Genomic DNA, 122,463 nt, shown 5'->3' with positions numbered 1-122,463 from the left:
CATAAATAACTACTCATTATTTGTGGCTCAGTCAGTCAATTTACCCATGATACATTACGGTTTTGATCCTCTCGAACACTGCCATTCTCTTCGCATTTGTTTTATTTGCTTTGGCTTTGTGGGACGCCTAGAACTTGGCTGGTTTTGCTATGAAGTCAGACTGACAGTAGGTAGGCCTACCTACCGCAAAGCGACCTCCGCAGAGTACCCAGTCTCGCTCGGATGCTGAGCACCACGTTATCCGCGCTTACATTTCATTTCTGGGCAGAGGGGTTGAAAGGCGCGTCTACTAAAAAGTTTGATGCTGTTTGTTCTGTTCTTCCCTTCTATTTGATATTCTTAATCGTGTTTTTATTAAAACATTTAGCAGCTATAGACCTATCTATTTGCAATAATATTGGGCTTTTTAGAGAAAGCTTTCTTAGTCTAACCCCACAAATGTAGCCGCATGGAAAATAAAACGCCCGAAATAACTGTCCAATATAGCCTATCCAATAAAATATACTGAAAAAATAAATAAACGCAACATGTAACCATTTCAGATTTTATTGTATTACAGTTCATATAAGGAAATCAGTCAATTTAAATAAATTCATTAGGCCCTAATCTACAGATTTCACATTACTAGGAATACAGATATGCAAGTAGGGGCGTAGATCAAAACTAGTCAGTATCTGGTGTGACCACCATTTGCTTCATGCTGCAGGACATCTCCTTCACATGGTTGATCAGGCTTTTGATTGTGGCCTGTGGAATGTTGTCCCACTCCTCTTCAATGGTTGCACGAAGTTGCTGGATATTGGTGGGAACTGGAACACGCTGTGGTACACGTCGATCCAGAGCATCCCAAACATGCTCAATGGGTGACGTCTGGTGAGTATGCAGGCCATGGAAAAACGGGGACATTTTCAGCTTCCAGGAATAGTGTACAGATCCTTGCAACATGGGGCCATGGATTATCAGAAATTAACATTAGGTGATGATGGCGGATGAATGGCAAGACAATGGGCCTCAGGATCTTGTCACAGTATCTCTGTGCATTCAAATTGCCATAGATAAAATGCAATTGTGTTCATTGTCCGTAACTTACTTATGCCTGCCCATATCATAACCCCACCTCCACCATGGGGCACTGTTCACAACGTTGACATCAGCAAACTGCTTGCCCACACGACGCCATGCATGTACGTGGTCTGCGGATGTGAGGCCGGTTGGACGTAATGCCAAATTCTGTAAAACAACTTTGGAGGTGGCTTATTGTAGAGAAAGTAACATTCAATTCTCTGGCAACAGCTCTAGTGGACATTCCTGCAGTCAGCATGCCAATTGCACACTCCCTCAACTTGAGACATCTGTGACATTGTTTTGTGTGACAACTGCACATTTTAGAGTGGCATTTTATTATACCCAGCACAAGGTGCACCTGTGTAATGATCATTCTGTTTAATCAGCTTCTTGATATATCACACCTGTCAAGTGGATGGAATATCTTGGCAAAGGAGAAATACTAACAGATGTAAACAAATTTGTGCACAACATTTTAGAGAAATAAGCTTTTTGTGCATATGGAACATTTCTTGGATATTTTATTTCAGCTCATGAAACCAACACTTTACATGTTGCGTTTATATTTTTGTTCAGTATAGTTATTTAATGGCAACGTTTAAAGCTTTTGAATGCAATTGAATAATTAATTTTGACTTCATGCATTTGATTAGGCTAGTTTGTCCTTCCATCAATGATGTAATGATTTCCATCCAGTACGCCCTGAACTGGAGCGCATCATTTTCTCTCCGTCCTTCAACAGTTATCCAAGGATACCCAGTTACGATCACCGTTCCCTTCAAAATAGCCCACTTAATAGTAGCCTATTGTCTCATTCAGTAACCGCATTCATCCGAATACCCTTCTGCTCTCCTGACCGCCTGTGCACCGTTAGCATTCCGGGGGAGCATACATATTGATTGCTGAGGCAGTGGAAAACGGATAGGCTTACATCCCCTGATAGCGTAGCCTATGTTATCCTCCTGCGCCTGAAGGTAGAAGCTGGCGATGCTGTTTCCCTCGACTTGATTTGAAGCCTTTCGCAGTGGGGTGTTTGCGACATTGCATACATACGTTTGGGGGCATCCGCCGGTGACTACGAAGATGGCAGAGAAGGCAGTCAATGCAGCGTCCAGTGGTGCCTTGACAGGTAAGCAGGGTAAAAAACTAACGGTCTATTGTTTATAATATCCAATGTTTCTCTACTGTATTTTTTTGCTACGACAATCCTGCATCGTCAAATTGTGCATTTCACTTCATCATCTAGCATACGCTATAGCCAAGCCTAGCAGAGGCAATTTTTATCATTGGCTTTTATGGCCAGTTGTCTAAATAAAAAGATGAATAGCGTAGTTGTTAAATCATCAAGATGCAGAAGGACAACACGCACCTTTGTTAATTGCTAAATTGATTGGCTCAGGCACAGGCTACATTACGCGTATTTATATGGTTTGGTCTGTCTTAACCCGCATAGCCTAGATTTGGGTGTCCAAGGCTTGTTTTCTGTCGCTGGTACCAAAGTTATTATAGTAAACTAAAATGGAAACTAAAACGAAAACCAATCATGAAAACTATTTACTAAACTGAAATAAAATAATTAATAAACCCGTTAGAAAAACAAACTATACTGAAACTATTATCTTTAACTCCAAAACTAACAAAAATAAAAACCATCATGAAAATGTTTTGGTTTTATTTTTATTTAATTTTTTATTTTGGGGGAGGGGGGTTCAAGCTACTGAATCTGGCGGGTAAATGCAGCCAGGAGATGGCGATGTTTCAAAAAGGATTGGCTTGTGCGTCACTATCACTACTCTGTAACTGAACTGTAATTCATACTGTAATTTGGGGTATTATCAACAGTAAAATACTGTTAAACGTTTTACTGCAGCATACTGTAAATTATGGTTCATTTTGGGAAGTAATGGTGGACAGGGAAGTAATTGCTGTATTTCGAATGGTGCCGTTATTCCATCCCATTGAATACAGTAGAATACCTTATTCTTGGAGTGCCGAAAACCTTTACATTTTTAAACCATACCAATTTAACTGGTATGTGGTAGTGGTGCCCCAACCATTTAAAATGTATAGGGGACAGATTGGAGTGGTACCAAGTCTTAAACCTTTAATGGTTGAGCATTTTGCCATTCCGGTGCTGCCAGTTTGGAAGCCTTTGTTAAGACCTCTAGAAGTGTACGTGATATAAAACACAAAATATTCATTGATATGTTGTAATGTGTAAACACATTACCTATAGCAGCCAACCTGCCTGCACCAATCCCATGTAATACAGTAAAATACTGTGAAATACAAACCCCATCTCCCCTCAATGAATGTTATTAATTCATCCATTCATTTATGCATTCATTATGATTACAGTAACATTTACTTTTTTTACAGTAAATTGTCTAGGTAGCTAATTTGATTCTTCTTACATGTACTACTAAAGTTAAAAAGCAATGGATTTGTGTTAACATGGATGAGAGTTTCCCCCATATTTGTTGCACCTGTCTCTACGCTATTCCTTTTAAATCCAAGTCACATTGAGAATAACTTTATAGTTTAAACCTAACCTATGACCTGACCCATCACCTTATTTATTGCTGAAGTATTACTGCCCCACAGTTGCAAGAAGTGACATCCCAAAAAACTATACAACACAAATGCTTTCTGTCTCTAGCACTAAAACTGAAGCTAAATCATATAAAACGAAATATAAATATTTGGATCAAACTAAAACAAAATAAAAACGAGCAAATCAGGTCTGAAACTAAACTGAAAAACTAAACTAAACTAAAATTGAAAAACTAATAGAAATAAAAACGAATATAAAAACACAAAACTATAATAACCTTGGTTGGTACAGGTGTGATCAGAAAGGTGTAATTTGTACTCAAAAATCCTTGAATTTAGGGGTGATCAAAGGCAAATAGCTGCATCTGGGTTTTGAGGCCTTATCGTTATGGAGTGGACACATATTTAAAGAATGACATTAAACATGGATTCTCACCAGCACACAAGGTCACCGACCTTTCATCAATGGTTAAAGACATGTGACATGGCCATTGAAAAGGTGTTAGTAACCTACCTATACGCCCGGTCCTGGCAGACCCAGATTAAGTCCATAGCCTACTCTAAAAGCAGGATATGGAGAGTCCCAATCAAAAGTGCTTTTTAATGAATAGGCTTACTCTGGGTCTGGGAAAGGACCACTCACTTCCTAGGCTAGTTCCTAGTTTCCCAAGAATAAGTTATATTAACATATGCAGTGTATAACCCAATGTTGTGATATGATGGGTCTCTCTTTGACTGGGAGCTGTATTAGATTTTGGTGAGTGATGCAGAATTAACAGGGCCAGATTATGGCTGCTGTTTTAAATCTAGTCCAGAATAAGTCAATGGCCTGGCTTCCATCTATCCTGGACTTATTTACCTTTCTTCTATTTATTTTCTTCTTCATGTGTTTGCTTCTTTCTCCCGCCTAAGGATTGACTCAGCCATCAATTGCAGAGAAGAGATCCCAAAGCAACGGCCATGGCTCCCCAGCCCGTGTGGTACTTTATCCAGGGAGCCCAGCTGCGAAACACAGTAAGATGCTCCAACTGATGGCTCACCCACACTCTTAACGTTTTAACAGGATTTTATTGGGCGCTTATCTGAATTGGAAAGGTACTTCACATAATTACTTTCCATAATTACAACAATCACAATCTACCATGGCGGAATTGGGTTGAGTTGAATGATTTGATACTTATATGTCAAGGGGAGTCATTATTGAGTCATTTTTATGATTTGAAGGATTACTATAAGACACTATTTTCCAAGAAGATGGGTTTCAAGATTCACACAGGGACCACAACGAAAGCACAATTAGATGTTTTTTAAAAGAAACTGGCCTAAAATAATATTTTAGAGAGCCATTTCTGGCAAAGGCAAGATCTTTTTGCTTTAGTAATTATCATACTAAGAACAACTGATTCAATTTTAAATAGATATTTAGCCTTGACACCTTAAAACATATCATATCCGCATACACTGCTGCAGTCCGTCCTTGGATTGCTTGCCAACTTGGCAGCAGTGCATACAACCTTTTACATTATCTACTGCCCTGGCTGCGACCATTTTACCCTCTAAATATTACTCTCACTGAACAAAGAGCATGGCACTGTCTCCCTCTTCAGTCTCAAAGTACTACTGCAGTTCAGTGCTATGTACAGCACTGCCTTCCTCTGCTGACAAACTGTGGGGACTGTTGTCTCTCCTATATCAGATGAGGTGCTGAGCCCACCCTCGGTCACAGAGAAGAGGCCCCAGCTCAATGGGCTCCCCTCCCCTTTACTTCTGCCAGGCAACAACACTAACAATCATGCAGGTAAACAGTGTAAGTTCCACCCCCACTGTGGTTGTTAGCTCCCCTATACATCCCTCCCTCACTGGGTCCTCTCTATAAACACATCCCTCCCTCACTGGGTCCTCTCTATAAACACATCCCTCCCTCACTGGGTCCTCTCTATAAACACATCCCTCCCTCACTGGGTCCTCTCTATAAACACATCCCTCCCTCACTGGGTCCTCTCTATAAACACATCCCTCCCTCACTGGGTCCTCTCTATAAATACATCCCTCCCTCACTGGGTCCTCTCTATAAACACATCCCTCCCTCACTGGGTCCTCTCTATAAACACATCCCTCCCTCACTGGGTCCTCTCTATAAACACATCTCTCCCTCACTGGGTCCTCTCTATAAACACATCCCTCCCTCACTGGGTCCTCTCTATAAACACATCTCTCCCTCACTGGGTCCTCTCTATAAACACATCCCTCCCTCACTGGGTCCTCTCTATAAACACATCCCTCCCTCACTGGGTCCTCTCTATAAACACATCCCTCCCTCACTGGGTCCTCTCTATAAACACATCCCTCCCTCACTGGGTCCTCTCTATAAACACATCTCTCCCTCACTGGGTCCTCTCTATAAACACATCCCTCCCTCACTGGGTCCTCTCTATAAACACATCCCTCCCTCACTGGGTCCTCTCTATAAACACATCTCTCCCTCACTGGGTCCTCTCTATAAACACATCCCTCCCTCACTGGGTCCTCTCTATAAACACATCCCTCCCTCACTGGGTCCTCTCTATAAACACATCTCTCCCTCACTATCTCTTTTGAATGTCTCTCCTTGCTCTGTTTCTGTCTAGCTTGTCTGTTTCTGTGTTGATCCCTTTTTCTTCATATCCCTCAGATGTGGAAGGGTATCTGAGGACAGACGACAGGATGCGTTTAGCCAAAGAGAGACGTGAGGAGAGAGATAAAGGTCTAGGTAAGTGATGTTCCTGACATTTGCTTTCAAGTATTGAGACTGATGGAAATCATTTCTTATTGAAGCCACTATTTGTATTGTAGCAGGTTAGCAAAATTGCTCTATACTTTTGCCATATAGAACCGGCAGCCAGTAAATGTGCAGTTCAAGGAAGCAAAGCTCTGGAATTGTTGTGGGTTGTTATAATGGTGTTGAAGAGGGTAGTAAGCTGAGTGTGTTGGTTGGTGTTTCCAGCGGTGCGAGAGCAGGCGATCAGGGAGAAGGAGCGGCGGGCTCTGCTGCAGTATGAGCGTACGGTGGAGGAGCGCTGGAGGAAGCTGGAGGAGCAGAGACAGAAAGAGGAGCTCCGCAGAGCTGCTGTGGAGGAAAAGAGGAGGCAGAGGCTGGAGGAGGAGAAGGTCAGACTTACCACTAAGCCACTACATCAGGGATCATCATTTGCAGAGTTGCAAAGAAAAAGCTATATCTCCGACTGCCCATCTTAATCTTTTCTTTTTATTAGCCAGTCTGAGATATGGCTTTTTCTTTGCAACTCTGCCTAGAAGGTCAGCATCCCGAAGTCGCCTCTTCACTGTTGACGTTGAGACTGGTGTTTTTTTGCGGGTACTATTTAATGAAGCTGCCAGTTGAGGACCTGTGAGGCGTCTGTTTCTCAAACTAGACACTCTAATGTATTTGTCCTCTTGCTCAGTTGTGCACCGGTGCCTCCCACCCCTCTTTCTATTCTGGTTAGAGCCAGTTTGCGCTGTTCTGTGAAGGGAGTAGTACACAGCGTTGTACGAGATCTTCAGTTTCTTGGCAATTTCTCGCATGGAATAGCCTTAATTTCTCAGAACAAGAATAGACTGATTTCAGAAGAAAGTTATTTGTTTCTGGCCATTTTGAGCCTGTAATCGAACCCACAATTGCTGATGCTCCAGATACTCAACTAGTCTCAAGAAGGCCAGTTTTATTGCTTCTTTAATCAGCAAAACAGTTTTCAGCTGTGCTAACATAATTGCAAAAAGGTTTTCTAATGATCAATTAGCCTTTTAAAATGATAAACTTGGATTAGCAAACACAACTTGCCATTGGAACACAGGACTGATGGTTGCTGATAATGGGCCTCTGTATGCCTATGTAGATATTCCATTAAAAATCAGCCGTTTCCAGCTACAATAGCCATTTATAACATTAACAATGTCTACACTGTATTTCTGATCAATTTGATGTTATTTTAATGGACAAAACAATTGCTTTTCTTTCAAAAAAATGGAAATTTCTAAGTGACCCCAAACTTTTGAACGTTAGTGTGTATGTATATATATATATATATATATATATATATATATATATATATATATATATATATATATATATATTTTATTTCCTCCGAAAACTTGGGGGGCCAAATAAGACCACCCGTGGGCCAAATCCGGCCCACGGGCCGCCAGTTGGGGAACCCTGCACTACATCTTCCAGTGCATGATGTAGTCACCCTCCGTCCTCACACTCAGACAGCTCTTTCACCTCCAGTTCAGTTTCAGTAAAAAGTTTGTATGTTTATTGTATCGTTTGGATGCACCGTTTTTGATTGTATGTGAATGTATGTGTGGGAAAGTACAGCAACAGTCACAACAGCCCCTTCTAAAAGATAAGCAGGGACATATGCTCTTTAATTTACTCAAATCCTGTGGTTAATTAATTACAGTATGCCCCATACTTAACGTTGTCTCCCAATCAGATATTATATAGGATTTTCACCCCCACCCTCCCCTTCTAGAGAAGTCCTTCCCACCCTGCACACCAGTCAACACTGGCTTCTGGGAATGCTGGTGTCATTGGTGTTGATCTATGTGTAAATCTCAGGGACCTCAGACTAATCAATGAATATCTCTGCCATTCCATTTGTTTAATCTGATCCTTATCCTGCTTTGTCATTGCCCTCCATTTCTCGATGGGTCCCAAAATATCTGCTCAGCACAAAGTTATCCACAGATCTGTCTTTTTAAACCATGTCACACACTGCCACTTTCTAAGGCCATTTATTGTCATAGAGGGGTAGCTAACATTGATCTCACAGTTTAATCTTTAAAGAGAGACTTAAGTTGGTCTAAAAAGGTGACGTGAAATAACATGATTTATAATTTTTTGTGTGCTCTCATAAGATTATGCATAATGAGAATTTTTGGGACATGTTTTGGATGACACAGCATTTGCCTTGGCCATCAATCTCAACCAGATTGATTATCTATGCGCGTGTGTGTTCCCATTAGATGGATTATATCCTCTGGATGATGTCATTTTAGATCAGTAGAAATGCAGGAGGAGCCTATGGCATGTGGCTAATGTCATATTAGCTTTTCTGTGGTACTCATTTAAGATTTGTTTTCACTTCTTCACCCGTTCTTGGTTCTGTGCAGTGTCATTCTGATTAATACATTTGTTACTGTGCTGGCTTCATCTGTGTGTGTAGTTCCATTTGCCGATACATGTCCATGTCTGTGTTTGATAGGAAGAAATGAACATGGAAAAAAAGGAAAGGGGGATACCTAGTCAGTTGTACAACTGAATGCATTCAACCAAAATCTGTCTTCCGCATTTAACCCAACCCCTCTGAATCAGAGAGGTGCCGGGGGGCTGCCCTAATCGACATCCACGTCATCGGCGGGTTAACTGCCTTGCTCAGGGGCAGAACAACAGATTTTTACCTTGTTAGCTCGGTAGAGCAGGGATATAGATGGGAGGAAAAGATGGAGCACATTTAAATGGAGAGATGTTGGCAATGGTTGATCACCCACCAGATGGCTTTGTCTCCTGCTCTGTTGGGCTGTGAACCATGGCAACACTGTGGGTGGGGAAGGGTTAACTAGCTTGGAGGAAATATTATTTACTGGGGGAAGTCTGAGTAGAACAGGCAGCCAGAAAAAGAAAAGGGGGAGGGGGAAAATCAGATAAAGAAAGGGGGAGCTGTTCTCCAACCTGTGTCAATACTGTTGCTTGCTACGAGAATGAATGTGTGAGAGTGTCTCTTTGTCTGCATGTGTGTGTGATTGGAGGGGTGGAGTCCCAAGCAGCTGTGGTCTTTATCAGCCTGCTCTGGTAAGACTGTGCTGTGTTAGAGTAGAGGTTGTGGTTATGGAGCGACTAGCCTGGTCCTTGTGGGGCCAGGGGAGCAGCTCCGTGACAGAGTCCCTTGTCTTCCCGGTCCTGGAACGGCACAACCAGGAGCGGCTGGAGGCTCTGATGAAACGCTCCCTGGAACGCAGCCTGCAGCTGGAGCAGAGGCCCAAACGCTGGACATGGGGCGGACCTGGAGGAGCACAGGGTGAGTCCACAACGGGGAGCTGGAGATGAGGGTGCAATGAGGTGTGAATGATGGAGTGACTGGAAGGAGGAATGGTGAGAGGCATGAATGGCGAGAGGGACAGCAATGCATGTTCTAGGCTAATTCAATTTGGCATGTCCCTTCTGGCTTCTAAAGTGATACAAATTTGGTGTTGCTCTCTGTCAGTTATACAATCACACAAGCGGTCCATCAGATATACTAACACATGATAGGTCTTTTTTTGGAAGCTGCTGCTAGCTGATTACTCCTCTACCCTTCTAATCTAGACTCAAGGTCAGACAGCAATGTCTCTGTGTCAGCCTATCCCAGACCTGTCGTGAACCATGGAAATAGTCATCAGTCCAGTCAACCCTGAGGGGAGCAAACCAGACAGTTTTAAAATTGACAACATACTGGTTGCTGCTTCAGGGCATTATTGATGGCTCCTATCCTGGGGCACTGGCAGTTTGGTGCGTTTGAAGGATTATGATGGAGGTGGGGGATGGAGGACTGAGATACAGAAACATGTTCAAAACCTAGATGCTGATTTTTATACAGTTTTCTGACTATGTTTATGGCTTATGTACTGTATGTGTGATTTGGATTGGGGCATAGAGGGATATATGGAAGACAAAGGTGCGTATGTGAGAGAGCCTTTCTCCCTGGCCTGCTCATTGCCTCCAGCCTTGCTGCATGGGTTTACCTCCCCAGTTGTCGTCAGGAGCGCCCTGCTGGCTGCAGAGGTGTATCAGGGGGTCATCAGGTAAAGCCATGAGTGGCAGCTCTGGTCATAACGCTATGCTCTCTCTGCTCTGCTCTGCTCCGCCTGCTACCTATAGGTGACAGTGAGAATGCCCCTCTCCTTGCCTCCGCCTTTCCCCATGAACTCGCCGCCCCCCTTCCTGCTGCCAGCGAATCCGGTAATGTTATGAACCCCTCCCGTTCGGTCCACCAATCCCCTTCCCCCTCCTCCTTCTCTCCACCCCACAGTGACCACTGCTCTCATGGCAGTTTGGCTTGAGGGGAAATGTCATGCCAACTCAAAAAGTTGTATGTATATTTCCCAGAATGCATGTGCAACAGCTGAATCAGAAAAAAGTGTGCGAAAGCATGAGGATGTGTGTGAAAAGTCAATGTGTACCTCGTACAAGTACTACTGTACAAAGTGCACATTGATGTTGTATAATTGCTGCTTTTTATACATTTTTTTTTTTACATCTGTATGTGTACTGTATGTGTGAGGGTATGTGTGTGTGCTCAGCTTGGGTATTGTGATGTCTTTTTTGGTACTGGCAAGTCGATCCAGGTTCAAGCAAAAGAGCGAGCATTAGGATGACAATAGAGATGATTTTGGGATACAGAGTGAAGAAGATATCCATTAGGAAATGACAGGCACTAGGGAATTGACAGTACACAAAGAACCAAGTAACAGGGGACATGTACACCACTTCACCTTTTCATTGTTTGAAACCTCCTCTCCCTCCTTGTTGAAGGCATATTTCACTCAGTCACAACACACTGGTTAAGGTTTGACATTCTCAGTGCTTTTATGCATCTTACCGATCTCTATATCACCCATCCAAATACTCAGTGTTATTTTTTATTTCAGAGAGCCCGTCCCATCCCAATGAGTATATGGAAAACATAACCCAATAATAATGAAGTGATGAGCAGTATTTGCCATTCAACATGCACAGGAACAGGTAGTCCTCCAATTTGATAAAGTACTACTACTCCTTCTACTAGTATCACCACTAGTACTAATACTCCTTCTACTATCACCACTAGTACTACTACTCCTTCTACTAGTATCACCACTAGTAATAATACTCCTTCTACTAGTATCACCACTAGTACTACTACTCCTTCTACTAGTATCACCACTAGTACTAATACTCCTTCTACTAGTATCACCACTAGTACTACTACTCCTTCTACTAGTATCACCACTAGTACTACTACTCCTTCTACTAGTATCACCACTAGTACTACTACTCCTTCTACTAGTATCACCACTAGTACTACTACTCCTTCTACTAGTATCACCACTAGTACTACTACTACTCCTATCACTGTTACTACTTCTACCCTAAACACTACGACTTCTTCATCTGCTGCTCACCACCACCACTGCTAATAGCTACCCTTGTCAGTGTCAAAATTGTCATTGTCATCACAAATGACAATCAGGCATTTTTGGCAGACCCATCCTACATCCTTTCCATTCTCCGGTTGTACTCACTAGTCTAGAACTAGCATTCTTAGCCCGCTCCTCCTCCCCTCCTTGTGATTCTTGCACCTTCATTTCTCCGTCTCATGTCCCTCATGGTCATACGTTGTGTTTCGTTTGTCATCCTCATCTCCCTCCCAACACCTCCATTGACCCCTGACCCCTCCATCAGCCCAGCGCTGTCACCTGAACTCTGTGGAGAACCTGATAGCCCACCGCCTCCTTACCCACACTCACTCCTCTATGGCCAGGTGCCACAGTGCAGCAGACCTCCATCTACCCTGCCACCGATACACAGGTAACACCTAGACAATACATCTGGACTGACAATTTTTTTGCACATAGGCAGTAAATATTTACAGACTGGTAATACCCCATATAAATTGTGCACATTGGTGATGCAGAGACTAGGGAATGTATGACAGCGTTTGCAGTTCTGCAGATAGACACTTGTTTATCCACTTTATTTATGTCTAGGTCTGGCTTTTCTGAACGTGTGTGTCTGAGGGTGTAGATGTGTTCAAATGTGTGTGACTCCTGGTGGGACTGCTGTCTACAAGGTTTGTGTGTGTATGTTTTGGTGTGACAAGGAGAAGAAATACCTACATGCTAAGATACTTGCAAAAGTGTTGCTTAGTTGGGCATGCCTTATATAATATGCAGTGATGTAATGGTAAAGAAATAGGCGGATAAACGCAGATCGCCGTCCGCAAGGAGTAAAGTAACGCTCCCTATACTTTCAATGCATTTATCCGGTGGGTAAATGCTTGAGTAAAATAAAAAAGGTAAATAAACGGCCTTTACGTGCGAGTACACGCCACTACACCACTGATAATATGGCAGAAGAAATGTTGCTTCAGCATAAACTTTTTGGCCATCCAAAGCGTGTGTGGATGTTTTTCTTTTCCACATGCTATTTTATTTAGTATTTACTTTGGGTAATTGTGCGCATGCCACACATCACTCTAACTTGCCACAGATAACCATGTGAAAAGACAAAATAGTTTGTATGATTGATTTAAACAATTGATAGCATTGTTAACGTCTTCCATAATATACTGTGGGTATTGATCTAAAAAGACGGAATTACCCCTTTGTATCTCCTTTGACTACAATACATCTTCACTTGATTATTATTTTGACCTCTGACCTCTGATGTATTTCGTTGTGCAGCTCCCTGCAGCCCCCACAGGGCACCCTATCGGGGCTCGCCAAGCCGGGCTGATCGACGGAGGCTCCAGGGCTCTGCAGAGGAGTCAGCAGGAGGGTCTCGCTCCACCCCTCAAACCCCCAAGGTCAGACTTGTCTTACCTACCCACTTGGTTATTGAATAGAGAGAAACCATTACAGAACCCTGCTAGCAGTTGGTAGAGACATGTTGGCATGATAACATACGGAAACACACACACATTATCTTGTGTGTGCTTTCAGAAAGAAAGGTTACGCAGAGAGAGGAGGACTGGCTCCCCAGCGACAGGCTCCCCTGTGAGAAGAGGAGAATCCCCAGCCATGTTCACCAGACGCTCAGCCTCCCCCGCCACCCCCAAGTAATACTCACTGTCCTGCTGCTGTATCCGTATGGTATGTCCTAGTTACTGTGACAGAGAATAATAATGTCCTCCTGGTTGTAGGTTGCTGCCTAAGAGCCGTACGCAGTCTCCCTGCACTGTGCGCCAGTACCACTCCTCTCCCATCAGGCACAGACCCACCACCCCGGTTACCGACGGCAACAAGAAGGAGGACGGACAAGTTGAAGAAGCCAAAGGTCACAACAACATCAATGACAGAAATGTATCCAAGCCAGAAACCCCTGTGAAAAGGATGTCTGATATCCAGAGCCCTGAGAAGTACTCTCAAGCAGACACCCCTGAAAAAAAACAGGCCAACCCTGAGACCCCAGAAAAAAGATTCCCCAAAACTGAGACCCCCGGTAAGAACTTAAAAGGTGAGATTTCTGAAAGAAAGGACTCTATGACTGACACTTCTGATAAGAAAGCCTCCAAAATAGACACCCCAGACAAGAAGATGCCAAAGTCCACCAGCAGTGACCTGAATGCAGATAAGAGCACAGGTGAAACTCTTTACCAATCTCTTTGTGTATGTCAATATTTAAGTACATCTATCAGTGCATTGTCAAAAGGGCACCAGTTTCAATGCACACTGATGTCTGCCTTTATCTTTGTGACAGAGCCATCGCCAGTGACACCAACAGGGAAAGGAGTTGTCGGGACGACAAATGCAGAGGAAGCATCCAGACTGCTAGCGGAGCGTAGGCGCCTGGCCAGGGTGCAGAAGGAGTTGGAGGAGAAACAACGTTGTGAGCAGGAGGAGGAGGAATGGTAAGGAGACTGTGTGTGCCAGCGTAAATGTCACCATGTGTCTCTGTGCCTGTACATGATGCATAGATGGTGTGTCTGCGTGACTGTGACTGATAGCGTATACTGTAAGTCATCATGTTTGTCTGTGTCACTCAGTCTGAAGGTGGAGCAGCTGAGGAGGAGACAGGCAGAGGTGCGGGCACGGCAGGAGGAGGAGGCTCGGCGGGCTGAGGAGGAGAAGAGCAGACAGGAGGACCTTCGCAGGAGGAGAGAGGAAGTGGAGAAACAGCAGAGGGAGGTCCGGGAGAAGGGGCTACAGGTCCAGATGGACAGAGAGGTCAGGGGTCACAGTAGGGGGGGTCACTTTATGTATGGTGATGTATGTTTCTCCAGTGTACAGTGGCTTGCGAAAGTATTCACCCCCCTTGGCATTTTTCCTATTTTGTTGCCTTACAACCTGGAATTAAAATTCATTTTTGGGGGGTTGTATCATTTGACTTACACAACATGCCTACCACTTTGAAAATGCAAAATATGTTTTATTGTGAAACAAACAAGAAATAAGACAAAAAAACAGAACTTGAGCGTGCATAACTATTCACCCTCCCAGAGTCAATACTTTGTAGAGCCACCTTTTGCAGCAATTACAGCTGCAAGTCTGTTTGGGTATGTCTCTATAAGCTTGGCACATCTAGCCACTGGGATTTTTGCCCATTCTTCAAGGCAAAACTGCTCCAGCTCCTTCAAGTCATACCACAGATTCTCAATTGGATTTAGGTCTGGGCTTTGACTAGGCCATTCCAAGACATTTAAATGTTTCCCCTTAAACCACTCGAGTGTTGCTTTAGCAGTATGCTTAGGGTCATTGTCCTGCTGGAAGGTGAACCTCCGTCCCAGTCTCAAATCTCTGGAAGACTGAAACAGGTTTCCCTCAAGAATTTCCCTGTATTTAGCGCCATCCATCATTCCTTCAATTCTGACCAGTTTCCCAGTCCCTGCTGATGAAAAACATCCCCACAGCATGATGCTGCCACCACCATGCTTCACTGTGGGGATGGTGTTCTCGGGGTGATGAGAGGTGTTGGGTTTGCGCCAGACATAGCGTTTTCCTTGATGGACAAAAAGCTCAATTTTTGTCTCATCTGACCAGAGTACCTTCTTCCATATGTTTGGGGAGTCTCCTCCATGCCTTTTGTCGAACACCAAACGTGTTTGCTTATTTTTTTCTTTAAGCAATGGCTTTTTTCTGGCCACTCTTCTGTAAAGCCCAGCTCTGTGGAGTGTACAGCTTAAAGTGGTCTTATAGACAGATACTCCAATCTCCGCTGTGGAGCTTTGCAGCTCCTTCAGGGTTATCTTTGGTCTCTTTGTTGCCTCTCTGATTAATGCCCTCCTTGCCTGGTCCGTGAGTTTTGGTGGGCGGCCCTCTCTTGGCAGGTTTGTTGTGGTGCCATATCTTTTCAATCTTTTTTTAAATCATGGATTTAATGGTGCTCCGTGGGATTTTCAAAGTTTCAGATATTTTTTTATAACCCAACCCTGATCTGTACTTCTCCACAACTTTGTCCCTGACCTGTTTGGAGAGCTCCTTGGTCTTCATGGTGCCGCTTGCTTGGTGGTGCCCCTTGCTTAGTGGTGTTGCAGACTCTGGGGCCTTTCAGAACAGGTATATATATATATATGAGATCATGTGACACTTAGATTGCACACAGGTGGACTTTATTTAACTAATTATGTGACTTCTGAAGGTAATTGGTTGCACCAGATCTTATTTAGGGGCTTCATAGCAAAGGGGGTGAATAGATATGCACGCACCACTTTTCCGTTATTAATTTTTTTGAATTTTTTGAAACAAGTTATTTTTTTTATTTCACTTCACCAATTTGGACTATTTTGTGTATGTCCATTACATGAAATCCAAATAAAAATCCATTTAAATTACAGGTTGTAATGCTACAAAATAGGAAAAACGCCAAGGGGGATGAATACTTTTGCTAGGCACTGTATGTGCATGTTTGTGTGTAACATTGTGTATATGCACAGTACATGTCTTACATTATTCCAAGCATCAATCCTGTATCTTTATCAATAAAGAAGGAGGAGGCCGAGTTTCAGGCTCAGAAGGATGCAGAGCGTCAGCGTCAGGAGCGAGAGATCCTGAAGCTGCAAGAGGAGGAAGAAAGACAGCTGAGAAAGAAGGTTTTTATGACTCAGAATTCAATTATTATTATTGAATGAATCAGTATATCTGATACCCAGTCTGCAGCACTCAGTACATGTCAAAATCTGTATGTTGATGCATCTCCACAGAGAATTGAGGAGATAATGAAGAGAACCAGGAAGAGTGATGAGAACCAGGAAGAGATGAAGGTACTGTAGAGATGCCTGCCGTTCTCATAGCTCTGCACGGCTTCAAGCAAAGAGACCTGCTGACTCCTATATTACCCAAGTGATTTTGTGTGATCTTGTCAGGTATTGCATACCAATACAGGATGCGCTTTGAGGCTTGTATTTCTTTCCCCAAGAGCTTTTGTTTTTATATCTATGTTGTGATCATTATCATGATTAAATTGTATCATTGTTGATACATTGGTTTATGTGTCCTGATTACCACAGGTCTTAATCACACAATATTATATATAATTGTCCTCTAATTTGCTGTGGAATAATAAATGTTGCCTCCATCTGTGTTCCATATTGAAGCAGAAGGAGGAGGGGCAGGTGGAGACTCAACCTGTCTCACCACCAGGTAGGTGACCCATTCCATTCACCCACTGATACTCTGCCTGCCTTATCAACCCAGCAGGAAAGACACAATGAGTCGTGGTCAAACGTTTTGAGAATGACAAGTATTGGTCTTCACAAAGTTTGCTGCTTCAGTGTTTTTAGATATTTTTGTCAGATGTTACTATGGTATACTGAATTATAATTACAAGCATTCCATAAGTGTCAAAGGCTTTTATTGACAATTACATTAAGTTTATGCAAAGAGTCAATATTTGCAGTGTTGACCCTTCTTTTTCAAGACCTCTGCAATCTGCCCCGGCATGCTGTCTATTAACTTCTGGGCCACATCCTGACTGATGGCAGCCCATTCTTGCATAATCAATGCTTGGAGTTTGTCAGAATTTGTGTGTTTTTGTTTGTCCACCCGCCTCTTGAGGATTGACCACAAGTTCTCAATGGGATTAAGGTCTGGGGAGTTTCCTGGCCATGGACCCAAAATGTTTTGTTCCCAGAGCCACTTAGTTATCACTTTTGCCTTATGGCAAGGTGCTCCATCATGCTGGAAAAGGCATTGTTTGTCACCAAACTGTTCTTGAATGGTTGGGAGAAGTTGCTCTCGGAGGATGTTGGTACCATTCTTTATTCATGGCTGTGTTCTTAGGCAAAATTGTGAGGGAGCCCACTTCCTTGGCTGAGAAGCAACTCCACACATGAATGGTCTCAGGATGCTTTACTGCATGACACAGGACTGATGGTAGCGCTCACCTTATCTTCTCCGGACAAGCTTTTTTCCGGATGCCCCAAACAATCGGAAAGGGGATTCATCAGAGAAAATGACTTTACCCCAGTCCTCAGCAGTCCAATCCCTGTATCTTTTGCAGAATATCAGACTGTCCCTGATGTTTTTCTTGGAGAGAAGTGGCTTCTTGCTGCCCTTCTTGACACCAGGCCATCCTCCAAAAGTATTCGCCTCACTGTGCGTGCAGATGCACGCACACCTGCCTGCTGCCATTCCTGAGCAAGCTCTGCACTGGTGGTGCCCCGATCCCGCAGCTGAATCAACTTTAGGAGACGGTCCTGGCGCTTGCTGGACATTCTTGGGTGCCCTGACGCCTTCTTCACAACAATTGAACCTCTCTCCTTGAAGTTCTTGATGATCCGATAAATGGTTGATTTAGGTGCAATCTTACTAGCAGCAATATCCTTGCCTGTGAAGCCCTTTTTGTGCAAAGCAATGATGACAGCAAGTGTTTCCTTGCAGGTAACCATGGTTAACAGAGGAAGAACAATGATTTCAAGCACCACCTTCCTTTTAAAGCTTCCAGTCTGTTATTCTAACTCAATCAGCATGACAGAGTGATCTCCAGCCTTGTCCTCGTCAACACTCTCACCTGTGTTAACGAGAGAATCACTGACATGATGGTAGCTGGTCCTTTTGTGGCAGGGCTGAAATGCAGTGGAAATGTTTTGGGGGGATTAAGTTCATTTTCATTGCAAATAGGGACTTTGCAATTAATTGCAATTCATCTGATCACTCTTCTTAAGTGAGTATATGCAAATTGCCATCATAAAAACTGAGGCAGAAGACTTTGTGAAAATTACTATTTGTGTCATTCTCAACTTTTGACCACGACTGAATAAATGCTTACTAAAGCATGTTGCGTAAGAGTCCCACCCAGTGGCAGCAGTGGGTAGTCTGGTGGGTGAGAGACCCCAGTACTTTTCCATCAATATAGGAGACTCCTGCATGGCTGTGATGTAGCAGTGTTTTTCCAATACCTGTCCTCAGGAGACGATCAGATTCACTCTGCATCCTAGATTGTGTTAAAGGCCATCCATTCAAGGTCTTTGGCTATTTATAACTAATCTGCCCCGCCACAATGCAGCCCTCAGCATGTAACTTAATCCTTATTATTTTTCACTAGAAAGGTTGAAAATATTTAGACAATTTAATGCAATTAAAGAGAAGGACCTCTTTCTTTATTTTGTTAGCTGATGTAGAACAGAGGACATTAGCAAATCTGCCTGTCTACTTGATATTGGAAACACCTCTGGCTCACAAAGGTAGCTCATGAAATGTTGCCAAAGTGGTGCATGTAGGTTAGAGAACAGGGCCATGGACTTAACTAATGTGACATATAGGTTAGAGAACAGGGCCATGGACTTAACTAATGTGACATATAGGTTAGAGAACAGGGCCATGGACTTAACTAATGTGACATATAGGTTAGAGAACAGGGCCATGGACTTAACTAATGTGACATATAGGTTAGAGAACAGGGCCATGGACTTAACTAATGTGACATATAGGATAGAGAACAGGGCCATGGACTTAACTAATGTGACATATAGGTTAGAGAACAGGGCCATGGACTTAACTAATGTGACATATAGGTTAGAGAACAGGGCCATGGACTTAACTAATGTGACATATAGGTTAGAGAACAGGGCCATGGACTTAACTAATGTGACATATAGGTTAGAGAACAGGGCCATGGACTTAACTAATGTGACAATGCTTTTGTCGCAGTAAGATGGGTCGCTTAAATATTCTGACATGATTTTAAAGGAGGCATGGGATTTGTGTATAATTAGCATCTCTTTAAGCCGTCCTTGGCCAGGTCATGTGGTGCTCTTTCTCAGGGAATAGTCCTGTGCAATGTGATATTTTTGTTCTCTACAGGGGAAATGCAGATGAACTCAAAGATGAACATTGAAACTAATGCTCAGGTGAATGTGCATGAAAACCCAAAGGTTAAGTCTCAGGTTAATGGGCAGGTCGCTGCCTGTGTCAACAAGCAGGACAGTGCCCTGCTGAAGGGACAAGCCACTGATCAGGTGACCCCACTGAAGAATGTTCTGGAAAAGGGACAGGACGCTAAACAAGTAAATGGACAGGGTGCAGCCCAGGCGCTCAACCAAGAGAGTGTCTTTGTGAAGGGAAAGGTCACTTCCCACGTGACCAAGCAGGAGAGTGCACAAGTGAATGCAAAGACCACTGACCAAATTAATCAGCTGAAGAACACAAAGAGACCGGATGTTCCCCAAGTGAATGTACAGGTGAAGAAACAGGAAGGTACCCAGGTGAGCAGCCAAGCCACTACTCAGCTCAAAACCCAGGAGAGTACTCAAGTAAACGTGAAGTTGATCAGACAAGGGGTGCAGCCCAACAATCTGTCCCTGGCACCCCTACCAGTGGGCCACCTCCCACCTCCACTCATCAACCTGGAGCTTCTGGATGTGAAGAGCAACGGGGCGTGTGATGAGGTGCAGTCCATGGAGGTCAGGTAAGCCATCAGAGCAAGGCCATGTCTATCTACAGGAACGCATGATGTGTAATGGATCGAACCAATAAATGCAAGAGATACTGGTTAATATGAACATTTGCATACACATTGCCCACCATGCCAGCAGCCTAGCAATAGATGCGATGAAGAGGTCAATGGAAAGCAGACCGTGGGTGATAGGACACCGGATTGACACACATTCAACAAAACTGATCTAACAAAGTGGATATTCGTAAAATCTGTCATGATTGATGTATTGTAACAGGCCCACAATGTGGTTACTAAAGTCAAATTTGGATATACTTTTGTTTTTGCTGCATAACATTTATAAGTTGTCCCTTTTCAGGTTTAGAAGAAGTGACTGCTAATTGAAAACTCCTGTTTGAATAAGCTGGTAGCATAGCTAGCATACAGAAATCAATGGTGGTAGTCTGTCGTTTTTAACTGTAATGCAGTTTATTGGTGACGATGACATGAACATGTATTGGGGTTGACATCCGTACAAGTATTATGCTCCAATTTTTACCTCAACATATTGTGAAATACACATATAAATAATAGCTGGGGGGCAATGAGGAGGTTTGGGATCTTTCCCCCACGGCATCTTTCCCCCATCTTTTCCTTGGCATTTCCATTGTTTTGGTCTCGTTCCATTGACCTGTTTACCGCACCTATGTTTTTTACTCGTAGAGTATTAAGGATATTGTATAATCAGAATTCCTATTTGGACTCTTAGCTTTACCACAGCCTTTTCTCATTCCCTGAGGAATATTGATAATGAAAATGGCTTCGCATTTAACAATTTGCATAATATATTATTCACCTAATCCGCCCTTGATTACCCAAGGATAGCATGCCCCATAGATGTACAGACATGGTCATAGTAGTATTTGATCGATGGAATAACCATTATGATTTTCACAGATGTTGCTCCCTCTCTCTTCCCCTCTCAGCCCAGTTTCCAAGGAGGAACTTATCTCCATCCCAGAGTTCTCCCCAGTCAATGAGGTCCAGCACAACGGCATGAGTAATGCCCGAGCCCTGGAGGATCTGCTGGACCTGACGGGCCATGTGGCCTACCCCAAACTCTCCCCCATGGGCAGCCTAGGAGACTGCAACAAGAACCTGATTGAGGGGCTCTGCAGTCCTGGCGCCGATTCCAAGCTCATCCTCCACCCTCAAACAAGCTCAACATCCAGTAGTCAGGTACATAAAAATGCATCTGAGAATGAGAATAATATCTTACACTCACATGCAAAAACGATGAGCCTGTTCACACATGCATGCTTACACATGTTAAAATACACACACGTTCAAGTTGCCACAATACCTCTCTCACCCTATCATCTCAAACACTCACACTACCCACTGGGCACACCACATCATTTCAACGTGGATAGTTGGTCATATTTGGTTGAGACGTTGATCAATGAGATTACAACCTATATTCACCCACTCAAAAAGACAGCCAAAAGTTAGTTGAATTTCCAATGTGTTATCACTATGCTTTCAACCATCTAAAAGCACAGGAAAGTACAAATGGGAATACAATGTCAGATATTTTGTTTATTTATGCAACAGATTAATGTGTTATCACTGTGCTTCATCTAATAGCAGAACCAAATGACCTGGATTGCAGTTGAGATTACTTTAAAAGTACATGGTACAAGTGATCAATGCCATTTGAGATTCTGCGCAGATTGTTATAGCAGTTATGAAGATCTCTACGGACCTGTGATGACCTATGCATGCTATATTGAACATGCACGCTTTATATGATTACATAAGAATACATGTATAGTTACAGTAAACTCAATGTGGCCATGGATGTGTTACTCATTTAAAGGTTGAATTTTACATTAGTTTGTGAGAGAGCCTTAACTCTAGGCTATTTACTGTATTATAAAAGTAATAGTGAATTGTGTTTGCTTGACAATGCAACCAAATATCAACATTCAAAGGAGATGTATCTATGGATAGTTCTGAGCCACTGGCTTAATCCCATTCTTTTTATTTTTGGTTGAGTTAGAGACGTGAATCCAACATAGCATTTTTTTACTTGTAGACAAGTTAATAGGCTATTTATTGTATTTCAAAAGTGATATTGAATTGTTTGGTTGTCAATGCAACCAAATATCAACATTTGAAGAAGATGTACAGTGGTGGAAAAAAGTATTTAGTCAGCCACCAATTGTGCAAGTTCTCCCACTTAAAAAGATGAGAGGCCTGTAATTTTCATCATAGGTACACGTCAACTATGACAGACAAATTGAGAAAAAATAATCCAGAAAATCACATTGTAGGATTTTTTATGAATTTATTTGCAAATTATGGTGGAAAATAAGTATTTGGTCACCTACAAACAAGCAAGATTTCTGGCTCTCACAGACCTGTAACTTCTTCTTTAAGAGGCTCCTCTGTCCTCCACTCGTTACCTGTATTAATGGCATCTGTTTGAACTTGTTATCAGTATAAAAGACACCTGTCCACAACCTCAAACAGTCACACTCCAAACTCCACTATGGCCAAGACCAAAGAGCTGTCAAAGGACACCAGAAACAAAATTGTAGACCTGCACCAGGCTGGGAAGACTGAATCTGCAATAGGTAAGCAGCTTGGTTTGAAGAAATCAACTGTGGGAGCAATTATTAGGAAATGGAAGACATACAAGACCACTGATAATCTCCCTCGATCTGGGGCTCCACGCAAGATCTCACCCCGTGGGGTCAAAATGATCACAAGAACGGTGAGCAAAAATCCCAGAACCACACGGGGGGACCTAGTGAATGACCTGCAGAGAGCTGGGACCAAAGTAACAAAGCCTACCATCAGTAACACACTACGCCGCCAGGGACTCAAATCCTGCAGTGCCAGACGTGTCCCCCTGCTTAAGCCAGTACATGTCCAGGCCCGTCTGAAGTTTGCTAGAGTGCATTTAGATGATCCAGAAGAGGATTGGGAGAATGTCATATGGTCAGATGAAACCAAAATATAACTTTTTGGTAAAAACTCAACTCGTCGTGTTTGGAGGACAAAGAATGCTGAGTTGCATCCAAAGAACACCATACCTACTGTGAAGCATGGGGGTGGAAACATCATGCTTTGGGGCTGTTTTTCTGCAAAGGGACCAGGACGACTGATCCGTGTAAAGGAAAGAATGAATGGGGCCATGTATCGTGAGATTTTGAGTGAATTCCTCCTTCCATCAGCAAGGGCATTGAAGATGAAACGTGGCTGGGTCTTTCAGCATGACAATGATCCCAAACACACCGCCCGGGCAACGAAGGAGTGGCTTCGTAAGAAGCATTTCAAGGTCCTGGAGTGGCCTAGCCAGTCTCCAGATCTCAACCCCATAGAAAATCTTTGGAGGGAGTTGAAAGTCTGTGTTGCCCAGCGACAGCCCCAAAACATCACTGCTCTAGAGGAGATCTGCATGGAGGAATGGGCCAAAATACCAGCAACAGTGTGTGAAAACCTTGTGAAGACTTACAGAAAATGTTTGACCTGTGTCATTGCCAACAAAGGGTATATAACAAAGTATTGAGAAACTTTTGTTATTGACCAAATACTTATTTTCCACCATAATTTGCAAATAAATTCATTAAAAATCCTACAATGTGATTTTCTGGATTTTTTTTTTCTCATTTTATCTGTCATAGTTGACGTGTACCTATGATGAAAATTACAGGCCTCTCTCATCTTTTTAAGTGGGAGAACTTGCACAATTGGTGGCTGACTAAATACTTTTTTCCCCCACTGTATCTTCTGCTTGGATACTTCCATCTGTGCTACTGACTTAGTCTTGCTTTAATTCCAATTTGTCTACAAATTATAGAAAAAAAACATTATTTAACTTTGATTTTTGGTTGTGATGGAGACAAAATTGAAATGAAGCCAGACTAAGTCAGTGGCTGATGGAACTGTCCAAGCAGAAGATAGATCTCCTTAAAAGTTTATATTTGGTTGTGTTGTCAACCAAACACAATTCAATATCACTAAATTTCATTACATTTTAAATCAACTAGAGCTTGAAACCCTAGGCCTATTGTATTGTCTATTTTTAGTTGAATTCTGGGTTGAATTGAAACAATAGCTTTTGATGACTTTGCAAATGCTATATAGGCCCTGGATGGGAGACCAAAGGGTTGCTGTAGATGGATCAATTCTCCAGTAGGAGGTGCTGCCCAGCCTATAGTTTATTTTCTGATAGTGGCTATAACGTTGAAGATCTGACATTGTTTTTAAGGTACAAATTCAACATTTTATACATGGTTTGTCTACATTGAAATTTGGTTACCATGATGACGTAATCCTGCGGTTGACATTTCACCCTCAAAACAACAGTTGAGGACTTTTTTCAAATCCAATGTATTTTCCACATAGAGTCCGAGTCACAATACGTTGACAAATTACGTTGAAACAACGTTTATTCAACCAGTTTGTGCACAGTGGGTAGCTTCTCTCAAACACACAGAATCTTATGATTACTTTTTTATTTTCAGAACCCTGGAATGGCAAGCCATGATGGAAGGAGCAGAGGGAAATCATCTGCGTTGTCTGATGTTATTGAGGATGGAAGTCTCTGCACCTCTTGAGATGAGAGAGAAATCACTCTGAATGTAGTTTTGATCCTCCTTGTTGGTCTCCAACCTTGAATGTCCATTAACCTTCAACCTCCTCCTACAATACATCTGGCCACATAGCCTTGGACAATGGAACTTAAGTGACAATAACATTAATAGAATTACTATACTTGTCAAATAATACCATGACGATAGTCATATATATCGGTGTCATGCCATGTATTGCATATAGCAGTTGTTAGTGTGGTGTCTGAAACGTGGGTGGATGTGTGTATGTCTCAATGAAAGAAAGTGCCCATGAAGCAATTTACTCTTGACTACCTGTTATGATCTAAAGCAGTTAGCTAAGCTAGTTAAATCTCATTTGAAAACAAAAGCATTTATTCTGTAGTTGGGTAGAAGCACAGACTGGTGATAACCTCTCCTCTCCTTAAATATTTATTTTATCGTGAAAGACCCGGCATATACAGATGTAGAATATCATTTCAGTAAGTTGCCTTTGCTATTGCAGTGTTGTTCCTCTAATGATTGAAAGTTTCATATTGCTCTGAATCCACCTAATGTAGTTTAGTATGCACTGATCATTCAATTAGATTGTTCCACTGAAAAGTCTACAGTTTTCAATTCTGGCTGTGGATGCCTTAGGCTAGCTCGTATCTCCCTGGACATGATTAACTCCCAAGAGACTCAAGCTTGTCACAATGTATGTATCCAACCTGCTGTGTGATTGGGATTGTAGCATGTGTGCCATAATACTTCAACCCAGCTCAAATAGTACTGCAACTCAAAAGTCAACATAAAGAATCTGTACAATAACATTCCTCATTATAATCCAGATTGCCACCAACCCATGCATTGCAGGTTTTGTGGTATCTTTTCTTCCTTGATCTACAAAGTACTGAGCTGTGCCTGAGCACTCAAAAGTCTGAACCATCTGAGCTGGTATAATTTGTATGTTAGATTGGTGACATAGGACAAAACCTATGATGTGTTGTCCAAATTAAGTTATTACGGTGTGTATATGCACAGATGTGAGTGGTCAGTCACTGGATCCACTTGGACTGTATTGTATTTTGATAAATAATGCACCAAAAGGAGGCAAGATTTTTACCTGAAGACTAAGCAACCAGGGATTTAGAAAATCAGGTTTATAGAGAACACATTTTAACAGTTCAAACCTACTGTGGAGTTTCTGTTGTATTTCTAACTAAAGCAGCATTGCAGTTAATTAAAAAATGTAACTATTGTAGACATTATGCATGGGTCATTAGCATGAGCATAAGATGATAAATACCAGTACTATTAATAAACCTTCAAACAATAATGTATGGTGTTTTGTATATTGTTGTATCTGAAGGCCCCAATGACACTTAATTATTTAGTGTCTAAGACTGGGGGGAGGGGGTTATTTAGCTATTTGATTTAGAATTTAGGTATCAAAAACATATAACAATGATTTGATAAAATATTGATTTTGGCCTTTACTACTTAAGCCCATAGAAACGCATTGAATAACACATTCATAAATGGCAAAAAGGGCAGTCAAAAAATAAATCATAAACATGGTTTTGAAGTGTCTGTCCTCAATCTAGGAGAAAAAATTTTTAAACTGGAAATATATATTTATTTTTTGACACACATTTAACCCCTTTTTCTGGGTAGGCACAAAACTACCCTCATACTGCCATTCGTTGGTTACCTTCAGACGGGTCCCGTGAACGAAATGGAGAAGACCATCACGTTCGTGAGAACTCCCTGTTCCCATTAGTTTGTAGCCAAAACGGTTCGGATGCTACCAAACAGAAGTTGGCACATCGACGGTTCTGAGTTCAGACGAGTCTCCTGACACTTGTTGGGGTCGTAGAGAGTGAGTCTACCCTTTCCATGGAGTGGTAATAGTTTCTAGTTCAAACCGTTCGGACGCTACAGACGTTTTCGTGGGAGGACCAATTTTTATTTGTTTGAATGTTACCACACACCAGCATGGAATTGTTTATTAGTCAGAAATAGCTGAAAAGTTATTCCTCTTCATGATGACGAGCCAAACAGCCTTGTGTCCACTTGGCCGCCTGAGCCATTGAGCAAATTAAAAATAGGGGGTGCACATCCACGTTTTTTTAAAACCAGAAATGTATCATAATCTATTGGGGAAATGATCAATTTTTACCTATGTTTTCAGCTAGTCTAAAAAATAAAATAAAAACAGTAAAAAAATTAAAAACAGTAAAAAAATATATATAATTTATGTAATCCATTTTAGTAACCTAACAAAATGTGGAAAAAGTAGAGGGGTCTGAATACTTTCCGAATGCACTGTATATTGGGTCCTTGGACCATAATGAGTATTGGTAGGCTCCTTAAGAGTAAATATCGGGCTACAGGCGAGGCATTGAAAGAAATCATGTCAAAGGATGTTCTGCCCTCACAGGCCCCTGAGCCTGTGTAGGGATGTGACTTGAATTGGAATGTGACTGAAGGAGTGGGATGTTATTTTTGTGTGTGTGCGTTTATTTTTGTATTTTGTATGATGTCGGTTTTTCCCCGTTTCCTACAATGGATATTTTCTTTATAGTTTACCACCCGTATAGTTGGTGGCGGCATGGGGCGAAGGCCTCAGTGGGGAAGACGTTGGAAAAGGAAATAAGGAAGAAAGTGGAGCATATTATGAATAAACATGTGGGAGATTGCACAGGCCTTCTGAAAGATCTGGTGAAGGAGAAGATTATGGACAAGAAAAAAAGGAGAGACATGGAATATTTTTTGAGTGAAAATGGAATGGAGGATCGCACAGAACTTTTGGAAGAGCTTGAGGAGGAAATGGGACAGGACGAGAGTGAAGGTGAATTAAATGTGGTGGCAGGTGCAGTGATGACTGCTGAGAAGAAGATGAGTGTAGAGTGAAGTAGTGAGAGTTTATGTTCTGAAAATATTACGGTGTTTTAGGTGTCAAGGTTATGGGCATATTGCAGTAGTGTGTAGGAGGGAGATGCCTAGATGTGAGACGTGCAGGAGGGCATTAGACGAAGGAATGTGTGGTATCGTGGAGAAAGTTGTGTGTGTTAGTTGTGGAAGTGATCATGGGGCTGGAGATCGGAGTTGTCCGGTGAGAGAAAGACAAATTGAGGTTGCCAGGGTTAGAGTAGTACAGAAAGTGTCGTATGCCGAAGCAGTGAAGAGAGTGGTAGAGAAAGATGGGTACAGGGTGAGGGATCCTGAGAGGATTCCTGTGAGTAGGCAGAGATCAAGCGAGAGTGATGGGAAGAATATGTGCTTCAGTAAGGTGGGCTTTTTAGCTTTTATAGCCATGGTTGTTAATTGTACTGCATAAATTAATCTAAAGTCACAGAAAATAGAGGTTGTAGTGGCAACAGCAGATAAGTATTTGGGGTTGCGAGGATTTACTGCAGAACAGCTGCAGGGAGTGTTGAGTGGTAGTGATATGTCCTCTCAGACCGTTGGTCTGGAGTAGGACTAGGTAGGGTTAAATAGTGGAATGGGTGGTGTTTTTTTTTTTTATAGAGGGTTAATAGGTGGTAGGGTCATTTTTCATTTTCCCCAGTTTTGTTTTATTGCATCTAAGAATATAATGTAGGTAGGCTCTGGCTGTAAGGTGAATGCACCAATTTGTAAGTCGCTCTGGATAAGAGCGTCTGCTAAATGACGGAAATGAAATGTAAATGTGAATGGCCTCACACACCAGTACAGTAGGTGGCAGTGTATGCACTTAAAAGTTGGATGTGATCCGCCAACTAAATCCCAAAGAAGAAGAAGGCGGCGGCATGCACTTCTAACGCTTGTTTGGGGACCACCATAATACCATAGAAGAAGACGGTTTCTGAGCGACAGCCTTAAGTGTTTGCAGCGGCACACCCTCGCCACAGATAGAATAATGAGACAGATATTTCACTGAATGTTTAAATGTGAAAGGCCGCTGCGAGAAGATGGAACGCAATTCTGCACATTTTCTCATCGCTGAATCATTTGATCTCAATACAGTTTTATGTTCCCAAAACTAGAATATATTATGAACAGAGCGGACTAAGGTTTGTAGACTTCACCCTTTGCAAAAGTTTTTAGAAGGAGTGCAAAGGCGAATTTAGTTATTGCACACGCACACTATGCCGATGATGCTAGAACACGCCAATAGGATCTCGCTAGCTCGTGCTTGGCTCTGCCCCCCTCTTTGCTTGTTCTGCCCACTATGGCTCAGTTGTTCCTATTGGAAATGACAGGCTGTGGTATATCTTTGGTTTAGTTATAAAAAAATCTTTGCCCTCCCTGCCACCACACACCTTTTATGTAGATTACAACGTCATCACTTGACTTCAGCAGCACAGATTCGACGGACCAGACTGCAGTGCAGAGCGAAGGCGATTCAAAAGGAAGGAACGTTAGTTGAACACAAACTGAAAGTTAAGTTATTGCTATTATTAATTTGTTTTTTTTATGGAAATGTCCCATTACAAACAACTCGTCGTATGTGGATGTATGCAAGACCAAGTTAACTTTCTAGACGGCATAGCTAGCTAACAGCAACACAGAATTTGGGAGCTTAACGCGTTAGCTAGCCAACAGTACCTACATTACGTTAGACTAGCCAGTGTAGTGTACAAATAACCTCTTAATTTCAACTACACCGTTTTGTTTATTTAGCTAGATGTTAACTAACAAGCTAGGTGGACTTGTGTTTGGGGAGACTTGTCTAGCTATATCGTTCAAAGATGGCTAGCTAACGTTTGTGATATATCTGGCCAATGTTAACTAGCTAACGTGAACAACTTTAGCTAGCTAGTCGATGTTGTTTGGCACATTGCGTTTTGTCATAACGTTATCCCACATTTCCCCCACTTGTTAGACTCCACTGCTAGCTACTTTTTATAGCCACTGTTACAACTAAGTTACAGTCACATTGTTCTGAAAAACCCATATAGCTAGCAAGCAACTACTTCCTAACATGTTGTGCCTATTTAAAATGGCCGCATAGGTCAATTTCTTTGAGGGTATAGTTCGTAGCAAAGACAGTAGAGTATGAACATAGGCAGAAACTGCTTCTCCAGTAAAAATTCCCGATCACGCTTGTAGGGGTCATGGCGACGTTGGCTGGCTAAGCGCATGCGCAAAATGCGTAATTGTTCTAACGGCCGTCAAAATCAAAAGCTTTACAACTAGAAAATTATTAACTAAGGAAGAATTTTTAACTTCTCTCATTGACTTTTCAAACCCTGGTCTGCTTCGCGAGCGTTCCTGGAAGTCTTGCGATGTTGCGTCTCTGGGTTCAAAAACTTTGTTGGTACTAACTAAATCTGAGTGTAAATTGGTTAACGTTAGCTACCTGTAGTTTCGCCAAGTCCGCTAGCTAGCTAGGCATTATTGTTTGCAACTCACTATCACTTCTGTCAATGCAAGTACGTTTCTTTTCTACAGATTATTCAGTGTATGCCAAAGATGGTCAGACCTCACTCCGGACCTCCTCGGTTCAAGCCCAGGTATTTGCAGAATTTGAGTTAAATTGCAACAAACAAGGCAGTTTAGACTAATAGTAAACTAACTGGCATTGTCAATTATTTGGTTTTAAGTAAATCTATTTTAAGTGTAGACATGGCTAATGATAAAATAACATTAATTGTGTGGATGGATTCTAAAATACTGTTTTGTTATTCAACAGGCCCTACTCGGATGGCTACAACAACATGCCACATGAAGAGCATTACAGCCCCCACCCCAGGAGTCAGAGAGGATTCCGGGGCCACCCAGGAAAAGCCCCTCCAAGCTGGAGAGATTCCAGAGGCAGAGGACGCGCTCACTTTGCCAAAAGGCCCACACTGGTGGGAGAACGGCGGGAGCAACAATTCACTCAGTGGAGGTCCCAAAACCAGGATTCCTTCAACACATACCCCTCTCAATCGGAGCCCCATCATGGCCACAGGAGGCCATCCCCATCCAGGCCAAACCGCCCCCCCCAAGCCAAGCATAGGTCCTCCCCACACAGTCCTGCACAGGGGCAACAGGGCCAGAGGGGAGCACCTATCCATGGACAACACCCAGGTCACAGATCACCGTCACCACACCATTACCATAGCCAACCCCCTGACAGGAGGCTGCCACCCTCACCATCCCCCCACAGTTCCTTCAGGGGCCCCCACAAGCGCCCAGATCCTTCCCACGAAGAGGACAGGAGCTGGGGTGCCCGGCCGCATCATAGCCCCAGGGAGAGGCTGTTTGAGCGCCCAGGTCGTGGGGGGAAGCGCTGGAATGGGCCAGGGTCCTTTCCCCACCAACACAATAGTGAACGTGGGCCTTCTGGCACCACGCAGAGAAAGCCACGGGAGTTTCATGGCAGACGTCCATATCCAGAGAGGTACAGGAGTGAAGATGCAGTATGGGCTGGGTAAAATAAATGGAGAGAGTGTAAACTCACGTAGTCCTCTGCACCACAGAGGTCAAAATTATCGTTCAGTGTTACAATGCTGATAAACTGTAAAATGCAGGGATCTGATGTTAATGCACTGGTCACCTGCCACTGGAAAGAGTGTATATGCTCACTGAAGGTTTTACTCTCCTACCTGTATCATGGCATTATAGTGAAGGGGCAGCATAAAGAAACGCTAAACCTCCGTTTCCTGCTTCACACGATAATGGATCTTCCAATGTAATCATTTGTTGTATTGTTTGTGATGGATGTGCAGGTGGTCTGCTGAGCGAGATCCCAGGCAGCAGCATGGAGTGGTGGGAAGGGAGAGGGAGGGCAGCGGACGCCACAGCGTTGAGTGGGCACAGGAAGGCAGCCCTCACTACCCTCCCCACAGATCCCCTGCATGGAAAGGAGGTCCGTCGTCTTCCTCTTTCTACCAGAACAGCCCGCAGGAAAGGCCAAGTGGACCACCACACAAGCGGAATTTCCAGGAGCGCAGGATGCCTCCTACAGGCCCTGGTCTGGAGCATGGTCATCCAAAGTTCCCTCGGAGAGAGATCCCACAATACTTCTCTAGGGCATTTGGCGGCCGTCCCTTGTCTCTCAGGGACAAGAGTCGCTTGCTGAAGGGGCGTAAAATTAGAGCAGAGTCGGTGATGAGGCTCAAAGCACCTCCACCTCGACCCAGAGGAGCAGATATCAAGAACCAGGAAGAGGAAGGTCCGCATACGTCCAGAGGAAATGCACGATCCAAGTTTGCTCTTCGGAAGGAGCGTTTCCAAGCAAAGGCTGGCCCATTGAGGAAGAGGCCTATACCTCATCAGTCACCAGCCAATTCAACCAAGTCTTCCAGGGACTCTGAGTCACACAAGGAACATTTGGACTCTCACCGCGCCTTGAGCACACACAGGTACAGTATCTTCCTTCTCACTCTGGGAGCTGGGGCGTGATGGTGTTTAGAAGATATCTGAATATGAAGGGAATGCCAACTTACAGCCATTTTCCCGTGATGGAGATGTCCTGAATCCGTAAAGTTTTGAAATCAAATATCCAAAGTCCTCTGGGGTTGCACTTTCAAGTGTGCTTGCAGTGAACAGAATAATTCACAAGTGTATTTTTTCTGGGTGCCAGTCATTTGAAGTTGAATTAATATCAGCCTCTTCAATAATGTCAGATGTGATTGAAAGATACTAGAAAAGCCATATCCATATGTGTGATGGGAGGCCTGTTCCTCTGATGCTATTGGGGTCTGAAGCTAGAGTGGTGCTCTCCGTCTCTGACCAAGTGGAAAAGATGAAGAGACATGCTCACGCAACAAACCCCCCTGACAGAACAGGAGTTCATCCATGAAGAGGATCGAAGAGGACCGCGGACAAGACACTTAAATCAGCTGAAATGCCACAGTCGTTGCACACCAACATCCATGACTCGTAGGAAAGGAGGAGCTTTTCTTATCCTGGATGAGCAGTGACCTATATAGGAGACGGCTCTGAAATGGACAGCTGTCATACTGATTCAGGTAACACGATCTGCCAGTTGACAAAGGGATATTTGGCCTTCCTGAGGATGAAGTCAGTGAGCAATAACATTCAAATGGCATTGGAATATGCAGCAGCTTCCATGAAGATGACGTCCAGAGGACTTTTGAAGATAGTACACTACCACTGACAACAGGAGGCAGAAGCTCCGAGGCTATACAGCATCAAGAGGAGAGGACACTGCCACTGAAGAATCTCCATATCAATATTTACTCGATAGTCCCAAGATGAACCCAGCCAGGTTATTGTGTGCTGCTGTTCCTGAACTGTTGGCCCCTTTTTATGCTCTGGTAATACATAGATGCATACAATACTACTTGTATTTCTTAGACACAGAATGCAGCTGACTCAATATTTAAAAAGTGATTTACAATCATTACTCATTAAATGTACAATAGACCTACAAGAAACAAAGAAATGAAGCGATAAAGGACCACACCTATGTACATTAACATCACAATTAACCTTATCTGGCTAAGCCAGTGAACAGTGGACTTTTTCTGCATGTAAGAATACATAACATCTGCATCTATGCAGAACATATGCAGTGAAAAACAGTTTTGTACACAACAGTGGATCTCATCTCTATACAGCAATTTTTGCAGAGGATGGTGGCCTTACAACTACAACAATTGGATGTCGACACGTAAACAATGGAATCCATTCCTACAAAGTGCAAGATTCTTCACAACGTGCTCTGTAGATTGCTTGTTTATTCAAGTGTACTGCTGAGTTTTGACTGAAGATCTACAAGTTGAAGACGGACGAGCTCGTGTTGAATTCATCACACTACTTGTACCATATAGGAGAGCAAGATCACAATAACATACCCTTTGAAATTGAATGTCCAATGATTGCAGAGGAGTTGCGATTTGGAAAGAGACTGAACTTAACGAAGAGCAGTAAGGATGAACTGATGATCACCAATCTTAAATGGATGGCCCATTTCACTGAACAAATTAGATACTTTAATCTCCCTTCCTCATAATTATTTAAATAGTAATGAACTGGAGAGGATTGACAGCCTTCGAGTCTTAACTTCAAGTAAAAATGTGGACCGCAAGAGACTAGTTCATCAAAGCTATCAGCATCACTTGTCCATTTCATACATGTCCGTTTTCACACAGTGAAGGGTTCAGTGAAAAACAGCGTTAAGAAACCATGGACATTACATGCTCTTTGTAAGTACCTGAGTGATGATCAGCTTTTATTATGACCTTTATTCCACATTCCACTTTCATGAGTGATTTATATATGAATCTGTAGCCGCCTGCTTTTTATAACTCCCTTCATCCGCCATGTAACTTTGTCATTCCATGTCCCCCAACATCTGTTCTACAGAATGACACCATTTCAACTTTTCAGGGCATTATTTAGACGGATGGAATTTTCCCTTACAGGGCAACATCTAACGATGATGCTGCCAGTAGTAATGTTCTGCTTGACTGCCTACCAAACCTCCCGAGTGGCGCAGCGGTCTAAGACACTTTATCTCAGTGCTTGAGGCGTCACTACAGACCCCATGGTTCGATTCCAGGCTGTATCACAACCGGCCGTGATTGGGAGTCCCATAGGGCGGCGCACAATTGGCCCAGCGTCGTCCGGGTTTGGCCGGTGTAGGCCGTCATTGTAAATAAGAATTTGTTCTTAACTGACTTGCCTAGTTAAATAAAGATAAAATAAATAAATAAAAACCTGGCCTCACAGGCTTTACTGAATAGGATGCTAATCTCTTGTCATCCTCTACGTCGGCTGGTCTCTCTCCAGCTCTTCCTCTATAGACCGACGGTTGGCTCGTGACCTAGTCGTTGTGTCCCAGTGGCAAGCGCCTGGGATAAACTCCAGCTCAAGGGACAGTCCCCCAAGGGATAGAAGTAGAACACCAAATAACAAAACAGGTAAGTGAACTGTGACATTTTTGTTTAGTCTCATTTTGTCTGTTGGCTAACAGTTTGTTTGATACCCCTCTACAGGAATGTGACGTCTCTTGGCGAATTAAGATAATTCATTAATCAATGTGAGAATGAGACTTCTCTTACTCACTCTCACCTCACTTTTCAGAGCCCTATTACAATTCAGATGAACAACTTACGCTGAATGAACGCTTCTCTAAAATTCATGACTCCAGTCCCTCCCCTTCTCCAAGAGACTGGAGATATGCAGAAAGGTAATCCGCCAATTTAAATATAAGAAACTGGTTGAGGATTACTGTAAAAGAGTTGATGTAAAGTTAATATATTGTTATGAATGTATTACATGGAATATAACTGGAACTATTTTATTGGTGTAAAATCTTTGAGGAGCCCTGTGGTTGTGGGTTACATGGTATGATGCATCACACAATGGATGTGGCTTCACACAGCAATAACTGTAGTTTCAGTCAGGATTATTTAGCCAGATAATTCACTTTGTCTTGTTTCATATTTTAGGCAAACGGACATGCCACAGGAGAACCACACACCTGAAAGACCCTTCAGGAAACCAGGACCACCACAGGTGAGGAGCACTTCCTGATTTTGACTGGGTTCATAGAAAGCTGAATGTTCATAGCTTTAGTGTTGGGTGTGGTAACATGTTTACTGTAATGAGAGTAAGCTGTCAAAGGATGCCATACGTTGAATGTTGCCTCCCATAATTTTGGAAACCTCAGTGAGCAACTCCATTCCACCATATATGAACATGCTATACTCTTATGTCCCACAGAGACCCAGCTTCCGTCCCAGCAGCCCAAATCATAAACCAGGTCCTCCTCCCCAGAGAAAGCCAGGCCCTGAACTGCCCGGTCCCTTTAGGAAGCCACTCATGGTATGAAGCCTTTTTGAACAGCTCCTCTTATAACTTATGGTCAGTATGACTTATTTTAGCCCACTGACTGTGTTGTGGGCCTCCTTGGCCTTTTGGAAATGTAGGTAGTGATGTCAGGTGGATGAAGCTGTATGTCACTGAAAGACTGCATTTCTGACTGTAGTCTTGCTGAAATAATTTTTTCCTCCTTTGTAGGGAGGCTTTGTGCCAAGTCCCTTCTCTCAGAGGCAAGTGTTCAGGAAAAGCCAGAGCATCCTGTCAAAATACCGCAACATGCCGACGATGCGTCAACGCGTACCTCCTAACAGAGGGTCTAATTACCGCCGCTGGTGACTGACTGCACAAATCAGGGTTACACGCCCTCCCCCCTGGCCTTGTGCTTTGGGTTGCTTCTTTCTCTTGGAGATGGTCCCCTGATAGAACTCTCCCTGTGCCAACAGGAGTCCATCAGAAAAAGCCAGATACACTAAATGTTTATTTTTATTACATAATGTTTTAAATATATACAATAGGCAATCAGTTTCTATTCTTCCTGACCGTAGTTATTATGGACATTGTATTGTGATTTCACATCTGTGTTACAGCTCTCATCACATATAGTTTCCAGCACCCCTTTATCCCAAATGCTTAGAGTTTTGTATTGTTTTTACTGTAAAGTAGACTAAAAGAGTATTCCACAGGGGCTGTTGAACATGATGCTCTGTGTCAAATGTGTGTGTGATCAAGTTTTTATGATTCTCAACCTGTAAAAACTACAGATGCCCCCTGCATGTCCTGCTCATTTGAACATTTGTTTTAAGCTATTTCAAATAAATGGCTGGACATGCCTTGTGTGGAGTTTTCTGTGTTGTGCTAAAGGAGGCAGCACAGAAGAGGCTCTCTATGGGATGTACCTTCTGAGGGACTGGGGAGATCTAGTTAGCCTTTCACATTGACTGATATTCCTTTTGAACTGAAGTCACCCATTTCATAGTATTGAGCTTCATGGGAAATACAGAGGCTTGGTCATTAGTGTCCCTTTACTGCAATAGGAGTTTAAAATCAAAAAGGAATAAGCAGTGATCAGAATATAGCTGGGAAATTCTAGACTTGTTCTCATTTATTGATACAATGCTGTAGTTGGTGTGTACATTTTTTAAAATTATTATTATTATTTTTTTAATTTAACCTTTATTTAACCAGGTAGGCCAGTTGAGAACAAGTTCTCATTTACAACTGCGACCTGGCCAAGATAAAGCAAAGCAGTGCGATAACAACACAGTTACATACAGTGAGGGAAAAAAGTATTTGATCCCCTGCTGATTTTGTACGGTTGCCCACTGACAAAGAACTGATCAGTCTATAATTTTTATGGTAGGTTTATTTGAACAGTGAGAGACAGAATAACAACAAAAAAATCCAGAAAAACGCATGTAAATTTTTTTATAAATTGATTTGCATTTTAATGAGGGAAATAAGTATTTGACCCCCTCTCAATCAGAAAGATTTCTGGCTCCTAGGTGTCTTTTATACAGGTAACGAGCTGAGATTAGGAGCACACTCTTAAAGGGAGTGCTCCTAATCTCAGTTTGTCACCTGTATAAAAGACACCTGTCCACAGAAGCAATCAATCAATCAGATTCCAAACTCTCCACCAGACAAAAGAGCTCTCCAAGGATGTCAGGGACAAGATTGTAGACCTACACAAGGCTGTAATGGGTTACAAGACCATCGCCAAGCAGCTTGGTGAGAAGGTGACAACAGTTGGTGCGATTATTCGCAAATGAAAGAAACACAAAATAACTGTCAATCTCCCTCGGCCTGGGGCTCCATGCAAGATCTCACCTCGTGGAGTTGCAATGATCATGAGAACGGTGAGGAATCAGCCCAGAACTACACGGGAGGATCTTGTCAATGATCTCAAGGCAGCTGGGACCATAGTCACCAAGAAAACAATTGGTAACACACTACGCCGCGAAGGACTGAAATCCTGCAGTGCCCGCAATGTCCCCCTGCTCAAGAAAGCACATATACATGCCTGTCTGAAGTTTGCCAATGAACATCTGAATGATTCAGAGGAGAACTGGGTGAAAGTTGTGGTCAGATGAGACCAAAATCAAGCTCTTTGGCATCAACTCAACTCGCCGTGTTTGGAGGAGGAGGAATGCTGCTTATGACCCAAGAACACCATCCCCACCGTCAAACATGGAGGTGGAAACATTATGCTTTGGGGGTGTTTTTCTGCTAAGGGGACAGGACAACTTCACCGCATCAAAGGGACGAAAAAAAGGTCCCTTCCCTCAGCCAGGGCATTGAAAATGGGTCGTGGATGGGTATTCCAGCATGACAATGACCCAAAACACACGGCCAAGGCAACAAAGGAGTGGCTCAAGAAGTAGCGCATTAAGGTCCTGGAGTGGCCTAGCCAGTCTCCAGACCTTAATCCCATAGAACATCTGTGGAGGGAGCTGAAGGTTTGAGTTACCAAACGTCAGCCTCGAAACCTTAATGACTTGGAGAAGATCTGCAAAGAGGAGTGGGACAAAATCCCTCCTGAGATGTGTGCAAACCTGGTGGCCAACTACAAGAAACATCTGACCTCTGTGATTGCCAACAAGGGTTTTGCCACCAAGTACAAAGTAATGTTTTGCAGAGGGGTCAAATACTTATTTCCCTCATTAAAATACAAATCAATTTATAACATTTTTGACATGCGTTTTTCTGGATTTTTTTATTGTTATTCTGTCTATCACTGTTCAAATAAACCTACCATTAAAATTATAGACTGATCATGTCTTTGTCAGTGGGCAAACGTACAAAATCAGCAGGGGATCAAATACTTTTTCTCCTCACTGTATGGGGTAAAACAAAACATAAAGTCGAAAATATATATACAGTGTGTGCAAATGTAGCAAGTTATGGAGGTAAGGCAATAAATAGGCTATAGTGCAAAATAATTACAATTAGTATTAACACTGGAATGATAGATGTGCAAGAGATTAGATACACAAATCTAATCTAATTATATGGAGGTTCTTGTATGATTAGATTTGTATGAGATAATACTTTGGCTTGTGTATTATGGCTGAGTAGATCACTTATTAATCTCTGCTAAATTAGCTCCCCCCTACTCCTGTAACACCGTAGAATAGAAAATATATAGGGGAACCGTCTGAAGCAAAAAATAACTATGTAAAACATTGAGAGATGTGAAAAACAACAAATGCACATAGGGGGAAAAAAAGTCGGAAGGAAAGTTCGCACTAGTTTGAGAGGTGGAGAGAACTGTTCTGTTGGGTGTGCCAGAAATGCATTCCTTGGAGATCACCAGTCAGACCAGCTGTTGCCACTTTAGTGTAGGCTAGCCATGTCCTTTCCTGTGATTGGTTACAGGCTGTCACCTTAAAAGGAGGGGATTGCAGGGGTCCGGTTCCATTCCAGATCTGTCACAAAGGTTTGACAGCTGAAGGAAGCTCGGGGGAATAACAGGGGTGTAGAAATATAGAAAAGTCAGAATAAGATAGTGAGAAAGAACCATAAATAAAGGAGACAAAAGTACACACTGAGCTTATACAGTCCGGCCATAATTATTGGCACCCTTGATAAAGATGAGCAAAAAAGACTAAAATAAATAATACAAATACAGAGCTATATTGTATGCTCCAAAAAAATGGGGAACTTATTTTATACTAATACAATTTCTCAGAGAAATAGACTTTGTTCAATAAGTAATACAAAATAATCTAAAGATAAGGGTCAAAATTATTGCCACCCCTGTTTTCATTGCTTCATCACCCTCCCCTGCGAAGATAATGGCACTGAGCCTTTTTCTAAAATGTTTTATGAGATTGGGAGGGATCTTAGACCATTCCTCCATACAGAATTTTTGCAGAAGCTTGATATCCTTTGTGTGCTCTTATGGACTGCCCTCTTCATTTCAAAATACAGGTTTTCAATGGGGTTCAAGTCTGGAGACGAAATGGCCATTGCAAAATGTTGATTTTGTGGTCAATTAAAAATGTCTTGGTGGATTTTGATAAGTGCTTGTGGTTATTGTCTTGCTAGAAGATCCACTTGCGGCCAGAGGCAACCAGGTTTTTGGCTAATCAAAATCCACAAAGAAATGGTTAAATGGGGGGGAGGGTTTCCCTAGCATTACACAGCTGATTCAAATAACCAACTCATCATCAAGCTTTGATTATTTGAATCAATGTTTCACACATTTTGGCAGACAGAAATTCCACTTATATCTTTTAATAATCTCGGTGAATAACATAATTTCAAAAGAATGTAATGATAAACTGGTAGCGCTTCATATTCCCATTCAAAATCCAATCAAGCTTCCTCTTGACTTTTTCCATTCAAATTCGAACTCAAATTGTGGAATTGACTTGGGTTTTAATGGAATCCTGTATTGACCTCTGCACCTTGCTCTCCCCTCGGAAGATAGTGGATAATTGAGTGAGTGTAAAATGCACTGTAGTCTGTCCCTTTAAGTGCTCCCAAATCTTTAGCCCTGCAATCTAGTTGTGTCATCCTCAGGGACGGCCCCTGTGGACAGTCCCAATGATATTGGTGGTGAGCATGTCTGAGTGCTCCACTATCCTGTGCTAAACTTAGCCCTGACAAAACCTACTCTCATCACACTAACACACTCCATGTATTTGGGTTACAATGGAACCAGTGGTGAATGGTGTAGAGTTACCACCAATGGAGCTGTATTGCGATAGGAACACTGGCCAAACAAGGTGAGCATGTACAATAGAAATCCTAACTTGAACACCAAATAAGATAGCTATCTTGTCAATGGATTGGTGTATCTTTTAATGTCTGTAACAAACGGTAACTGCTGATGTTTTCATTGATTCTTCATTGTGATTTTTCAGTGTGCACAGAGTGTATACAATGATGTTATATTTGTAACAACAGTTGTCCCTTACTGTTGGCAGCCCAGTTTATTTTCTTGAGCAAAAATGATTAATCCATGTACTTATCCTCTTGTTATCTGATAAGTGTAAGACTGTGATACTTTCCAAAATAGGCTTGAACACGTGCAGGTATATGTTCTGATTGACTAATGTGCTTGGAGAAATTCCAAAGACTTAACTCACTGCACTCTGTCATCATTTTAGATAGAAATTCTTAGCTTCTGGAGCTCTTTTCTCTCTTTCATTTTGTTACTCAACATATCACCTTGGCGTTCTTCTGTGTCACCATGGGCAACTATAGCTCTGCCCTCACCGCGGGTAAGCCATGCCACCATTCTCAAATCCTATTTTACGTTCCTTTTAACTCGTTTAATATGCTTTAGATTTATCAATGGCTCAACAATTGAAGAATGCCTGACACTCTGTGTTTTGATGATGCCCTCTGTTATTTTACTTCAAATCAAATAAACAATGTGTCTAATGCAGTCTGTTGGTTTGTTTTTCATTTTTTCCCCAAGACATTGATGATTTTGATGCTATCGTTTCGGTCACAGAGACTCTGAACCAATTGGCAGCACATGTGGATGACCAAAGATTTCAGTCACAGATTCTCTCATTGGTAAGTATACTTCTACACACCGATATCTGATATGGTTATCTGTTTGTTATTGTAGAGTAGTGCAGCATGTGATAGGGTTGTTTAGTCTGTGAGGAGCTTGTCAACTACTCACAGCTCTGTTTGTGTCCCATTTGTCCTTGAGTTAAATTTAACATTTGAGCTGGCAAGCTGGCGAACAACCCAAACACACATGCACAAGCAAGCAAGCATGCACATTTAACATGTGTTAGTAAGTATTTATAAAGGTACTGAAGTATTCCATATTCTTTAGGGACACAATTACAATAACCACCTGTACACATAACACGATATCTGTCATTTTAAAATAGTGAAATCCTTGTCTCCTTTCAATACTCATGTTTATTTCTCTGTTTGCTGTTGTCCTCTCAGGCTGCTCAGTCTAGCCCTGACTTACAGGAAGATGTACAGGTAGCCCCTACACAGGAGGGTGAGACGAAAGAGAAAACGGAGCTGGACCTTTCCTCTGTCATATCACTCATCAGCACCCAGACAGCACCTACAAACACCCCTGTTTTACCTGTAAGTCCATTTTCACCTTACAATGCTTGCTGCCCAATGTCATTGCTTATTCATGTTGTGTTGGTTTAAAGACTATCAATTGTTTGACCAGTTTGTGCTGTTGTGATTTGTTGGTGGACAGGTGGTTGAAAAGAAGCCTCACCGCCCTCCAAGGCCCACAAAGCTCTCCTCCTCTTCATCATCCACTGGTGCCAGTGTTTCCCACCCCTTCTCCACCCTCCTCCCTGGGTCTCTCTCTGCTATCCTGCGTGTGACCCTGCCCCCTCACCTCACCTCTAACCCCAATCCCAGGAGGGAGCCAAGTGCCCAGGGCCCACTGACCCTAGAACAGCTGCGGACAGAGCTCCGGGACCTGAGGAACGAGGTAGAAATGATGAAGAGCCAGCACAAGTAAGTCTTTGTTTATCTTTGCGTGTAACTACAGTATGTCTTGTATTGTGTTTTCCAAGTGTGCCTCTGATTTAGGATTTCTCTTCTCTATGTGTTAGCAAAGAGATTCAACTGCTGATGAATGAGCTGGATGAGGAGAAAAGGATCCGTTTGTCAGTACAGGTACTGTGCGTCTGTCAGTAGACACTGCACATGATCCAAGTACTGAATACATCACTCTATCGGCGATATACCTAACAGAGATTAGATGTTTACCTACACTCTTAGAAAAAAAGGGTTCTTCGGCTGTGCCCATAAAATTATTTTTGGTTCCAGGTAGAACTCTTTTGGGTTCCATGTAGAAACCTCTGGAAAGAGTTTTACATGGAACCCAAAAGGCTTCTACCTAGAATTTAAAGGGTTCTACCTGGACCCAAAAATAGTTTTTCAAAGGGTTCTCCTATGGGGACAGCCAAATAACCATTTTAGGTTCTAGATAGCACCTAATACAATGTGTAGGCATCGTATTAGAGATCAATTTTATGACAGGAACTTTTCCTGACTTAAGACAGGCTCTGTTTATTACAGTCCAGATTGATGTAAATGGTTGTAATGATTTCTTATCATGGTGCAGTGCTTGCTTACTGTTGTGTCCACTTGATGTTACCTCTGGGTCTCATGTCTGTGTGTTGTCTTGTGTCTCAGATGGAGGTGGCACAGATGAAGAAGCACAAGTCTAAATGAGCGGTCAGACTCAAACAGCATGACATCCCCAACAAAACCAGAAAAAACGGTCATCCGTCTCATAGAATCTTCAAAATGAAGTATCAAAGACTGAGGCGTTTGCTGTGTAGTATCACTCATTTATGAAACTCAACAGAAAAACTATAGTGAATGTTTTTAAAATATGAATAATAATGAACAATCTTAGTTGTTTAGTTGAGAAAAGTTTAACTCATGAGCATCTTGTACAGAGACATTTTATATTAGTTTATTTTACTTTTTTAAATAAAAATAAATAAAAAAACAATCATGTTCTTTACGTCAACAGTGGTTTACAGTACATTTTCATTTGTATTTACGTGGCTCTCATTCCCAATTTTTTGATTTTATTATTGACATTCCTAAAATATTGCGTTTGTGGTATGGTTCCTCTACAGATATCATACCACACAAATCAGTGACAGTGACATAGACACAATCATAGTATTTTTCTAGATTCTCGTAATAAATACAATATATTTTACTTTAAAATCATTGCACTTATTTACAATGCTCTGGACTCTTACTAGACTTAAGCCACTGAATACAAGGAGTTGACAGTGAGTAGCTAGCTGTATGTAGGCTACCTGGGTCAACCACCTCACACTATTTACCCAGAGAGCCATCATATGGCCGCTGCTGATTCTGTACATCTTAGATCTGCTATTGTCTCAGAAGTTGGACTCCTCACAGGGGATGGGTCTGAAGGTCACCTCTCTGTTCTCCTCCAGGATGACATCATAGCGGCAGAGAGGCCTGTGTGTGTTAGAGGGTGACATTGATAATTTAGTAAAAGGGTAAGAGATGTTTGATAAGAGGTGAAACTTTCATGCAAAATTACACAAGGAAACAGTGACTTGACACACTAAAAGTCACATGAAAGGGCAAAGTACGAGTAAAGATGCCTTCAGAAAGTATGTACCCCTTGACTTTTTCTACATTTTGTTGTGTTACAAACTGAATTAAATAGATTACATTGAGGTTTTTTGTAACTAGCCTACACACAATACCCCATAATGTCAAAGCGGAATTATGTTTTTCGAACATTTTACAAATTAATAAAAAATTAAACGCTGAAATGTCTTGAGCCAATAAGTATTCAACCCCTTTGTTATGGCAAGCCTAAATAAGTTTAGGAATAATAGTTTGGACTCACTACGTGTGCAATAAGTGTTTAACATGATTTTTGAACAGCTAACTCATCTCTATACACCACACATCTGTAAGGTCCCTCAGTCGAGCAGTGAATTTCAAAACAGATTCAACCACAAACACTAGGGAGGTTTTCCAATGCCTCGCAAAGTATGGGAACCTATTGGTAGATGGGTAAAAATTAAATACAAATGCAGATATTGAATATCCCTTTGAGCATGGTGAAGTTATTAATTACATTTTGGATGGTGTATCAATAAACCCAGTCACTAAAAAGATACAGGTATCCTTCCTAACTCAGTTGCCGGAGAGGAAAGAAACCGCTCAGGGAATGGATGCTTCTACAAAGTATTGACTCAGAGGTGTTAATAGTTACAGTGAGGGAAAAAAGTATTTGATCCCCTGCTGATTTTGTACGTTTGCCCACTGACAAAGACATGATCAGTCTATAATTTTAATGGTAGGTTTATTTGAACACAGAGACAGAATAACAACAACAAAAATCCAGAAAAACGCATGTCAAAAATGTTATAAATTGATTTGCATTTTAAATGAGGGAAATAAGTATTTGACCCCTCTGCAAAACATGACTTAGTACTTGGTGGCAAAACCCTTGTTGGCAATCACAGAGGTCAGACATTTCTTGTAGTTGGCCACCAGGTTTGCACACATCTCAGGAGGGATTTTGTCCCACTCCTCTTTGCAGATCTTCTCCAAGTCATTAAGGTTTCAAGGCTGACGTTTGGCAACTCGAAACTTCAGCTCCCTCCACAGATTTTCTATGGGGTTAAGGTCTGGAGACTGGCTAGCCCACTCCAGGACCTTAATGTGCCTCTTCTTGAGACACTCCTTTGTTGCCTTGGCTGTGTGTTTTGGGTCATTGTCATGCTGGAATACCCATCCACGACCAATTTTCAATGCCCTGGCTGAGGGAAGGAGGTTCTCACCCAAGATTTGATGGTACAAGGTCCTGTCCATCGTCCCTTTGATGCTGTGAAGTTGTCCTGTCCCCTTAGTAGAAAAACACCCCCAAAGCATAATGTTTCCACCTCCATGTTTGACGGTGGGGATGGTGTTCTTGGGGTCATAGGCAGCATTCCTCCTCCTCCAAACACAGCGAGTTGAGTTGATGCCAAAGAGCTCGATTTTGGTCTCATCTGACCACAACACCCAGTTCTCCTCTGAATCATTCAGATGTTCATTGGCAACCTTCAGAAGGGCCTGTATATGTGCTTTCTTGAGCAGGGGGACATTGCGGGCGCTGCAGGATTTCAGTCCTTCACGGCGTAGTGTGTTACCAATTGTTTTCTTGGTGACTATGGTCCCAGCTGCCTTGAGATCATTGACAAGATCCTCCCGTGTAGTTCTGGGCTGATTCCTCACCATTCTCATGATCATTGCAACTCCACGAGGTGAGGTCTTTTGTGTTTCTTCCATTTGCGAATAATCGCACCAACTGTTGTCGCCTTCTCACCAAGCTGCTTGGCGATGGTCTTGTAGCCCATTCCAGCCTTGTGTAGGTCTATAATCTTGTCCCTGACATCCTTGGAGAGCTCTTTGGTCTTGGCCATGGTGGAGAGTTTGGAATCTGATTGATTGATTGCTTCTGTGGACAGGTGTCTTTTATACAGGTAACAAACAGATTAGGAGCACTCCCTTTAAGAGTGTGCTCCTAATCTCAGCTCGTTACCTGTATAAAAGACTCCTGGGAGCCAGAAATCTTTCTGATTGAGAGGGGATCAAATGTACTATATGTACATAAATGAGATTACTTCATTTTCAATAAATTTGCAAACATTTCTAAAAACATGTTTTCACTGAGAGAAAAAAAAACAATTTCATTCATTTTGAATTCAGGCTGTAACACAACAAAATGTGGAATAAGTCAAGGGGTATAAATACTTTCTGAAGGCATAGTACTTACAGTAAATGGGTGACACGTGAGAGAAGCCCTAGATAAGAGGGTGCAAATGAACACTGACCTGTCTTTACGCTCCAGGTGTATGAGACGGATGCGGAGCACTCGTAGTTTGTGCTTAAATTGTAATGCATTCCCTGTAGAGAATTTTATTGAGATCTTGTGGACTTTCTGTATGTCTTTATCAAACTGGGCCAATAATCTGGTCTCTGAGTACTTCTCAAACTTGGATGCTTTACTGAAGAAGGAGAGAGAATGAGATGTTAATTACTTCCCCCAGAGTGTGTAAACATTCACAAGTATGTGTCGTTTTGAGAATGATACGGTGAGAAAATAGTAACTTACTGGTTTATTGTTGCCTCTGCCACCTCACTACCATTGTGTAGTTTGATGGAGATGTAGCCCCAGCGAGTATCATGGTTCCATGTTACAATGTCCACCCTATAGTTTGTCCCTTAGAGAGAGAAAAGAGAGAGAGAGAGAGAGAGAGAAAAATGTGATTTCTAGTTAGTCCTGTACATTTTGCCTGATCATCGAAAATAAGTGGTTAGAAGAAGAAAGCAGACTGGGCAAAGCAGTATTCCCAGAAAGTCTCTTTATAGAAGTCAAATGTGTATGTAAGCCGATGATTATCCACTTACTGCAGAATGGAGTCTGTTTATTGGTGGTGAAGAAAGCCTTGGTTTGCTTCAAAGGCACCAGAGTGTCCTTCCACTCAATGCTATCATATCCTGGAACAACAGATAAAACAGCCATGTTATGTCTGTGTAAAGGGACACTGCCTTCCAAAGAAGGATTGGCCATCACGTGAAAGAACTATGTGTGATTCATGAATGTACATTAGCTTAATCAAGGCACTGATTTTAGCGAGTCTGGAAACTTTTTGTGATTACATATGTGATTAAAAAAGCTTGAATCTAATGGAGAACTCACTAATCTAATGGGAGTTAGAGAGTACCAACCAAAGACTGGGCATCCGGCAGGTTTGAATTGATCACAGTCCATGCAGTGTCCATCCAGGAATTCGGTGTAGGAAGAGCATGGGAAGGCACTGATGTTACAGGTCTGGGTGATGGAGCCCAGATAGAGGAACACTGATCTCTGGTGGTCACACTTAAAATAGCCGGACCCTGGTAGAGTAGGAAGGGGAGAGGACATAATTAATATGTTTACCATCACAGGAATGAACTATGTGATACACATGTCCTATGTCTCATTTGAAGGACGGCATCTTGTGCAAATGGAATTGTTGAATGATCTCTCTGGCTAACCAGTTTGATTGTTATGTCTGTCTTATCAAGAGACTTACCTGAGAAGATGGTCTTTGGACAGCCAGGCTGGTCGGCTCCACCATTAGGATAGAAATCAATGTGGCCCAATGGCTTCCTGAACCCCAATGCTGGTAATACAAAATGAACACATTAAGATACACATACACAACAGGAAACACAATAATACATGATTCCCTTGGTATTCAGTGAAAGCCAAACATGCAAGCAGGGATGCATACATACCGTCCATGTCTGTGTGCACAACGTCCACAAACTGTGCATCTGTGGGGTCCAGACGGTCCTCTGGGGGTTTCCCAGTGAACAGAGGCCCCGCTGGATCTAGAGCTGATCAGGTCAACATCAGATCAGTACATTTGTAGGATAAATGTGTTTTGTAGGATAAATGTGTTAGCTTGCAGTATCTAAAATAAAAGCGGGGAAGAACAAACAGAAAATCTATTCCATTGATTCTAACCTGTGATCCTCCCAATTTTGCCTTTGAATTTGGCTCCAACAAAGCCTGAGATGTGAGCTCCAAGACTGATTCCAATCATATGGATGGAACTAAGAAAGGCACCATTCTCCTAAAATAGGCAAAAGAAATATTACACTGTTATTACATATTTATACATTTGGCCCTAAATAAGTATGTGAGATACAGTATTCAGACTAAGCACCCACTCTTACCTGCATATTTGTGATGAAGGCAGTGAGGTTGTCTGCTGTATCGCGTGTGTAGGCCACAACTTTCAGGTAGTTGACATTGGCAGCTCCACGGTTCCAGTCCACCAACAGGACGTTCATGTCTCCGCGGGCCAGCAGCTTCTGTGTGATGTCATGGAGCCAGTTGGGCGGAGAGCCCGAAGGACGGTAGCCATGAATGACAAAGGTGGTGGGTTTGGTGACGTTGAACAGGGGCTGGGCTGACAGGTTGTGGTGGGACAGCTCCTGACCACAGATCAGATTAGCTCTGGTGTACAGCAACAGCTTCACATACAGGCTGGTACCGATGATAGCGTGATGGAGGTCCAGATCAGTGAACACATCACATTCATGGGCTGGAGACGGAGTAAGTCAAAGGGAAAGAAAGAAAGAAAAATAGTCAAAGGAAAAATCACTGTCATTGTTGAGTGGAAAGTTCCAGAAGCAGTCTTTCCTGTCAGTGACTGCTTATACTATGTGTCTGACCACCACATAAACCACTCTGGCTAAACAACCTATTTTTGTGATGTCTTAAAGTTTCCGAAGGATCTGCCAATAGCTGGGGGAGTATTATTTGATGTCCCCACCCTATGTTTGACGCAGTTAAAGTGTGTGTGTATGTTTGTGTGTGAGCGCGTGCGTGTGTGCGTGCACGTGTGTAAGGTCACCATACCCCTGTATATCGCAACAGATCCCAGCAGCAGTGCCAGGAACCACCAAAAGGACATCCTTCAGACCTGCAACGAGCCAGTTATAAGACTATTGTTACAATGGTTAGTGGTTACAAAATGTTACATAAACAGGGTAAATCTCTTTCTCCAACTATTTTAAAGCAACACTATTTGATTGTACAGTGACAGTCCCGTGTGGCTCAATTGGTAGAGCATGGCACTTGCAACGCCAGGGTTGTGGGTTCGATTCCCACGGGGGACCAGTACGAACAAATATGAAAATGTATGCACTCACTACTGTAAGTCGCTCTGGATAAGAGCATCTGCTAAATAACTAAACTGTAAACTGATGAGGGTTATGCTCTGAGACCAGTTGACTGAGCTGAATATCTCTGTCCCTCTCTCTGTCCCCATTGGGTGACTATGGTGTGTTTGTGTACTACTGGACACCATATGGTGCATTTCTTTCACTGCATCAATGCAGTACTAGGTGCACAAGGGAAGGTCTGAACTCGTAGAGTACACTCTTAGAAAATAGCTGTCCCCATAGGAGAATCCCTTTTGGTTCCAGGGAGAACCCTTTTTGGTTCTAGATAGCACTGTTTTCTAAGAGTGTATATAATGGAGGTCAGATTTCGAGATGGGGAAGTACTCTAAAGCAAGTGAGCTGTTTTTCATTGGAAGTATGCTCTAGTTGTCACTGGAATGTCACCTTGTCATCAGAACAGCTCAGTACTAGGTGCATAAGGGCATGTCTGAACTCGTAGAGTACACTCTTAGAAAATAGCTGTCCCCATAGGAGAACCCTTTTTGGTTCCACGTAGAACCCTCTGTGGAAAGGGGCCTACATGGAACCCAAAAGGGTTCTACCTGAACCAAAAAGGGTTATTCAAAGGGTTCTCCTGTGGGGAAAGCTGAATAACCTGTTTAGGTTCTAGATAGCACTTTTTTTTCTAAGAGTGTATGCAAAGGAGGTCAGATTTCGAGATGGGGTAGTTCTCTAAAGCAAGTGAGCTGTTTTTCATTGGAAGTATCCTCTAGTTGTCACTGGACAGTCACCCTGTCATCAGAACAGCTCATGGATATTAGCATGTAAATTGACTACAGATTAGCACTAGGTCATTTACTAGGTAGTCTTCTGTAGTGTGTGATCCTCCATCAGTGTGTGGCTTTCCTCGTTGTTACAATACAATTACTGAAGAGAAGGAAGGCATTCTTTCAGACTCATCCTGCATTTAACCCTTTTTATAAATAGTGATAGGCATTAGTGATGGGCAATGATATGGAAAATCTATATATCAGTTGAATTTTTGAATCATATTGGTTTGAATGAATAACATTGCAACTGTATGGACTTCCACGGCTTGTGAAATTCAGACAACTGCTTTTCTAATTGCCCATTGGGCCAGATGTCAAATATTCTGGAGGCCTAACCTTCCTAATCAGTTTGAATACAATTTGAAGCTAAGTATACTAAATGAGAGAGCCTATGAAAGGATTTGTGCCTGCAGGAACAGTCATGTATTGTCTTTTACATAAAAGTGTAGGTTAACTGTAATAGAGGACTGAAAAATGTACTTACTATGACTGAGATATGTGGTTGTTATGACCTAGCTATCTTAAGATTAATGCACCAACTGTAAGTTGCTCTGGATAAGAGTTTCTGCTAAATGACTGAAATGTAAATGTAAAATGACTTGGTGGACTGTATATTCATAGGTTTGGTATTGCTTAATGTGTTCGCTCCCAGGTGCTGATCAGGGCACATATGACAGACAGGTGGATTACAGTTGAGTTGGGTTTAATTAAGACGAGGATTCACACAGCATAGCATAGCATAGCACAGCATAGCACACACACACACACACACACACAACACAGCATAGCATAGCATAGCACACACACAGCACAGCACAGCACAGCACACACACAGCATAGCACAGCATAGGGTACAGCATAGCATAGCACAGCACAGCATAGCATAGCACAGCATAGCATAGCATAGCACAGCATAGGGCACAGCACAGCACAGCATAGCACAGCATAGCACAGCATAGCACAGCATAGGGTACAGCATAGCATAGCACAGCATAGCACAGCATAGGGCACAGCACAGCACAGCATAGCATAGCATAGCACAGCATAGGGCACAGCACATCACAGAATAGCACAGCACAGCATAGCACAGCATAGCACAGCATAGGGCACAGCACAGCACAGGATAGTGTAGGATGTAACATGGGGCTAGTAGGCACTTCAGGGTTAATGGCTTGATTGACAGCTTTGAGTGTCAACCAACTTCTATGTGGGTGTGGTTTGGGTGTGTTTGCCTCCGGAGTTGGTCAGAACGCAATGATGGCAAGACACGGTGAACGGTTGATTTGTAGTTTACTTGAAGGATAACAGTAGCCTATCATGGGGGTGGGGGGCTAAGCTGAAAAATCTTAAACAGTTGTGCATGTTGTGATAAAAGCACCACATTTGGCACAGAGGTAGATGTATGCACCCTGAAAAGATTTAGATATGGAGCCACCCAAGATTTGGCCCCTGGGGGCGTGGCAGCCATTTTTCAAAATGGCCGCAGGCAATAACATTATTTTACAGTTCAGAAGTACTGTTTTGAGAAGAAGGTACCAAATCAGAGTTAGATCTCTCTTAATTCCCGTAGAGCACTTAATTTTGCACAGAGGTAGATGTATGTACCCTGAAAATATTTAGATATGGAGCTACCACAGATATGGCCCCAGGGGGCCCTGGCAGCTATCTATGAAAATGGCTGCCAGCAGTACCATTATTTTATAATTCAGAAGGATTATTTTAAGACAAAGGCTCGGAATTTGGCTCCACTACAGATTTGGCCCCTAGGGGCTGTGGCAACTTACACAATGGCCACTGTTGGTAATACAATGTTACAGTTCTGAAGGCCTTGTTTGAGATAAACACACCTAATGTGGCACAGAGGTAGATTAATGTACCGTGAAAAAATGTAGATATAGACCAACCACAGATTTGGCCCAGGGGGCCGTGGCAGCCATCTTACAAAATGGCCATTGAGGGTATGAACATTTTACAGTTCAGAAGGCTTATTTTCAGATAAACAAACCAAATTTTGCACAGAACTATACACTGAGTGTACAAAACACTAAGAACACCTTCCTAATATTGAGTTGCACTCCCCCTTTTGCCCTCAGAACAACCTCAATTCGTTGGGGCATGGACTCCACAAGGTATCGAAAGCATTCCACAGGGATGCTGGCCGATGTTGACTCCAATGCTTCCCACAGTTGTGTCAAGTTGGCTGGATGTCCTTTGGGTGGTGGACCATTCTTGATACACATGGGAAACTGTTGAGAGTGAAAAACCCAGCAATGTTGCAGTTCTTGACACAAACCGGTGTGCCTGGCACCTCCTACCATACCCCAATCAAAGGCAATTAAATATTTTGTCTTACCCATTCACCCTCTGTTATGGCACACATACACAATCTCAGTTGTCTCAAGGCATAAAAATCCTTCTTTAACCTGTTTCCTCCCTTTCATCTACACTGATTGAAGTGGATTTAACAAGTGACATCAATAAGGGATCATAGCTTACACCTGGATTCACCTGGTCATTCTATGTCATGGAAAGAGCAGAGCAGGTGTCCTTAATGTTTTTTACACTAAGTGTATGCATGTACCCTGACATTTTTTAGAAATGGTGCCACCACAGCTTTGGCCCCTGGGGGCCATGGCAGCCTTCTTACAAAATGCCTTTGACCCCAATTAGGCTAGATGTTATAATGTATATTATAGTTTAGAGACCCTTGTGTACATCTCCTAATGTTTTTATAACATGACTGCCATTGGTTGATGTACAGCATTGGTTGATGTAGAGCATACACTTGAATACAGGATGTCAGATCCGGTCCAAGGCCATGAGTTACCTTTGCTTAGTAGCCACTAGTAAATTAGCTGGTTAGTTCCAGGGCTTTTGATGCTGTACTCATCTCTTTTGAAAGGGTGTATATTCTGTTTGTTGCTGTATTTAGAATGATGTTTTTCGGAGGTCCCATAGGGTGCAGGATGTACACCTTTACCTGATGCTGCCTCAGATCAACAGTCACCACCAAAAGTCCATGACATACTAAACTGTGCCTTTAATTTGTTCCAATTGCAGAACATTATATTCAGCTGGAAATAGAAAAGCTAGTGTGTCACCCTACTTTTATTTATGAAACGGGTTGAAAGTAAAATATTCCTTGTGCCAGGGACAGTTCTTTTTTTCAAATTTTTTTGTAGTTTACCCCCTTTTTTCAATCTTGTCTCATCGCTGCAACTCCCCAACCGGCTCGGGAGACAGTGCCTTAGACCGCTACACCACTCGGGAGGCCCCAGGCACAGCTCTTATCTGACAGAAGCACAGCTTGAGAGTATTGTCCCACAGCAATTGTGAACTATTCAATGGCTATGATATATTCCCAGGTACAGCTGTAGTTAGTCTGAATTTGCTCCTGATATGGGCATTGCAAAGTAGCTTTAGTAGCCATTTGTTAACATGCTCAGGTATCTGGTACGATGTGAATCCCGGTCTCCCACTCGGGAACCGATCGTCTTATCCATTTGGCCAAAACAATCTTCTATCTTGCGCCGAAGATAGTTTTAAGTCTCAGGCAGGGCTACCTCATCACTGGAGTGTTCTAACTCACCTCTGCTACACTCAGTCCCAGAAATGTTCACTTTTTTGGCCTACATGACTGCTGTGTTTCTCTCTGTACTCATTGTATTATACTGTGTGTTACTGGTAAACATTTGGTTTTCAGGAGATTCAGGGCAAGAAGTATAGTACATGACTTTTAAAAGTACAGTAGGCCATGACTTTCTGTAGATTAAAGGTTTGTAAATACTGGTACAGCCTGCAGCCATTTAGTAAGATGGCTGCCACGGCCCCAGGGGCCAAATCTGTGGTGGCTCCATATCTAACTCTTTTGAGGTTACCTAAATCTACCACTGTGCACAATTTGCTGTGTTTATCTAAAATAAAAGCCTTAAGAAATTTTTAATTGCATTACTGACAGTAGTAATTTTGTAAGATGGCTGCTATGGCCCCCAGGAGGCAAATCTGGGGTAGCGCCATATCTAAATATTTTCAGGCTACATACATCTACCTCTGTGGCAACTTAGGTTTGTTTATCTCAAAATAGTCCTTCTGAACTGCAAAATAGTGTTACCATCAGCAGCCATTTTTTTTAAATTGCCATCACTGGCCCCCAGGGGCCAAATCCGGGGTTGCTCGAAATCTACATCTTCTAAGTTTCCATAAATCTACCTCTGTTCCAAATTTGGTGCCTTCATCTCAAAACAGTCCTTCTGAATTGTAAAATAATGGTACTGCAGATGGTAAAATGGATGCCACATCCCCCAGGGCCCAAATCTGGGGTGGCTCCATATCTAAATCTTTTCAGGGTATATAAATCTACATCTGTGCCAAATTTGGTGCTTTTATCACAAAGTGCATGATTGATTTGCTAAGCTGCCCCACTGATAAAGGCACAGTATGTACAGGGATATGGCTTGATCGCTAGGAAGGCTACAAATTGTACCACTGATCTATAACTATGGATGTCGGAAGGTGCTTGCGTGTGTGCTGTGCATGAAGTGACGTCACATCTAGAGTGAGAACAGCTTGAGAGAGGCAGTCTTGCACAGCAAGGATAAACCAATATCAATATATGCCATGCTCAAACGATATCGATATTATATCCAATTATTGATATTGGTGCCCACCACTAATTAGCATACACATCAGTACAGACACCTTCCCAATTAGCAGCATGGATGCATGCACATTATCATTGCATTGTTTGCTATTCCAGTTTCAACTGTTCTGCCTGCGGTTACGAAACCCCTACCTGTCCCAGACCTGCTGTTTTCAACTCTTAATGATCGGCTATGAAAAGCCAACTGAAAGACCTGAGCCCTAGGACCATACGTCGGGACTACCGGCCGTGGTGACTCCTTGCTGTCCCCAGTCCGCCTGGCCTTGCTGCTATTCCAGTTTCAACTGTTCTGCCTGCGGTTATGGAACCCCTACCTGTCCCAGACCTGCTGTTTTCAACTCTTAATGATCGGCTATGAAAAGCCAACTGAGATTTATTCCTGATTATTATTTGACCATGCTTGTCACTTATGAACATTTTTGAACATCTTGGCATGGTTCTGTTATAATCTCCACCCGGCACAGCCAGAAGAGGACTGGCCACCCCTCATAGCCTGGTTCCTCTCTAGGTTTCTTCCTAGGTTTTGGCCTTTCTAGGGAGTTTTTCCTAGCCACCGTGCTTCTACACCTGCATTACTAGCTGTTTGGGGTTTTAGGCTGGGTTTCTGTAAAGCACTTCGAGATATTAGCTGATGTAAGAAGGGCTATATAAAATAAAATTGATTGATTGATTGATTTGGAACTCAGTTTCTTCCAAGTTGACTCACCCTCCCTATACAGTTTCACTTTCTGTGTGCATGAGAACGTCATCCAATTTTTGTTTTTGTGTGTGAGATAGAGAGAGAGAGCGAGAGAGAGAGAGGAAAAACAGGTTTCAGACAATTACCTACTACAGTAAAGACACCGTTGACCCTGTGACAATGACACTGCTTGGCTATCAGTGTGAATCCTTTTGGGTGTGTTCAAAACTCTGGAAATGCGCATGGTACTGAGCACTGGAGGCTGCTGAGGGGAGGACGGCTTATAGTAATGGCTGGAATGGAGTCAATGGAATGGTATCAACCACATGGAAACCACGTTTGATACCACTCCATTGACTCCATTTCAGCCATTATTATGAGCCATCCTCCCATCAGCAGCCTCCACTGGCACTGTGCTATATTATCATCAAACAAAAAAGTAATAATTCACACAATCAGAAGACGAATCCCTGTCACATGTTGCTCACAGACACATATTTATATTATTAGACTGCAAGTGTTTACACAGTAATACAAACACTGAGAAAATGCCATTGTCCATACTGTGTAAGTCGCTCTGGATGAGAGCGTCTGCTAAATGACTTAAATGTAAATGTACAGCCTGCCAACAATCTTCTCTATTACACAAGAATACTTCAGAAGAAGCTATAAAGCCTTATTCAGGGAGAAATGTAGAGAGTGGGTGAGAGATAAGCAGAGAGGAACAGACATTTTGAAAGTCTTACCTTGTTGTTACCTTGAGAGTACTAGTTCCCTGGACTCAGTGTGTCGAGGTCCAAACTCTTTTTGGTTGCATAGCTGTGTGCCTGTGTTCATTCCAGGAAGTGGAAAGGGTAAGACAGCAGAGCAAACTCCCACTGTTCCCTGCCTCTCTCTACTCTCACAGGCCTGACCACACCCCCCTGCCCCCAAGAAATTACTACTCTGGCTGGGCTAATAGCCAGGTATAAACTCTCCAAGCAGGTAGTACAACAATCAGAAGTGTTATTGACATTTCTACTTACCTTTCTACTGCTGTTGTTCAGTTCTATTTTCAACATCATAAAACTCTTGTCAAAAGTTTAACATTGCGCATAACGAACACATAGAGTAATTCTGTGGTTTTCTGTTATAATTTTTGTTTGCAATCAACTTTCACTTTTGATCAATAAAGTATAATGTAATGTTTATCATAGGACAAACCTTTTTGGCTCTGAAGACTTTCGCTACTAAAATGGACAGCATGTCACCTGGACCTTCGGATAAGCAACAGCGCCCCCTAGTGTTACAAATTATGTACCTCAGATGTCGCAATGTACTGTTATTGGCATCCTTTTTACGGCAAACGCAGATCAATGTAATTTTGATCTAGCAGCAGGTTAGGGGTCTTCAGAGCTGGTGAAATATAACTCAACAGGTTCCGAGGACCATTATGCAGAACCAGAAAGAGGCAGACAAAACTGTCTTTGTGGCTAATTTAGGCAGTTCAGCTAATGAGGAAATTATTTTCGAGCTATTTTTGCAGGTAGGCTCCCATTGTCCACAGGCTCTACCATTTGACGAAATGAATGGCAATGAATGTGTGGGTGAAATGAAACCACTGGTGTTTACTCCAGCTGAACTGTCTGCCTGTCTGGGTGTAATCATTAGTCCTAACAGTTGCAACTAAAACGAGAGTTTCTATTCGACAAATTCAGGTAGGTCCTTCCCCGTTTCGTTCTGTTTGCTTCTGTTTAAGAAACGATTGCAACAGAATTGGCATAATGAAAACACCCCTGGTGACAGTGGCTGCAGCTCAATTTAGCAGGTCTTACAGTTTGCTCTCGCTGTGGGTGGAAATTAATTTGTGTTTTAAGTCAATTTAAAATACATGTTGGCCTAATTTGTTTGTCTTATTTTTCATGAGGTAGTGTCATTGGTTTGAATTCTAGCAAGCCAAATCACCTTTTACACTAAATGTGAAGGACATGCAGAGATAATAAGATGGAAGAGAGTCATGATAAGGCCACATCCAGTGATGTTGGTGGCCACAGGTGAAATGCAACAAAAAGGAAGTTGCACAGAGATATTATTCCTTAAATGTAAAAAGAATTCATCATCTGCATCTGGTGTTTCTAGTTTACATCCTGTCTGTGCCTTGTTACATACCACCAGGCTGGGCCACTGAAGAAGGTCACCATCGCCCGAGACCGTGAGGGTCGCCAAAGGTCATATGGGTTTGTGTATTACAAGCATGCTGAAGCTGTACCCTATGCCATTGCCTTGCTGAATGGCACTTGGCTCTTTGGCCGTCAACTCAGGCTGCAGTATGGCACCGGTAGGTCAGTGTTTTTTGTCATCATTAAGAATCCATTCACAGACCGTTTTGATCAGCTTTCAACTCACCCATTTGGACTTATGAAGTTTGCAGAGCAGCAATTTAGCATCAGGACATTTCCAAAACCTTTTAATTTACAATTTGCTCTCTACATGAAGCAGGATGTGTTCTTAAAGTAACTGATGTTTCAGCTGCTTAGGGATATCAGTGCATTGCAGATAGGTAGGGTGAAGGTTTTTAGGCCCTCCCCCTTACCCCCTTGTAGGTAGCTCCCACCAGGATGGGGGATCTGGACCTCAAGGCACAGAGGATGACCGTGATGACCCTTCACATGACACACCCAGGTGAATCAGGCCAGACCATGTCATTTCAGAGCATCTTATTTTTGGCTAATGTTATGAACAGATTTAATCTAATCCTTGACCATCTGTTTATTCTTCTTAGTGTGAACGTAGGTCTCCCAGAGTCATCTGTGTTCCACTTCACAGGGCGTGCTGATGTCAGCCTCTCCTGCCAGGACCAGTTCCACTGGAACAACATGGTGAGGACTCACTGGGAATTAGAGGGAGATATTTTCAACATTCAGTACTTTGAATGCATTCAGTTGTGCAACTGACTAGGTATCCCCCTTTCCTTTCCTTGTAAAACTAATTAAGTGCTTGACTAACAGTTTTTTTTGTGTGTTGTAGGTGCATGGCTACCCTTGTGAGCAGTACCCTCTGAGTATCACCCCTCCCCAGCCCCACTACTATGTCCCCCCCTCATCCTTGTGTCCCCCTATTGCCCCCCTGCTGCCCTGGCCAGGATACCCCCAATGGGCCCCTACACGACCCCCCTGTCCCAGCCAGGGTCAGGCCCCCCTGCTCCCCCTGCCTCCCAGCTCTACCCAGCCCAACAAGCAGACAGCTCACCAAAGAGAAGGGCCTAAGAGGCAGACAGCTCAGCAAGGAGAAGTGGAGCCTGCAAAGCCGCACAAACACAGAAGAAGCAGGGAGAGCAGACTGCAGAGGCGCAGGAACAGATGCAAAAAGTGAGCACATACACTCAAATAAACAATTAGCATTGATCATCCACATACAAGCTGAAACGTGTAGCATATGCTCAATACCCTAATATACTAAGATGCCCACAAGCTGTGAGGATGGTCCTTTTCTCAGCTTTACAAATGCACAGACACTGTACAACCATGAAAGACCATCTGCTCTTGAATATAGCCCACAGTATGCCTTTGAGTATTCCTGTACAAATATATGTATATATCTGTTTACGCAGTTTTGTTTCATATGCGCTGACTGTTTTTCTGTTTGATCGTCCGGTGTGTTTACACCAAATAAATTGCACATTTCCTAAAGGAACTTAAATGTGTGGCTGTTTGATTTATGAGTTCCAAGTGATTTGAACCACATAATATTGGAATGTGAGCAGCACTTCTAGCTGTGTGACAGAATTAGGCATAACATTTGACATCATTCTCATTGTCCCCACCATGAAATCGGGGAGTGGACTGTGGATCTGTCTTTGTCCGTTAGTACGTTAGTCATACGCGATATCTCAGACAGCACTTGCCCGATTTTGACTAAACCTGGGTGAATGATGTGTCTTGCCATAGAGATCCAGCGTTTACAAAATTACACTGATTGGCCCAAGCCGGAAGCTATAGTAATGAAAATGTGTTAGTCACACGCATCTCAATTGGCCCAAGGGGGGGCTGCATCATTTGTGGGGGATGATGTTTACTGTTGCTTTGTCTTAAGTTGGATGTCTAGGTAGATTCAAGGATGATGGTCACTTCTAGTAGCAGAAACTACTTCTTCCACATGATTATATTTAGATTCTATCTAAATATTCTATTTAGATAGAATCACCTTTGATCTATTTAGATAGAATTACCTTAGATCTGATGTAATGTTTATGACTGAGGAATTCTAGTATGGTTCTCCTTCATTTTATTGCTTTGGTAATAAACAATGCTGTATCAACTCTGATTGACAGCTTTAGTGAAAGCTGAATTTAGTGCATAGATGACATAAGTAGCGAACTCTGACTTAGGAAATATCTGAGCGTTAGTCATTTACTATGAGGATGCATGTTGTATGATGTTCTAGAAGGAATTCCATGGCAGAGAGGGCAACACAGAGTGAGGTCACTATCAGAGGGTACCTTCTGTGATAAGGATAAGAGCGTCTGCTAAATGACGTAAATGTAATAAGGTAACATTAATAGCTCACTCACATATCAGTGTTCAAAGTCTACTTAAAGACAGGAGTGGATTTATGTTTCTGTGTAGGATATTATGTAGAATATACCTTTTTTGTAGTGTGTATGTGTTTGATAGTTATACGTTGAGTATACAAAACATTAAAGACACCTGCTCTTTCCATGACATAGACTGACCAGGTGAATCCAGGTGAAAGCTATGATCCCTTATTGATGTCACTTGTTAAAGAAGGACTTTTAAGCCGTGAGACAATTGACACAAGGATTATGTATGTGTGCCATTCAGAGGGTGAATGGGCAAGACAAAATATTTAAGTGCATTTGAATGGGGTATGGTAGTAGGTGCCAGGCGCACCGGTTTGTGTCAAGAACTGCAACGCTGCTGGGTGTTTCACGCTCAACAGTTTCCCGTGTGTATCAAGAATGGTCCACCACCCAAAGGACATCCATCCAACTTGACACAACAGTGGGAAGGATTTGAGTCAACATTGGCCAGCATCCCTGTGGAACGCTTTCGACACCATGAGTCCATTCCCCGACAAATTGTGTCTGTTCTGAAGGCAAAAGGAGGTGGGTGCAACTCAATATTAGGAAGGTGTTCCTAATGTTTGGTACACTCAGTGCATATTTGATATAGGAATTAAAATATATACAGGTTAAAAGTAATGACTAAATGTTCCACCCTTAAATATAGTTGTGAAATGTTATTGTTTTAAGTATGATTAGTACTTTCTTAGAAGTGACTAATTATTACACCCTGAAACTGTGTGAAATGTGTTAGAATGTGTGAGTGTAGTAGGACGAGTAAAGACTATGACATTGAGCTACTATTTAGCAATGTGAGTAAGAATTAGACCAGACAACAAAGGACAAGGAGAGCTGTCTACAGACAACTGAGAAACCAAGATAAAGAGGCCTCCCAATTTAGGGAGGAGAGAAACTGTTAGGCTTTTTAAAGAGTATGCAGGATATTGTGAGGACGGCGATAACTAAGGAATGCATGTGGGTGTGTGTGTATGTGTGTGTGTGTGTGTGTGTGTGTGTGTGTGTGTGTGTGTGTGTATGTGTGTATGTATGTGTGTGTGTGTGTGTGTGTGTGTATATGTATGTGTGTGTGTGTGTGTGTGTGTGTGTGTATGTGTGTGTGTGTGTGTGTGTGTGTGTGTGTGTGTGTGTGTGTGTGTGTGTGTGTGTGAACTGATGGTCAGGAGAGCAGTTTTAAAGTGGAAAACTACAGCCCGCCTAAAGAGGGGAGGGATTTTTGTATGACGTATGAGTATAAAAGATGGACTCTGAAATTGTGATGGCAGAATTCTCAATGAATAAATCTCTGACTATGCAGACCGGGACTCTGTCCGTTACTTAAATCCCAAAAGACTTACAACCTTTTGGGAGACGCACAGAGACACTGAAATAGTTTGTTAAATAATTCTCATAACAATATTAATTTGTGTGGAGTCCCGTACGTTTGGAAGTTTTATTATTTTATTTCATTGTATCACATGCTGACAGAATGGTCAGATTGATATGGGTTTGTGGTTAAGGGACTGTCCCAACCTTCATCCTTTAGGCCAATTTACAGTACTTATTTTGTCGTTCTCCACCATCAGTGCTCTTGTTATTAAGGACACTCATTAGGGATATCACCAATGATGCAGCATAGATTGGCTATCACTTTGTTGTTCCAGTTACTGCACAATAAAAGGTTTACTGCTGCCCCTCACAGAGATAAAGGGCCAAGGTCTCATTAATAACTAGCCCTGCCCATGGAGAGCAGAGAAATTCTCGTAGACGGATAGTCAAAGAAACAGGCTGTAGATACAACAGAAAACATAGGACGTAGTTGGAGACTCACTCCACAGTGCAGAATCCTATGATAGTTCATGACAGAGAAAGTGTTTGAATCACAGAGAATTCTGTGTGAGGTGTCAGCTGAAGGACAAGAAGACGGTGTGAGTGTGTGAGGACGTCAGGGAGCCATGTGGTGTGGGAAGCGGCGTTGCTCGTCCTCGGAGGTGCTGCTGAGTGTCCTGTGTCTGACCCTGCTGGCGGTGTGTGTCAGCCTCATTATCATCAGCTGGCTCGCCTTGCAGACTGACCGTGAGAAAATAGTTTTGTTTTCTTTCCTCCTAACCCATTTCTGTCATTAAAACGGTCAATATATTTGTTTAGAAATCAAATGTAATATTGTATACTGCATATGACTTTTGGGTAAAACATATCAATTTTCCACTCCATAGTTTTGTTTCTGATCTGTTGGTCATGTATAGAGTGACAGGTGTCAGTCACTGACAGTATGTGTGTTTGTCCCAGTGGACCAGGGTGGACTAGGTGAGACTGAGTCTGTGTTCAGTGGGAGGCTGGTCATTACGAGGGGTGCTGTGTTTACTAAGGAGCTGAGAAACAGGAACAGTCTGCAGTTCAAGTCCCTGGCCTTCGACACAGAGCATCTGGTATGTCGGGATTCCATACACAAATGAATCGTTCTCCTGTCCACTCTCCTACACACTTTAGTCATAAATTATAAATACTATATTTTCTCACAGATATCTGACGCTTACGGCCGTGGCTCCCTCAATAATGACTTCAAGGCCTGTGAAGTTTTCGATTTCAGGTGAGACAGTATCTGTATAATGATATTTACAAATGACAACCTCATAGCATAGTGACATATACTGAAAGTGACAATGTCATTATACAATTTCTGACCATAAATCCCCCCATGTGACAGCAATGGCAGTGTGGTGGTGAACTTTGACCTGCAGTTCCGTCAGAGTGTGGAGGTGAAGGAGGCAGAGCAGCAGTTGGTGGCTGGGCTTCAGAGCACTGGGGGCCTGGTGGTTGACAAAAATAGCATCCAGGTCACAGGTATAGGTGTAAAACAACCTACCCACACCTTACATACCGGTACATGATCATACTATTGGGAAGAAGGTGGGATCTAGATCTATTACCATGTTATTAATCCAGAAGATAAGTCTGAAATGCACCATTGAGAATTTGAACCTATATGATGTTTCTGTTTAGTGAAAGAGGATCTAACTACATCCCAGCCAACCTCTTCAACCAAACCGACCACTACACCTCATCTTTCCACTACATCCCAGCCAACCTCTTCAACCAAACCGACCACTACACCTCATCTTTCCACTACATCCCAGCCAACCTCTTCAACCAAACCGACCACTACACCTCATCTTTCCACTACATCCCAGCCAACCTCTTCAACCAAACCGACCACTACACCTCATCTTTCCACTACATCCCAGCCAACCTCTTCAACCAAACCGACCACTACACCTCATCTTTCCACTACATCTTCTTCAGGTGAGAACTGAATCGATAGGAAACACTTACAGTAGATTAATCGTGCTGTAGTACTGTACCAGTACCATTTATTTTACATTTCATTGATGATGGTGAATGATGATTCATGTCCACAGGGAAGTGTCCACCTTATCATATGTTCTGTGGGGATGGCACTACATGTGTGGCCACCATGCAGTTTTGTGATGGAGTAGACAATTGTCCTGATGGCTCAGATGAAAACCATACTCTCTGTGGTGAGTGTTTGATACTCAGTGTTTGCTGATTATGTAACCTCGTCCCTACACTCTTAGAAAAAAGGCTTCCAAAAGGGTAATTCAACTGTCCCTGTAGGATAACCTTTTTTGGTTCCAGGTAGAACTCTTTTGGGTTCCATGTAGAGATCCGGCTGGTGGACGATTAATAATTAAGTGGATAAACATTGTTCTTGAATGTATAGATGGTACAGAGTAACAAGAAAATGCCATGTCAACGCATAATGTGTGGTCTGGTAATGTGGTCATGAGTGCATTGGTAGTATAATAGACCTGAACTGTGTGGATATCGTTCATATTTTCATAGCAACAAAGTGCGATGGCCAATTCCTTCTTCTTGGTCCTACGGGTTCCTTCCATTCTGAAAACTTCCCTCTCCCTTACAACAATGGCACGATTTGCCGCTGGGTTATACGGTACTCCTGCTTCTCACACTAACTACACACTACTCATGTTCATATACTTTTACCTGACATACCAGTGCTACCTCTCTACTTTTTGTGCTACCTTAATTAAAACATTTTTTATTTTTTTCTTCCCTTTTTAGAATTCAGAAAGGACTGGCAATAAAGATGAATTTCCACTCATTCAACACAGAAGAAGATATTGATACTCTCAGTCTGTATGAGGGCACAGGACAGGGGAAATATCTGACATGTAAGTGGATAACACTCCTGAGCAAATATATGCTAATTGCTATTCAGCAATATATCTATATAAACTAAAGTAATAACACATCTACCACCCACTATGGCTGTGTTTCAGACCAGCTGTCAGGCCCCTCCCCAGGCACTGTGTGGCTGCTGTCTGACAAGGCCACTGTTGAGTTCTCCTCTGACGATTACAACAATCTCCAAGGATTCAATGCCACCTACTCAGCAGAAGACATCAGCAACCTCTCTAGTAAACAGTGTTTCCCAAACTCAAACCTCGGGACCCCACAGCTGATTCAAATGATCAAAGCTTGATGATTAGTTGATTAATTGAATCAGCTGTGTAGTGCTAGGACAAAAACCAAAATGTGCACCCCTTGGGGTCTCGAGGACCGAGTTTGGGAAACCCTGACTTAAAGATTTCAAGGGTTATCAAAATGAACTGGAAGGAAGATTGTAATATGATTTGGTTTTGGGTCTCTCTGTGAAATGAAACGACAGTGACAGTGTTCCTCTCTGCCCTCTCAGATGAGGAGAGGCTGAGCTGCTCCTTTGAGGAGGGCCTGTGTTTCTGGAGGCAGGAGCCCGAGGACGAAGGGGACTGGATACGCACCCATATCCCTACATTCCCCCCCTTCACAGGCCCAAACTTTGACCATACATTTGGGAACCAATCAGGTGTGTCATTATGTGACAAGACATTACTTTATTTTGCGGAGACTTTATGACTTTATTTCGATGTCGGATTGCTGTAGTCTGTTTCTGTTCTGTGACTGTTATTGTGTTCTGACGACACAGGCTACTACATTGTCACACCGGGAAGCCCTGGCCAGTGGGAGAAGAACTTCAAGATCCGCAGCCTCCGATTAACTCATTCAAATGAACCAATGTGTCTTAAGTTCTGGTAAGTGACCCTCTCTCTCCCTCTATTCATGTACTGTCTATGGCTACCCATCTCTAAATACATAGCCTCTCAACAGGTGTGTATTTATGCTACTTGTTGCTCCAGGTACCATATGTATGGAGAGGATGTGCGTCGGCTGAGGGTGTTGGTAGAGAGACGGTCAACGTCTGTGGTCAGAGAGGCTTCAGTCATTATGGTCTTCCAGAAGGAGGGTAACTATGGAGATAACTGGAACTTCGGCCAGGTCACCCTGAACAGCACAGCTGATACAACGGTCAGAATCCCACACTGTATAATTGCCATGATGTTATACTTGGCTGTAAATGTTGTCTGTCTATAAGTCTCTGTCTCTTCACTGTGATGTTCTTCTCAAGGTGGTTTTTGAGGCTCAGAAGAAGGGGGGTATGAAGAATGACATTGCCCTGGATGACATTAGTCTGACAATGGGTCCCTGTGGGGCGGACCCACCAGAGCCAACAGTGGTTCCCACCCCTCCAACACCACCTCCTATACCTCGTATGTTACTCTGAACCACATATTCTTCACATGGAACACTTTGACACAGGCCATCCATTCAGAACAGAACCACCCTGTCATCATTAACCAGCCCCCTCACAATCACTCACTACCACTGAGTCACCAACTCACCCTCTCTCGCCTGACATTCACTGTTCTTTATCCATTCATGTCATGTGTCCTTGTTTTCCATGGAAGCATCTAAAGCATGTATTCATTCCTCTTTCTCAGCTGACTGTGGAGGACCTTTTGACCTTTGGGAACCCAACTCTACATTCAGCTCCCCCAACTACCCACACTCCTATGGAAACAAGGCTTCTTGTATGAACTTTGTGTTTTGTTCATTTGTTTTCCTAATTGGTTGAAATGTGGTGTTCATACATCTGTCTATCCTGGGCAAGGTTTGTGGACTCTTCATGCCAGGGAGGGATGGAACATCCAGCTTCACTTCCTGGATTTTGACGTTGAGTCGACCTATGACATCGTGGAGGTGCGGGATGGGGCAGGGCCACAGTCTGAACTGCTTGGTGAGTCTCTGACCCTCCGCCTACTGTGATATCCTTCCTACACAACCTCTGTCATGTTACTATGACACTGTTAGTTGTTATTGAAAATGCAGAGGAGGTTTACTGGGGTGAATTGTTGTGTGTTTCTTTGTCAGGTGTCTTCACTGGCACTGATGCTACCTTTCCAGATGTGATCTCCACAGCCAATCAGATCACAGTGATGTTCTTTACAGACAGTACAGGGTATGACAGAGGGTTCCGTGCCAACTTCACATCTGGCTTAGCACTGGGCATGCCAAGTAAGATTTTATATTAAGGAACCAATTCATCATTCTATAGTCCAAAATTAGTAGTTCTGAATTAACCATAGCTGATGTACTCTTTGTTCTTCAAAAGCCAAGTAACCAAACTGCCTTTGTCCTTTCAAATGCCAGAGCCCTGTGCCACTGGGCAGTACCGGTGTCAGTCTGGAGAATGTATCTCCAATGTCAGTGTGTGTAACGGCCAACCAGACTGCGCTGACTCCTCAGACGAAGCTGACTGTGGTGAGTAAACCAAATGAAGCTGTGACCCTGTCAACACCCATACAGCAATTCATGCCAGTAAAAGGCATGTGAACCAAAATACTGGTAAAGTGGTTCTCCATGATTCTATGCGTTCTAGTGCATCTGGTATCAGTGAACAGTACGAGTGTCAGACGTCTGCAGCTCCAGGTCCAGACCACCTGGTACACAACCTGTGGTCGGCACTGGAACGCTCAGCTCTCCCACTTCATGTGTCGTTACCTGGGCTACAGGTGAGACCTCTGCTGTGTGTGTGTGAATGAGAAACAGTCATTCTTTGTATGTTTGACAGTGATGGACAGGGAGTCAGTCACTGTGTTTACATGTACTCTAGATCAGGAAGTGCCCTCCTCATACCTTCCACAGAGAAAGACTCTCCCTTCACCACCGTGAGTGTGGCAGCCAACGGCACACTGGACCTGACCCCCAGGTACACTACATTCAACAAACAGATTTCATTTACATTTACATTGTTTTGTCATTTAGCAGACGCCCTTATCCAGAGCTACTTACAGGAGCAATTAGGGTTAAGTGCCTTGCTCAAGGGCACATCGACAGATTTTTCACCTAGTCGGCTCGGGGAATTGAGGAAATGGAACCTTTCGGTTACTGGCCAAACTCTCTTAACCGCTAGGCTACCTGCCGCTAATCAAGGAAATCGAACCTTTCGGTTACTGGCCCAACGCTCTTAACCGCTAGGCTACCTGCCGCTAATCGAGGAAATCGAACCTTTCGGTTACTGGCCCAACGCTCTTAACCGCTAGGCTACCTGCCGCTAATCGAGGAAATCGAACCTTTCGGTTACTGGCCCAACGCTCTTAACCGCTAGGCTACCTGCCGCTAATCGAAGAAATCGAACATTTCGGTTACTGGCCCAACGCTCTTAACTGCTAGGCTACCTGCCGCTAATCGAGGAAATCAAACCTTTCGGTTACTGGCCCAACGCTCTTAACCGCTAGGCTACCTGCCGCTAATCGAGGAAATCAAACCTTTCGGTTACTGGCCCAACGCTCATAACCGCTAGGCTACCTGCCGCTAATAATTCAACTTTGATTCAACAGTCATACCAACATCCAACTTTGTTTCTATTTCCCATAGTGAAAAATGTACGGATGAAAAGGTTATATCTTTGCAATGTGACAACCAACGTGAGTATGCAAAGTATAAAGCATCAACATAGTATCATGATAGATACTGTAAGTACTCCTTCACATATACACATTGACAAGTTTTGACAAGTTAACAAAACACACTCAAAAACACTATACTGTGCATTTTAGCGTGTGGCGTTCGTATGGTCTCCCAGAAGATGGATCATAGTGGGTCCACTGAACGACAGATGGAGGAGGAAGGAGAGGAGGAGTCAGAGGAGAGTGGAACTGTCAGAGTGGTGGGAGGGACAGACTCTCGTAAGGGGGCGTGGCCATGGATGGTGTCGCTGTACTGGAGGGGCCGTCATGTGTGTGGAGCTACTCTGATTGACAACGAGTGGTTGGTCACCGCTGCACACTGCGTTTATGGGTGAGGAATCCCCCTCTCCCTTTATACTGTTTGATTATGCTCCTGTATTCACCTTTACTTTGTGTACACTGTAAATATACACTGTGTATACACCTGAGTCTCACCTTTTTCTGTTCACACCATGTCACATAATAATAATAATAATAATATGCCATTTAGCAGACGCTTTTATCCAAAGCGACTTACAGTCATGTGTGCATACATTTTTACGTATGGGTGGTCCCGGGGATCGAACACACTACCCTGGCGTTACAAGCGCCATGCTCTACCAATAGAGCTACAGAGGACCATGTTTCTGTGCATTTACCCTCAACTGAGTCTGACCTATTTGAGTACAAAGTAGCTCTACCATTTTTTTTCTGGTCCATGCAGTTTAAGTTTTTCAGACCATTTCTACATTGACGGTCGTCTTTTTATCCTGCAGGAAAAATATTCACCTTTCCAACTGGGAGGCAGTTTTGGGCCTTCACTCCCAGGACAGTGTAGATATCCTCCCATCCCAGACCCGAAAGGTTGACCACATCATCATGAACAAACACTACAACAGAAGGACCAAGGATGCTGACATCGCAATGATACACCTTCAAACAAACGTCAACTTCACAGGTGTGCAATCAAACACCCTTCTGCTCTACATAGCCTGAGAGTTTGACCTTATGTCAGATTGGCACTGAGCACAAGCGGCCATGTTGTGTTCATATAAAGTGGATTACTAAGTAGATGTACCTCACATATACACACATATCCACACACACAACATAATATTCATACAGATCCACACACACAATATAATATTCATACAGATCCACACACACAGGATATAATATTCATACAGATCCACACACACGATATAATCTTCATACAGATCCACACACACAGGATATAATCTTCATACAGATCCACACACACAGGATATAATCTTCATACAGATCCACACACACAGGATATAATCTTCATACAGATCCACACACAGGATATAATCTTCATACAGATCCACACACACAATATAATCTTCATACAGATCCACACACACATTTATAATCTTCATACAGATCCACACACACATTATATAATCTTCATACAGATCCACACACACAGGATATAATCTTACATTTACATTTACATTTTAGTCATTTAGCAGACGCTCTTATCCAGAGCGACTTACAGTTAGTACATACATATTTGTATTTATTTTTCATACTTGCCCCCCGCGGGAATCGAACCCACAACCCTGGCGTTGCAAACACCATGCTCTACCAACATTCCTGCCGGCCATTCCCTCCCCTACCCTGGACGACGCTGGGCCAATTGTGCGCCGCCCCATGGGTCTCCCGGTCACGGCCGGCTACGACAGAGCCTGGATTCGAACCAGGATCTCTAGTGGCACAGCTAGCACTGCGATGCAGTGCCACTGCGCCACTCGGGAGACGAGTCCACACACACAGGATATAATCTTCATACAGATCCACACACACAGGATATAATCTTCATACAGATCCACACACACAGGATATAATCTTCATACAGATCCACACACACAGGATATAATCTTCATACAGATCCACACACAGGATATAATCTTCATACAGATCCACACACACAATATAATCTTCATACAGATCCACACACACATTTATAATCTTCATACAGATCCACACACACATTCTATAATATTCATACAGATCCACACACACAGGATATAATCTTACATTTACATTTACATTTTAGTCATTTAGCAGACGCTCTTATCCAGAGCGACTTACAGTTAGTACATACATATTTGTATTTATTTTTCATACTTGCCCCCCGCGGGAATCGAACCCACAACCCTGGCGTTGCAAACACCATGCTCTACCAACATTCCTGCCGGCCATTCCCTCCCCTACCCTGGACGACGCTGGGCCAATTGTGCGCCGCCCCATGGGTCTCCCGGTCACGGCCGGCTATGACAGAGCCTGGATTCGAACCAGGATCTCTAGTGGCACAGCTAGCACTGCGATGCAGTGCCACTGCGCCACTCGGGAGACGAGTCCACACACACAGGATATAATCTTCATACAGATCCACACACACATGATATAATCTTCATACAGATCCACACACACATGATATAATCTTCATACAGATCCACACACACTGTCACGATCGTTGAAAGGAGTGGACCAATGCGCAGCGTGGAATGCGAACATCTTTATTAAATATACACTACACGAACAAAAACAACAAAACGAAACGTGAAGTCCTCGGTCACATACACAAACCTACACGGAACAAGATCCCACAATACACTGTGCCAAACAGGCTGCCTAAGTATGGTTCCCAATCAGAGACAAAAAGCAACAGCTGATTCTCGTTGCCTCTGATTGAGAACCACCCCGGCCAACATAGATACACATGAACTAGATCCTAACATAGAAACACAAACACATAGAATCTACACACCCTGGCTCAACATATAAGAGTCCCAGAGCCAGGGCGTGACAGTACCCCCAAAGGCGCGGACTCAGACCGCGCCAAACATAAACCGAACAGGGGAGGGCTGGGTGGGCATTCCTCCTCGGAGGCGGATCCGGCTCCGGGCGTGACCACCACCCTCTAATAACCCCCCCGTAGTGCCCCTGGTCTGGTCTGGCCCCGCTGGCTGGAGCTGGACTGGACATCGGTGGAGCGGATTGCTTAGGCTCCGGTGTGGAGCAGCTGACCGGTACCTGACCAGGCACCGGTGAACCGGGCACGGGCTGTGCCGGACTGACGACACCGGGCTGACGATGCGCACCACAGGCTTGGTGCGGGGAGCAGGAACGGGCCGGACCGGGCTGACGATGCGCCCCACAGGCTTGGTGCGGGGAGCAGGAATGGGCCGGACCGGGCTGACGACGCGCACCCCTGGCTTGGTGCGGGGAGCAGGAACGGGCCGGACCGGGCTGACGATGCGCACCACAGGCTTGGTGCGGGGAGCAGGAATGGGCCGGACCGGGCTGACGACGCGCACCCCTGGCTTGGTGCGAGGGGCAGGAACAGGCCGGGCCGGGCTGGCGACGCGCACCATTGGCTTGGTGCGAGGGGCAGGAACAGGCCGGGTCGGGCTGGCGACGCGCACCATTGGCTTGGTGCGGGGAGCAGGAACAGGCCGGGCTGGCGACGCGCACCATTGGCTTGGTGCGAGGGGCAGGAACAGGCCGGGTCGGGCTGGCGACGCGCACCATTGGCTTGGTGCGGGGAGCAGGAACAGGCCGGGCCGGGCTGGCGACGCGCACCATAGGCTTGGTGCGGGGAGCAGGAACGGGCCGGACCGGGCTGACGACGCGCACCACAGGCTTGGTGCGGGGAGCAGGAACGGAACGGACCGGGCTGACGACGCGCACCACAGGCTTGGTGCGGGGAGCAGGAACGGGCCGGGCCGGGCTGGCGACGCGCACCACAGGCTTGATGCGGGGAGCAGGAACCTTTGCCCATGGTCTTCTGCCCTCGAACATGTCCTCCCAGGACCACCATTTGCCCACCTGGGCCATCGCCAACTTCTCCATCTCCTTACCCGGCGTTAGCTCCGAAACACGCTGCTTGGTCCAGTATTGGTGGGATCTTCTGTCACGATCGTCAAAAGGAGTGGACCAATGCGCAGCGTGGAATGCGAACATCTTTATTAAATATACACTACACGAACAAAAACAACAAAACGATACGTGAAGTCCTCGGTCACATACACAAACCTACACGGAACAAGATCCCACAATACACTGTGCCAAACAGGCTGCCTAAGTATGGTTCCCAATCAGAGACAACAAGCAACAGCTGATTCTCGTTGCCTCTGATTGAGAACCACCCCGGCCAACATAGATACACATGAACTAGATCCTAACATAGAAACACAAACACATAGAATCTATACACCCTGGCTCAACATATAAGAGTCCCAGAGCCAGGGCGTGACACACACAGGATATAATCTTCATACAGATCCACACACACAGGATATAATCTTCATACAGATTATTATTTTACAGATTACATTCAACCCATCTGTCTGCCACGAAGTGACCAGCAGTTTGAGGCTGGGAGGAACTGTTTCATTGCAGGCTGGGGAGCAGAAGCAGAGCAAGGTAGGACTCTGGTGTCACTCAGTGAGTTAGTTCACGGTGGCATTAACAGGTTCATCTGAGGATGTGGCTGATGAAAACCGCTGTACAATTTAACTGTATCATTATTATTATTATTATTAATATTATTATTATGTGCCTGTAAATGTTGAAATGCCCTCCAGGCACAGTAGCTAATGTGCTACAACAGGCAGTGCTGCCCCTGGTGAGCCGGTCTGATTGTCAGAAACTGTTGCCTGAGTACAACATTACAGCCAGGATGGTGTGTGCCGGCTACTCTGAGGGGGGAGTGGACTCCTGCCAGGTACATTTTAATGGTCATAACCCTCTGTGGGCAGTTATAGCATGTTTATGACTGTAAACCACGCTGCATTTCTGTGAAAGAACTACACCAGGAAAACGTTCAGATAGTATACTGTCCCAGGGCAGCAGTGGATAGAATACTGCCCCCAAGGCAACACTGGATTAAAGTTTGGGTATTTGTGTGATGTACAATGAATGCCACCTGTACACAATGCCATTGAATCACAGTTCGTAGTATCCATGTACAGTGTGTGAGAATTCTGTCCACTGAATGTGTTGTCCTGTTGTTTTAGGGGGACTCTGGAGGTCCTCTCATGTGTGAGGAGGATGGCCACTGGGTGCAGGTGGGCGTGATTTCTTTTGGTGTGGGGTGTGGCCGCCCCCAGCGCCCTGGTGTGTACGCCCTGGTCTCCCAGTTCACTGACTGGATCGTCCAGACCAGACGGCTCTCCTGACACTGGGGACACTGGGATTACAGGCTCCAGGAAAACAGAACATTCAGTGCTGAATTAGGATCATATGCTGTCTTGATTACTAAATCAATCAATGCTTTTGAATAAGTGCAATGGTGTAACGCAGCTTTACAGGGATATTCAAAATATGTTAAAAAAACAACAACAATAAAATGCATTTCTATGCTCTTTTAGACTTCCTATGGCTGTGCCTTCTTACTGTCAATAAATGTTTACATATTTCCTATCCCTTTTCAAGTCATTGAATGGTAAAAGTGTGGGCTGAGTAATTAGAATGCTTATGGACTGTATACACTGAGTATACCATACATTATGAACACCTTCCTAATATTGAGTTGCACCCCCCCTTTTGCCCTCAGAACAGTATCAATTCGTCGGGGCCTGGACTATACAAGGTGTCAAAAGCGTTCCACAGGGATGCTGGCCCATGTTGACTGCAATGCTTCCCACAGTTGTGTCAAGTTGGCTGGATGTCCTTTGGGTGGTGGACCATTCTTGATACACACAGGAAACTGTTGAGCATGAAAAACCCAGCAGCGTTGCAGTTCTTGACACAAACCGGTGCGCCTGGCACCTACCATACCCCGTTCAAAGGCACTTATATATTTTGTCTTGCCCATTCACCTTCTGAATGGCACACATACACAATCCATGTCTCAAGGCTTAAAAATCCTTCTTTAACCTGTCTCGTCCCCTTCATCTACACTTACTGAAGTGGATTTAACAAAATACATCAATAAGGGATCATAGCTTTCACCTGGATTCACCTGGTCAGTCTATGTCATGGAAAGAGCAGGTATTCTTAATGTTTTCTATACTCAGTGTATGTTGTCACTGTTCTGAGTGAGGAGTGTGTTGCACACCAGGTGTAAAATACAGGGATTATGTATCCTATGCTTCTCACCACGACTAGACGACACGCCCAAGGATCTGGCTGATTGTAGATAACATCAGCGACTGCCCTGGAGTCAAACAGAGTGCTGTGCAGTGAGAGGGTGTAACCTGTTCTGTTCTCAGCTGACCAGCGATGTGGATATACCTGCATGGAGTTCTGTTTGTTCTTCTAGCATGAAGGGAGGATCAGACTAAAACACTGAGTGCTCTGCAATGGGAAGACGCAGACTGTAGAACATCAGTGGTTTGGTTAGCTAAATGTCTGATTATCAGTTTCCTTTCAACTTACATTCTACCTCCTTTATCACCTCACTTGCCAAACTGAAGTGGAATCAGTTAGTGATTGCCACCAAGTTAGGAACTATGACAGTGTGTAATTTGAACTTGGATCTAGGTTTCCTAAGCAATGAAGAGGCACATGCGGTTGTTGAAGTTCTAGAGAGAGACAAGCGTCTAAAGGAGATTGAAAAGGAGAGGATCGGGTAAGTAAGACTGTATACTTTACTGTAAAATAACTGCATTTGATTTTTTAAAGTTGGATTTGAGATGAAAAGGCAAGCTGCTTGAATCGTGGGTTTCTGTCTGTCTTTCTCTCTGTGTGTGTGTGTGTGTGTGTGTGTGTGTGTGTGTGTGTGTGTGTGTGTGTGTGTGTGTGTGTGTGTGTGTGTGTGTGTGTAGCTACATACTTTATATCTGACTAATCATTTATATATGTGTGCTCACCAGACGTCTGCTTGAGCAGCGGGGGGACAGAAAGTCTGTATTAGGATGGCCAGAGAACCTGAGAAACCAACAGACTAACAAGTGCAGTGTCCATCCATCCCAGTCACCACACAGCACTAACACAGGTGAGGACAGACCACCAGATACACTGTCTACACCAGTGGAGGCTGCTGAGGGGAGAACGGTTCATAATAATGTCCGGAACGATGCAAATGGATTGGCATCAAACACCTGGAAACCATGTGTTTGATGTATTTGATACCATTCCACTGATTCCGCTCTAGTCATTACCATGAGCCTGTTCTCCCCAATTAAGGTGCCACCAGCCTCCTGTGGTCTACACACACTGATGCATGTATACACAGGGGAGCAACATCCACTGGGTACGGGGGGGACATATCCCCCCCACATTCTGAAATTGCATTTTTGTCCCCCCCAGTTTTATCATTGGAATGTGATACAAAACGAGGCAACGGTGTGCTTTAGGACCATGCGGACGCTTATAAGCGGTCGGGTAGTCTGTATGAGTGTTTATCCGACTGGATAATTTTAAAAAATATATATTAAAGTAAATATGTCCCCCCCACTTCTAAAACAAAAGTTGTGCCCCTGTGTATGCACATGGGTGGCAGAACACAGTGCTATAGAGTTTCAGCTCTGTCTGTGGGAATGGACACAGAGCTTTTCGTCACACCCCACAGTAAATTAGAAGGCTTATATTCCTACCTGAGATGGAGGAAACGTCCATTCCCAGAGGCACAGAAACCTGTACAGTATCACGATTATTGTGAATAGTCAGATTAATATCATAGTTCGATTTCAACGTTTACATGCTTTGCAAGAAGAACGATTTCCCTAATAATCCTGTTTATATGGACACATCTGAAATCAGGCTACCTGATAGGACTTTGATAAATGCAGAAAATCGGGAATCAAAATAAACGTTGTTTACATGACTAATGCTATAACCGGCCTACTGCCATAATCAATTTCATATCGAATGATTTGTGTGTCTGTAAACGTACTCACTGTGTTTCATATGTAACATTACCAACTATGAAGCTCCTGGTCCTGATGCCAGGAACTGCTCTGGTTCTACAGGGTTAAAAGTGTCCTCATAACTTAACAGATGTGTCATAACATGACTCTTTCCATATACTGTAATTATCTGTATATGTACTTATGGTTAATTGTTAACTTGTTCTGTTGATGACTGGCTAGACGTATGTTAGGGAGAATAATCACTATTATGTATTACATGTAACTGTTAACATGAACTGTAACCCTGAAACCCTACCTCTTCAAATAAATGTATCTTAAATAAATCCCACAAAAAATAAAGAAAACAATCTGCACTTGTCCTTTCCTACTAGCACTGACTTTGCTATGAACTACTTTATTGAGTTAAAATGTACTTACTACGACTGTGATATGTGGTTGTCTCACCTAGCTATCTTTAGATGAATGCACTAATTGTAAGTGGCTCTGGATAAGAGCGTCTGCTAAATGACTAAAATGCTAAATGTAAGGTGAGCCATTGACCCAGAAATGGCCTGAAATTGCCCTTAGGACAAGCGATGACTAATTAGATGCCAGAGCAATGTAAGAGATGGAATCTGATCTGCTACTCCTGCAATGAGAGCATGACTAGGTCACTACTGGTTACCTAACTGTAGATATTGCTGCTACTCATAAGGTTTGCAGGGTCAGATTAGTCAGTCAAGCCCATACAGTCCTACTCTTTATCATTGGCTATCATAGTTGGTAACTCAGTGCTGCTTGTCCTGAGTGATATTTCAACACATTGTCATTCTACAGAGCAGCAAACTGTGAGAAGTAAGCCAATGAAAGGGAAGGATGACGGTAGCGGAAGACATACAACTCTGCGAGCCCGTCTCAGCTCCATGTTCAGCCTCAGGGTCCCTATGAGGGGCAGCAGAGACCCTGGAGGGAAAAACAACAGCCATAACAATGGGTGAGCCTTTGTACCAAATAAGTAGCTAGTACACTTACAAACATGGTGGAAACATGCAGATTACTGTACAACAGTTTTCAGAGTATGAAATTAAGGTACAATTGTATTCTAATGCATGCTTTATCCCCATCCCCTAGGGTTAGCAACATCCCCTCATCTGGAGGACAAAGCTTCAAAGACAAGAGTAATGAGGCAAAGCATGTGGAGGAGCAAATAGGTGAGCTTGCAGAGGAGCCTAACAAGGAGGTGCACACAGAGGAGAAGCTCACCAAGGAGGTGCACACAGAGGAGGAGCTCACCAAGGAGATGGACACAGAGGAGGAGCTCACCAAGGAGATGGACACAGAGGAGGCACACACAGAGGCGGCACACAGAGAGAAGGAGCTCACAGAGGAACCTGCAAAGGAGGAGCCCATTGAGGATCATTCAGTGGAGTCTAATAAGGTACAGACTAGAGCATAATGGTCCTCAGTAGGTGTGTAGTAACCAGTGCCTGGGTGTTCCCCTCACCTTTGGGCCTATAATCTCCTTGTAAAGTATTGCTTTCCGCACTGCATCAAAGTTCTTGTATTTCACACACCCCCTTCAGGGAGCCTTTTCAACACCTGGGTGTATCCTCAACAGGTTTCCATGCCTATGACACATGCTTGGGTAAACTCAGCAGCTTGTGACAGTTCTTGAGAACATATTCTAACCTATTCTCCTATATTTCTCTGTCATGTAATTTAGCTTGATAACATGTTTGCACTCACAACCACATTTATTTGATGAACCAAAATATTGATTAATTGGGAGTTGCACAAATTGTTGAGTTATTATGAGATTGGTCCATAGCTTTTGATGAACTCACGGATCAAAGGTTGACTGCAAATATTGATTAATATCCCTCTGTTGTATGTTTGCACCAGGCATAGCAGGTGATTTGCATACTTAAACTATTTATCTCTGTCTCTCTGTCTCTCTGTCTCTCTCTCTCTCTCATTTACAGGTGACTGGACCTGCTGCCTCCCCTGAGGGTGAAACAGGGAAGAGAAGAACATATCTACTGGAAACAGGTGGAAAGCAGGAGAGCTCCACAGGTGTGTAATAGCTCCAGTCCTCCCCTGGTTCTTTACTAAAGGACAGATAGTAAACTGTGTTTTATGATTGCAGCTACAGTGGCTCCCAGTTGGGTGGGGGAGTGAAACAGACACTTAAACAGTTCACTTGAGCATTCTGTAACTCATGTACACACAAATCGAGCCATATATACGTTCAGCTGTGGTGGGTACTGTGGGGGTACTGTTTGGTGTACTCAGTGTATATACATACTTAATCAAGAAATTAGATTATATCTCTCTCAAAGAGGCTGGTTTCCTAGCAAATAAATGGTTAATAAAATTGTGAACAACTGTGTCAAAGGTGAATGTACCAATCTCATTCTCTTCTATGGACATAGGTCAGGCTCACTGCAGCAGCTATCAGAGAGAGGACCAAATAAGTTCTGGAGTGACTGAACCAGCGTTAGCACCACGGTCAGCCAGCCACCCACCAGTGAAGCATGAGGATCCTACATCTATCCCTAGGAGAGGAGAACACATCCAACCATCAGCTGAATTGAAAACGTCTATTCCCTTTAGCCCAAATCTGAGCATATTTAGCTGCCCGATCCGCCCCCACCACTCTGACATCTCCTCCCCCTTCCTTGCACCTCAAGAGCAGTCCCTGCCCAGGACTGACACTGTGGAGAGTCTTTCCCCTGAGGTTACGAACATTCCCTTTCACAGCCCACATCGACCACCAAAACTTCAGTCTTCTGACTTGAAGAGGAGACAGCTTCAGAAGGCCTCTGGTCGGGCCGTAACACCATATCGCCATTTGTCCTTGATCAGGCCATGGAGTGTGGAGTCACCAGGAACATTCTCCTTGCTAAGACCAAGCAACTCCACCACACTGCCCACCTCCCATCATGTAGAGACCCAGGCTGAAGCTTCTGGCCTCTCCTCCAACCTCACCTCCGTCCTCCCCTCCAATCTCTCCTCCGACCTCCCCTCCGACCTCCCCTCCAACCTCCCCTCTAGCCTCCCCTCCTCCTCTGACCACCAAGAGAGTCCAGTCACCTTGAGACAGCACATTTCAAGTAGTCATCTCACCTTGTTCCCTCCCACTGACCTACAGTGTTTCCCACCCCAGAGCCTCAGCAGAACCCTGCCTCATACTACACTGTCTCATTACCCTCTTGGATATAGGACCAGATTAAGCTCATCTTTGATATTTAACTCTCTCTCCATGTCTAAGAACACTTTAGGTACAGCAACTGAAAGTCCAAAATACTTTAACAGGGCCAAGTCACTTGATAGACATTTAACCAAGGCTGTATCTATGGATACCGCTGGTGACAATCACTCCACCTACTCGCCACCCAGTAACACAAGATGGATGTCATCTTCTGAGAGAATCAACATGTTGGCGAAGCAGCCTAACTTAGCAGCCCAGGTTGGTTTATCAAAAGCGATCAGCCAACAGAGGAATCTGCAGACTAATGCCTCCGTTCAATCTAATAACCAAAGAATGTTCAAGCACCATGCATATTATTCAGGTGTATATGACACAGGACATTCTCTCTCCAGCCTCAGCTCCAGGGCCTCCCACAGGCTTCAGTCACCTCTTCACAGCCCCCCAGTTTCACCAGATCATATGACTAATCTCACGAGATCCTATGGCGGTACACACAGTGCCCCAGCAGACACGAAACGTTTGATGATAGGGGAAAAAATAAAAGTGATTGGTTCAGAGATTATTGATAGTAAAATACATCATATCAGTGAGCTTAAATGGCAGACTTCAAATAAGGATTTGTTTGCATTTCGGATTAGAAATGCAGGTCTGCCTGCTCAGGACGCAAGTCTTACCTCTGAGAGAACTGAAAAAGAGCCCACTGGTTACAGAAGCAACCGGAAAGTAGATCAGATACTGAATCGCCTCAGAATGATATTCAGTAGCAAACGTATTGAGGAAAAGAGTATGTTGTTTGGTAGAAAGGGGAAAACGGTGCCATCAACACTTGAGGGAGCTAGTGTCATCAATGAGAATAGACGGACAGGGAAGAGGTCTCCAGAGATCAAAGAAGTGCTGAAACCCACTGACCTTCAACATAATGTGGCAGGTCATCTAAGACAACAAAACAGAGGCTGCCATGGGCTGACAATTTCCACAGTTAAATTAGCATCCAAGGATGCACAGTTAGATATTCATGACAAAGAGAGGAACACAATATCAACTGAGAAAAATGGAAACCCATCGCTGTCAAAAGAAGAATTTAGTAGAACAAATCATCCACATTCACCCTATTTTAGTAGTCAATCCCATAAGGATTCTGCAAGTTCTAGAACCAGTCATTTTAGCCTCAACACAAAGAATGAAGATGTCTTCTCTAGCTCATTAGGTAAGGACAGTAGATCAGATAGGCGTAGAGCTGCCTGTTTTAAACCCACACAGCTGTCATACTCCAACAACTCTCCAACCACTACTGATTTTGGCCTGAAACATGGCCGCTCCATCTCTGTCAACAACATTTACTCAAACAGAACATCAAGAAACAGGCGCATCTCCACAGGAACTGATATGGCCCCCACAAGGGCCCTAAGGAGTCTGGAGGATATCAGAGGGCCAGGGGACCTTGATAGCCCACCCAGAACCCTTTCCAGAGCTTTCTCTAGCACTCATAAAACCTATTTTAGTCTAATGAAAACAGACAGCATCCTAAGCCCTAAGAACCTGACATTGCCTATGCCTCTACAGTTCAATGAGTCATCGACTTTGCCCACAGAGATTTTAAACTCACTTATCATTGATCAGAAGTCGCAAGTCATTCTAGGCCCCATGGAACTACTGCCCATCATGAGCTCCAGTTTGTCAGACTTTGAGGAGTATGACTCAGATACCACTACAGATGGAGAGTACTACTTGAGCAGTGATGATTGGGAGAAAGAGTCAATACTTTAGCAAAGGGTGACCATTTTGAGTAACATTGTGTACATTTATTGAATCCATGTTGATGAGACACACATAAACATGCTGAACGCAGGAATTTTTCATGATGTGTTTTTATTTCAGTCTGAGAGATCAAAAGCCAACTTCATCACATCTCCTCCACCATTGCACACATATACACAATTAATCATTGAATTGGTTAAATAATTTGATCATTAATAATAATAATAATATGCCATTTAGCAGATGCTTTCATCCAAAGCGACTTACAGTCATGTGTGCATACATTTTAACGTAATCATTAGTCATTTAAACAATCATTTAACGTTTTAGCCTATTTCATGTTGCTTTATGAATAGTGTGCGTAAGCGGAACTAAAGTTTGAATTCCAGTGGACTACACCGAGGATATTTTCATGGTGCACTTAAGCGTCTGGGGAAAAATAGGTCAGTGCTATCTGGAATCCTTCGGACGTCTCTACCCTTATCAGTAACCACAGATAGAACAATGAGACAGATATTTCACCGGATGTATAAATGTGAAGCATCCGCTTGGTGTTTCCACTCACTACCAAATATGGTAGTGTGAGGCAGCTCAGCGATTGGCAGTGGGAGAAGATGGAAGGAGAAGGATTTAGGCCGACATTCTGCAAATTTTCTCATCGATGAAACATTTCATCTCAATACAGTTTTCTGTTCCCAAAACTAAAATATTTTATGAACAGAGTGGACTAAGTTTTGTAGACTTTACCCTTTGCCAAATTTGTAAAAAAAAAACGCGTTGTTTAGGAGTGGAAAGGCGAATTGAGTTATTGCACATGCGCACTTCACAGAGTAGGCGTTCCCTAACGGAAATATGCCGATGATGCTAGAACGCGCCAATAGGATCTCGCTAGCTCGTGCTAGGCTCTGCCCACCTTGCTTGTTCCCATTGGAAACGACATGTATTTTTTTTAAAACATTTTTAGTAATTTAGCAGACGTTCTTATCCAGAGCGACTTACAGTTAGTGAGTGCATACATGGCCCCCGTGGGAGACGAACCCACAACCCTGGCGTTGCAAGCGCCATGCTCTACCAACTGAGCTACAGTGGTCTATCTTGGTTTATCTTTGCCTAACCCTTATAAAAATGTTAACTTTCAACTTCAATGGGGGTGGGGACGTCCCTATGAACCAGTATAGCACGGACCCTGGAAAAAATAAAATAACGTCTGGTATAATTAAAAGGGAGTAATATACGGCATTCTTCTGTATTATACCATCGATAATTGGTCTGTGTAAACAAATAATTTTTCCTGTGTGTATTTCATCAAACTTCCTCAATACACACGAGTCCATTCATCATGCAATCACACTCGGCCAAATCAAAACTTCACCCCCTTCTGAAGATGAGATGCTGCATGTAAAATTGGGACACTAAAAATAAATATTAGTTAGGTAGCTAGCTACTTTCCGTTTTGTCAAGCTAGTGAAGTCCGTCATGAAAAATGTCTTGTTTGGGGTCCAGGACTCGACCCTAAAGTTGTTTTGCACGTTCGATACTTCATCATCCAGGCTGTCAACTCAGCTGGGGAAAACTTAACCCTCTCCAGGTAAGTGTTTGTGAATAGATGAATAATTGTCTAAAGCAGAGAGGAAGAGGCTCTTCGTCTATGTCAATTATTTCACGAATTTCATTTCCTCATCTGCTGGTCCGTCCCTTATTAAAGTTATCTTTGGGGAAACTGTTTAGTAACCCATCCTTTTGAAGGCATTTCACCCCAAGATCAATTGAGATCTCATACAATGGGGAGTTTGTCATCAAATAAACTACTTGTTTTTGTTGCTGTAGCCTATGTTTTATTGATGCACAAAATCGAACTCTTAAACAATGTCCATGATTGAGGACCCCTTTATTCCCCTATATAGCTTAATATTTGCAGGTTGAACATTACTCTAATTGTCCCTATGGTTATGTTATTGTTCCCATAATAGAGGTGATTTAACTACTTTTGATCTCCTCTTTACATGTAGGTAAAGACTCGTTCAGAGTGAAGATTACCTCACTCTCACAGAAGGAGCATGTCCGCATCCACACCCCCCTTCCCCTAGACAGAGGCGATGGTTCCTTTCTGATGAGGTACCATCTGTATGGCAGATTAGTGTGATCACTTGAGAGAAAATACCAGTTAATTCATCATCTAAGTCTGCCTGTTTGAATAATATAGATAGCAGTATGTTGATCTGTTATCTATTCTCACTGATTCCACGTGATGCTGCACCCTGTTGGTTTTATGTCCTCAGGCCCAGCCTATCATGAGTACTGTGACTGCCCAGAGCGCAGTGGCGATTTTAGCATGTACATTTCGGTGGGGCAAACTCCCCACATTTTTTAAATATGCATGCCAGCAAAGCCACTACACAACACAACACTAAACAATACATTAATTGCACTATAACAGTGACAAACGGTGCCCACAAACTGTTAGGGCCTACATAAAGCTGTCCCAACAGCAGTTCCTACACCATACCACTGCTGCACCTGGCTGTCAGCGGAGCCTTGTCTGGCAGCGAAACAGTTAATTCAGCCTCATTTACCTCAGTTCATTCTGCCTCAAAAAAGTTATATTTTTATAATTATTTTTAATGATAAACAGGTGGTGCTCGAGCCCCACCTGCCCTGAATGCCGGGTCGCCACTGTCAGAGCGTGATGTTCGCACCTGGCAGAGCATCATACAGTGTCCTGCTGAGGAGCCCCAGATCCTGAGGGACTTCATTGTCTTCCCCTCCATTGACCTGCAGCGCCGCCTACAGGAGGTTCCCCGTCAGTTCTCGAACAGAGGAGGTCTCATTCACTATGCTGTAATTGACAACCAGGTGTACCGCCGCTCCCTGGGAAAATACATTGACTTTAAGATGTTCTCAGATGAGATGTTCCTCTCACTATCCAGGAAGGTAAAAAGTTGCTTTGTTTTTTTGTGTCATTGCATATACACTATTAGTTAAAGGTGGGTTTGTGTGCTGGTCTCTGTCCTTTCATCTATAAGTATGATCATGGTCCTTTCTTAATTGTCCGATGGAACTTATTTTGTCACTCACCAAAAACACACATAATAACATATTTTCAATATCTTTAAAATTGTTCAGTGCATTGTGCTGCATAAACTGAGCTCAATCTGTCAATTTAAACTGACAGGTGAGGCTGCCTGATGTGGAATTTTACATCATTGTGGGAGACTGGCCAATGGAAACAAGGAAAGCAGATGAAATTCCTGGGCCTGTTCCAATCATCTCCTGTTGCGGTTCCACAGACACCCGAGACACATCTTCCCCACCTACAACATCACTCACTCCACCCTGGAGACCCTGAGGGGCGTTTCCAATGACCTGCTGTCAGTCCAGGGCAACACAGGTAAGACATATTACTATTTGTTATTCATTACCATAACTGTAAAAAATATATTGGATGAATACAATATTATAACAATTGTTGCAAAATAGATTGGTTGCTTTTTGGACTCTTCTAAAGACACTGTGATTGTGCAATTAAACGACCTATTTTCTTGGACGGTACTGTTGTGAAAAACAGGCATTTTATTCGAACATTGATGCTCCATCAGTAATGTCTATAACTAGGGCTCAAATTCACACGTGCCATTTAACAAAAAAGAGAGGGGGCACCCGGATTTGAACCGGGGACCTCTTGATCTGCAGTCAAATGCTCTACCACTGAGCTATACCCCCATATGTTCGTTAGCAGGAATGTTTTAGGATATATAGCTACATCCGTCACAATTCAGCGACGATACTTTTTTTGATTCTAAAAAAAGTTATGTACATTATTATGATATTGACTTCACTTTCGACTGCTTGTGATTAGATTTCCTAGACAATGTACTCTGGTTTTGGCCATAGTCAATAGCTACAGTTAAGAGACAAACCATAAACCAAGTAGCTATCTAGCAGCAAGCTAGTAGTAGCTAGCGACCCAGGGAGGAGTAGGTTATTTCTCGAGACTGGAAAAAGATGGCGGAAGCGGACGATGAAGTGGATTCTGAATCCAATGGCGGTAGAATCAAGGAGAATTGGAGAATGTTGTCCAAAAGAATGGAAAACGGAGCAAGGTAGTGTACAGTGATGAGAATATCCCTTCGTATCTAGTAGGAGTACGGTTTGTTAATGAGGAACAGCTGAGCAGATTACCAATCTTGAAGAAACCATTTGAGATAACCAAACTGGTGGAGGTGGGCTGGGTAAAGTGTGAGGATCACTAGAGGCGGGCTTGTTTAGATTTTTTGTATGCTTCTGCGGATCAGAAGGAACGTGCGTTGCGTCTCATCCGACTTGATACATTTGAAGTGTAGTGTGTGTCTCAGGAACAGGCACCCCTCAAGGGGGTTATATCTGGCGTCTCGTGGAAAGTCGATTTTGAAGAGATTAAAAATATTCCTGTAGTGATTGATGCACGTCGGATGAATCGTGTGGTGAATGGTGAAAAAGTTAAGGGTATCTGTTTTGTTTTTTGATATGGAGTCTCTCCCTACTCAAGTGCAGTTGGGGTATATAAACTACAGAGTCAGAGCATTTATCCCAAGACCAATGCAGTGTTATCATTGTAAAGCTTTTGGTCATGTTTCAAGTGTTTGCAGAAGGGAGAAGCTCAGATGTCCAAGTTGTGGAAAAGATCATTATCATGTGTTTTAAAAGTGAGGAATATGTGACATGTTGCAATTGTGGTGGGAACCATGAAGCTACATCTTTCGATTGCCCAGCAAGGGTGAAAGAGAATGAGGTGGCCAAGTCAGGGCTGTCCAGAGCATTTCATATGCAGCAGCTGTTAAACGGGTTGAGGGTTTGAATGGTGCTCCTGAAGAGTCCATGGTGGTGGATAGGCCTTCACCAGCAGGACCCTGACATTTCAAATCAAATTGTATTTGTCACATGCGCCGAATACAACAGGTGTAGACCTTACAGTGAAATGCTTACTTACAAGCCCTTAACCAACAATGCAGTTTTAAGAAAAATAGGTGTTAAGTAAACAATAGATAAGTAAAAAATAAAAGCAGTAAAATAACAGTAAAAATAACAGTAGCGAGGCTAAATGATTTTCCCACAAATTGACAGGTATTTCTTATAAGCGTCCTGGTTAGAGTCCCGCTCCTTAAAAGCGGCTGCTCTACTCTTTAGCTCAGTGTGGATGTTGCCTGTAATCCATGGCTTCTGGTTGGGGTATGTACGTATGGTCACCGTGGGGACGACGTCATCAATGCACTTATTGATGAAGCCAGTGACTGATGTGTACTCCTCAATGCCATCGGAAGAATCCCAGAACATATTCCAGTCTGTGCTAAAAAAACAGTCCTGTAGCTTAGCATCTGCGTCATCTGACCACTTCATTAAAGGTTAAGAAGGTGGACTTTGTGGCCTTTATAGCTATGGTGATGAATGGCACTGCCAAGGTGGAGAGAAGGTCCAGGAAGATAGATATCATTGTGGATGCGGCGGAGCGGTTCCTGGGACTGAAACAGTTCTCGGCGGAGGAGTTACATGGAATATTGTCACAAGCCGTACCACCCTCTCAGGCCCTAGAACCTGAGAAGGAAGATATGGAGATTTGAAAGAAGGAAGAAGTGGGAGTTTTGTTTTGTTTTTGTCAATGTGCTATTTTTATTTGGGTGGATTAAGTTAGTTTCCCTATCGCATGGATTTTCTTTTTACCTTGTTTTGGTTTTACAACCCGTCCAGTTGGTGGCGGCAATACACCTTTTTGGGTTGTAGTCCGCTATAAAACCCACAGAAGAAGAAGAAGGTAGCGACCCAGAGCCTCTGCACCGTTACCGGAAGCACTGTAACATTAGCCAGCCAGCGCTATTGAATGACTAGACAGCAGTCTTTTTACGATATGGCCAATTTTGCGGATGTGGTAACTAGTGGAAATCATGGTGATTATTTTGAGTAGTTTGCTAACTTTGTAATTTACAATTATTCGAACCCAGTGCCATATAGCATATTACTATACAAAAAACATTCCATATTGACCCCATTTTGAGAGGTCAACGACAATGTTGCAGTTAGCAGCTAACACAAGCTAGCTTTGTTTGTTCCATACTAGCTCAAGAACACAAGGGGACCTTACAGCCAGCTCGCTATATGTTACCGTCTATTTGGATGGGATAGGTCCATACATACATACTAACTAGCTAGTCAGCTGCAACATCAAGCAAGAAAAACAAACAAAAAACCAGTAACATCAAGTTCTCTAGCCTAGGTCTAGACCTGGGGTCTCCAACTTCTAGCATGAGAGCTACTTTGAAAAAATTAAACATGTCGCAGGAGTTACTCATTTTCATATTTTTATATAACTTTTAAATAGGCTCCACCTCTAACCTGCAACTTGTCACTGGGTCATTGGTGTACAAGAGGTGTCAATATACATGGTAAAAATAATGCTTAATAAACAGTATTCAGCATGCCAGGCCCGATAAAAGTATCTTGTATTTTCCTGAATTCTGTTTACTCTTTAGTTTTTTACTCTCAATAGTACAATTATTCATAGAAAAACAACGAAAATTGATGTTCTGAGTCCATGTAATTGCTTAAATCACACCAGAAGACAATGTTTTAGGTCTGGAAAAAAAACGAACACATTTTGATTTGAGTGTAATTCCCCTTTAATTGTGCATCTAGCAAGAGAGGAATGTGTAGGTCTAGTGATGTTTCTGTTAGGCCTACTGCTGCAGCACATGTCATGGCAGAGTTGGTAAAACAATGGCCATCCAATTGACAAATAATCATGATATAGTTCTGTCAAGTAAGCCTACTTTATGGTTAACATTTCATTGGGAAGGTTATTGGGGCAAGTCTTTCTGTCTACCCACAATACCGTTATCATTAGCATCAGTAAATGGCTGCATGGTGATAAACAAACGCGTGCACCAAACAGACAGACAGGCAATATTGCTGGAAATTAATTGGCAGATATTGTGTTACGTTAATAGTGACAAACCAGGGGTGGGATAATGTCAATGTGGCTTTGATTGGATAGTAGCCGAGAGCGTTATGTTTATTACAGTTTGCGATGGAATGAATGAAAAAATGCATGTACAGTGGGGAAAAAAGTATTTAGTCAGCCACCAATTGTGCAAGTTCTCCCACTTAAAAAGACGAGAGAGGCCTGTAATTTTCATCATAGGTACACGTCAACTATGACAGACAAAATGAGATTTTTTTTCTCCAGAGAATCACATTGTAGGATTTTTAATGAATTTATTTGCAAATTATGGTGGAAAATAAGTATTTGGTCACCTACAAACAAGCAAGATTTCTGGCTCTCACAGACCTGTAACTTCTTCTTTAAGAGGCTCCTCTGTCCTCCACTCGTTACCTGTATTAATGGCACCTGTTTGAACTTGTTATCAGTATAAAAGACACCTGTCCACAACCTCAAACAGTCACACTCCAAACTCCACTATGGCCAAGACCAAAGAGCTGTCAAAGGACACCAGAAACAAAATTGTAGACCTGCACCAGGCTGGGAAGACTGAATCTGCAATAGGTAAGCAGCTTGGTTTGAAGAAATCAATTGTGGGAGCAATTATTAAGAAATGGAAGACATACAAGACCACTGATAATCTCCCTCGATCTGGGGCTCCACGCAAGATCTCACCCCGTGGGGTCAAAATGATCACAAGAACGGTGAGCAAAAATCCCAGAACCACACGGGGGGACCTAGTGAATGACCTGCAGAGAACTGGGACCAAAGTAACAAAGCCTACCATCAGTAACACACTACGCCGCCAGGGACTCAAATCCTGCAGTGCCAGACGTGTCCCCCTGCTTAAGCCAGTACATGTCCAGGCCCGTCTGAAGTTTGCTAGAGTGCATTTGGATGATCCAGAAGAGGATTGGGAGAATGTCATATGGTCAGATGAAACCAAAATATAACTTTTTGGTAAAAACTCAAATCGTCGTGTTTGGAGGACAAAGAATGCTGAGTTGCATCCAAAGAACACCATACCTACTGTGAAGCATGGGGGTGGAAACATCATGCTTAGGGGCTGTTTTTCTGCAAAGGGACCAGGACGACTGATCCGTGTAAAGGAAAGAATGAATGGGGCCATGTATCGTGAGATTTTGAGTGAAAACCTCCTTCCATCAGCAAGGGCATTGAAGATGAAACGTGGCTGGGTCTTTCAGCATGACAATGATCCCAAACACACCGCCCGGGCAACGAAGGAGTGGCTTCGTAAGAAGCATTTCAAGGTCCTGGAGTGGCCTAGCCAGTCTCCTGATCTCAACCCCATAGAAAATCTTTGGAGGGAGTTGAAAGTCCGTGTTGCCCAGCGACAGCCCCAAAACATCACTGCTCTAGAGGAGATCTGCATGGAGGAATGGGCCAAAATACCAGCAACAGTGTGTGAAAACCTTGTGAAGACTTACAGAAAACGTTTGACCTGTGTCATTGCCAACAAAGGGTATATAACAAAGTATTGAGAAACTTTTGTTATTGACCAAATACTTATTTTCCACCATAATTTGCAAATAAATTCATTAAAAATCCTACAATGTGATTTTCTGGATTCTTTTTTCTCATTTTGTCTGTCATAGTTGACGTGTACCTATGGGAGAACTTGAACAATTGGTGGCTGACTAAATACTTTTTTCCCCCACTGTATACTGAACCAAAATATAAACGCAACATGCAACACTTTCAAAGATTTTGCTGAGTTACAGTTCATATAAGGAAATCAGTCAATTTAAATGAATGAATTAGGCCCTAATCTATGGATTTCCCATGACTGGGAAGGGGCCCACCCACTTGGGAGCCAGGCCGACCCACTGGGGAGCCTTTATTACAGACAGAAATACTCCTCAGCATCCCCCTCCCCCCTCTGACGATCCTGCAGGTGAAGAAGCCGGATGTGGAGGTCCTGGGCTGGCGTGGTTACACGTGGTCTGTGGTTGTGAGGCCGGTTGGACATACTGCCAAATTCTCTAAAACGACGTCTCTGGCAACAGCTCTGGTGGACATTTCTGCAGTCAGCATGCCAATTGCACGCTCCCTCAAAACTTGGGACATCTGTTGCATTGTGTTGTGTGACAAAACTGCACATTTTAGAGTGGCCTTTTATTGTCCACAGCACAATGTGCACCTGTGTAATGATCATGCTGTTTAATCAGCTTCTTGATATGCCGAACCTGTCAGGTGGATGGATTATCTTGACAAAGGATAAAATGCTCACTAACAGGGATGTAAACAAATTTGTGCACCAAATTTGAGCTAAATAAGCTTTTTGTGCGTATGGAAAATTTCGGGATCTTTTATTTCAGCTCATTATTTCTGTTCAGTATACTTTCAGAATTGCATGGGGAGCTACTCATAGGTGGGCTGTGAGCTACTGGCAACTCGCAATCTACCTCTTGGAGACCCCTTGTCTAGACCAATGCTGGTGGGAAGGAGCGTTGGGCCAGTAACCGAAAGGTTGCTGGATCGAATCCCCGAGCTGACAAGGTAAAAATCTGTCGTTCTGACATAATTGGTCTAGACCAGTCTAGGAATGTGCTAGCTAGTTAGCTTGCAAAATGTACTTAAGTAGTTAGCAAACTGATTGGAAGATTAATAGCTAGTTTTCAGTGTATTTGATTGTAATGTTACTTGCCTTATCGGCTCCCCAAAGATGGAGAAATTGAGCAATTAATTTAGCTCCTCTACATAGGAAAGGAGTGAAGTGAGTACAGTAGAGAGGTGCAGGTTGCCTCTAAACGCAACACAGATCTAGGGTCATCTTTCTCTACCGTAGCTAAATTAGTAGCTAGGTAACCTAATCAGCACTCAGAGGCAACTACATTAAAGTACATTTTCTACAGCCTGGTGTCTGTATGACTATGAAAATACTTCTCTGTATTGCAGAATTGTCGTGGACTATGTGCTCAAATGTAGGACAGTGTTCCAGTCACAGGTCTATGTCCCCAAGTGGGACCTTATGGTGTCCAGGACACGCTCCGAAGCAGGTGAGTGTCAGCCACAACACACATTCAGGGGACACCTTTTTACTGATGCCAATTAAAAAGGTATTGGCCAAAGCCCATTTACTGATACCCAGTGATTCACACTGTATGTCTTGTGTTGCTGTCACTACAGGTTTTTCAGTGTGATGAATGAGCAGATCAAAGGTTTCTGTACCAAATATTAAGTTATGCTTTTCTGATGTATCAAATACTTATGTCATGCAATAAAATGCAAATTAATTACTTAAAAATCATACAATGTGATTTTCTGGATTTTTGTTTTAGATTCCGTCTCTCACAGTTGAAGTGTACCTATGATAAAAAATTACAGACCTCTACATGGTTTGTAAGTAGGAAAACCTGCAAAATCGGCAGTGTATCAAATACTTGTTCTCCCCACTGTATGTATTTAGCCCCCTGAGTCAATACATGTTAGAATCACCTTTGGCAGCGATTACAGCTGTGAGTCTTTCTGGGTAAGTCTCTAAGAGCTTTCCACACCTGGATTGTGCAACATTTGCCATTATTCTTTTCAAAATTCTTCAAGCTCTGTCAAATTGGTTGTTGTTCGTTGCTAGACAATCATTTTCAGATCTTGCAATTGATTTTTAAGCCGATTTTAAGACAAAACTGTAACTCTGCCACTCAGGAACATTCACTGTCTTCTTGGTAACCAAATCCAGTGTAGATTTCGCCTTGTGTTTTACATTATTGTCCTGCTGAAAGGTGAATTCATCTCCCAGTGTCTGGTGGAAAGCAGACTGAACCAGGTTTTCCTCTAGGGTTTTGCCTGTGCTTAGCTCCGTTTCATTTTTATCCGAAAAACTCCCCAGTCCTTAACGTAATGTGTTGTATCTGTCAATTAGGTTAGTATTGTGGAGTAACTACAATGTTGTTGAGCCATTCTCAGTTTTCTCCTGTCACAGCCATTAAACTCTGTAACCGTTTTAAAGTCACCATTGACAGTTTCCTTCCTCTCTGGCAACTGAGTTAGGAAGGACGCTTGTATCTTTGTAGTGACTGGGTGTATTGATACCCATCCAAAGTGTAATTTGCTCAAAGGGATATTCAATCAGTAGAGGCTCCTCAGAGGAGGAAGGGGAGGACCATCCTCAGTGAATTTCATAAAAATAAAAATAGTAAAACATAAAAAAAGTTATCCATAAAAAAGTTATCCATAAAACTATACTAAATATAATCACGTCACCAAACAATTGATTAAAACACACTATTTTGCACAGAAGGTCTACAGGAGCCTCAACAGCACTATGTTGCATAGCACCATGGTGTAGCCGGAGGACAGCTAGCTTCCGTCCTCCTCTGAGTAGATTGACTTCAAAACAAAACCTAGGAGGCTCATGGTTCTCACCCCCTTCCATAGACTTACACAGTAATTATGACAACTTCTGGAGGACATCCTCCAACCTATCAGAACTCTTGCAGCATGAACTGACATGTTGTCCACCCAATCAAAGGATAAAAAAATGTGGTACTGAAAGCATAAGCTACAGCTAGCTAGCACTGCAGTGAATAAAATGTGGTGAGTAGTTGACTCAAAAAGAGAGAAAGACAGTAGTTGAACAGTTTAACAAATACATTTCTTCCAAAATGAAGGAGAAGCGAGAGAGAGATTTTGTCATTTTTTTCACTTTCAGTTTCACTTACCTAGCTAGCAAATGCAGCTAGCTAGTTTAGCCTACCGAAACACCCTGCTCAAACAGAGGGATGTTATGTCAGCTAGCTGGCTATGACTTTCCAACACAACACTGGAACTCTTCCAAGTCAAGGTAAGCTTTTGGTTTTACTAATTTATTGCCACCGGTGTAACTGCTTACTGACTGTACACTGTAACGTTACTGCATGATTGTAGCGGGTTTACTAACGCGTTAGTTCTATTAGCTATGCTGACTATGACGTTACTTTAGCTAATATGGTGACAACGATGTAGGCTGTGTGTAGCGGTTTAGCTTGGGAAGTTTTTTCGCCTGGTCACATACAGCTGATGCATTGAAGTCCACATGCGAAGGGACAAGGTGAGAGGAGGAGAGTGCATAGATGAGAGATGGAATACAACGTGGCTGCTATGAAAGTGAACTGTGTTTAAGTGTGATCAGGGGTGTATTCATTCCGCCGATTCTGTTGAAAAATGTTTCTTAAACGGAAGCAAACAGAACAAAACAGGGATTAACATACCAGAATTTGTCCAATAGATACTCCCGTTTGCAACTGTTGGACTAATGATTAAACCCTATATCAGCTAGATGCAGGCAAGAGTGTGCAAGGCGGTATTGAATGTCACTGTCTGTCCATGTGTCACTCTTTGTCACCTCAAATTTGTCTCTTGACCTGTGTGCACCTATGTTGTAAACTGTCATTCATAGGCTAGGTTGTAGCAACCTCATGATGGGTATAGGGAAAATTTAGAGTATCATGTAGTAGCCTAAACCTATCAATGTTACATTGAACTGGGTGAATGGAATATGAATGACAGTCATCCAATATCCTGTAACAGAAATAAAGCCATGCTCATGAAAAACAAAATGGTCCCCCCTCATCTTAAACGGCACTGACCGCCACTGTATTCAATGTCTGCTTTTTTTTTTTACCCATCTACCAATAGGTGCCCTTCTTTGCGAGGCATTGGAAAACCGCCCTGGTCTTTGTGGTTGAATCTGTGTTTGAAATTCACTGCTCGACTGAGGGAACTTGTTAAAAATCATGTTAAACACTATTATTGAACAAAGAGTGAGTCCATGCAACGTATTATGTGACTTGTTAATCAAAGTTTTTTACTCCTGAACTTATTTAGGCTTGCCATAACAAAAGGGTTGAATACTTATTGACTCAAGACATTTCAGCTTTTCGCTTTTAATTAATTTGTAAACATTTCGAAAAACATAATTCCATATGGGGTATTGTGTGTAGGCCAGTGACAAAAAAATCTCAATTTAATCGATTTTAAATTAAGGCTGTAACACAACAAAATGTGGAAAAAGTCAAGGGGTGTGAGTAATTTCTGAAGGCACCATGAGAACCATAAAATTGCGTCCAGTGTGGACATTGTACCTCCTGATAAAATGACGTGTGCATAAACCTGTGTACGTTAATTTTAAAATATACAGTTCCAGCTAAACCAGGACAAGAAGAATTTGTCCAACTCTCAGGTACATTCAGGGCCTCCATGCACCTCTTAACCTAAAGATGGAGTACAGGGCAATAATAGGTAATTCATCATTCACTCACTGAAATAGACTACACAGGCAAGTGGTAATATGTCTTTCCCATTTACCATGTAGTTATTCAGATTTTATCTTATTCTCTCAGATTCAGCACTTGCCCTTTCTACAAAGTTCCAAACTTGCCCTAGACATATTCAGAGTGATGAGAGCTTTAGGTTCGAGGGCATTCTTAATGGTATTTGAATACTGCCATCATTCTGCAGTTTTACAAAGGGATGGGTGTGTGACTAACATCATGGTCATAGGTGTTTTCTTGCAGATCAAGCCCAATGTGAATTGATGGGAGAGCCACATCTCATGATGCAGTACAAGTTGGGATGGATGTGAGGATGTCTCCTAACTATGTTACATTTGTCATGTATGTGACCAAGACAAAGGAGATGATTGTGGACTACAGGAAAAAAAAGAGGACTGAGCATGCCCCCATTCTCATCGACGGGGCTGTAGTGGAACAGGTTGAGAGCTTCAAGTTACTTGGTGTCCACATCACCAACTAACTATCATGGTCCAAACACACCAAGACAGTCGTGAAGAGGGCACAACAAAGCCTATTCCCCCTCAGGAGACTGAAAAGATTTGGCATGGGTCCTCAGATCCTCAAAAAATTCTACAGCTGCAGCATCCTGACTGGTTGCATCACCGCCTGGTATGGCAACTGCTTGGCCTCCGACCACAAGGCACTACAGAGGGTAGTGCGTACGGCCCAGTACATCACTGGGGCCAAGCTTCCTGCCATCCAGGACCTCTATACCAGGCGGTGTCAGAGGAAGGCCCTCAAAATTGTCAGACTCCAGCCACCCTAGTCATAGACTGTTCTCTCTGCTACTGCACGGCAAGCGGTACCAGAGTGCCAAGTCTAGGTCCAAAAGACTTCTCAACAGCTTCTACCCCCAAGCCATAAGACTCCTGAACAGCTAATCATGGCTACCCGGACTATTTGCACTGCCCCCCCACCCCATCTTTTTACGCTGCTGCCACTCTGTTAATTATGTATGCATAATCACTTTAACTCTACCCACATGTATACCTCAACTAGCCGGTGCCCCCGCACATTGACTCTGCACCGGTACCCCCCTGTATATATAGCCTCCCTACTGTTATTTTACTTCTGCTCTTTTTTTCAACACTTTTTTGTTGTTGTTTTATTTTACTTTTTTTATTAAAAAATAAATGCATTGTTGGTTAAGGGCTGTAAGTAAGCATTTCACTGTAATGTCTACACCTGTTGTATTCTGCACATGTGGCCAATAAAATGTGATTTGATCTGATGTGGTTTCATTTGTGTTTTTTATATTTTTGGTTGGGTTCTTGCATGTCTTTAAAGACGATCATATTTCACACTGCAATTATATGCTGATGGACAACATATTGTTTAATGGAGTTTTTATTAGTTTTATGAAGCATCACACAAGCTTTTTGATAGAAATGAAGCAACTCACAAGTCGTACCATCTCCTTCCTATACTAGATAGTGTAATCCGCAATATAGAACATTACTCATGTCATTTGAGGTAATCTGTCATAGCAAACTCCATTTGGCATTATCTTAACTATTGGAAGGACAACACTGCTTCAACTAAGTAGGGAAGGTAACCAGGATAGTTTAAAGAACTCAGGAGTAGCATTTCTTTGATTTACAGCAATACCAGAGTATTCTGCTTCATCTCTCAAACTTTGCACATACAGTATATGACATACGTCTGCCCTAATGAGCATGATATAAAATGGTTGATATAATACAGATGCAATAGATGTCTTCTTAAATGGTGACAACAAAAGGAGGAAATGTTTTTTAAAAGCTTTTCATTACAATCTTAAATGTTAACATTGAACTGAAGTCAAATGAACAGTATATATATTAATAAAACACTTATTTCCTAACAATGTGCAGAATAAACCATAAAACTGTTAAATGGATGCCTATAATAGGATGTAGATATGGATCCTGTCTGTCGTAATCCTTCAGTCTAGCTTCTCCTCCTGGAAGTAGTCTGCATCATTGAGATGGTCCTGGAACTTCTCATATTGCTGAGAGAGACAGATATGGGAGTGAAGTGGTGAGGAAAATCCGAAAGTATCGATTTCTATTCCACAAAATGACAGTGTGGGGGAGCAAGTAAGAGGGTTTTCTGAAACAGACAGATGTGGATGATAATTCAATGAGGAGTACTGTTCTTTTATGGAGGGGAAGTGGGGTACATACCTCTGAGATCCAGCCACTCTCCTCCAGTTTGGTGAACACCCTTTTCACTGTTTCCTTCACTGGCTCCTCTCCATTCTTCTCCTCCTCCATCACTGTCCGGCAGTGTTGAAACAAGTGGTACTTGAAGTGTTTCAGAGCATGATACACCCCTGTTCGGCTGGCACAAACGGAGCCCACACTGAAAGCCTGCCATTTAGGAAAGATACATGCAAGGTGACCTGTCATTGAAAACACTCCCTTAGACAAACAGCAAACCTGACATTTCACAAAAGGATAAATTGGTGCAAGGTCCGATACATAATTATTTGATCTGATGATACGGTGCTGATGTTGATCCGTTTTGATGTACTTTTAGTTAATGGGATTTGATGGGATTCCAATGTATGCTTTCTTCTGGGGACAGAGATGGATAAAACAAAGACAGTGTTGATTTCTTTTCAGATGTAGTACCTGTGTGTCATCGGGCATGAATTGGTCCTCTTGGAGGCTGTTGAGATCGTACAGTTGCCCTGAGAGACGCACACTGAAACTGCATGGTCTCTGGAGCTTGCATGCCTCACAAACACTCTGATGCAATCCTAACTTCAAGAGCCGGACCTTGGGGTAACACTCCACCCGCTCCTGCACATGGACACACAAAAACACATACCAGTTTCTATATATTGTTTTTTAACATAATATAAGAATGGAAGTCTTAGCCAAAGTACAAGCATTGCTGTATAGATGAGATCAATGAATATGCAGCCAATGTTGAATGACTACACACAAACTCCTGTTTAAGTTCTGTGAAATGGTTCTTTACCTTGTACCGGTCGGTCCAGCGGCTCCGCTGTTTCAGGTTCTCCAGGCGAGGGAGGATCATCCGCTCATCAAAGTGGAACAGCGACGCCTTCATCTCCTGAGCATATCGCTTTGTCCGATCACCGCCTGCTCACAGTTATCAACCAAATAGATTCTCTATACTTGGATCATGATGTTGATTGGGGATGGTGTTTGAGACCGCTAATTGTTTAAAAACACTTACCATAAAGAGACTTGAGAAAGGTTTCATCCAGGACGTTGATCATAAGGGCTTTGAGGACCACTTGAAAGTGATTGAGCTGAGACCCAGTGATGACTAGGAAAAGGAGGAAAGAAGCAAAGGAATCATAAAACAGTGTGCTTTTACCTGTAAACATTGACCCATGATAAAGTGTGTCAGCTGACTCACACTGGCGTGGAAGAGAAACAGCTTTTTCATCTGACACCTCCTCACTCTTGTCCCCTGTCTTATCCTCAACTATGAAGTCCTTCAGACTGTCGCTGTGATCTGCTGCCTCTTCTTCACTGCTGCCCAGCAATAATTCAGGGGTATCCTCTTCATCATCATTATCATCATCACCACTAACATCTTCAGCTACTTTACCCTTGTCTTCATCACCTGAATCCTGGATATTTACAAGAGAACCACAGCAATACATGGGTTGTAAAACAATGTTCAACATCAAAGAACGTTTCCTCAGTACCCTATAGTCCATATATGGACAGATTAATGTGGGTGTATGCAACATGATTCTGCCCAAAGGATCAACACTTATGTTATGTTCGTTTACATGATATGTTGGTAAGATACCTCCAACGTGACCCTGCGTTTCGGAACGCGGGACTTCATCTTCTTGGATAATGCCAGGAGTTTAGACTGGCGTTGCTTTCGTTTAGCTGCGGTCTCTTTAGCTTCGGCAACTGTTTTGTCCTTTTGTGCGGCACTCTCGTCCTCTGAATCGGAATCTTGGCTTTGCTGTTTTATGCGTTTTTTGGGAACGACTTTCCTTTTAGGCTTGGTTCCTACGTCGCTGTCAGAGTCGCTGGAGCTGTCAGCGAGGACGCGCTTCCGACGAGGACGGGATCTACCTTCGCTGGAGCTACTACCATCGCTGGCAGGGCTCTGTTCCCCACTGGCAGGTGTACTTTCGCTCCCACTGTCCGAATTCTGACTGTAACTCTCTGAAGCGCTGATGCTGGTCGTGCTCGCGCAGGACTCCTCGTCACTGTCATCAAGGATAGACGACGGCAGACCGATTTGAGCCCTTTTCTTCGACGCTTCAGCTTTATTTTTTCGCAACGTCGCGAACACTTTACGCTTGTACAGGCTTTCCATTGTTGCTTACACAGTGTTGCCAAGTTAACGGTCCAAATAAACGTTAAATAACGTTAGCAATACTGGCTGGCTAGCTAGCAATTAGCTAATGTGAGATGCAGAACATGCTCATTAAAAAAAATGCGAGCAATCATATGTAAACAACGTTCATCTGGGTTGATACCAAGCTTTACTACGGTGAACCTTTAAAAAACATCAAATTGTATCTCGTGTGCACCTTTTGTTTTTGTTTTGTTGATGTTTCTTGTGCTTCTTCCCACTTCCGCTCTCGACTCCCGCCCTCCACTCAAAAGAAGGGCCTCTAAAATCATAGCGCCTCTCCTGGCCATTCTAGTGAAATTACTACTTTTTTCCCCTTTAGGCCCACTTGTGCGAAGACAATTAGTGATATATATTTTTTGCTAATGTGCATTATGTATACAAATAAGCTTAATTTATATAAAAATATGTTGTTAAAAGCTTTATTTATTCATGTCTCAATTCAGAAAAAAATAGTAATTTATTTTAAAAATAGTAATGTATTCAGGAAAAGTGGTAAATGTTCTTCACAAATCAGAGAATCAAACATGTAACACATGTCAGCAATAAGAAGGCTTTTTAACATTTATAATCAGCAAGAAAGCATTTTAAGCATTTATTAATGACCAGACAAGAATGGCACCATCTGACCCTGCTGATAATAAGTACTCCCCCTTGTCATCAAAGATTACACTCTGGACAGCGTCATCATGGCCCAATAAACTGGACACCTGAGTTGATGCCAGCTCCACCAGCTTAACTGAGCCATCATTACTGGCGATAGCTAGTGTCCGGCCTGATGGGCTGAAGGCCACTTGGTTGCTAGGATGTGGCCCATGACTGCTACTTTCCTCACATCCCATAGTTTGCCAACACCGTATGAATCACAGGAGGCAACAGTGTCGCCCAGTGCATTAAAGGTGGCATGGTTGCAGGAATGCTGGGTTTTATCAGCAGAGCAAGTACGAAGAGTGTTGGAAAAGGGCAGGAAAGTAACACTGTTGACTGAGTCAACGTGGCCAAGAAGGGTGCTACGACAGCGCTCCCTTTGCAGGTCCCACACCTTTGTAGTGTCCATTGAGCAAGAGGCGACAAAGTCCCCACATGAGTGGAAGGAGCAGCCCCATGTGGCATGGGTGTGGTCATTCAGAGTCAGGATGCAGCGGCCTTGGGAGAAATCCCAGATCCTTACTGTTGTGTCTCCACTGGTGGTGGCCAGGCTTCCACCATTTGGGTGAAAGCTGCAGCCAGAGAGCCAATCACTATGACCCACCCCAGTCATGATCATCTCCCCCACAGGCATACCCCATAACCTCCAGAGCTGATCGTCACTGGAGGAGGCTACAATAAACCTGATGGGGTGCAGGGCGAGACAGCTTATTGGCAGGGATGGGCCTTCAGTGAGTTGGTGAGGCAGAATCCAGATGCTTTAGTGCTCTGTGAGGCCAGAGCTTTTATTTGGCCTAAGTAGGGGTTCATACAGCTGCTGACAGGAAACTCAGAATCTTTGGGGTGTTTCTGAGATGTGTTTTTGGTTGGGTCTTTGTCTTGGTCATAGAGGGCAATTCCATAATTCTGTAGTCGTACTCTTTTCCCAGACTTACTCTGGTATTTCTCCTGTTCTGGGGGAAGACCTGTCTCTCTGTTGGCTGAGCGGATTGTGGATGATGAGTGTGTATTACGCAGGGTGGTTACCAGGCCGTTGGCCTGGCCACATGTTCTGTCCCTCTCTAAACTGATAAGCATCTTCTGTTTCAGCGCCACTTGGTACCTATCACAGCTGCTTCAGTGCAGGCTCATTTGACCCATAGTGCTTCTTCAGTGGTTTGATGTCTTCAACAAGCCTGTTCTTCTCTTGGACAACACGCTTATGCTGCAGGCGATGGAAATCCCTCTTTCTGAAGCTTGATCAGTATTTCACCAGCTTTGAAAGCTGCCTGACTGAAGCTGTCCCACTCTCTCTGCACATTATTCAGCTCATTGTCTATAAATTGGTTGTGCCTATATGCGTCAAGCACAAACTCCACCAGCTCGGTATTCAACAACCCCCTCTGCACCATTTCGTACCACTCTGCTTGGAAGCAATCCAAAGTTCTGCTCATGCCCATTTTGACAAGGAAGTTGCGGAGAAAATCATCCACCACTTCTGGAATGTGGGAGATGGGTTGCTTAGCTGAACTGAGCCTCTGCTCTGTAACAAGGACCCCGTTTCATCTGAGGCATCGCGCAATGCTCTTATCGCTGCCTCCAAATCCTCATCCCCCTCTGCCATGCTCCTTTCTTCATAGGCCAGAACTTCCTCATGTTGATAATCGTCTTCTGAGTCATCTGGTATCGACACCTTTTCGAGGTAATATGGCCCATCGACAGATTCTTGCGCTGTTTCATTTTTCGCAGCCATTCTTCCAACAACCCCTCTCTGTGTTTGTTTACCCGTCTCCATGGTCACGAGTTTGCAACATAAAATCTGCCCAGTATACATGGAATGTGATAGGCCTACAGCAGGGGTGTCAAACTCATTCCACCGAGGGCCGAGTGTCTGCGCGTTTTTGTTTTTCCCTTTCAATGAAGACCTAGACAACCAGGTGAAGGGAGTTCCTTATTAGGTGACCTTAATTCATCGATCAAGTACAAGGAAGGAGAACTGTTCATTTACTAACCTGCAATGGCAAAACAATTACAGCAGGTGGCATATTCAATTCGCAGTTGATGCTATAGGACCGCTCAATGACACACACAGCCTTACAGAGCTCTCTCTCTCTCTCTCTCTCTCTCTCTCTCTCTCTCTCTCTCTCTCTCTCTCTCTCTCTCTCTCTCTCTCTCTCTCTCTCTCTCTCTCTCTCTCTCTCTCTCTCTCTCTCACACACACACACACTTTTGCACTGATCTCTGCATATTAAAATGTCAGTCCCCCATTTCACCTGCTCTATAAGCTATAGCCTATACACTCTTTGAAAAAAGGGTTCCAAAAGGGTTCTTTGGCTGTCCTCATAGGAAAACCATTTTTGGTTCCAAGCAGAACCCATTTGGGTTCCATGTAGAACCCAAAAAGGTTCTGGCTGGAACCAAAAGGGTTCTACCTGGAACCAAAAATGATTTTTCAAATGGTTATCCTATGGGGACAATCGAAGAGCCCTTTTAGGTTCTAGATAGTACATTTTTTCTAACAGTGTAGGTTTGTTCCTCCTCACCTTACTCTATAACACAATTGTATCCATATGTCAAAGTGCCATCTGATCTAAACATGGAAATGTATGGAAACAGCTCTTGAAAAAAAATGTGCCTATGATCTGGCTGGTTCTTGAAATTGAACTTGACTGACAATCGGGGGCTATGTTTCTCTTCTCAACTGGCAACCAATAGGAAGCCAAGAAAGGATACGTGGATGCGACAGATTTGGAGACTGTGGTAAGTAAAGTAGCATTCAGATGTCAGTGTAGACAGAGGAGGAGAGAGGGGAGGCAGGGCGATCGAAGAATAGGCGTTAACGCATTCAAGCTCTGTCCAGACTTGAGGGTCACCTGTTAGGCGCAAGACATGAGCCATCCAAATGAGAAAGATGCCTCCGGCACAACCGAAAGTAAACCTAAATCGCCCATGCTTTCCTCATACTGCATCGAAAGCATACTCGGCCGAAGAAGTCCCCTCAAAGTCAGACTCACTGGAATGCAAAGTTTACCAATGCTGCTGACTGGGAGTGCGGAGCATAATGCGCCTTTGGAAGGTAAGACAATATGTTGTAAGTTGACTGCTACCTTTCACTATAACCCATATGCAATTATAGAAAACATCTCCAAATGTATATTGCATTTGCAGCTAAACACACTTGCATTTTATTTAATGTGGCGAATGGCCTTTGCAATTAAAGTACATTTCATTAGGCCTATGTTGTTTTAAAGAAGCCTATGCCCTATAGACAACATTACCTTATAAAAAAAGGGCTATTATAATGTGATGAAACGTATCATATTGCATGTTGCGCTGTTGATTATTTATAAATTCCTTAAAATAAACGATCTCTCTTTGCAGCCTCTCAGAAAGATGCGGACATGCACCTGCCTACCAAGTTGCGGCGTCTGTATGGCCCAGGGGGAAAGCTCATGGACTCCAGACGGGGAATTCACGAGCATGAGGAGCAAGAAGACAGGGAGCGTCCTCTAGACAAAGTCTACGAAAATTTGAAAATCACTCAGGCGCCACAAGTTAGCATCAGCCGCAGTAAATCCTACAGGGAAAATGCGTCCCACAGTCAGAGCGAGGAAGATCAGAACCTCGGGCGAGGGACAGAGGAGCACGCGGAACTTGGCGCCGTAAAGTTCGAGGAGGACACTGGCAAGGACCACATCTGCGAAGAAATAGAAATGTCCCCAAAGAACGGAGAGAGTTTGCACATCAATGGAGATGTAAAAGACGGAGAGGACAGCGTCTGCCTCTCAGCTGGCAGTGACTCAGAGGAGGGGATGCTAAAGCGAAAACAGAGGAGATACAGGACTACGTTTACCAGTTATCAGCTTGAGGAGCTGGAGAGAGCTTTCCAAAAGACGCACTACCCCGATGTGTTCACGAGGTAGCATTCTCATTTGCCAGCACTTATCAGTTATCTTTACACTATGAAAATCTGTTGCATATATGCCTATAGGCCTATTGTCATAAAACAATTTTTTTGAGCTCTTAAAAATAAAAAATTTGATAATCCAAATAGGAAGTCTAGAGATATGATTCGAAAGTGAGCCTTTCTTAATGGTCAATTTTTGCATTGAGGTGATTAAAAATATATTATTGTTTGGCTTAGAAATGTAAGAATATGAAACATCTTTTATCATTACATTTGAGCATTATCAGAAGAGTAATATTGTTCATTACATTATTATTAATAATTATTATAAAGCAGTCATATTACGCAATAATAATAATAATAATAATAATAATAATAATACATGTAATACACTAACAATATAAATCACACACAACAAAACGAAATATTAAAAGATGTGTGTGCGCAACAATTCCTATCAAGGAATAGAATAACCGTTTAAACCAATTGTAATGATTTACATTTTAGTCATTTAGCAGACGCTCTTATACAGAGCGACTTACAGTTAGTGAGTGCATAAATTTTTCATACTGGCCGCCCGTGGGAAACGAACCCACAACCCTGGCGTTGCAAGCGCCATGCTCTACCAACTGAGCTACAGGAGACCTGCACATAGTCGTTCACATTTGAATTATTATTAATTATTATTGTGGATTTTATTATCGATAGTCTAATTGTGGTTGCCAAAAAGATTTCCCAAAAAGATTTGTACAAAACGTTTAAATTCTTGATGTCAGTTGAAGTTGGCTGCTACAGATAAAAATGTTTGCTAAATGGCAGAGCAAGTTGTTGGCATAATTGCATCTTTACAAAAACATATTTGTGAGATTGTATATTTATTGCTTGATTCACAAAGGAAAATTTGGAAGAATATTCATGGCTCTTGGTAGAGGTAATGTAGGCACAATTTATATTATTTATTTTCAAAGAAGCCTACGCACATAGCCTAATCCAACGACGATATTTATTTAATATAATGTGAATTGTATCGTTATCATTTAAGCTTGTATTACTGTCACCATTGGATTTGGATTTGGACGAGGAAAGCTATGATGATAACTGAATATCATGTGCAATTTTTTCTTCTTTCAATTTAGGGAGGAGTTAGCGATGCGGTTGGATCTCACTGAGGCGCGTGTGCAAGTGAGTGTCAATTATTATTAGTTCATATTTTACATTATTATGACCAGCCGACGATAGCCTATTAGTGCTATTCATTCTACTACCATATTTAAATTCGACAACATGCAACATTATAGGGTAGCCTATATTAACGTTAATTATAATAACATTTTATATTATAGACCTAATTGTATATTATGATTATTATTATTATTACTACATTTGTAATTCATTTGTAATACAGTTGACTTTAGACATGCAGCGAGAGCAGTGGCGATTTTAGCATGTAAATCTTGGTGGGGCAAAAGATTAATAAAAGTGGGATGCATGCCAGCAAAGCCACAACGCAACACTAAACAATACATTAATTGCAATATAACGGTAACAAACGGTGCTCACAAACTGTTACGGCTTACATAAAGCTGTCCCAACAGCAGTCCCAACATCTTACCACTGCTACACCTGGCTATCAGCGGAGCCTTGTCCGGCAGCGAAACAGTTAATTCAGCCTCATTTACTGCCTTTAAAAAAAACATATCTGATATGGCTGACTTGCTTAAACACATGTGGTTTCTAATGACACTTGAGATGTACAAACTATGGCATAAGGGAACGACAAACGGATAAGAGGCAATCCTTAATTGCCATTAATGAGCGAGCTAGGACGGACTATTTGTTTAGCGCTTTTGAAATGTACAGCGACATAATTCAGAACATGGGCCGTTCTTACAGTATTCTCCCTGTACACCAAGTCAGAACCGTAGGATACATAAAAGGGGCATATAAGCAGACAATGAAAGCTCTTACAATATTCGATGATTACATTTATCTAAAACAGGTTATAGGCTACATGTGCACCACCAAATCAGAACAGTAGGCGAAATTAAGAGGGATAAATAGACCAAATTATTAGGGTGAGGCACATGGGCTACTAACAGCTTACTACACAACATACACTTAGTATTACTTTCTTAGCTACAGTATATATATCTCCCTGGCATATTACATAATTTATGCAGCAGCATACAAGACATTTTTGGACTCACCTTGTTGTGCTGTGCTCACTTGAACAGGAAGGTGGCGCGGCGGCCCTTCGTGGGCAAATTTTGTCATCAAAGAAAGAGAAAGAGGCCGGATTTACAATTTCAAGTTTGATGACCATTCAAAACGTATTTTCCCAGTTGGAGCTCGTTTAATCCCGATTTCCCAGTTGTCTTGAACTCACTGAAGTCAAGTTTCCGCAGTTCAGAGTTAACAGTTGTTTTGAGCACTGCACAAATCATGCTTCATTGACAGCATGGCCAATGTTGAATGTTTATCATTTTAAATTTGGAAAAGAGCCCCTTAATCCCAGATTTGGGACCACACAGCCACTCCACTGAATAGCAGGCTAGTGATTGCTTTGCAATGCTTGCAGTTAGCCACTGTCACCGATTCCTTCCAAACCACTCATTGTTGAATTTGCGATTTCCAACTTGTTGTGTAATGTTTATGTCCAATGATGAGCACCAATACGTTTTATCTATAATTTCTCTTCATTATTTCTCTTCATATGGCAAGGATTAAAAAGGATTTGCCAGTAGATTGTCGACTTGATTCATGATGATGACTGCTAGCTAAGATTTTGAAAGTATGATGTTGACATGATCAGTCCAATCAAAGCTACTGTAGACATAACGTGATTTGACATCATTTTATCTGTGGCCAATGACCTTGAGCCTTCTTGGATGGGCACTTCTAATGTAACTATATGGCAGCACCCAAGGGGCTTCAATTTTCGAGCGCTACCCTTAGACTAGGCGGTGACTTTAGTGCCCCATGAGTGACAGAACACTGAGCCAATCACGGCGCAACTAGAGAACATTACCAACACCTACGCTCCGTATTTTCCGCTGGCTGCCCCACAACCACAGAAAGCACTGAGCTAGGCTGAAACACCTGCATTTTGGAGCTGCCTTACTTAAGAAAACAAAAAAGAGACCATGTTTGTATGCAGCTTTATTAACTCAATTCTATATATTTTTACATTGTTTGCAAACTGATATGTGACACGTATTAATGCCAAAATAACATGCAAAACAGGCAAGCCCCCCCCAAAACCCCCCCACCTGCCCTGAATGACGGGTCGCCACTGAGCGAGAGGAGAAATTATTCAAACACACCAGAAAAATGAATTTGCTTCAGGGCGTTCATGACTGTATGGTGCACTTAACAGTGCAAACAGAGCCAGTGTTGACGAAAGTGACATCCTTGCATAGCAGTGGCGGGGTAATGCTATTTGATTTCCCATCTTCTTATTGTAATAGCCGTGCATTGATCCGATTTCTCACACCTTAAGTGAGATAGACGCCATTGTAAGTGTTAGCTACACTACCATCCTCATATAGAACATTGCTTACATTTTGAAACTTGAGTCTCAACCTTAGATACCAGACTACGCATTTACCCCTCCCCCCCATGTCACTCGCTTCGGAGCTGTAGATGAGCAAATCACTCTATGGAGAGGTGATAAAACCTTGTAAATTCCATATGTTTCATTTTATAGCCAGTGTCAAGTCTGAATGGGAGGGGAACCTGGTTGCACATTCCCTCCCTCTCTGTTCTCTTCACTGTCTCCACACTAGTTGATTTACTTTCAATTTGCACATAATCTGCTTTATTGTCATGTCCAAACTGCAATAAATAAAAAATTAATAAATAGACAACTGTTACCCAACATTTTGAAATAAACAAACCCTAACCCCAACCCCAGGTCTAATGGTCTTTCTCTTCCTCCCTGTAAGGTGTGGTTCCAAAACCGCCGAGCTAAGTGGCGGAAGCGGGAGAAAGCTGGGGTTCAGACTCACCCCCCGGGACACCCCTTCTCTGGACCCCTGGGTGCAGCACACCACCTGAGCCACTACCTGGAGGGAAGTCCTTTCTCGCCCCACTCTCACCCCTCCCTGGAGTCTGCCTGGACTGCTGCTGCCACCTCGTTCCAGGGTCTGACCCAGCCCCTCGCCAGCTCTGCCGCCCCCCTGGGATTTGGCCCCTTCCTGGGAGCAGCCATGTTTAGACATCCCACCTTTATTAGCCCCTCCTTTGGAAGGTGAGCACTGCCAACAACTCTACATTAGTAAGGCTGCAACTGATTGGAGTGGTACCATCTGGACTGTATGTCTAATTCATTATTACTAACTTTTCTCTCGTTCCCTGTCATCTTCTGTATCTTCCCTCTCTCTTCCAACCTTCTCGCTCTCTCTTTCTCCATCGGCAGACTCTTCTCTAGCATGGGTCCTCTGACACTCTTACGCCAGCCCATACCTGCGGTAGAGACTCCAGTCCAGCCCCCGACGGCATTGTCAGAGCCTTCCCCCTCCTCGCCTGTGGACCGCCGGGCCTCCAGCATCGCAGCACTGCGGCTCAAAGCTAAAGAGCACTCAGCTCAGCTGACACAACTTAACATCCTTCCTTCCAGCATGACTGGGAAGGAGGTGTGTTGAGAGACATCAAACTCCCTCCAATTCCCTCTACATGGAGCATGAGTCATGACCAAAGGACTAGCAGCTTAGAAGTGGTATAGCACAACAAAACCTTATCTAAACTCCTCCCAAGTTAGTTGTCCCAAGGTTCTGTTAGTCCACACTCTCCACAACAGTGAAACATGCTTTCCTCATGAACTGAAGAAGAGAGAATAAAAAAAAATTGGGCTCCCTGCCCTTTGACCCTCAGGAATGACCCATTAGCAGCCTCTCACAGGGTGCTACGCAGTGTTTCCCAATTCCGGTCCTCGAGTACCCCAAATCTCACATTTCTGTTGTAGCCCCGGACAAAAACACCTGATTCAACTTGTCAAGGGCTTGACAATTAGTTGACAACTAGAATCAGGTGTACTTGTCCGGGGCCACAACAAAAAAAGATGTACTGTTGGGCATCCTCGAGGACCGGAGTTAGAAAAACACTGTGCTACAGGCCACCAAAGGGACAGGCCCTGGAGAGGTTCAGACTGTGTAAGTTTAAATATCATATAATGTACATTTCATGTATTGATAATATGGTGTTTGTTGATAGATTTTCGCAGTCTTCTTAAATTAGTTGGTTATTAAAGTTTGTATTTATGATCAGTCCTGTATGAGCCAGAAGGAAGTTTTCAGGAGGAAAATTGTATTTTATTTTAAACATTATTTCCTGGTTTCAGATGAATCAGTTGAAAAGACCTAAGACAATAAACTGTCAAATGGAAAACGTTGCACCTTTAGTTGCTTTTAACTGTGTTGCAGTGAAATAAAAAATGAAAAGTCAAATAATTATATGGACAGAATAGAGAGGTGTATTCAACAGCATGAAACAGTACAATAACAAGTTTGCAACAGACGACATAAACAGTGGTCTCTCCAATTACTCTTACCCCGTAGAGATGGATGTAGTCTACAGTCTCACTGATGGATATCAAGAGCTGGATTCAACCCTTAAACAGGGACAAAGGTGTGGGTTAAGGATTTATATGGTCATACAGTGGCATTCAAAATGATTTAAACTGATAAAGATGAGCAAAAATGACTGTATAAAATAAATAGTTCAAATACTGAGCTATATTGTATGCAAAAAAAGAAGGGAAATTATATTATTTTATACTAATACAATTGCTCAGAAAAATAGATTTTGTTTAACAAGTAATACTTTTTTTCTCGAAAAGGTAGGGGTAAAAATGATTGACACCCCTGTTTTCAATACCTTTTTCTAAAATGTTTTATGAGTTGGAGAAACACATTGGGAGGGATCTTAGACCATTCCTCCAGATCTTTGATATCCTTCGTCTGCGCTTATGGACTTATGTCCGGAGAGAGATGGCCATTACAAAATGTTGATTTTGTGGCCAATTAACAATTTCTTTGCTGATTTTGATGTGTGCTTAGGGTTATTATCTTGCTGGAAGATCCACTTGTGGCCAAGTTTCAGCCTCCTGGCAGAGGCAATCAGGTTTTTGTCTGAAATGTCCTGGTACTGGGTAAAGTTAATGATGCCGTTGACCTTAACAAGGGCCCCAGGACCAGTGGAAGCAAAATAGTCCCATAACATCAAACATCCACCACTATATTTCACAATAGATATTGGGTTATTTTCTGCTCATGAATTGTAATTTTGATGCCAAACCCACCACTGGTGTGCATGGCCAAAGAGCTCTATTTTCATGTCATCCAACCAAAGCACCGGTTCCAAAGCAAACTCCTGGCATTTACATTTGTTGGATGCCAAATAATACAGCCAGTCCACCCTCAAAACACTATCTTACAAGGGATTGTTTCATTATGCAGTGTAGCCTATACTATCTATAGCTATATATATAGTATTAAGCTGCTATTTATCCACCTTTTCTCTATATTAATTACACATCAAATAACCTAACATTTCTCCTGAAGTATTCCTTGCTGCATCTCTCTCCATGTCTGTCTCCTTTTCTCTTTCTTTCTCTTAGAAAAAAGCTGATCTGTGTCTGTGCTTGTCTCTCTCTTGTTTTATATGTAGAGGGCTATAGGAGCTACAGTATGCGACGTACGCGCCGCCTTTCATTTTTGAGTGCAAATGTTTTCCCCATGGCCTGTAGGCCCACTGTTTTCTATATACTAAGTATTGACAACCCAGACAGTCTTTCCTGAGACATTGTGTATTATATGTCCATTGCGCTGCACACAATTTAAACTTAGTATTGAATGATGCATGCCAAGATATATTACAGAGATAAGGGACAGTTGATATTGCAACCACACAACTCAAACGCTGGTTCACGTGTTGAGGCCGTAATTTAAGGAGAATGAGAGGCTTAATTAAAGATGTTGCAGAACGGCTTATTAGAAGCACCACTCCTTCTGACCACTTTCCCTGATGTTGCTACGGCAATCAAGCTGTTTTTAACCATCATTGTAACTGTCGCTTCTGCTGAGAGATCGTTTTCTAAACTAAAACTAATAAAGAACTACCTAAGAAGCATTAGGCTCTAGGTCTGATATGCGCTTTTTAACACATGACTAAGTGCCACTCATTGCACTGGTGCCATCGTAGCCTTGACCACGGCATTTGTTCACCACTATCTCCTTACTTTCAGTTGACTTTGATCAGTCACATTATTGAAGCCCAAGAAACAAATACTTAGCTTCCTAGTACATATGGACATTAAAAGGGTTTATCAATGACTTTTTGGAAGGGTTACTGTACAAACTATGTATATATAAATTATATATACAAAACATAGACATCGATGACAGGCGCATGGGCCAAATCAGAACCAACCATAGACATCTATGTTTCACAAGTTTGGACAGCACAGTACAGTAGAGCACAGCAGAGTACAGTACATTACAGTACACAGGACAGTAAAGAAAGGTCGAGTATATATAATACAGTAATATAATACATATGCCATTTAGCAGACGCTTTTATCCAAAGCAATTTACAGTCATGCTTGTCTTACAGTCACACATTTTACGTATCAGTGGTCCCAGGAATCAAACCCACTATCCTGGCATTGCAAGCACCAAAGCCATGCTCTACCAACTAAGCTACAGAGGACCACATTATATTGTGCTCTACAGTAGAGTACAATACAGTAGAGCACAGTAGAGTACAATCAAGTAAAGTGTAGTGTACTGTATTCTACCCTACTTTACTACACTGCACTCTACTCTACTGAACTAAACTGTATTATACTGTACTGTATTATACTATACTTTTCTTTACTGTACTGTGTACTGTACTGTAATGTACTGTACTCTACTGTACTTTACCCTACCGAATTAACCTCTACTGTACTGTACCGTACTCTACTGTACTCTACTCTACTGTCTAAACCTCTACTGTCCTGTACCATACCATACTGTACCATACGGTAATATAATCTACTGTGCTCAACTGTGATCTAATGTACTAAACTGCCGCACTGTAATGTGATGTTCAAACTTGTGAAACATAGCCTAGAAGTCTATGATTCGTTCAGAATTGGATCTGGTCTGCACCAACCGAATTTGTACTTGTTTTGGGGCATGGTTCATTAGAATAATACCCAGCATGCTTTGCAAGTGTTTGTTTTTACATTTACATTTAGGTAATTCAGCAGACACTCTTATCCAGAGTGACTGACAGTCATAGCAACAACAAAAAAGATATATGTAACCATTACTGAGAATGTTATTGTTGTGGCCTGTTGGTTTATTCTGTAGGTTGGTCTACTTTGAACATCATTACTGTTTTAAAGTTTTTGAAAAAGCTAACATAAGTGCATGTGACAGATGAGCGCAATAATAAATATTCTGTTGCAATCTTCAGTTGGATCTTCTTCCCTATATTATTGTGATGTAATGCTTACTTCAGAAAGTATTCATAAACTTGACTTATTCCACAGTTTGTTGTGTTACAGCCTGAATTCAAAATGGATTAAATATATTTTTCTCTCACCCATATACACACAATATCCCTTAATGACAAAGTGAAAACGTTTTCTAAATGTTTGCTAATTTATTGAAAATGAAATACAGAAATATCTCATTTATGTAACTATTCACACCCCTGAGTCAATACATGTTAGAATCACCTTTGGCAGCGATTACAACTGTGAGTCTTTCTGGGTAAGTCTCTAAGCGCTTTGCACACCTGGACATTACAATATTTGCACATTATTCTTTAAAAAATGGTTTAAGCTGTCATGTTGGTTGTTGATCATTGCTATACAGCCATTTTCAAGTATTGCCATACATTTTCAAGCCGATTTAAGACAAAACTGTAACTAGGCCACTCAGGAACATTCAATGTCATCTTGGTAAGTTATTGTTCTGCTGAAAGGTGAATTTGTCTCCCAGTGTCTGTTGGAAAGCAGACTGAAACTGGTTTTCCTCTAGGATTTTGCCTGTGCTTAGCTCTATTCCGTTTATTTTTATCCTAAAAAACTCCCTAGTCCTTGCCGATGACAAGCATACCCATAACATGATGCAGCCATCACCATGCTTGAAAATATGAAGAGTGGTACTCAGTGATGTCTTGTGTTGGATTTGCCCTAAACATAATGCTTTCTATTCAGGACATAACGTTTTTTTGCATGTTTACTTTAGTGCCTTATTGCACACAGAGTGAGTCCATGCAACTTATTATGTGATTTGTTAAGCACAGTTTTACTCCTGAACTTATTTAGGCTTGCCATAACAAAGGGGTTGTATACCTATTGACTCAAGACATTTCAGCTTTTCATTTTTAATTAATGTGTACACATTTCTAAAAACATAATTCCACTTTGACATTATGGGGTATTGTGTGTAGGCCAGTGCCACAAAATCTAAATTTAATACATTTTTTATTAATGCTGTAACACAACAAAATGTGAAAAAAAGTGAAAAGTGAATATGTGAAACATGAATAACTGAACTTCCATAAGATTGCGTCCAGTGTGGACATTATACCTCCTGATAAAATGAAGTGTGCATAAACCTGAGTGTATGTTTATTTTATTTTTTACAGTAGTTGTGCGCGAGCTATTGATAATAAGAGGGCTCGAGCATATTGAAAGTTTCCTCGAAGAACCATTTCGCCCTGAGGTTCCTCCAAAACCATTTATGATAAGAAAGAGGAATTCTCCAGATGAAATCCTAATTGAACCCTTAATTCTTAGTGTAGGCTACCATGTAATTTTTGTCGTATTACAAAATATTCTGCTAATGTCTCCAGTCATATAAAGTCTATTAGAATTGCATGAAATGGGTTTATAAAAAGTCAAGAAAGGTATATCAGACTACATTATTCATAAAAAGTTGTCACTCACTGGTTAATGTAATAACCACGGGAAAAGTGAAGTTTACCGTTCAACATTTTATTACGTTTACAGGCAAGTTATTATATTTACTGGGTTTATTACATACGCAATCGAAAAGTTATTACAAATCGAAAAGTTATTACATTTACTGGTGTTATTAGATTTACCGTTGTTACAAGGATGTTTGATATGCTTTTTACATTTCTAACACAAAAAGAATCATGATGAAAGAGTGCCATTTTAGGCCCTTTTAAGTTTTTAGACCTATACATGCCCACTGTAAGACCCAATGATCATTGGACCATACATGATACAGACAACAGCTTGGTGTCACTATACTCCTAATACTGTGCTCTAAAATATGGAGTATAGATACATTCTGAGATACAATTTTGCACATTAATTTATTTAACATTAAAACGAATCATATGAATAACTCAAAAGCACCCTTTCTGATTTTGTTAATTTTTAAACATATTGTTTTAAACAATATAGTCTACAAGTACATGACATTTCCAGAGTGGGCTCTCTGCTACTTTTAAAGTTATGATCAATTTTATGAGCACCACCAACACAGTTAATGGGAAAGGGAACTTCTTCTGCTAGTGATTTGCTGAATGTGCAATCATGCAGGAGGGTTGTGATTGGTTAATTACCTATAATGTCAATTTCTATCTATAAAATTGATAATTTTTCCAAAAGTCGCAGAGAAGCCACTCATCTGCATCTCGAGAACGAATCTTTAAAAATAGATTATAAACCTATTAACGAAGCCTGTCCCCGGATAAGGACTGATAGAGTTTGAAACGCATTGCATGACTTAAGTCTGGCACTCATATTGTGTGACTTGCGTTAAATCCCTTCCAGCTCTTTCCCCTGCATTAAAATAGAATACTTTATTAAGCGGTTTGTCATCTCATAGCTTTCCATTCAGAGCAACAAGGAAATCACTTTGTTTGTTAAAAGGCTGGGGATTCCATTATTTATCTGAAGTAGGCTACTTACATATTCGACAATGTCATGAATAACGGTGAGAGAATAATAGACCAGGACTAGGCCTACACCAATCCCCCTTCAAAGACCTATCAGCAACATAATACTTGGAATTTCACTGAGTAGGCCTAGCCTAATCCATGCATTAAAAAAAAGACACGGAAGCAAGAAGAATATTAGGAAGAGCCAAACACCTGTCACATTGTGACGGTTGTTCGACAGTCTTTGGCGTAGCCTCAAAGAGGAAAACAGGCCTTGCTAAAAACACTCATCCGAATGCCAAGATGCATTTGAACACATTTGGGTAACCACACACAAGTTGTGTTATCAGACAATAGGACAACAGGCCATACAGGCTATTAAACAATGGAACGTTATAATTTGGATCAACATGGACTAATAAATGCAGCATGTGCATTAGCCTGCGTTAGCCACCAAGTGGAAGTTGTCACTGAGCAACTTCTGCCTCAGATGCCAGGCATTTTGTTGGCCCTACAAATTAGTCCATCAATAAGATAAAAAAGTAACTCACTATCAAATGGACAATAGTGCACTATAATAGGACCGCAGTGGAAAGCCCATCCTTGGAATTTTGAGAAAATAGAGTGAGAGAGAGTGAGAGTGAGAGAGACAGAGAGAGGGTTTACCCACTCTGTAGATGGGTTATTGACTTTTCCCACCATGTTGGAGAAAAGGGGACTATTTACTCCACCGCACAGCTGTAGGGGAGTGATAACCAAACTTTGATTTACTGCCATGTGGGCAACTAGAAGAGAAGAAGGGGAGAGGGAGAGAAAAGAAGAGAAAGGGTGGGCATTGGGTAGGGAGATTGAAACAGAGGGAGATTTACAGAACATCATTATAATTCTACTATAGAAAAACATTTTCTTGAGTATTCAGACATAATTCAAACCTTCCCATGGAAGACCATTTCATGCCCATTCTTCCATTTATGTATTCTAAAGGTACAAATTAGATGAGATGAATAGATAGGAAAATGAGGTAAAGAACAGAGGGAGAGGGAATCTAAGGAAAGAGGAAAATATATTTGCAAAGAATAAGTAGTGTAAATATAGGAGTGTAAATTTAAAACATAATAATACGTTTAACAATCCGTTTTTATTCAAAGATGATCATTGTTTATCCTTTCAAACACACTATTTATGACCATACCTGAGTAATATGGATTGTGACAATGGCCATCACACAGCCAGGCCTTTTACCAAGAGTTGGACAAATACTGCTCCACTGGCATGGATTGAGGGTCAGGGGTGAAACTCTGAGAGATGAGCACATGATGAGTGCACCAACCAATCCCAATACAAGAGAAAGCAGGAAAGAATACAGAGGATGTAACGATCCCGGCAGTCTGAGTCGGGTCCTGTCTGTGGACTAGTTTTTCTGCTCGGGATCTCCAGTTTCCCGAGGGTTCTGGAACGCTCCGGGGAGCTCTCTTGATTTCCGCACCTGCATCCCATCAGCAATCTGCACACCTGGTCCTGATCATCACCCTTCTTAGGCTCTGGCCTAACATCCATTCCCTGCCGGATCGTTAGCCATGAACATCACTCGTCCGGAACCTTCATCCAACCTCTGCCTGGTGGTCGGCGGCTGCCGAGCCATGATTGGATCAACCACTGCACCCCCCAACAACTAATCAACGCCGCCCGCTCTGTTCCCTGGATTATTCAGCATCACTCTTGAATTTGTAAATAAACACTCACCTTCGTTTCAACTTACCTTGTCCTGGTCTGCTTCTGGGTTCTGGCTTTGTAACTCGTGACAGAACGATCCGGCCAGTAATGAACCCAGCGGACCTGGACTCTGTTCGCCATGCCATTACCCATCAGGAGAAGATGTTGGGCCATCATAGCACGGAGCTACAGGAGATCGCGTTGGCAGTTCGGAACCTTTCTACCGGTCTGACGGAGGTCCAGAACCAGCGCAAGTTTCCGGTGGAGGATCCACTACCGGTTTCACCCATCTCGCCTGCCGCGTCTGGAGCGGTGTCCTTCCGTGAGCCCAAGGTTCCGACGCCGGATAAATATGAGGGGAAGCTGGGAGGATGCCGTTCTTTCCTTATGCAGTGTGGGTTAGTGTTCGATCTACAGCCCTACTCTTATGCCACAGACAAGGCTAGGATAGCCTTTGTGATTGAGTTGCTGCGTGGTCGAGCGCTGGAGTGGGCTTCAGCCGTTTGGGAACGACAAGACCCCTGCATGGCTTCATACCAGGGGTTCACGGCCGAGATGAGGAAGCTTTTCGACCATTCCGTCCGAGGGAGGGACGCAGCTAGGCGCCTGTTTTCGCTTCACCAAGGAACTCGCAGCGTGGCCGACTTCGTGATCGAGTTCAAGACGTTGGCTGTGGAGAGTGGGTGGAATGAGGAGTCTCTGCAAGCGGCCTTTTACCAGGGTCTGTCGGAGCAGCTCAAGGATGAGTTGATCTCCTATCCGGAGCCTAGTGACCTGGACAGCTTGGTAGCCTTGTCTATTCGGGTGGATAATCGAGTCCGAGAGCGAAGGAGGGAGAAGCAATGGGGTCCGTCCAATCGATCAGCTTCTCAGTTCCCAGTCGGGTCGGGTGGTGGACCAGAACACGTCGATCATTCTCCACCACAAAGGATTAGTGGAGAGGTCCTCTCTCCCGATTCTGAACCCATGCAAGTGGGGCGGCACGGGTTAACCAAGGAGGAGCGTCAACATAGACGTAAGACCAACTGCTGCCTCTACTGTGGTAGCTCGGGACATTACATCTCCACTTGTTCCCGGCGGTCGTCAAACTGCCCGGCTCGCTAAAGTTGGGAGGACTTTTAGCGAGCCAGTTTCAACCTCTCAGTACCTCTGTCAGACCCCGTTTCCCGGCTACCCTTGTGAACAGGAATCAGAGCTTAGCGATTAACGCTTTTATCGATTCAGGTGCCGATGGAAGCTTTCTTGATGCCGAGTTGGTGGAACAGCTGGGGCTTTCCAAGGAGCAATTGCCGGAAGCCATTGAAGCGACCACTCTGAACGGCAGTCGTCTGGCACGTATCACGATGAGGACTGAACCGGTTAAGATGCTGTTGTCGGGGAATCATTCGGAGATGATTTCATTCTTCATTCTGCCGTCTTCCCATGTTCCTCTGGTCCTTGGATACCCCTGGCTGAAGGAACACAATCCCACGTTCGATTGGGTGACGGGCAAGGTAACGAGTTGGAGCCTTGATTGTCATGCTAACTGTCTCAAGACTGCCTGTCCCCATTCGGTTCCCAGTCAGGTGATTGAGGCTAAACCCCCAGATTTGTCCCTGGTTCCCGAGACATATCACGATTTGGGGGAAGTGTTCAGTAAGCAGAAGGCTCTGTCACTCCCTCCCCACCGACCATATGATTGTGCCATCAACCTGTTCCCTGGAGCTGTCTACCCCAAGGGAGGGTTATACAGTATCTCCCGCCCTGAACGTGAGGCTTTGGAGACCTACATCAAGGAGTCCCTAGCTGCTGGTCTCGTTCGTCCCTCGTCATCACCCCTGGGGGCAGGATTCTTCTTTGTGGGTAAGAAGGATGGCTCTCTTCGACCGTGTATTGATTATCGGGGTTGAATGACATCACGGTCAAGAACAAGTATCCCCTGCCCTTGATGAGTTCTGCCTTCGACTCCTTACAGGGTGCTACGGTGTTCACCAAGCTAGACCCTACGCAATGCGTATCACATGGTCCGGATCAGAGAGGGAGACGAGTGGTTGACGGGTTTCAATACACCGATGGGTCACTCGAGTATCAGGTGATGCCGTTTGGACTGACCAATGCTCCAGCGGTATTCCAGAGTATGGTGAACGACGTCCTGAGAGATATGATCGGTCTCTTTGTGTTTGTTTACCTGGATGACATTCTGATCTTCTCGAAGGAACCTTCCGACCACGTCCAGCATGTCCGGCAGGTTCTGCAGCGATTGTTGGAGAATCGCCTGTTCGTGAAGGCCGAGAAGTGCGAGTTTCACGCCCACACGACATCCTTTCTCGGGTACATCATCTCCAGGGGAGAGATTAGGATGGACCAGGAGAAGGTTAGAGCGGTTCTGGAATGGGCCCAGCCCGGTACGAGATTGCAGCTCCAGAGATTTTTGGGGTTTGCGAATTTCTACCGCAGATTCATCCGGGATTACAGCCGTGTGGCCGCTCCGTTAACTGCCTTGACTTCCATTATCAGGAGCTTCAAGTGGAATCCGGAGGCGGATCGAGCGTTTCTGGATTTGAAGAGGCGATTCACCAACGCACCGATTCTCTCTCAACCGGACACGGCCCGTCAGTTCGTCGTTGAAGTGGACGCGTCTGATGTGGGAGTTGGCGCCATCCTGTCGCAGCGATGCTCCACGGACAGTAAACTCCATCCCTGCGCCTACTACTCTCGTCGCCTTTCGCCTGCGGAGAGGAATTACGATGTGGGTAACCGGGAGCTTCTCGCGGTGAAACTTGCCTTGGAGGAGTGGCGCCACTGGTTGGAGGGGCGGAGCAACCGTTTGTTGTCTGGACTGACCACAAGAATCTTGCTTACGTGCAATCGGCTAGACGTCTCAACTCCCGTCAGGCCAGGTGGTCGTTGTTTTTCGGACGATTCAATTTTTCCCTGACGTTCCGACCTGGATCTAAGAACGGCAAGGCGGGACGCCTTGTCTCGGATGTTCTCCAAGACGGAGGAGAGTGGGTCCAAGACCGAGACAATTCTCCCCCGGAACTGCGTCGTGGGAGCTGTTAGGTGGAAGATTGAGGAGGAGGTGATGGCGGCTCTTCGGACGCAGCCCGGTCCCGTAACGGTCCACCCGGTCGGTTGTTTGTGCCTGAGTCGGTTCGTCCCTGCGGTCCTCAAATGGTCCCACGCCAGCAAGATGGCTTGTCACCCTGGCGTGGCTCGGACGATGGCGTTTCTTCGCAGACGTTTTTGGTGGCCTGCCATGGCCGAGGATACTCGGGGTTATGTTGCTGCCTGTCCAGTGTGTGCGCAGAATAAGGGTACCAATCGGCCCAGCTCTGGACTACTTCACCCCCTTCCTATTCCCCGGCGACCATGGTCGCATCTGGCCCTGGACTTTGTCACTGGGTTGCCCGCTTCTGAGGGGAACACGGTCGTTCTGACTATCGTGGACAGATTCAGCAAGTTCGCCCACTTTGTGCCTATTGCCAAGCTTCCCTCTGCCTCGGAGACGTCCGAGATCCTGGTTAGGGAGGTTTTCAGGGTCCACGGGTTGCCCAGTGATATCGTCTCCGACCGTGGCCCTCAGTTTACCTCTGCTGTCTGGAAGTCCTTCTGTTTGGCCATTGGAGCTACAGTCAGTCTCACATCTGGTTTTCACCCCCAATCTAATGGTCAGGCGGAGAGAGCCAACCAGAAGATGGAATCCACGCTACGCTGCCTGGCCTCTTCCAACCCCACCTCCTGGGTCTCTCAGTTGCCTTGGGTTGAGTATGCCCACAATACTCTCCCTACATCTGCCACTGGGATGTCTCCCTTCCAGTGCCTGTATGGCTACCAACCTCCCTTGTTCCCTTCTCAGGAGAAGGAGCTCTCAGTGCCTTCTGTTCAGGCCCATATTCGTCGTTGCCACCGGACCTGGCATCGGGCCAGAAAGGCACTCCTTAGAGTTTCGGACCGGTATCAGCTCCAGGCGAATCGTCGCCGGATCCCCGCTCCCACCTACACCATCGGAGATAGGGTCTGGTTGGCCACACGGGATCTTCCTTTACGGACTGAGTCTAGGAAGTTGTTACCGAAGTTCATTGGTCCGTTTGTGGTGGAGAAGGTGATCAATCCGGTGGCAGTTCGACTCAAACTCCCGAGGTCGCTCAGAGTCCATCCCACCTTTCATGTCTCCTGCCTCAAGCCTGTTTTCCTCAGTCCTCTGTTGCCTCCTCCGCCTCCTCCTCCTCCTCCTCGGATGATCGGAGGTGGTCCTGCCTACACGGTGCGACGCATCATGGATTCCAGAACGGCGGGGCCGGGGTTTCCAGTATCTCGTGGACTGGGAGGGGTATGGTCCTGAAGAGAGGAGTTGGATTCCGCGGCGACAGATCCTAGATGCTGACCTCATCCGTGACTTCTACCGCCTCCATCCTGGCGCTCGGGAGTCCGCCCGGTGGCGTTCGTCGGAGGGGGGTACTGTAACGATCCCGGCAGTCTGAGTCGGGTCCTGTCTGTGGACTAGTTTTTCTGCTCGGGATCTCCAGTTTCCCGAGGGTTCTGGAACGCTCCGGGGAGCTCTCTTGATTTCCGCACCTGCATCCCATCAGCAATCTGCACACCTGGTCCTGATCATCACCCTTCTTAGGCTCTGGCCTAACATCCATTCCCTGCCGGATCGTTAGCCATGAACATCACTCGTCCGGAACCTTCATCCAACCTCTGCCTGGTGGTCGGCGGCTGCCGAGCCATGATTGGATCAACCACTGCACCCCCAACAACTAATCAACGCCGCCCGCTCTGTTCCCTGGATTATTCAGCATCACTCTTGAATTTGTAAATAAACACTCACCTTCGTTTCAACTTACCTTGTCCTGGTCTGCTTCTGGGTTCTGGCTTTGTAACTCGTGACAGAGGAGGCTTAAAGGTAATCAACCTAAAAGCAAACATGCCATCAATTCTTCAAGATGAGATTTCTTTCCTTTCTAGCTCTCCGATTTGTATTTTAACAATGTGAGGAGTGGAGAGGTAGATAGATCACTTTAAAGCTATTGGGGCTGTATGAGGCATATTTTTCCCTTGAACACTTTCACCTGCAAGAACCGCTCGAGCACAGCAGGGGTCATATCACAAGTCAAATGGCATGCCTTACAGCACAGGACGATGAATAGAAAGATGGAGAGAAAAGAGAAGAGGGTGAGGAAAGAGAATGAATAATTTTTAAAATGGGACCTAAAATGACTGGGCCAAAAAAGGAGAGGAGAAAATAGCAAAACAAAAAGATAACGGAAGATTGCAAAAGAACAGAAGAAAACTACAAGTAAAGGAGACAGGAAAAAGAGAGAGAGAGAGAGAGAGAGAGAGAGAGAGAGAGAGAGAGAGAGAGAGAGAGAGAGAGAGAGAGAGAGAGAGAGAGAGAGAGAGAGAGAGAGAGAGAGAGAGAGAGGGGGGGAGAGCGGAGAGAGAGAGAGAGAGGAGAGAGAGAGAGAGAGAGAGAGTGAGAGCGGAGGAGAGAGAGAGAGAGAGAGAGAGAGAGAGAGAGAGAGAGAGAGAGAGAGAGAGAGAGAGAAAGAGCGGGAGAGAGAGAGAGAGAGAGAGATGCTGTGATAATCTCTTCTACAGGCTGTACAGCCAGTCAGTGAGTGTATCAGCTTCAGTGAGTGCTAACAAGGTGTAAATACAATAACAAGCATGTAATTAAGTGAGCATGATGAAGTTAATGGAGATAACACATTCCATTTGAGCTGCTTATGAATATTCTATTAGATGTTATTAGGCAGCTGGAATAGCTGTTAATTTAATCATCACTCCGAGCAGAGAAAAGTTCTTTGTGCAAGGGTAATTGCAGAGAATGAATAATTGATTTGACAATTGTACCAGTGGATTCACAATGGTGCAGGGCTCAGGGGGTGGTAGGTGGGCTGAGTGAGTACTGGGAAGACATGGAGGCTGAAAGAAAATGAGCGAAGCGGATCAAGGACCATTTTAAGTTATCAATGTGGTAAATTACACGTAAATATGCATGCAATCGCACAGACCACATTATATGACATGAGTATGAGGAATTACAGATACAGGGCATGAGAGAAAATAGAGAGCGATAGCAGGAGGGGAAATTAAAAGTTGTTCTCAAAAGAAAAAAGAATCAAAGTCGAAAGAGAATCTGTTGATGTTGGATATTCAATTGTCTATGTTTTTATGTTTCACTGAATAGCTCACACTGTGATTCAAATTTACTCCACATTTAACTTGGTAGCCAGCAATCAGGCGGAGAGGATTGTGGTCTACATGTAGATCAGCTGTGAGCACCATCCCCTGAATCTCAATCATACTCCTTTTCTCTCTCTATCCGTCTCTCTATGCTTTTGCCCGCCCTATTCATAAATCAGAGCTTATTCCTGAGCAATTGTGTTTTAAGAGGAAAAAGGAACAAATGTGTCTGTGAATGATTAAGGGGAAATTGATTTAAAAGGTTTCCATGTGTTGCAGGTGAGAGAACACATTTGTGAGGGAACTATGCTTTTGTAGGTCTGTTTGCAGATGACCAGGGGCCAAATCTGGTAGGAACTAAATTACAGGGGCCTGATCAGTGAACCACAGAACTGAGTCCAATCATTATGTTCTATGGCCTCATCTCTACAGCATTGGCAGAAATATTCATAGGGAAGAATGAATCAAATGTCCAACTGGTTCGCCTTTCATGTTGGACCAAGTTGTGCATTCCATTTTGAGTGTAGAGGGTGAAAAAAGACGCAAATGTATTTATCATTAATTCTAGCCTAGTAGATTTTAGTGTTAGGTGCTGCATGATTACACATATTTCTGTAGAAGGTATTGCAATAGGGTATTGCATACTTTCAGTTATGTGGAAATGTATGAGTGAATCAGTACAATGTCTTATTGAAGGGAGGAAAACGCCATGGAGTGTAACATGCAAATGCATTTTATGATCAGTAGTGGTGTGTGTTTATTTGTCTTGACGCATGCATGTGTGTGTGTTTTCTCAAAATTATACATGTGAACTATTGCGCGCTGCTGAACAGTAGCCTCTGAATCAGGGGGAATACAAATAAAGTGATGAATAAATATATACAGCAAACCATGAATGCCTAAGTGGTGTCTGAAGAACGGAGGACGAAGACATAATCATGTTAGCCTCTCCCCTCGACTCCGGCTTAGACAGATGAGCGTTCATCTATTGATTACACAACCAACCAGCCTCCCTGCCTTTCACTCCAAACTCCCAAAGTGTTCACTCACATTTAAACGAATCCATTGTAAGAGGGTCCCCTTTTTCAATCAAGTGACATCAATCACAGCAACGTGTGATGATAACGATCCCTTAGGCCTCTCAGTGCTATAGCCCCAGATGAAAATACTAGGCCAGGAGCTGGACTTAAGCGCTCCAAACGAGGCCTAGCCAGCCCGCTCAAACACATGCTCCATGTCCCATTATTTATGAAGGGCTATCCTTTTGCCCTCTCGTCAATTACTCTCCCTATCAATTCCCTGAGCCTGAGGACTGTTTTCAATCAACATGGGCCGTCCAGGCAGTGTGATGGTGCAGAGTATCCCTCCTTCCCTCTGTCTCCTTATCCCACTCCTA

At 43.2% G+C, this 122,463-nt stretch overlaps 8 protein-coding genes, 1 non-coding gene and 2 pseudogenes across 16 annotated transcripts; 7 read left to right on the top strand and 4 right to left on the bottom strand.

The window, feature by feature from the left end:
* The first annotated feature begins 1,736 nt into the window (after positions 1-1,736).
* LOC121579556 (MAP7 domain-containing protein 2) lies at positions 1,737-26,145 on the top strand. 5 transcript variants are annotated; one of them, XM_041894255.2, is made up of 18 exons: positions 1,737-2,194; positions 4,531-4,632; positions 5,315-5,425; positions 6,290-6,367; positions 6,602-6,765; positions 9,575-9,674; positions 10,514-10,594; positions 13,078-13,199; positions 13,336-13,451; positions 13,536-13,975; positions 14,093-14,243; positions 14,379-14,559; positions 16,317-16,421; positions 16,533-16,592; positions 16,929-16,971; positions 19,633-20,236; positions 21,190-21,442; positions 24,739-26,145. In XM_041894255.2, exons 1-18 carry the CDS (start codon positions 2,149-2,151, stop codon positions 24,829-24,831), a joined length of 2,850 nt encoding a protein of 949 aa, XP_041750189.2. In that variant the 5' UTR covers positions 1,737-2,148; the 3' UTR covers positions 24,832-26,145. The 5 variants fall into 5 exon arrangements, with proteins under 5 accessions (XP_041750189.2, XP_041750188.2, XP_041750191.2 ...); XM_041894254.2 differs by having other exon boundaries at positions 16,926-16,971; XM_041894256.2 differs by having other exon boundaries at positions 1,738-2,194; positions 5,315-5,416; positions 16,926-16,971.
* Positions 26,146-29,045: 2,900 nt separating this feature from the next.
* LOC121579555 (serine/arginine repetitive matrix protein 1) lies at positions 29,046-36,401 on the top strand. The gene is made up of 9 exons (XM_041894253.2): positions 29,046-29,232; positions 30,244-30,305; positions 30,485-31,177; positions 31,506-32,141; positions 34,537-34,667; positions 34,831-34,936; positions 35,199-35,265; positions 35,473-35,574; positions 35,770-36,401. Exons 2-9 carry the CDS (start codon positions 30,256-30,258, stop codon positions 35,905-35,907), a joined length of 1,923 nt encoding a protein of 640 aa, XP_041750187.2. The 5' UTR covers positions 29,046-29,232; positions 30,244-30,255; the 3' UTR covers positions 35,908-36,401.
* Positions 36,402-39,747: 3,346 nt separating this feature from the next.
* On the top strand, positions 39,748-43,263 carry si:dkey-71d15.2 (SH3 domain-containing kinase-binding protein 1). Of its 2 annotated transcripts, none has more exons than XM_041894252.2 (7): positions 39,748-40,301; positions 40,686-40,799; positions 41,000-41,100; positions 41,491-41,640; positions 41,762-42,030; positions 42,129-42,192; positions 42,715-43,263. In XM_041894252.2, the coding sequence occupies exons 2-7, from the start codon at positions 40,769-40,771 to the stop codon at positions 42,751-42,753; spliced, it is 654 nt and encodes a 217-aa protein (XP_041750186.2). In that variant the 5' UTR covers positions 39,748-40,301; positions 40,686-40,768; the 3' UTR covers positions 42,754-43,263. The 2 variants fall into 2 exon arrangements, with proteins under 2 accessions (XP_041750186.2, XP_041750185.2); XM_041894251.2 differs by having other exon boundaries at positions 39,749-40,301; positions 40,783-40,799.
* On the bottom strand, positions 42,987-55,769 carry LOC121579553 (lipase member H). The gene is made up of 11 exons (XM_041894250.1): positions 55,669-55,769; positions 48,488-48,551; positions 47,800-48,170; positions 47,588-47,696; positions 47,356-47,457; positions 47,151-47,240; positions 46,804-46,971; positions 46,483-46,572; positions 46,187-46,295; positions 45,906-46,079; positions 42,987-43,527 (listed from the first exon to the last, which is right to left on the bottom strand). Exons 2-11 carry the CDS (start codon positions 48,540-48,542, stop codon positions 43,443-43,445), a joined length of 1,353 nt encoding a protein of 450 aa, XP_041750184.1. The 5' UTR covers positions 48,543-48,551; positions 55,669-55,769; the 3' UTR covers positions 42,987-43,442.
* Positions 55,770-56,267: 498 nt separating this feature from the next.
* rbm11 (RNA binding motif protein 11) lies at positions 56,268-58,594 on the top strand. Its single transcript, XM_041895298.1, has 5 exons — positions 56,268-56,447; positions 57,077-57,239; positions 57,505-57,583; positions 57,684-57,780; positions 57,929-58,594. The coding sequence occupies exons 1-5, from the start codon at positions 56,355-56,357 to the stop codon at positions 58,271-58,273; spliced, it is 777 nt and encodes a 258-aa protein (XP_041751232.1). The 5' UTR covers positions 56,268-56,354; the 3' UTR covers positions 58,274-58,594.
* A 2,682-nt stretch (positions 58,595-61,276) lies between these two features.
* tmprss15 (transmembrane serine protease 15) lies at positions 61,277-72,751 on the top strand. The gene is made up of 25 exons (XM_041895297.2): positions 61,277-61,556; positions 61,770-61,909; positions 62,003-62,070; positions 62,188-62,324; positions 62,484-62,783; positions 62,900-63,019; positions 63,345-63,453; positions 63,585-63,694; positions 63,803-63,940; positions 64,219-64,368; positions 64,489-64,594; positions 64,700-64,868; positions 64,969-65,110; positions 65,342-65,431; positions 65,512-65,637; positions 65,772-65,915; positions 66,051-66,161; positions 66,280-66,412; positions 66,514-66,609; positions 67,278-67,327; positions 67,460-67,700; positions 68,125-68,306; positions 71,705-71,800; positions 71,962-72,101; positions 72,394-72,751. The coding sequence occupies exons 1-25, from the start codon at positions 61,436-61,438 to the stop codon at positions 72,553-72,555; spliced, it is 3,381 nt and encodes a 1,126-aa protein (XP_041751231.2). The 5' UTR covers positions 61,277-61,435; the 3' UTR covers positions 72,556-72,751.
* Positions 72,752-80,026: 7,275 nt separating this feature from the next.
* LOC121578925 lies at positions 80,027-90,271 on the top strand (annotated as a pseudogene).
* trnac-gca lies at positions 83,789-83,860 on the bottom strand. The gene has a single exon. It is a non-coding gene; the product is annotated as a tRNA-Cys (tRNA).
* Positions 90,272-94,729: 4,458 nt separating the features above from the next.
* LOC121580242 (coiled-coil domain-containing protein 82) lies at positions 94,730-97,979 on the bottom strand. 2 transcript variants are annotated; one of them, XM_041895295.2, is made up of 7 exons: positions 97,178-97,979; positions 96,776-96,992; positions 96,590-96,682; positions 96,368-96,495; positions 96,016-96,186; positions 95,566-95,751; positions 94,730-95,390 (listed from the first exon to the last, which is right to left on the bottom strand). In XM_041895295.2, exons 1-7 carry the CDS (start codon positions 97,700-97,702, stop codon positions 95,325-95,327), a joined length of 1,386 nt encoding a protein of 461 aa, XP_041751229.1. In that variant the 5' UTR covers positions 97,703-97,979; the 3' UTR covers positions 94,730-95,324. The 2 variants fall into 2 exon arrangements, with proteins under 2 accessions (XP_041751229.1, XP_041751230.1); XM_041895296.2 differs by having other exon boundaries at positions 96,368-96,492.
* Positions 97,980-98,241: 262 nt separating this feature from the next.
* LOC121578924 lies at positions 98,242-100,121 on the bottom strand (annotated as a pseudogene).
* Positions 100,122-101,159: 1,038 nt separating this feature from the next.
* LOC121579552 (aristaless-related homeobox protein-like) lies at positions 101,160-107,665 on the top strand. Of its 2 annotated transcripts, none has more exons than XM_041894249.1 (5): positions 101,160-101,444; positions 101,750-102,287; positions 103,412-103,457; positions 106,220-106,524; positions 106,693-107,665. In XM_041894249.1, exons 1-5 carry the CDS (start codon positions 101,258-101,260, stop codon positions 106,916-106,918), a joined length of 1,302 nt encoding a protein of 433 aa, XP_041750183.1. In that variant the 5' UTR covers positions 101,160-101,257; the 3' UTR covers positions 106,919-107,665. The 2 variants fall into 2 exon arrangements, with proteins under 2 accessions (XP_041750183.1, XP_041750182.1); XM_041894248.1 differs by having other exon boundaries at positions 101,160-101,459.
* The last annotated feature ends 14,798 nt before the right edge of the window (positions 107,666-122,463 follow it).

This window comes from Coregonus clupeaformis, chromosome 13 (genome assembly GCF_020615455.1).
Source record: "Coregonus clupeaformis isolate EN_2021a chromosome 13, ASM2061545v1, whole genome shotgun sequence".
Classification (NCBI taxonomy): Eukaryota; Metazoa; Chordata; class Actinopteri; order Salmoniformes; family Salmonidae; genus Coregonus; species Coregonus clupeaformis.
This window is presented reverse-complemented; position numbering and strand designations above follow the sequence as displayed.

Bases quoted from the DNA above. Each gene is read 5' to 3' on its own strand.
- LOC121579555 (XM_041894253.2), top strand. From the start codon at position 30,256: ATGCCAAAGATGGTCAGACCTCACTCCGGACCTCCTCGGTTCAAGCCC. The intron at 30,306-30,484 runs GTATTTGCAGAA...GTTATTCAACAG, and splicing joins CCTCCTCGGTTCAAGCCCAG to GCCCTACTCGGATGGCTACA. The intron at 32,142-34,536 runs GTACAGTATCTT...GTCTCTCTCCAG, and splicing joins CGCGCCTTGAGCACACACAG to CTCTTCCTCTATAGACCGAC.
- si:dkey-71d15.2 (XM_041894251.2), top strand. From the start codon at position 40,228: ATGGAACCAGTGGTGAATGGTGTAGAGTTACCACCAATGGAGCTGTAT. The intron at 41,101-41,490 runs GTAAGTATACTT...TTGTCCTCTCAG, and splicing joins AGTCACAGATTCTCTCATTG to GCTGCTCAGTCTAGCCCTGA. The intron at 42,193-42,714 runs GTACTGTGCGTC...CTTGTGTCTCAG, and splicing joins GGATCCGTTTGTCAGTACAG to ATGGAGGTGGCACAGATGAA.
- rbm11 (XM_041895298.1), top strand. From the start codon at position 56,355: ATGCAGAACCAGAAAGAGGCAGACAAAACTGTCTTTGTGGCTAATTTA. The intron at 57,240-57,504 runs GTAGGTCAGTGT...ACCCCCTTGTAG, and splicing joins CAGGCTGCAGTATGGCACCG to GTAGCTCCCACCAGGATGGG. The intron at 57,781-57,928 runs GTGAGGACTCAC...TGTGTGTTGTAG, and splicing joins AGTTCCACTGGAACAACATG to GTGCATGGCTACCCTTGTGA.
- LOC121579556 (XM_041894254.2), top strand. From the start codon at position 2,149: ATGGCAGAGAAGGCAGTCAATGCAGCGTCCAGTGGTGCCTTGACAG. The intron at 6,766-9,574 runs GTCAGACTTACC...CGGCACAACCAG, and splicing joins AGAGGCTGGAGGAGGAGAAG to GAGCGGCTGGAGGCTCTGAT. The intron at 10,595-13,077 runs GTAATGTTATGA...TTCGTTGTGCAG, and splicing joins TCCTGCTGCCAGCGAATCCG to CTCCCTGCAGCCCCCACAGG.
- LOC121580242 (XM_041895295.2), bottom strand. From the start codon at position 97,702: ATGGAAAGCCTGTACAAGCGTAAAGTGTTCGCGACGTTGCGAAAAAAT. The intron at 96,993-97,177 runs GTATCTTACCAA...GTAAATATCCAG, and splicing joins AACGCAGGGTCACGTTGGAG to GATTCAGGTGATGAAGACAA. The intron at 95,391-95,565 runs GTATGTACCCCA...TGTCTCTCTCAG, and splicing joins AGAGTGGCTGGATCTCAGAG to CAATATGAGAAGTTCCAGGA.
- LOC121579552 (XM_041894248.1), top strand. From the start codon at position 101,258: ATGAGCCATCCAAATGAGAAAGATGCCTCCGGCACAACCGAAAGTAAA. The intron at 102,288-103,411 runs GTAGCATTCTCA...CTTTCAATTTAG, and splicing joins TACCCCGATGTGTTCACGAG to GGAGGAGTTAGCGATGCGGT. The intron at 106,525-106,692 runs GTGAGCACTGCC...CTCCATCGGCAG, and splicing joins ATTAGCCCCTCCTTTGGAAG to ACTCTTCTCTAGCATGGGTC.
- tmprss15 (XM_041895297.2), top strand. From the start codon at position 61,436: ATGTGGTGTGGGAAGCGGCGTTGCTCGTCCTCGGAGGTGCTGCTGAGT. The intron at 61,910-62,002 runs GTATGTCGGGAT...ATTTTCTCACAG, and splicing joins CCTTCGACACAGAGCATCTG to ATATCTGACGCTTACGGCCG. The intron at 65,916-66,050 runs GTAAGATTTTAT...TTCAAATGCCAG, and splicing joins CTTAGCACTGGGCATGCCAA to AGCCCTGTGCCACTGGGCAG.
- LOC121579553 (XM_041894250.1), bottom strand. From the start codon at position 48,542: ATGTCCTTTTGGTGGTTCCTGGCACTGCTGCTGGGATCTGTTGCGATA. The intron at 46,573-46,803 runs GTTGGTACTCTC...CTGTTGTTCCAG, and splicing joins TGCCGGATGCCCAGTCTTTG to GATATGATAGCATTGAGTGG. The intron at 46,080-46,186 runs GTAAGTTACTAT...CTCCTTCTTCAG, and splicing joins GCAGAGGCAACAATAAACCA to TAAAGCATCCAAGTTTGAGA.